The sequence below is a fragment of the Astatotilapia calliptera genome, chromosome 22 (assembly GCF_900246225.1).
Source record: "Astatotilapia calliptera chromosome 22, fAstCal1.2, whole genome shotgun sequence".
NCBI classification, from domain to species: domain Eukaryota; kingdom Metazoa; phylum Chordata; class Actinopteri; order Cichliformes; family Cichlidae; genus Astatotilapia; species Astatotilapia calliptera.
The window spans coordinates 16854634-16975011 of NC_039322.1; the positions used below are offsets into that span (position 1 = coordinate 16854634).

The 120378-nt window shown below is 41.7% G+C and overlaps 1 protein-coding gene across 6 annotated transcripts; it reads left to right on the forward strand.

The window, feature by feature from the left end:
* The first annotated feature begins 37330 nt into the window (after window positions 1-37330).
* On the forward strand, window positions 37331-102046 carry runx1t1 (RUNX1 partner transcriptional co-repressor 1). Of its 6 annotated transcripts, XM_026155668.1 has the most exons (12): window positions 45334-45456; window positions 68449-68527; window positions 79452-79589; window positions 81130-81371; window positions 84107-84196; window positions 88332-88513; window positions 91724-91986; window positions 92559-92656; window positions 92936-93131; window positions 93897-93965; window positions 96696-96928; window positions 97749-102046. In XM_026155668.1, exons 3-12 carry the CDS (start codon window positions 79475-79477, stop codon window positions 98070-98072), a joined length of 1812 nt encoding a protein of 603 aa, XP_026011453.1. In that variant the 5' UTR covers window positions 45334-45456; window positions 68449-68527; window positions 79452-79474; the 3' UTR covers window positions 98073-102046. The 6 variants fall into 6 exon arrangements, with proteins under 6 accessions (XP_026011449.1, XP_026011448.1, XP_026011451.1 ...); XM_026155664.1 differs by lacking the exons at window positions 45334-45456; window positions 68449-68527 and adding an exon at window positions 37331-37354; XM_026155663.1 differs by lacking the exon at window positions 68449-68527 and having other exon boundaries at window positions 44871-45456.
* Window positions 102047-120378: the final 18332 nt, after the last annotated feature.

The following is a 120378-nucleotide window of genomic DNA, read 5'->3' on the forward strand; positions in this document are numbered from 1 at the left end:
GCAAACTCCCAGTTTGGTACAAGTACAGCTGGTCCAAGAACATTCAGATGACCTCCAAAAGTTGCGCCTTTGTCCTGAGAGAAAATGATGTGCCAAGTCCCCTGTCTGTATGCCCTGCAAGCAAACGCAGACCTGGCAGCGATGCCAGTCCAGATATGGGTAGGAGTTCTGCAAGCCATCTGGGAAAGCTCCAGGAGGATCCTGGGAGGGCCTGGCACTCATGAATGGGTTCTGGGACCTGAAAGTGCACCATAATCATAAACACAACTGCTTGAAGAATAATGGAGCACAGACACACGCCTTCAAGTTCACTTGTTTTACTTAAGCAATGTTAAGATTTATTTTTCCTATTCAAAATATAGAAAACTCTCAAATAAAGCTTAAAAATACTAATAGAGTGAAATATATTTTATATAAAAAAAAGAGTTGAGGCTGGTTCACTTTGAAAATACACTGAAAAAAAGGGACTGGCCATCTCTTGGATTTATGTAAGCATCTTGCATGTATTTAACACAATTGCCTCATGTTTTAAAGATAAATGTAACTATATAGTGTAAAAACTACATGATATGCAGAAAGGGTGTATTAAATTGTTCATATCATGTTCAGGTGAAGTAAGTCAATAAGATAGCAACGTTAAATCTCGTGAAACCACGCGTGATTTCATCTCGCGGGCTTTGGATCGTGGTTTAAAAAATGCATCCATCTCAGTCAAGTCGAGCAGCCAACTCTACGTTTTTTGGTATGTCTTGATTTTTTTAATTAATGTTTACCATATTTCAGCCAAATGTAGTTAAACGTCTAGAGTGCCGCCATGTAACATGCTAAAAAAGAGCCGTTAGCTGATTTGCTGTTTTATCTGTTGTCAAAGAATTGGCGCTTTTTCATTTGAATTTGTCTTTGGCACAAGAGCCGTAATATCACATTAAACCTAATTACGAGGCACTCTCAACATAATTTGGTTTTCTGTGTGAATAGATTTGCCAACTGACTCTTCAGTTACATTGTGTATTTACTGCACCGTGGTGTTAGTGAGATTTTGGACATTGAACAGCTTAAGCTAATATCATCAGTGGCATTATGCTAGCTTACATCCCTACCCCTCCTGCCCTCACCTGCTGTCCGTTTGTTTTTTGTTTTTTTTTTGCTGCACATTGAGAGATGACCTCTATTCTGCATTTCACCAGGAGTCAGCTGATGGATTGTGGGTTCAAGGTGTTATGGTAAGAAAGTATATTCTATTTTCGCTTAAGGTTTCTGTAACTTAATTATAATAGATTTTTTATAGTTATTAGGTGCATGCATACTCAAATAGACCACCCTATTAATACAACTGAGAAATCCAAAATCTGCCATAGGTTTAACCTGTATGTATTGTCAGAAAGGTGATTACTGGACTCACATTAATGCACACTTGAACTAAAATGAGGTTGTAACTTGTGGGTTCTTGGGTTGCAAATCAGAAACAAACATCTTTGGATTTTTTTAATCCCATAAGATCTGGAAACACAGTTTTTATTCAACAAAACATTGCTGATTAACCAAGCACAGTGCCTGCTGTTATTTCAAAATAATTTTATGTCATTTTAGATGAAATGCAGCATTCCAGTGCATCCCAACCATGCCTTTACAGTCAAGGTTTCTGACGGAGCTGAGTTTCTCTCTGACAGTCTGCTGAAAGTGTTTGCAAAGTGATCGGGGGAACAGGGCACAAAGCTAAAGGATGTAGCTGCCATGATGACAGTACGAACTTTAAAATTCTTTAACTACAAAGTGTATATGTATTGCATTAGGTCAGTAAAAGATTTTTATGCTGCATCCATTGAAACAGTCAACTATTACCCGTGAGTACTGATTCCACCGAAAGGATGCCATAATTTTCGTTATGCATTTACTGGCCCACTGAGAAAAATTTATCTTTTTAAAAAAAAATAAATGTTCTGGAAACTATATATCCATAAAGTTGATGTCAAACAGGAACTTTTGATATTTCTTTGTAGATGCTGGTGTTGCATGTTGACTGGTTTAAGTTTTGGTCTGGGATCATTTTCTTCTGTGCTACTGAAAAGTTCACAAATCTCTGTTTTCTTTGTTATAATACTTTAGGATGACATTAATGCTCGAAGGGAGTCTCATCAAAGTGCTCCGCATCTGTGTGAAAGACAATTGCAACATCTTGGTGCAGGAGTTCATGGTGAGTGTTTTATGAGTAGATTGTGGCTTTGCAACTTTTAAAAATGCATTTAGTTATCCACTTGATCCTCATTGGACTGGTTAGGACCAGTAGTCCTCTTTAATAATTTGAAGTTCACATGAGGCCTGGTAGTGAACTCGGCCGCCCCCCCTTGAGGCCCCACCCCCCTATATTAGGGGTCACATCAGTGTGAGAAAACTTTAAATTTGTCATTCTAGTGAACAAAGGAAAATCCCACCAGTATTTACATTAGCTTTTGTTTGAAAAAAAAAAAAAGACCAACAGCTAACCAAATTGTGGGGCTGAAAGTCTAAATTCTAACATCTTCTGAGTGACATAACCTGGATTTCTGATGGGCCGGTGTCTTTCTAACAAAAACTAATGTAAAGCATTTGAAATTATTATGTTTTTCACTCTGTCTTAGAAACTCTGTTAGACCATGAATGGCAGCATGGCAGGCAACTCTTTGGCTATAGCTATTTACTATGTTGCTTGCATTGGTTTAAATTACTCTAACATTAGAACTGGTAGATTCAAAAGAGATGAGTTTAAAAAGGAATCTTAAAGAAATGTTTTGTGTTTAACCAGGACTTGACTGAGGCCACTGCACAGATTGAGAAAACCACAATGAACATCTGTCTCCAGAGGATGCACCAGGCAATGACTTTTCTGATGTTGGCATCATCATCGAGGGTATAGTAGTTCTTCAAGATCTGGATAACGTGACCTTTGCAGTAGCCATGCTGTTTGGACCTTTTTTATTCCTTCAATATGAGTTACCCATCACAACTCTGCTACACTTTTGAGGTGATTCAAAGGGTGGTAATGGAGTTGGATGCAACTCAGCTCTCAAGAAAAACTCACAACTAAGACAAAACTGCTCCTGCAATGAAGCTCACTGTTATGCATGCAAGCTGATCAGCTCTAGGTGAGAGGACATTTAAATCTCACACTTGTTCTGCTGCATTTTTGAAGCTCAATTCCATGAACAGATCGCAGGGTTCATTTTTATATACTCTGCAACTGCCATGAGGACGAGCCGTTTTTGTTGTTGTTGTTTGTTTTTCCTTTTGCTCTGTACAGCATTTTGGCAGCATTTTTAAATTTCTCTTTGTATTTTTTCTTTCTTTTACTAGTGAAGAGATGTAGCATGAACAGTTATGCAGTCTAAATATCCCATATGGGTCGTGTGAAATGTTATTTTCAGTTTCATTCAGTTGAAGTAAAGAACGTTGAATATTTCTAAGTGTGCTGTTTTGAACCAAGATGTCACAGTATGATCAGTGCTGTAATTTTTGACAGTCACTGTATCAATGTTATTTTTGCATCTCTTGAATAAAGGTTTTGACCTGCAAGTGCTAATTTCTTTAGTTATTGGGGTAAAATGGGTAATGTTAATAGGAAGGTGTTTGCCAATTCAGTAACCTAATTTAATGTTAATGGAAACTAACATTACCTCAAATTGTTTAGTTATAATTGTTGTTTAACTGAATCTTGACGTCAGAGGCCTTAAATAGAATGTTTTGATTTGTTCTTTCCCAACATTTTTCAAAAGAAACAGTCTAATTTCTTTGCTGTGATTGATTCCAGAGAACACGGAAGAACTGACATTATTTAACTGTTGATTTATGTAGATTCAGTGGAGGAGTAATGTCAGTTTAATTCTTTACCTACTGTCAATGCAGTGAAATTAGACATTTTGTTTTGAAAGGTTACTGGTGGATGCCAGCAACCATCTTGGAAGAGAACAATACAATCTGTTATAAGGCCTCCATTTGAAAATTGTGTATTTGATGCTAGAATATAATAGCAAAATGTAATTTGAAGATAACATGTAGCATTTAAGTGACCAAGTAGTATTAGGTAAAAGTTATTGAATGGTGTTGGGATAAAGTGAGAAAATTGTGAAGGATTAAAATATTTCAAGAGCTCAAATTACTTCATCAAAACATGTTTAAGTCACATTTTATCAACACAAATTGCACAGGTTTATTGAACATGAATAAATTGTGTTAATTTAACTCAATTGTTTAAGTTGCTGCCAAAGCAAAACATCTGTGTGCAACAAATGTCCACCATTGAATTAAGTAAATCCAACAACATATTTTTTTCAGTGTACATCACTGAACAAAACTTACACCCCTGATCTACTTTGGCTTCCCAGTGCACTGTGGTTGTTTTTGCTTCATAGATTTTTTCCCCCCACAAAGCCTTGCCGCAATAGATTGATCACATGAAAATGATTCAAGGGATGAAAGAGAATTTTCAAGATGCCAAACTAAATTTTTTTTCTCTTAATGGTCAATTTACACAGTACTTACGACTTTATACCGCTTTGAAGTCTTTGAAATTTTAATGATGACCTTGATTCTGGTGTGGATCAAATGCTTTAACGAGTGTAGAGTGCACATCAATGCTTCACGCCCTGCACATAAACCAACGTTGGTTGTCCAACAATGTCTCCAAGGACTCCAGAGTGTGGTGAATATACTAATTAATCAGTGAAGATGTAAGCATTCTTTTAGAAGCCGTGTTTTAAGCAAAGCGGGCATTTGTGTTTGTTTTGCCTCGATGGTTGCAGCTCATTCAGTTTATCTGACCTCTGGATTCAAAGGATGCACTTTTCATTTTTAAAAAGGAATCTTTAGAAATTGAGAGCACACCTTTACTTTCCCAAGTGTACATGCATGACAGTCCCCTAGATGTTTTCACTCATAGTTACAATCTGTTTATCTGTCCCATTAGGATGCCAAAGTTAAACTATTTGCGCATTAAATCTTAGGTTTACTCTTTCATCTCCCTCTCTCCCTCAAAGGGTATATTGATCATGCAGCTCTGTGGTCAATGTTACAACCACCCCACACCTCCCCGCCCCCTCCCACTTCTTTGCTTAATGTAGTCAATAATCGTAATGGTGTGATCAGTGCGGCCCCCCGTGAAATGGCTCCGCAGCTGTGACTGCTTCATTTGACTAGTGGGAGAGCTGGAGGAGGGGAAGAGGAGAAGATCGGAGATTCAGAAGAGGGCAAAAGGCAGCAAAATTAGATTACGGGTGGCTGGATGGCTGGATGGATGGATGGATGGATGGATGGATGGATGCTGAAGTGACTGAATATTTGCACATGTGGAAGCTTGCAATTTAATTTTGAAAAGTGTGAAGTAATAGAAAAGTTGCCAGTTTAAAGCATAACAGATGGGAGGATTGATGGAGTGATGGGAGCGTGGAGGCAATAAGGAAAGAAGGGTGGAGGAAAGAGGGGGGGATGGAGGACTCTTAAAGTATAGCAGCATTCAAGGCATCCCAGTGGAAGGAGATTAATGGCGTGTGGCTCGCCGTTGTGTGGCACATTGTGCTGAGTGCCCCCTCGTAAAGCGCACCCCACACATCTGGCACTGCTGTGGCATGGGGCATCCATCCCCACTGTGTCGCCCTTTCTCTGGAGAAACTGAACTCCTCATAGTACTGGTATACTGCACGTTTATGCTGCCATTGGAAAACTTGATACTGGTAGAAAATTGGTTATAAGGCCTCCCAGTTTTCAGTGTTTTAACTACATTTTGTAATATTTCAATGTGATGAGGACCCTCTTTGTTTTTCAGTGGATGTACCTTTGTCAATTAAAGCACTTAGTAACCAGCCATTTGGGAATGGCATTTCAGGTTACCCTTATAAAGACAGTAATACAATTATCTTGTTAGTCACTGATAGGATTACTCTCATCCTGAATACAAATGAATACAATAACATGATTGGGTACAGCTGTATCGTCAATCAGCAGACAGGATTCCATCTCGTATTTTTATACTCCTTATTTACTTTATCAGAGACACCTTTATTACCATTATTGTTGCGTTTCCCACTTGTAACGTTCTATTTTCTTTCAGAGTTGAATGGACAACATACCACAACTAATTCACACTTTTACAGAGTGCCAAGATTACATCACAAGTCTACCTTAGTTACAATGCTGTTGTCTCCTGCTTCAAGAACTATTCAGGAAGGTAGTTTCTGAGAGGATGAAGTCACTTTTCAAGTTCAGACACACAATTCTGTTTATAGTTGCTCACGAGCTCAACGTGTTGACTCTGAACAAAAGTTGTGTGACAAAACGTATAACGTCTGGTTTAACGTCTGATAAATATGCCCACTTTAAATCTATGTCTAGCTCAGGAGAAGAATTTTTCAGATATGATGGATTCATAGAACCATCATATCAAGCATAGTGTTTAGACATGTCCTCAGATCAGATCAGCTGATCTTAGGGTCAGTCTGGATCAGCTAGTGTGTCAGCTGAGATTCTTCTACACATCCAGCTTGTAAATCGTATTGGGGGCACTAGTGAAACTGCTTTGATGTTGCTAAAATTCATATGCACACGCAAGCTGCTTTGCAACCCACCCCAGCCCTTCATCTCATCTGTTTTGATTAAATTACTCTCATATTCACTGTTGTCACTCATGCTTCATCTGTTTTGTACAGGGGTCTTATCACTGCTCTCATCAGCTCTAGCTTTCCAGCTATTTGATCATGGAAGACTGCGGAGATTTCAGAACAGATCTTTGCTACAAAATATGAATTAATGGAGATGAGAATAGCAATCTTCTTTTGACTGTGGTGGTCTTGACTTAAATACAACCGAGACAAGCTAAAAGAGAAACACTAAATGCAGCAGTAAATTATTACTCTAAACCAGTTGGTAGTAAGACACTATCTCAGTCAGAATAACTGGAGAATAAAGAGGCAAAAAGCCTAGTGGGGTGACACATTTAACAATATGGTCCTGAGCGAGCACACTGGCCATGATTTCAGAATAGTTCTCTGCAGCGGGTAAAGTTCTGTGGAACAAGTATATTCTTTGCAATTAGAAAAAAGGAAAGTCACAATAAAAATGATTGATGTTACTTCTTGATGATTTGCAGTTTGCACACTGTTCTGTATTTTATTTGTATAGCCCAATATCATATAAAGAGGTTCAAAGGTCCTCAAAAGCATAAAAACATATTATTAAACATTCGTCTGAAAAATGTAATTGAATTAAATTAAGAGAATTTCTATTTTCTTTCATTAACTTATAAAATGTTTGAAGTCATCTATATGTTAATTTAAATTAAACACAGTATCATCTGTCTCTACAGAAACATATAGCTGCTTATCATCTGCGTATCTATTTTGAATGAATGTTATACTGTCTGATAAGGTTGTCAAAGGGCAGCAGGTACAATAAGAAAAGTAACAGGCCCAGAAAACCGCCTTGTGGAACACCATAAGAGATGTCATGGGCCACATTTTGCCATGATAATACAAGTAGTTTCACAAGGTGAAAATATTACCCTCCATACTGTTTCTGAAAATTATTTTCTCTATTACCTTTTAAGTTTTTTTTTTATTGTAAATGCATAGCTGTTGCTGTTGGTACTGTATCACCAGTTTCTGACTAAGCCTCTCTACAGTAGCCAAATGGCAACTTGTCATTTGAGATTTGAGTTCAATTCTACAAGAGGTGCTGAAATTAGTGTGATTGGTGGTGAGAGGTGAGCAAAGGGTTGCCTGTATACACATGTATCAGTGTTTGCATGTGTGAGATGGGTTTGAGGTTTTACAATACTAAAACACTTTGGATACTGAGCACAGAATGTGTGTGCCCTCGCGGCCATGTGTGCGTAACCTATCTGAGAGTTGGAGGCAATCAGTCTCTGGTGAATTCCTGTCGGCGCTGGAGAGCTGGAGCATTTGACGGATCGGCCTCCCCCACACTCAGGACGCTGCGTTCCTACACAGATGGCGTAATTAACGGGAGGCGAGCCAGGGAGGGAAATTTATCTTTGATCAGCACCTTCGCGCCAGATTGTCATCTATGTTAATATGATGATAGCATCAGTGCGCACGCGCGTACACACACTCACGCACACACAGAGGTAGAGATGGATGGTGAGAGAGTAGAGGCTAGGCAGCAGTCAGCCCTGAGGATATAGGGTTATGTGTGCAGTCACACATACACCCACACATGCGCGTGCACACACACACATACACACACACAAATACAGTCTTCTCCTAGTCCTTTGTTCACAGCATGAGGCTGCGCTACCCTGCTGTGAGGAGAGCTGTGGTGATCTTTGGAGGGTGCCTCAGACAGAATCAAACGTACACACATACCACACTTCAGATATAAAATTATAAATGTGACTTCAACTTTCAAGAGAATTTCATTTGAAAAGGCAACTTCAGAGCATCAACAAATCATGGCAAAAAATAACTCGATCCACTGCAAAAACAGAAATAATATCCATCAATTTTAAAAACGTTGCCTTGATATTAAGAATTTGAAAGTGGCGACCAGCTGAAGATTGGATCACACCAACACAGACACATAGAATCACTAGGTGACGTGATACCAGCAACGTTGTCATGACTGGTAAACATTAAGGTGAAAGCAACACCTTAGTATTTCCACTCTGTGTTTCTACGTGTGTGTGTGTGTGTGTGTGTGTGTGTGTGTGTGTACATGTGCCTGTTACCATTTGAAAAGAGCTGTCACAGAAGAGCTTTGCCATGAGCGTGCTTTTGCCCCAGTGAGATATTAGGACTAATGGTGTGTAGGTGTAATGGCATGTGCTGTAACATCTGGGCTATTGGCAGAGAGAAAAGGGAGAGAGAAACACATGAAAAAGCTGGAGAGATGTGCGATATACAAGTTCCCCGGGGACTTTAAGTGCTGTGGAGGTATAGGAGGAGGATGAAGCAAGACAAGGAGTAAATTAGAAAGGTAATTGTGAGGTCAAAGCAGGAGAGGACAAGTTTAATAGGAAGAAAGGAAATGAATGAAAACTGGTATAAAAGGAAAAGGAGAATAGTCAGATGAGATGAGAGAGATGAGAACTAAGGACATGGAAAAGGAAATGTAACAAGAAGAGACAGGAAGAGAGGAAGCGGAGTTTGGAATTAGCAGTAAACGAATGAAGGGAAGACATGAGTGTAAAAGAACATTGCTGGTGAGAGTTAAAACATTTCTAAATCAACCAACCAGCAGGGAGACAGACAGCAAGGTAGGGAAACAGTAAGACAAAAAAGACCGGCATTAGGGAGAACAAAGGCTGTGTTCCTCCGCCTCGCTCTGCTGCTCCCCAGTCCATCTGCTGCTTCTGCACACAGCCTCCGATCTGTTTCACACTCATTTTCAGTTATCTCGCTCCCCTCCATCCTTCCCTTCCTCCGTCTTACACCTGATCTCTCCTTCTCTTGCTATACACACATTGCAGTTTGCTCATTTTCATCTCAAGCTAGTGCCATCTCTCTTGCCTTTTCCTTCATAGTTATGTGTCTCTTCTTTTTTACGCCCGTGTGTTAGTTATTTAAGAGTTTCTCACATCAAACGGCCATTACCTGTAGAAGACGAAGGCCATCGTGAGTCATCCGCGGAGGAATTCAGTTTGTAGTGTTTCCAATGCTGCTAACCAAATATTTCACAACATGAAAAAACAGCAGATGAGCTTGTGAAATGCATCGATTTATAGTTTTAGGGCTTATCAAAAAGATGATCTTTGTTTACAAAAACACAGAGACACAACTTGCTTTTTTGTTAATATTCTTGGTTGAGTTTAAACATATATAAATTGGGTGGGGTTTAATAGTTATATGTCATCCAACCTCAGTCTTGATAAAGCTGAACTGTGCAGTCAGTAAACAATTCAGTCGGTTTTAAAAATGATAAAATTTTGCAAAAAATCTGGGTATACTTGAGAAGTTAAAACCAAATTTCCGGGGATTTAAATAGAACTTCTTAAAATCTTTGCTAAACCAGATGAATTTCACAAGTAAGTTATCACGTTTCATATTAATAAGACAGCACACAAGTTGAAAAGTTCCCATCTAACCTAACTTTTCACTATAAACTCTAAAGCATCAAGACATTTTTTTCTACAGTATAGTTTTATGTCCCCATTAGATGTATTTTGTCAACTCTGTAGACCCTTTGAGAAGACTTTTCTCTCTTTAATTGCTATGTCGTTCCAGTGTTTTTTTGTGTGAGTAGTGAATGTGAAGTTATTCCAATTATATCTCAAAGATTTAAAAAAAATGTCACACTGAGAAATGTCATAATTGCTTCTTTTTAAAGCTTCGCTAGGCATTCGGATGGGAAAAAAAGCCAATAAATCACTGGTCAAAAAGGAAGAAGAAAAGTAAATGAAAAATTCCAGCTAACTGTAACAGGAGCAAATGCACATCAGTACCTTAAAATCCTTCTGATAAACACTTTGAACCATTTGCCTGTCGGGATACATTTGTTAGGTAATTTTCAGATGTGTTCAGAAAAAGTAAGATAAAGATCACATGTAAATTCTAAATCAATAGAATAATCACTGATTGATGTTTTAAACACAAACGTGTCTTCTATAAATTTCATTGTATATAACAATATTTTGACAGGAAATGTTTTTTATTGGACTCCTGCATTTCAGGACTCCTGTTTCACCAAACATCACAGTTTTCCAGTGTAACATCTGTTCTCCTAGTATAATATTGTAGTGACTACATTTGAGAGAATGAATGCCAAGTACTCACCCAACACCTTACCAAGCACCCTTAGCAGGTGTAAATCTGTGCTCTTGATTTGTATTGCACTTGTACAGTCCTGCTAGATTTGCAGCTCATTCCCACGGATTTTCTAAATCATGTGCAAAGGTCTGAGGTGGCTTCAGGAAACAAGGAGTCTCCTGCTAGACTAAATGGAAAAAAGCTGTATTGGGGGTGAAATTCACAAGACATAGAATATTCAACAATGTAAGCTTTAACACAACTATTGCAAAACACAAGGCAGCATTAAAACGATTCTTTAAACAGAGTCAGTGTAACTTGGCAACTGAAATGCTCCATGTCATGTTGTCTTGAGATACATACACATACATTCAGGAGCACCGAAATCTAGAGTTTGGATTTATACATGACTCTTTTTCTTCGATAAATGTAGCTTATCAGCTTGAGATGGTGTTTGCTAACAAACCTTTAGCCGCACAGCTGATAGCATCAGGAGCACCAGCTTCACTTACATCAGTGCAAACGTTTGCATGGTTTGCATTGCAATATGGAGAGATAAAAAGCTGTGCATAATTCAGGCTCAAAAGTGTGTGTCCATTTTCATCTTTGTATATATTTGCATGCTTTTGCATCATTTTATTTAACTCCACTTATATTTATATAAAATCATTTTTACAACAGTTATTTGTCATCGCTTTACAATTTAAGTTGGAGATATTACAACATTACATAGCAAAAACCAGTGATTCCCTCTGAGCAAGCACTTTAGCATTTAGTTGTTGGTCACTCTCCAAACAGGGCTGCCCCAGCCCATAATACAGTGTATAATAATGGAAGATTTGCTTTCATGAGCTAAGCTCTGGGAATGTTTGGACCTCCCATTAAGACTCAACAGGAGCTTGGCACCAACTCTGCACAGGTGCAGACTGAGAGAGGGAGAGAGAGAGAAAGAGGGTGAGTGAAAGGGGGAGCGACAATTGGGTCCTGTGAACAACATTCAACATCTGTGTCAATGGCTGTTGCACAAATTTTCACCAATAAAACAGAGAGCAAGGGGAAAGAAGAGAGTCAAAGAGAGAGAGGGGGATAAGGACTAAAGCGGGGATTCAACATCTGTCAGTGTCTGTTATACTTTCCACTAAATTGAGAGAGAAACAGAGAGAAAAGGAGGCAGGAGCTTAAAATAGCAGAGGGAGAAAGTTGGTGGCTGGCCAAGTCTGGATGAAGCATTCCACTTCCAGCTGTTGTAGTATTTGTGTATCAGAGAGAGCGCAGGAGGGGAGGCAGAGAGGACAGGGAAATAAGATGCCATTGAAGGTGGAGAATTAGAGAGTGATGAAGAAAGAGCAGAGTTAAAGTAATCACACAAGAGGTAGCAAGGACACTATGGTCCTATAGGTTAGATGTACTGGTAAGAATAAGCAGAGAAACTACACGTTACATGCCTCACTCCACCCGTGTATGTGCCTAGACTATTCTGCATTCTTTCATTTTTAGAGTGATGTCTTTTCCAGATCTATGGATTCACACCTATAAGCATTTCACTATTTAGCTACTGTGATCAGAATTTGTTACTTAAATTGAACAAACCAAAGCCTTCCAAGCTGAAACCTAAGTCAAAGTCTAGTTTGACCCTCCAGGCAACAAAAGAGTTTCAGCAGCTTTGCCTTTGTTGGATTCCAGTCTGATCTGCTCTTTATGAATGCACCTGACCAAAACTTCCAGAAACCTAATACCGTGCACTGCAGCTCATACAGGTAATGAGCTTTCACGCAAACATGTGCAAGAAAAAAAATGTAGGTGTGTAAGTGTGTGACAGGCAGAAGGCGTGAAAGGTGTTTGTGAATAGATGAACGCCTAAAAGCATTCAGAGTGCTCGGTAAGAGTAGCGCTATATAAATGCCAGTCCAGTGATTATGTAGTTTGATGGTTTATTTACAACTCTAGACTAATGCAAGGCAAAAAGCACCAGATTGGCATTGACTATTGATTCAATAATGAAAGAAAAAAAACTGGTGAACTCAGCATGAGCATTGTGTATGCACATCTCTCCATAAATAACATCATCATTAAATGTTTAGTCAAGCTATAGTGTAAACAGTAAGCATCAATGTCTTTTAGATTCAATAGAAGAAAATCTTTGAACTCTACATTAATTCCATGACTTTAAATGTAATTATTACTTACTGAAAACTTCAGCCCCAAGAAGACAAAGTGATTTATCTAAGCAAATTGTTATTAGTTAATAGTTATTTTTAGTGTATCAATCAACACACAATCTGTATAAATTTCACCTATCATTTCCTTAAACACCTACGACTGGATATTTCCCTTATACAAGCATTATCTCTGACTGATGTATTTGTAAATGTATGTATGGAATTTTCTTTCAGCTGTAGGTGTGGAGGTGGAAATGGGGGGTGGGGGGGGGGGGGGGGTTGCTTATGCTGAAATCAACAGGCTTTTGAAATTTGCCAAATTGACAAGCCTGAATGTGGACCGAACAGGTGGGAAGTAGTGCACTCTTAATGTGATTGCATGCGTCAGAATCAATACCAAGCCTTTTACATGAAGAGGCAATTTATTTGAGATGTTGCATTTTTCAGTCAAAAGGCTCAAACGAAGCAATTTTCAAGCTGCGTCGAGGGTGTGGGAAGGGGGGGTGCGAGGGTGAGTGGGTAGCTACTGCAAAGAACAAATTACCCCCATAAAATGCAAAAAGGCATACCCAACAATTTGCACGTTTTTATTGTAGTTACAACTTTTTAACTGGGCCGCATCAACAAGTCAGAAAATACCAGAAATAATGTCTGTTTCGAGTTCTCCGTTTTTTGTTTGTTTGTTTCCCCAGACCTGAAGTTGCTGTTGCTGCTCGGAGTCCAAACTTATTTTCCACACTCGACCGTGATGTTGTCATTTGGTCTCAACTCAGTCTGAGCAATTTTCTTTGCTTCGAGCGCATGCATCCACAATAAAGACTGCTTCCTGGATGTTACCCATGCATAGAAAATGCTGCCGCAATGCTGTGGATCGCACCCAATGCATAGAAAGTAGATATGAATATTTTTTTAGCATGTTTTGAAATCTGTCAATACCGATAATGATGCCAGCCTTTTGTAGTCAGAGTGTGTTTGTATCTTTTTCAGGGAAGCATAGAAATCGTTTTATTTCCACCCAGAGCAGACCGATATTTGTCTGTGTAGTTTGTGTTTTTGCTTATATTTAAAGAACAATGAAACTGCAAAGATGAAAGAATTTTTTTAACCAATTCCAATACGGCAGGGAAAAAAGTTTTATTTCCAATAACTCTTGAGAAAAAATTCAAGCAAATAAAGAGACAAATTTGTTGAGCAGTTGTTGATGGGCCAAATAAAGGATTTTTGATAGTGGAGGAGGATAAAAGTTTCTGTTTTGTTTAAAAAGCCAAAGAAAAAATAGGCCTCATAACAACCACAAGTTCTACAAGTGCAGGGAAATGGATGGACTGATAGTCCAGAGCCATACAAGCTACATTGTATTTCTTTGGGGGCATTTATGCAAGCACACAGACAGACCCGGACATGTCTCAAGTCTCACTAGCACTGCCTCCTTTTAAAATACATCTTCATTTGTTTTCATTTTTTCTCTGTGTCAGTGTTTTATTAGGATTTATTTTCCATTTAAGATGCACATGGAGCAAATGGTAAATGAGCCCCGCCTCACACTTCATCAGTTTAATACACGGCCTCTCTCAGTAAGCAAGCTCATGGATCGCGCCTCGCTGTAAATGGAAAGAACTGGCTGAGTTCATTTTATTTTAAAAAAAGAAAATCTCATGTGTTATTTTAATGTTTTTTTCTTTTGCCAAATGTACATCTACAATATGTTACTTTGTCATTTCATGCACATGCTGATCTGTGCATGCGTGTTCTTTTCTAGTACACACTTCCTCCGGTCTTCTACTCAGGCTATTAACCTGTCTGCTTTCTGCAGAATATCTATAATTTGGCCGTCAGCAGCTAAAATTCTACCTGCTGGCACGTGGAGAAAGAAAGGTCGCGAGCATTCATTCTGGACACCGAAAGGACTGACTGCTAACACAGAGACTAATGTGAATGTGACGTCCTGGGTACTGGAGATTTGACACTGGGCTTAGCACACTGAGTGGATAATTGTATATGTGATGAGAGGGGTGGGTGAAATGGAAGGGTGTTTGCTGTTAAGCAAAATGTTTTTGCTTAACAGCACGAATGATGTAATCGTAGGCCAATAAAACAGCGACCAGTTGTGTTACTGTAAATGGGTACAGTCAGCCATTTTAATCCACAGTGTACACATTTTGTACCTTAATTAAGTTTGAATATCTAAACGAAGGCAAAGTTACTGATAAAATAGATGTATGGGAAATTATATTTGCTAATAGTAGAGCTGTTCTTTCTAGTCTAAGGAAATAAGAGCCGTATAAATATTCACTTTACCTGCAGGTGGCACGAGTACTAAAATTACAGAAGCCATCACTGTCTTTGCCTATAGAGGACGCATCGACATGGGCACATGTGCATATTACTTTCTTTTCTTAAGGCTTGACATGACCAAAGAGATCCCCCACCATTAGGTGCTTTGAATGTAATAAAAGTATTAATTATGAGCGACTTACAGGCACAAAGAAGGGCAGAAACCTAAAGGAATACAGTACTTTAACATTACAGAAAAATGCTGTGACACCCCAGCGTTTCTGCAGCATATCATTTTAAAAAGTTTGCTTTTGGTACAGGTCAAACAATGATATATAATCACCCGTGAATTCCTTCCATAAAGCTTATCAACGTCTAAGTCACAGGGGTAGCAGTCCAAGCAGAGCTGCCCAGGCCTCCCTTTCACCAGCCACTGCCTCCAGCTCTTCCAGGAAAAATACTGAGGCTTTCCCAAACTAGCCAACAGACATGATCATGTACTGGGTTTGCCTTTTCTTCTCTCAAATCACCTCACCTTCAAGGTGTCCATAAGCATTCTCATCGAATGTCCAAATCACCTGAAATCAACAGCTTTAGGTCTTAATCTACACTAATGATGACCCCAAACCTAATTCTAACCCTTGGCAGTCACCTTGTTTCATCTGTGTTTTCATTCAGTTCCCCTCGTGTTGTGGCAATCAGGGAACAAACAAAAATCATCAATCCGACTGACGTACATCAAATATATATACACAGGTCTTCCAAATAAGTCTTGTCCAAAGTAGAGCAGCAGCTCTACTTTGAGTTCCTCCCAAAAAAACTAAGCTCTTCACTCTATCACCAAGGATGAACCGACACCCTTCAGAGGGAGTTCATTTTTGAATTATCTTATTTTGTCACTGCTGACAACTCATGGCCACGAGCATCACTATCATTCCTGCCCTGATCTACCAGCCAGTCTCCATATGTCTAATACTCACAAACAAAACTGAGAGGTACTTCAGCTCCTGCACTCATCCCCTCATCTCATAAACATGAGATATTTATGCAAAGTAATTGTCAGCTCGTTGCTAAGTTTGTGCTGAGCTGGACACCTGTTGGCTTTAACCACAAAAAGCTAGAATGATAAGATTTATGTCACTCTTGCTAGTTTATTCATGAGGTCTAAAAGCACAAAGAGAAGAAACATAGCTCACGTGTTTTAGAGACAAAAAAAAGTACCTTTGGAAAAATAGTGTGTACGTTTTGTTTTGTGATGGGAAAAAGGTTGGACTGCCAAGACTTGGAAATACAATTTAAATGCTTAGAAATCCCATATTCTGACAGCATAGGTTTAGGACTTTGCAGTGCAGGACCTCTAAGAAAGAGATTATATGTTACCTGACTTTCCCGACCTTTTCAAGTTTGTGTGATTTTGTGCATATGTGAGTTTATTGTTTATTGATATGTTTGAATCTGCGTTCATCATTCTCTACTCTGAAGTAGTGTGGCCATTTTAACTTTTCAGTCCATTTTTATATATTTACCAAGCTGAATTTTTCCTCAGCAACTTAAACAGCAGCAGGAGTCTATTGCGCTTTTGCCTTTGAATGGCAGATAGAAGTTGCACAAGTACATGCGCCAAAGGAAAAGAAACGCAAGAAAAACATAATCTAGGCGAAACCTTAAATTGCTGAGGTTAGTGTGCAGCCCGTCAATATGTGTAGGACTGCGTGGTTTTTGTGATCACTGTGTTTCTATGTCTCCAAGATTATGCCAAAAAATAAAAGAAAACAGTACACAAACCCATTTTGAAAAGGATGAACATTTCCCTCCTTCCTTTCAGGCTAATATGAACCATACACTCACCCACGACAGCTCGCCAAGAACAAAATGGTAATGGTGGAACATTGAGGGGGTGCTCTTGATTATTTATTTGTGTTTCAACAGGGGTAACCGGAGATCCGTCACCACTATGAGGCTATGAGTCATAAAAGCCTGTTTATTTAGAAACCAGAACTTGCTGCTCGACAACGCGTTACATCTGGTGGCAATTATATCATTCAGCTCTCCGATCCAAGCGCTGAATTTAAGTCATATGCGGGAGAATGTGCAGCACTGTATGTGTGTGTTCATGGGTTATACACGACTCACGACACAGTTTTACTCATGATACAAAAGCTAAAAGCATTTTGACTCGGTAGTTGCAAAGTCTAAAACTTCGTATTTTAGGAGTTTCTTTGAGGACGTCTTGTCTGAGTCAAGAATATTTCCAGTGGGTTTTGTCACCAAACTAACAAAGCCGAGCTGGTTTTCAGAAAAAGAAAAATGCTGAACTTTCTATTGTGACTTCTTTTTTTATGGGGGCTCCAGTTCAACAGCTGCTTCCCACCTTCACTAAAACACCATTTTGGCTCTGAGAGCGAAAACATCTTGTTTCATTTTAGCCGCACTGTTGTTGGGAGGACTTGGAGCACTAGCGCTCTCATCTTCTCTCCGCTCATTCAGCCTCCTCCCCTCTCTCGCCTTTTCCTCACCTCAGGTCCTGTCAAACCTCTCGCTGGGGGAGAAATGGAAGGTGTGTGGCTTCTCGACGCCGTGTGTGCTTTTATGCGTGCTCATGAATGCCTGTGCATGCACACACCTCAGAGTGCGTTCGTGTCTATTCGGTCAAGTGTGTGCATGTGCCGTGTTTAAACCCACTGTCTCCAAAGCCTTACAAGACTCCCCATGTATAATTGGTGACCTATTACTTTCTGCCCATTGCATTTGACAGTTATGAATTGGAGACTGCCATGCAGACATGCTGATTAATGACAACCACAATTGGTACCTTTTAATTGCCCAGGATGAGCAGTCAGGCACTGCAGTGAGGAAAAAGAGTCAGAATCACGAGCAAATGCAGACTTTTTGCACACATCTATGGCTGAAGGGGTGTGTCTGAGTCTTTACATGCAGGTCATTTATCCCTTAAACTGACCAATGGTAGTGTACGATTGAGCCAGCTGTTTGCATCCATGTGTCTGTGGGTTTTTTTTATGTATGTGAACCTAGAGGCTTAGGTCTGAAGGGGGGGTGGCAATAGTAATGTGTCTGATTTAGCACACATCTGGTCAAATGCACTCTGCATCAGAGGGGAGACTTATATTAGTACACAGTGCACACACTGGAACAGATCTCCACACCACCAATTAACCTGGTGTTTCTCAGAGCCTCTGGGCCCGACTTCGCTCCTGCCAAGACAGACGTGGGTGGCTTCTCGACCTAAATCAACCTACACTAATTGCTGGTCTACGTTCCCCTGTGTCTTTACCTTGCTGCCTATCAGCATCATATCTACATGCCTGATTTGACAAGTAGCTCCCACATATTCCTCTTCTTTAACTCAAAGGTTTCCGTGTTTCATTCTGTATTGTCAGCATGCTGCAGAAGTGGCTGCATGCTTATCTAGGATCTCTTGCAGCCGTGTAGTATTTGAGTGAGGTGAAGTCATATGTTGCTGTGTGAATGGCAAGATTAGGACCCAATATGGAGTAATCGGAAGCGACACTGGGCTTAAAATACAGCTTTATTGCTAGACTCACAGGGATCAAAAATACAAAAGGACTTTAACTGGGTATACTAAGAATTTGCTAACTAGGAAACTAAATGTGGAGACGCTTAAGTACACAAGCTGAACTAAATCAGGGAAAACAAAACAGAGGGAAGCAAAGCAAGTTAACAGGTGACAGACACACAAATACAAAAACATAGACATAAAAACAGAAAGGTAAACAAGCACAGATGCAGGGGGAGACAGAGAGGGATGACAAACAGGATGACAACTGCATATTACAAAATAAGATGAACCAGAATATAAACAGACTACTATATGAACAAAGAATATATTAACTGCCAAACTTAAACATAAAAAATGCTTTAAACTAAAAGGAATCCCAAACTCATTTAAAACTTAAAATACTGGGTCAGAGACCAGGACCATGACAAGTAATGGATGGATAAATTCATGCCTCCTTTCAACTTGCAGTTGCTAAACTTTTCCTTTTATTCTTCTTCTTTTTTTCTTTTTTTTTACTGTATGCCTTTAATGTATAGTAATTTCTGCCAGGGGTTCATGGTAAGGTTGCTAAAACTATTCATCATATTAAGAGCGACAAAAAGCCTCTCTTTTAAGTAGCACATTGATTCAGTGGTGGAAACTGTTCACTTAGATTTAGAGCTCAGGTTTGGAGAAGAATAAGCTTTAGGATTTATGGGTAGGTGAGTCTAAACTCACAGTTTTCTGCCTCTTTTACAGCTATTTTGGCAAGCTAACTTATTCTTGTCTTAGATGTCTGTGATCACTTACAGTCACTCCATCAACCACTTGCAACTAGGAATGGTTTTGTCATCAATAAGCATGTTGCCAGGAACCTCGGGACCTAGAATAGAGGTGGAGCCAGCTGAATTTTGATGTAGCTGAGCTACTCCTAGATACCAGAACCTTAAAAGGAAATGTGGATTAAGTAACTGCGCTGTGTCATTTCCACAAAAGCAGCCATCTGTCTTCTTTTGGCATTTCTCTCCATGCTGACACAGGTCGTGAGTTTATGTTGTGTAAGCATGAAGTTAACGGTGATTCTGTCGAACTTAGTGCCATGACATGAATATGACAGGAAAAGCATACGGCCTATAGTATCTGGAAATAACAAGAGCTCATGCAACATTAAGCTTTTTTATTGTTTTTTTTTTATTGTCCACAGAAAGCCCTTCGTGCCTTTTCACCAATAGTATGATATATTTCATATAAGAACCATAAAAGAAAGGCCAAAAGATGAATGATAAAATTATACATTATCATTTACCTGCTGGGAGCATAATTATTCAAATGTGTGTGATAGGAACAATCTCCCTGCCATTGGTCTTTAACCCCAACCCTCAGTTGAAGCTGCACTTTAAACAGCTGTAGGAGGGTGAAAGAAGGGATACTGACAGGTGGGAGTGTGGGCACCAAAGCAGAGGGAGCGAACTGTGTGAGCTGCAAATCCATCAACAATATTTCACTGAGGCTGGCAGCACTAATAGACGCATCTAATTAAAATTTTATTAAGTGTATGATTTGTGGCTCAGCTCAGGGACAAAGACAAGGGGTACTGTGATAGTCATACCAGGCAGTTAAACGTGGTTTGCAGTTCTGAGAGAAAGTGTAAAGATACTATGTTTTCTGTATTGCTGGTGCTGCGATGAAGTAGTCACTGCAATTAATGACTTGAACAATTTAGGGCCAGATTTATGCAACTGTAAAAATGCGCCAGTTAGAGGTGAAAGATCTGCAGCTGAACTAAAAAATGCACAAATTTATGAACACAGCATGCATATATAAATACTTTATACCATAATTTACTGATCCTGACCAAGTAGCTTGTAATTGAAGTTACTGCATCAGTGCCACATGCATGAATGTACTATTCTTGTTTTTGTTTACTTCTGCAAGACAACTGTAAGATGTTTCTAGTCTAAATCATATTTGTTGCTGTACATTTCCAATGTTTAAAGAGATGCAGGTATTTTTGTGCCCTCTGCAGATTTCCTTATGGACAGTTTTTGTTGAGAAGAGTGTCTGAATTGTCTTGCTCTTGCTGATGCTCGTTATTAAGTTCCCCAATCTTTGTTCTGTTTCATCAAAATACAGTTGTGGATCAGGGCTCAGCTAAAAACATTTACAGTAACACGACAAATCCAAAACCTCAACGCTTCACTCACAGCATGGTGCTAGTACATTGAATCATAAGCAGTAAATAAAAGATGGACATAGCCACTGTGATTCAGATTCAAATATCTTTATTGTCATTCAGTCAATACATCATTGGTGAACGATATTACGTGCACAGAGAAAAACAAGAAAATCACCCAGCGGTTTAAGAACGTCCTAAAGCCTCGACCTTGAATGTCTCGTTGTTTTGAAACTAGAGATGAGCAGTAGGTGGGTCTGACAGGGACACTGAGGATAATCCATACTCATGTGGTAGCAGCTCATCAGTCAGAAAGTAGGCCTCTCCTAAAGTATATCCTCCTTTATGTCTCTGATGTCAACCATAATTTATGAATTTATGATCACCTCATTGTAATATTGTATTAACTAGATCCCAACTAAAATAGCTCACCATTTACTGTGTGGCATTCCCAACCACATACTCCCTGCTTTCCTGTCTGTGCTCACAAATAAAAGCTTCAAATGACCAAACTAAACTTTTAAAAACAAAACTATGTTTAAAAATTTTTTTTAAGAAAATGCTTGAATGTGAGGTCATATGTGTCGACAGGTTGTTGTGCCATAGACTTTTTTTTACAGTCAGACTAGATTTTAACAATCAGATGAGTCACCACCAGCTGGATAACAATCCAGCATTTCCAGATTGGTTTTGGACTCAGATCGGACCTCCATCTTCTAACTACAGTCTATGTGATGGATATAGATATCGCCTGAGTCTTTCATGTATGGAGAAAATATCTCTCTCCCTGTGTGTGTGTGTGTGTGTGTGTGTGTGTGTGTGTGTGTGTGTGTGTGTGTGTGTGTGTGTGTGTACTCCCACATGGATAACATTGCCATTCTGGGCTTTTCTGCCTCATAGACTCACAGCTGCTTTCTCCCGTTTGAGGAGATTTGCCAGGTCTGATACATAATACAATCCATTTTGATGTTAATTCACAGTCCAGAAAGCCGCATAAATAAGTAGGCAGATGACATCACAGGTGCATAGATGATCACACACCTATATCTCACATGAACGCAATCAGATTCACTTGTTCATGTAAAATTATTTGCAGAAATACAGCCGTGCCATCATCTGTATGACAAGGGTAAAGATAACATGGTAATACTCATAATCACATTACAAAAAGTATAATATGGGGACATATATGTTTTATGATTAAAAAACTTTATAAAGCAGTCCCCTTGTCCACATCATTGCCTAATGTATTGCCATTAGCAGCGTATAATGAAACTGACCAGCTTGGAGTGAGGTTATCCTCCATCAAACCACCTTGAGGCTGTCACAGTCCCAGAAACCCTTCTAAGTCAAGGGGACTGTGAACAGCTCGCATCAGGGGGGTCATGGATGGATGTATATTGACTCCAGAGGATGACTGGAAGGCAGAGAAAGACAGACGGGCTTTGATATGGACTCTGAACCGGTCCCTTGTCATCTACTAGATGGAGGCCAGAGAGAAATACAGGAGGGAGGAGGGGTGAAACAGAAGGAGAAGGGAAGGGGAAAGAAGGCCTGGGGAGTTTTTTTTAAAGTGAATATAGTTGTATCACGATGAAAGAAAGGAGGAAAGCAGAAGGGAAATAAAGGGCAATGAAACCACCAGATTTTTTTTTCTTATTTTTTTTTAACACATTCGACGTTATGAGATATTGCTAACTGTTTATACCTGACTTGCATTTTTTCAAGCTTGAAAAAAAATATGGCATAAAAATTAGAAAATCATAGTGTTATATTTAGGCACTTTGTTCCCCAAAATTCCCCAGTTCTTTAACTGAATCTACAAAAACAGCAAAAATAATACAGTTTCACAGGCATAAAATGGTATTTTTGTGCCAACATGGTGATTCTCAAATGGCTGTTAGGCAAAAGCCTGGCATATCTTAGTATGGCGTGCAGTGTCTCCTTAAACTGAGGAAACTGGACATGTGAAGGACAAAAGGAAAAGTGGCAAGCTGGAAAAAATATCTGCAACTGAGGAACAGTACCTGAAAGTCATGTCTTGAGGAAATAGAAAAAACATCCAGCAAAGACCACACACTGGACCTTCAGGTGAGCCACCTGTTTACTGAAGCCTCATCAGAAATGGCCTCACTGGCAGGGAAGCTGTCAAGCAGCCATTCTTAAGGAAAGGAAACAAAAAAGCTGAGGTATGGCTGAGGTATTACATAATGACTTTTCTGAAAAGCAGTGGCAGCAGGTCTTATCAAGCAGTTCATCCAAATTTGAATTTATTTGGTTCGCATGAGGTCAGAAGAGAGTTAAAACAGTCAGTAATGTTGTAATGTAAAACACAGCGGAGGCGCTGTCATCGCTGAATTATTAACACAGAAAAGTACCATCAAGTGTTGAGCCACCATGCAATACCATCTGGAAAGTGTCTGACTGGCAAAAGTTTCATTTTTTTTAAGCATAACAATGATCCCAAACACACTGCCAATGCCGTAAAAGCAAACCTGGATAAAAATAAAGCACATACTATTACACTCAGTCATGGATTGGCCTCGTCAGAGTCCGGACTTCAACCTTATTGAAGCAGTGTGGGATTTATTACTCTTTATATTTGCATGTTTCAATAATTCAGTAGTTGCAATTATTTCCCAGTTTTTTCCATCTAGACATATAGAAATAAGTGTGTGTGTGTGTGTGTGCGTGTGTGTGTGTGTGTGTGTGCGTGCGTTCGTGCGTGCGTGTGTGTGCGTGCGTGTGTGTGCGTGCGTGTGAAATGGAGAAATCTATCACTGGTGTTCTGACATCTGTTTTGGGTGAGAGAGCTAAATGGGCCTTAGATGCGATCTGTGACCAACTGTCTGTCCCAAAGCACAGACAGCTTGACTCTGTGACCAATAAGTCAGCTCCACTGAAAATATGTCATCTAGACTCGCCTGTGCATGTGTGTTTGTGTATCTTTGAGTGTGCTCTTTGTATTCTTTTATATACCCTTAGGATTCAAATCTGTCCATGTCACAATGGGTTAATGAGTGCATTTGTCCCTATCTATTATCTGTTACCGAATTTCCCAGAGGAACCCACCCGTGAGATGAATAAAGTTCTATCTTATCTTATCTTATCTTATCTTATCTTATCTTATCTTATCTTATCTTATCTTATCTTATCTAGGGAAACAAGAGCGAGAAACTAAACAATTAACAAAAAATGCAATGCTAACAATAGCGTGCCCCTATTTGACTTTACATAATATGAAATAAAGATGTTAATGGTAACGACAATAAATGTATAAAAAGCAAAGAAAAGAAGGCTTAAAATTGGAGAGTATTCCTTAAAGAATTACACATGATTTCTCTGTTTAAATGCTTCCTTTTCTCTTGCCCCCTCTCTCATTTTCTCTCCTGTGCACTCATTTTCGGTGCGAGCAGCAGTGGTGGGAGAAAATGTGAGATCCAGATGTTAAAACCTCAGTGCAGATGTTCTCACTTAGATGCCAAGAAATGCTGATCGGCGTTGCCGTGCACATGCACACACAGTGGCATCAAAGCGAACCTAAAGATTTAACATAGACCCATATTTTTATGAAGAAAATCAGATATACACTCGTGCAGACAGGAGTGTTTGTGAAATTAAACCCAAACAGAAAATAAATAAATAAATAAAATGAAAAGCGAATGTCAGATCAATGTAAAACTCCAAAGCAGACCAGCATACAAAGAAAGAGGCCTAAAGGCACAGCGCTCCCTGTACATCAATGATTTTGGTACAATAACTCCCTGCTCTGTTTTATTCACTTAACAGTCACTAAGCTCTCAGTACTTACCAGAATGAAGCACACGTGTGCGCGCACAAAAAAGCCTTAATGGTTTTCAAAATATTTCCAAATATTAATGTTTCCTCTGTTCACTACTTACATGCCATGTAGCCCGTTATTGTAAAAACAAGCTGCATTTGAAGGACCTTGACTATTCTTGTCCAAGGACTTGATGCTAATGAAATGAGAGGAGAATGCGAGCATTGACCTGCTTGCATTAAGACCATTAGAGAGAAAGAAAATATGGGAACAACCTGGCAGAGGAATCCAATTTCCAATTAAAAAAGAAATTATAGTATTAGTGCTTCAGAGATTACAAAATACTATGTTTGGGGATTTTTTACAACTTTTTTCTTCATCAAAATTATTTAGGAAATGTTATAGACTTTTTTATAATTGATGGTGTTGTTTTTTTCTGTCTACATTTGTGTAAACCAAACAACAAAAGAGGACATCTTTCTCTCTCTATCTCCACATTTTTCTCTCCGTGTTTCCTTCCCTCCTATGTGTGTAGTACATCCATTTATATGTGGATTCAGAAAACAACATATTGACATCATGTTCGTGCATGTGTGTGTGTGGCATGCACACTGTTTGCTCATTATTTGTCCTTGTGTCCTCCCGGCCAATCGGTATTGATCGGACCATATTAAGTATGGAGAAGGCTGCTTATGGCGGCAGCCTGACTGAGTGTCAAGGGAGGCATATGGATGGAGGGGGGAGGACCGGTGTGGGGATGCATGTGAATATTGGTGAAAATGTTAGAGGGTCAGCTTAGCGTGGGAAGATGCAGAGTGGAAGGAATTAAACTGTACATGTATTAGAAGGTTCAATATTAGACTTTCTGTGTGTGTCTGTTACAGACATTCATCAGACCTTGTACCCTGCCGTGCAAAGAAACACACCTGATAGGGCTCCAACGCAAGATTTAAGAAAACCCACTTTACTATCAATATAATGCAATACATCCAGATACCTAAAGAACAGAATAGGTTGATCGCCGATGATAAACAGAAAGAACACGTATCATAATTTTTCATACTCTAACACTTTTAGTGAGGCAGTGTGAAGGTCAAACATTGCTTATGTGGTAGAGGGTGTGGTGGTGGCAGTAACCAAATAAGCAGTGGCTGAATTACATATGACCCGTAAACTCATAAATCAAGCAAACTGTGCTTTATATTACTCTAAACATTAGTTTACCTCAAAACTATCCAGTTTCACGGGCAACAAAAATAAATGACTTCTGGGGGTCTTAGGAAGAATACATGTGTTGATATTTCATATAGTAAAATAAATGCATGTCCAAAAGAACTTAACTAGAAACAAAATGAACGAGAAGGAATGCTTCAGAGCAAAAATATAACTATGTCTAAATAACTGATGTGCAATAAAATCTCTACCTCTTTATTCTAAAACCAGCTAAAGGACAGAAATTCGACGTATTTTCTCTCAAGATATGTTAAAACACTAATAGTAAAATACAGTATCCACAAATGTAAACTGGAAACATATTTTGTTTCAACAATGCTGTAATTATGGACTTTAATGACCTGCAGAAACATATATTTTATTCTTATGATTGAGTATTTGCAGCATTGTTTTGGGTAATGAGCAGCTAATGCTAAAACTATAGTCAAATGTCTCCACTAAATTTTTATCATGCTGGGGTTTTTTTATATTTTTAGTCAGCAACACTATTTTCAAGACAAATTTCCCCTTAAGTTAAAGGTTACTTTAGATTAATGCATTCAAGCTTTATTTTATTCATTAAAAAAAATCTATTGTTTTAATTAGACGATTTTCTGTTATTTTTCTGGTACCACAGCTACCAGAATATTGCAATTGTTAACATTCAACCTTTGTTCTTTAAACTTTCATTAAATGTATAATAAGTTTTATTCTTACCATTGTTTTGTTTTGTCTTTGTTTCTGAAGTACTACCAGTCCGGCTATAGTTCATTTCACTTTCAAGTTGGTGCACAAAAACACCATCCATGATAAATTTCTCTCAGGTTAAGTTGCTCCTTATAGCCTTTGGCTAAATGCTAAAAGCAAATAAATGCAGATTGCTGTACAGTGTGAGAGGAAGGTCAGATGCATGGTTGAAGGTGAAAATCAGTCTAGAAGCACTGTTGTCAACATCGCTATTTGTACACTTGAACATGAGCTTGTCTTTGAAGAAAATGAGTCTCAGTATGAAGCAATTTATTTTTCTTGCCGCGGAGAATCTCTTTTAACTTGAAAACCTAAGCGCAACATCTCTTTTGAATTGTTTATGTCTAAGAAAAAGCTGAATCTATTTATTGCATCTACTGAATCCATTTATCTCTCTCATTGTGGTTGGATTGCTACAGATAACAGCCCAGTATTCGTTCTGTTGGTTCAGGATTTGGAGTGCTGCCTGTTGGCTTGCATCAGTGCCCTCCTGTTTGTTTTCTCCACAAGAGTAGATGAGTCAACTGATTGGCAGTCAGACTACACGCTAGACGATAGTGCTAAACCTTGGCTGGGGTTAGCTGTTCAATTATTCACAGAAAGAGCAAAAGAAAGAAAGAAAGAAAGGGGGAGTGTGTGTTTCATGTGCGTAAGTAAAAGTAATGAATGACAGAGTCAGGAAAAGAGAATAAAAGAAGATGAACAGGTGAAAAAGAACAATTCAAAAGCTTAAAATCAGCTAATATAACCAATTGAAAATGTCCACTTCTTTTTATCACCCACCTTCAGTGGTGCAAGCTCTGCCTAATGCCTTAATCATGCTGCTAGCCACTGTCACCCACCACATCGTAGAAACACACATACAATAAAGCAGCGCTAGCTCTGCCAACACTACACACAAATGCACCAACACACACTCCAAGCACTCCAGCATATGGGTCAGATCTAATCGCAATAATTTCATTTCCCCCCTCATCAGCTCCAAGCCAGATAGACTAAGTCCCATTTGTAACCACTGCAGCGCTACTGGAAGGAAATATGACAGATAAGAGGACTCTTGTAATAAGCCGGCTGTGTGGATCTGATAAATGAAGAGAGCTTTTGCCAGTTAGCTGGAGAAATATATTGTAGAATGGTGAAAACCCGAATGTGGTAGCTTGAGGATTCATAAAAATAAATGAAGAAACAAATTAACTTTGTTGATTAGCGGCAAGACGGAGGAAGCCGCTTGGAAACAGCTCAGCGCCACTTGGGATATCTGATATCACGGAGAAAGCAAAAACATAGATGTTTAAGATACAGTAAATCCTCGTAGGCATCTTTTCAACAACAGTCACTCCTCATTCACACATGCACAAATACACACTTTCTGTCAAAAACAAAAAACAATCTTTTCAGCTGTTCCTAGTAAAAACAGATGTGCAAGGCTAATTCTGATGAGAAATTTTAATATTTGTTTCGAGCCTGGGCCTGCATCGTGCACATATGGTTTTCAGGGGTAGAGGTGGAGTCGCTCAAGCGGAATTTGAAACATAAATAGAACAAAGGATTGTGGGAGGTGGTTAATTTCAGCTGTTTCCATGGCAGGTAAGCTCCGTCGGCAAGGCTCTGATGTTTATTTGTGTGCTAATGTTTCTCTTCACAGCATGTAAAATTATGTTTGACATGCTTTGCACAGTTCAAAAATATGCATGAAAAAGGGGGGTTTAAAAAAGAATCAGCACCAAAGGAAAGTCGCACTTTGAGAAAATTGCAGTATCACACAAAGATTTTAATGGCTGGATTGTTTAAACGGGAGGAATTAGGGTGAAATGTGGAGCAGGTCGAATGTTATTTGTGCAATACTGTTCGACATCTGATCCGTTTCTCTCGTGACTGAGAATTTCAAACCTTTTCTGAAAGGCATATTCCAGTGAAATTAGGTCAAAAGCAAAGTGAAGGAGGTTATCCACGAGCCGAGAAATGCTTCAGTGCATCTAAGAAAATCACCCATGCGAGACCCAGCACATAAACAGCCATCTTGTCAATCACCTTGTCAATCAGTCAGACACTAGGTCATCAACTCGGTAGGCCAGTTCTGCATTCACCCCGCGACCCAGTCATCCATCTTTGTACTGTTCTCTCATCTTCCCTTCCAACCTTCCTTTATCCTCTCACCACAACTAAGCTCCACAGACCTGTAATGATCCACTGTCTCCTTCACTTACTAATGCTTGGTCGAGTCAAGCCAAGACCTCTTCCCTCCGCCTCCTACTTATTTCAAGATTTGTTGTTTATCAAGGATTTTTATGTTGTTGTTCTCTTTTCTTCTGTGAAATTAGTTTGTCTTCTGAAATTTCAATAGGTTTTAGCTTTATTTGAGCTTGAGATTCTTAAGAGTTTCTTTCATTAACTACTGATGTCTGTCAAACTTGCATTGTCTTACACGTTAAGGTGCAAAATTCTCACTACTACAAATGAATAAAACCCTACCAAGCATCACCTGAACAGCAGATGTGTTCCAGGTTTTATACAATATACATTTTTACTATTTAAGGCGCTTTCCCCTCGCTGCACATTGATTCATCATCAAAAAGGAAAAAGGAGAAATTGTTTCTGCCTCTTTTCAGCTCTTTTGAAGAAAAAAAAATTAGTGTGCTTGTGAGGCCACTGAATTGGTATAATTACATGGGTTTAAATGCAAATTTACAATGTGCTTATTAATTCTATTCTGCTCATTTCAAATGACTGACTGCACTTAATTAAATCAGATTGATTAGACCTTTTCTAGACTTTCCTTTTACAACCACATAATTATGACAAATAGAGCCACTTGACACCAAATCTACAGCAGAGGAGTGAGCTTTCTTTTCTCTGCCATTCAGCGTCTTTCAAGTCCTGCGTGGGGATCTATGGGCGGGTCACAAGACGGCACATCATCCTGAGGGAATACTGTTTATTTATACAGCGATTTAAGGCCACTGACCTGTTGTTCACATTTTACCAAACCATTCATGAAAACATTACATCAGCCATTACATCTTCCCACACACCACATTTCAAACACCCCCATTTCAGCCTCAGTTCTCTGGAAAGACTTTTCCACTTTATTAGTTCCTCATCAGCGCACCCACATGACCTGAAGAAACGGGAGACCACACTAGTCAAAATATGTTAGTTATATGATGCTTAATCTTCCTAGGAGCTCCTAAATTGAAACCAGGCTGTCAAAATAATACAGACGATGGCAGAAATACGTATTTCCTTTAATTTGATACACTTTCCCAGTCTATGCAGCTACAGTGGTTCCTTTGGCTCTGTCCTTAATAACACAGGCTGTCTGGACTCGTTGCATTTTGTTCCTGAAGTCTAATGAGCACACAAGATTAGTTGTTTTTCACAGTGTCACAAATCTAGGTGTGAGACAGCCCTAAGAAAATGGGCAAAATTGCAGTCGTCCTGTAAATATCATTCTTTGTCTAAGAACAAGAAAGGTGATTATGTGCATAAACTTTCTAGTATTCTTTTGTCAATGCGTTTACTCAGCTTGAATATTAATAATTCCAAAAAACCAGTGCTAATGGTGCGTTGAGCACAAGGGGAAACAGGATTAATAATTAAGAGTGGGGGAAAAAAACAATATGCAAAAAACATATTCAAAGAAATGTAATATTTAAAAAGCAGCACCCCAGGACCTGGCGAGTTAATGGATGAAAGAGCTCCTGCTCCTCAAGTGTTTTTCTGAGCTTTGATTGCAATTTGGAGAAAGAATTATCTCATCGGGGTGCGTGGGTGGAGGGAGGTCGGATCTGACTGTGAAGTGCTTGTCATTACCAAGATCTCTCCCCTTCTATTTTCGCTTGTTCCCTTTGTCTAACTCTTTCCCCTTCTCCCCTTTGTCTCGGTCGTCGAGGTTGCTCTGCAACTGTAGCTTGGCAGAGTCAAAATATCAGCGAGTTTTACAGCACATGACACATACAGAATATTTATATAGCTTTGTACGATCCATGCAAAGAAGACATATTTAGATAACTGTGCAAATTTACTAAACATATTTGGAAAAGCAAAACTTCAAAACTCAGACTGTAAACCTGACAGTCTATAGCTATTGGATTCAAATTTATAATCAGTGCATCGACACATCTGCGAGTCCATTTGTAGATGCATGCCGAAGCTACTTCTCTCATCACTCATGCACCCCATCAAGACAGGTTCATTTTCCACATTCCTTCTCCCTCCCTCTTCTCCATTGATTTGACAATCACTGTGTAATCTCGAGCTTAAATGACTCTTTTTAAAAATGCCGTGGGCACTAGGGTCATGATATTTCCCCTTAATTACTGTGCCACATTATCACCGTAAAGCACTTTCCACCTCTCTTGCACTTCTAATTACATTGCTCCGATTGCCATGACACATCCTTTCATTTGCCGATGCACTTTGCGAGCTCATGTGCGCGTGAGCGAGAAAGAAGTAGTGAAAGAGCAAGGGCAAAAGAGGGAGAGACAAGCAGCAGCGTGTCTTCATTGAAGAAATATTTTAAATCCTTTTTTGCGCACTCACAATTCTGTTTGGAAGCCTTGACATTTAAAACAGATTAATACAATTTATCTGAACCATCGGAGATGAATACACAAAAAGTTTCAAGCAAAAAAAATCAAAGAATAAGACCGAGAGCAAATACATACTGAGAACACAGCAGCGGTACGCCTGTGTGGTTAATTTTGTGCAAATATCAGTTGTGTATTATTGTCAGAAGCAGCAATTAATCTTTTTTTGGAGACATTTCCAACCATCAAATGAGTCTTTTTGCTTAAATATAGTTTCCTGGTATTTGTGCTTCATTCGTCAGTATAGGGGAGACGGAAAAGGGGACGAGATAAATGGCTAAAGATTTGATATTAATTCGTAGTAATGGAATCACCTATATACATTCATAAAAGAAATTGCATTTCATATATATATATACACAAAAAAAGCATCTGAGCATCAGTATTCACTTGGCAGCTGAACGCAATGAAGTACCACATATAATTTCCATTAGATGTAAAAAAAACAAAAGGTATACATAATCAGTGTCTTGCTACCTTCTGATGGATACAGAGAGTAAATGAATTGAAAGGGAAGTTATGCACACAGCAGCTGGGGCCAGTAGGTATACTGTAACAATCACTTATACTAAATGGATGGACTGTACTTATATAGTGTTCCACTTAAAGCACTTTCTTAATATAAGCCTCATAGAACACTTCATACCAGTTCTTGTTCTTATGCCTAAACACTGGAGAGAAACTCAGGGTTCAGTATTTTGCCCAAGAATTCAAAGATGCCGACTGTGGGAGGCTGGGATTCAACCACCAACCTTCCAATGGAGTTTTTCCAAAAGAAAAACTGAAAATAGCAATAATGATAATGCATTGACTATATTTGATATAGTGTGAAAATTAAAATATTTATATTTTCATAATAATTTAATGTTTATATCTAAAATGTGTCTATAAGCTGGTGGAGATATATCTAAATGCATTTGTTTCCCAGATAAACAGTAGTAGATGTTAATTTCTAATTTGATCTTAATGTTCCCTTTTCTTATTCTTGCAATGTCTAGAAAACCCACATGGATGCACAGTATTTGTTTTATTGTAACAATATAATTGTGCGACAGTGGGATTTAGTTGATTGCTATTTAGCTTAGCATTGAAGGGTTTTGTTGAGAGCATCTCTGCAAACTAACAGGCAGTGTACCAAAGGACAATGACCCATGAGAAATTCATCTGTGACTCGTATTTTTTAAGAGCAGAAACAAAGCATGAACATGAAACATCTATTCAGAGCACATATTTAGCACAGCCAGTGGCTGAAATGTGCCCAGCCTTCAGCTGAGCTCCTACGTGTAGTTTCCAATGCCAAATTTACAAAGCCAAAGGCGTGCAGACCTCCAAAGAATGATCACTTTTTAACTCCTGTGGTCACAATTAGAGAATCTGCCTCAGCTTTTTATTCACACACAGCTGCAAAGCTGTTACACCTTGCACAATAACTGAATTGTAATGATCAAAAGCATGTTATTGCAATCAGAGATTCCTGCGCCAACTAATTCAGACCTGTTAAATGTCACCATAAAAAGTTATGACACAATGTGTGCAAGATAACAGTGTAACTACACTGATTCAATATTTGGCTGGGTTTTCCCATTTTAAACACCCCAACTCCTACCAAAGACCCATTTTACTTGTCACTGTGTTCACAAACCATTATGAGGTCTTTTCCACTGGTTTCAGAGTGGGATGGGGGAGGGGCACGGGGGATGCAGTTTCACCAGGTGGGCTCTCTGCTAAATAGCCGCTGCTCACTTAAGCACTTATTACTTAAATCTAGCTAATCAGACAGTATTACATCTATGTCCATTTTTGAGAGCAGGGCTCTGTGGTGTAAATTAGCCTTTTTACATGTAGTGTTTCATTTCCACTTTAAAACTGATTTTATATTATTTTTTCCAGAACTGGTCACAGGATGATCAACTCACTTTCAATGTCATACACTTTTACTAGGATCAATTCTGATCTTTTAGATACCTTTGATTAAGAGGTTAACGCATAGATTTAAATAAGTCTTTTACATTATTTTATATCATTTGACATCATATTTTGAATAATTCAAGGAAAAACTCACTGGTGGTTGAACTGACGGCAGATTTGCATGCATGCATACAGCATGATAGGAAGTGTCTAATCTTTGTGCATAATCTGTAAGCAAAGGATGAGTCCAAGCATTTTTTTTGTTTTTGTTTTTTGCTTTCATTTATTTAAAGTTTGTGTTTTCTCAAGTCTATTTTCTGTAAGATGAGTTCTGAAGGACCTTCTTGATGGCACAGTGGATGTTGGTCAGAAACACTTCATTTCCCTTCTTGCTGAGGTGAACTCCATCCGGTACAAACATGGTGTCGTCATAATATCTCAGGGAGGGATGTTCAATGATTAAACCTCCAAAGGAATGAACTGCTTTTCTCATGACTGAGTTTGCAGTTTTCCTTGATGTACTTTGGATTTCCGTACCTCCACACTTGGCGTTCGTTGATGCAGGAATTTATGATTATCATGGAGGGGAACTTTGCATGCAGTTCAATCAGTTCTTGCCGCCGGCATGTGAAGTGAAGTGGTGATATTGTTGGACAACCCTTTCCTGTGTGAACACTATTTGAACCCTGGTGTCTTTCCATTGGTGGTCTCCATTTCTCTTACTCTCTTTCAAGTCAAACCTATTATACCCTGAGTCCTGCAATGTGATACATAAGTCTTCAACACTTTTGCCAGTGTGTTTGAAGTGCCATTACACAGTAAACTGATGTTGGTTTATGTTGTAGAGGGCAGAGACAAATGAGACACGCATGATCGTTTATCAAATAAAAACAAATTGTGGCCTGCATACTTTATACATTGTGGCACCTACACAGATATGCACAGATAAGAAATAAATTAACGTAAATTAAAGTACTTTAGGTGTTGAGCCATTTACATTGTGCCTGAACAGTTTCACTGAGCCTTCACAGTGATTTTAATGTGGAGTGATGGGTCACCATTTCTCCTAAAGAAAGGTGGAAAAGGGTGTTGTTTCCTTCAGTGTTGATTTAACAGAAATATGATAACAGAAATAATAGAAAGTAACAGAAATACTCTGACAATTGTACAGTAGCTGGAACTGTGATTGATGTTCAGGCGGAGAAGTGCAGTGGATGTTTTTGTGGAGAGGTTTGTATGTGAATAAGATCAGAGAGGTAGTGATCGACTTCAGTAGAAGAAGGGCAACTGCAGGGCGCATGGCTATCCTGGGGCAGGATGTTGTCTTGGTAGAAGAGTACAAGTTGTGAACTGATAGACCAACACAGGATGTGTGCATAAAGTGAAGAAAGTTGAGATCTTTCACACATGCACCAAAATGATGGAGTTTTCTGTTGCTCAGCTACGGCGAGCCTAGTGTGCATTACTGTGGTCTGCTGGAGGAAGCAGCATTAGAGCTGGTGATACTCTGACAGACTGAATAAAGAAAGGCTGGCTCTGTAAACAGCTGCAAACTTGAAGCTGTAATGGAGAGGAGGTCACTGAACACACTGTTGGATAATCCTGACCACCCTGTGCATCACAGGACAGACACTGGAGGACCTTCTCTAACAGACTGGTACAGATACAGGAAACCTTTCATGCTGTTAAATCTTTATAACATAATACATCTGTTTGACAGATCCGGCAGAGATTTTATTGTCATTTATAATTCAGTCTGGCTTTGCTTATTTAGAAATTTTTCATTTGTTTAGTCTTGACTTATTGGTTAACTTAATAGCTTAACCTGTCTTCATTTAGCTTGTCTTTCATTGCATGGCCAACATTCATTTCAACAACTAAATAAAAAAATGCAGAATCTGGAAATATCTCCACTATCTTTTCTGTGAAAGCCACAACATTTGTGACTATTCCCATTTTGTGGTTTGGTGGGTGTCAAATAAATATATATTTAAAATATAACATGACTAACATAAAACTGGATGTATTCTGCAACTGACTGTTTCATTTCTACACTGTACAGAAGAGTGTAGAAATTACCTGTAACATTTACCTGTAACATAAGTGCATGCCATGTTGAATTAAAAAGAGGCAATCATCTCTCTGTTATTGTTAATGTGCTTCAGGTTAAGTAATTGACCCAAATATGGAGAGAGTCCCCTGAACGCCGGCCAATCACAGTTGACCTAAAGATAAACAGATTAAAGCTCATTATTTTTGCACAAGGCTATTTCTTAACAACCATTAAGCAGCCTAATTAATGAGAAATAGAGTTCCTAACATGCTCTAATATTCCAAAATGTCAAGATTCTCTACTCTTACTTTACATCAAAAAAGTGTTATACAACAGATTACTTTAATTCCTTGGTCAGAGTGTCGTGTATTGTGTATCATCACTGGCAGTCTCATCTATACTGTATATCTGTATATACTGCACATACTGTTTATATACTGTTTGTCTCTTTTTTATTTCTATGTGGTTGCATTTTTCTAACATGTTCAAAATAAAGATTCAGTTCAAATTCAAATATAGTAACCAGTTATCCATCAATTGTAACAATTTATTCTTAGCACTCTGCACAATTGCACATACATGTTGTTATTGTGCGTGTCATGATACTATTGTCCGTACTGTCTGTTTGTCTATTCTGTTTACATTGAGAGGAAAAAACATAACTCGCTGCCCAATTTCTTGTATGTGAACACATCCTTGGCCAATAACACTGATTCTCACTTTGATTCTGAATATGTATTTACTAAGTATAACCTCATGTCATGGTACCGGTTGTATGCACGATCCCTTCTTCATATGATACAATCCTCCACTCACCACTTTTCAGTGTGCATTTTGGCAGGAATGAATCAAGATGTCTGTGTTTGTGACTGCGTGTGTTTCTGCATCTGTGTCAATGAATTTGAGTTGGTTGTGTGTCGCTTTCAGCCTCTGATGACCTTTGCGTGTTGCTGCTGTGAGCAGAGTGACCCGGCTGTACTCATTAAAACCAATGGAACGGATCATTCCCCGCTAATTGTTTTCCACTGACAAATGGCTCCTCTGACTCCCGAAGACTGCTGCAGGGACCCTGCCTGCCTAAAGCATACTCACTTCACTAATGAGAAATGCCTGTCTGCAAGTATTTGTGTGTGTGTGTGTGTGTGTGTGTGTGTGTGTGTGTGTGTGTGTGTGTGTGTGTGTGTGTGTGTGTGTGTGTGTGTGTGTGTGTGTGTGTGTTTGTGTGTGTGTGTGTGCGAGAGAGAGAGTGAGAGAGTGAGAGGCAATGTAAACGTATGTCTGTAAATGCACAAAAGTGTGCATTTGTGTATACGATATTCGTCGTGCCTGTCTCCCTCGCTGTGCACTGCCATGTGTAAAGCCGGAAACACTGCTACATTAGGCTCAGCATAAGCCATTAAGGCATTTTTCTCTTGTCAGTCACCCTAACACCAAGATATTATTAACAAGTAAAGTCTTGTATCTAACTGCTTAAAAAGTCAAGATTTACAGTCAGACATGTTTCATGCAAGGTGTGGATGGCAATCATTTTAGTACAGCAAAGGTAATTTTTCCCTTATTTACACCATAGGTAAAACATTTTCACCATGGCAGCATTACCAAAACCAGCCAGTCTTTCTGCTATCACATGGTATTTTTAATTTGTTTCAGTAAATATACAAACCATCAACTGTGTGCAACACATTCACGTAAACTAAAGGTAAACTCAAGGACAAAAGATAACTGGCACTTAGAATACAGGAATTTGTTTTTATTTATAATCTTAATGGCAGGACCAAAATTGGTACCAAATACTATTTTGAAAGAAAAAAATCTTTCTTGACAAGGTTTGTTTAGCTACAGCGCTGTGCCACAAAGTGACAGTGTTAAGGTTTAAAAGAAGGGCGCAGGAGGGGTTCTATAAGGCCACACCTGGTGCTGCTATTACAGCACACACACACACCTTTATTTCTCTCTGTTGTCCCTTTCTCTGGTTCCACCTGTTCCATGGTCCACTGGATGACTGTGAATCCTATTAGGGGACACCCTTCAGCACCCCAGCCCCTCCCCAGCTTCACTACCTGGCACTAATCCATCAGAGGGGCAGTCAGGCTGTGCGCCACCCCTCCACCACCCATCCCTGATTCCTGCCAGTGCCCAGTGCTGCAGCAGAAGCCCCAGCTGGGGGACCGCCAAAGCTTGGTCGTTATCAGATGACGGATAGCTTCATATCAGGTGGGTAAAGTGCGCTAGCATTGGAGAGGGCCATCTGGCTGATGATTTGGGGGAAGTTGGGAAGTCGAGTCTGCAAGTGAGGTATAGCAAGGCAGGTGATGATGATAGATGGGGCTGAGAGCATAACCGCCAATCACGGTGTTCTTTGGTAGCCATACATGTGTAGATGAAACAGTTTTAATACTAAGACCATGCAGGCATGAATAGTAGCACTGTAGTACTATTTATATTGTGTACAAATTTGTTCTTTCTTCTCTCCTTTCATTGCACTGACTGCTGCTGTCATGCAGTGTCAACATTTCAGAAGTTTGATGAATGTAAGCACAGGAGAAGTGTTATTTAGTAAGACAGTACAAGAATAGGAAGTGTGATGAGGACACTGACACATCAGCTGCTGATGAAGGCCTTATTGCTTCAGCTTTAGCATCAGTCTTGGATAGTCATCTTCTATGATGATTAAAAATACATTAAAAAGATATTTATTCACAAATATCATTGCTAGGCTCTGTTCTGACTGTACTCAAAATCTTTGCGGTTGTCCACACTGATATCTGCAAAATGGATTTGCATGTCCAGATGCACCAAGTCTGTGTGGGTTGCTGTATTAATGATATAGAGATCAGTGAAAACAGCTATAGTGGTAAAACGGTTTTCCAGAGGTCCTTCCATCGTTTCCTCTACAGAAGCTGCTGTTCTCCATGCTGTTCCTCCACGCTGCTGCTAGCAGCAGCTTTGATTCTTCTAAGGACTTTATGGTTTTGTTGTGTATTACATTTCAGGTGGTTTTCAGTCTTTTTTTTTTTCCAGAAAAAAAAAATTGAATGGCTGCAGATTTGTGATGTTGTAACTGCTGGTGTGTCCAACAGCCAATGAGGTAACCATAAAAGCAGCTTAAGAATTACAGGGGTCAGCGTTCAGAGATGTAAAAATGCATGTATAGCATTTTTAGAAATTACTTTTATGTAACTGAAAACTATACTCTTTTGTATAATTTAGCTCTGCATGTCCATTAACTATTAATGCATATTTTTTTGAGTTATGGTGCCCATAAAATTTTAAGGATAGGTATCTAGGTTTTTTTTGGCTATACAAGAGAACTTTTCATATGAGATGTGTTGTAAAGTTGTCATTGAGCGCATTTGCAGTTGTTAAAACACGGTCCTGTCCTGGCAAATTAATCCACTCCATCATCCCAAGAGTAAAATCCAGTCTAAACTTTCAGAGGTTTTGCTCGCTTAAAAAAAAAAGCAGACATTCTGTCAGACCCACTGATGAGGAAAGCAACAGAACATTTCTCGCATCTTGTCTCTAGTCTTAGCTGTCAAGTCTTCTTTTTTCTTTCTACAACCAGAGGGAACACAGAAGTGACAAGAAAAGGAGGAGATAGATGCAAAGACAGAGAACGTGTGGTGGCAAACAAGCAGGGAGATGTAATCTTTTCACATGCTCAGATCAAGTGCACTTGGAAAACAATAGAAACTCAAAGGATTGTTAGCCCAGGCAGAAGTATGTATCTGCCATTTTGGGCACTGATGCACACAAAGACAATACAGTGATGCTAGCAGGATAACTAAAGGCAATTTAAAGTCCAATAGGCATTCACCAATTAAGACTTAAAAACCGAGCATACACATACACAAAATTTCAACCAATTATCACTTCGGAACAAAGCAGACTTCAGCCTACTCAGTGTGATCTGTGTCAACCATCAAACAAATTCGAGAAGGGGGAAAAAATATCAACTGACACAGGAGCAGGAGAGGCACTCTTCATGCTTCCTTCTCATCTATTGTGTCTATGTGCACTGTCTTGGTTGACTCCAAGGGAGTTGAGGGCTAGGAGGCTAATAGGCTGGTGGCAAGCAACTTATAGGCATCTGGGGTTCTGGTTAGCGGGTAGTTGGCTAATGTGATGACTCAGGAGTTAGACCAGGCAGAAAACTAGTCAACCGCAGTAAAGTAGTTTTTAAGAATCTCTCATTTCCAGCCTTTACCACAGCTGACTAGTGTCCTGCCTGCCCTAACTCCTGAGTCATCACATCAGATTGTGACCAAGTCTGCAAGGCTCACATAGATTCTCAGATAAGGCTTGAAGGATGTTTCCTGCAAAGTACTGTGGGAGCAGTTTCTTTGTACTCCATCCTAGAGGCCCCTTTACAATCACCATAAATAAACCCAAGGGCACATGACAACTCAAAAAAGTCTTTAAATAATGATTCTGCTCAGTCCACAACTGGCCACAATATACCGATACACTGTCACACACTGTGTGAGACGTCCCTGCTTTTTTATCTTTTCGCTACTATCCATTTCTTCCTTAGAGATAAAGATTGTCCTTTAATATAGCATGACACAATGATGTGTCAGTATCTGCTGTGTGATTTGAAAGTTACTGCCTTGAATGTCTGCATGCTGTCAGGATATTTAAACAGTCTCCCATAGAAGTTAGAGGCACTCATTTACAGTCGCATGAAAGAAAGTGGGGTTGTCAGTTTTCGCCTACTTAATTCTTCTCCTTGCTATGAGCCAGAAGGCGGGTAGAATTCCATAATACCCAAGTGAGTGTGTAAGATGCCTCTCTAGACAGCGTACCTGCATAAGATGCTGCACTGCAGCTGATATACCATTATGCAGCGCTCTCTTTATTCCTCCCTCTCACAATGCACTTCCATCTCTATCAAAGGAGAGATCGGATTTTGTTTGTTGGTTAAATTTAATTTAGCGTTTTCCAGTTACATTTTCAGTTGCAAAATAATGTGCATGCCATGTCATATCTAAGTATTTGAATGTTTTGCTAAAGAAAAAATAACTCTGTGTGTGTTGATAAAAATGTGAGCAGCATCTAAATGATGGAATGAAGGAGTCATGCAATATGTCAGTAATATTTCAGGTTAAGCAAAATATCCCCAAATATTTTAGATATTAATTTTGAGGCAGTTAACAAAACGCCTGACTCTTTTAATGTGCACATTCCAACCAATTAAACTCGCGAGGGCATTCAACAAAAGCCATGTTCTTTTTTTCCTTGACAAGTTTGCACTCCCTGCCTCCATCAATGCCACAAATTCATCAAATATTCACACGATGCTGAATCACTTGAGGACAACTCTAAAAGTTACTGTTACCTTGGACGTGACTCTACAACAGAATTTACTTGCTCGCGAACCCATTATTTCTCCTGTAAAAGAATTGTTCACGACAATCCAATCTGCAGAGGAATTTTGCTATTCATAAAGAACACAAATTAAATCTCTCTTAGTCTCCCAGTCTGATCGATGTTGTGTGAGTGATTACAGTACAAGTGTTGTGCAAAACTGGACTGGAGTCTGTTTGCATGTGTTGTTAACAACACAAGAAACTATATTGATCATTTCACTTACTTTGGATTACATTTGATGAACACATTGACATAGATTTGTAGGTTTAAAGTTAAGGACTGTAGTTTACATTATATAAACCATGGCTACAGCTTTTAAATGCACACAAGTCGTAATGCTAATTATTGCTATTGTCAAACCAATGATCAATGTTAGGTAAAAATTTTGGAAGGCTGTATGAATTTTAACTGAAACTACACGAGAAGAAAACTGACCAACATTATACTGAGCTGATTATCTCAAGATTCACTGTCAGTCCAAGACTGACTTGACAGCAAACCTCCGATATCTGTCCATTTTATGCTCCTTATCAGGTCTCCAGATCATGAGGGTAGCAATTTAATCAGAGATACCCAGAAGTCACTCTCCCCGGACACCTCCTCCAGCTTTTCTAGTGGGACACTGAGGTATTTCCAACCTAATATTATCTCTCCTGAGCTTCCTGGTTAACCCCAGGACATCCTTCTAGTTGAACATGCCCAAAACATCTCACCTATAGGAGAAAGCCACCTCCGCTGACTGCTTTTAGTGTGAAGAGGTAGCAGCTCTACTCCAGGTGCTTCCCAGATGATGGAGGTCCTCACGCTATCTCTAAGGGACAGCCCAGATATTCTTCAGAGAAAGCTCATTCCCCATGTGTCCATCTAGTACAGGTGCTACACCAATCCATTTGTCATTCTACTGCGCTGTAGTTCTCCCTCCATCAAGAAATAGCCCCAAAATACTTGAACTCCCTCAGTTGGAGCAGCAACTCATTCTCAACCTGCAGCGGGCACAACACCCTTTCCTAATTGAATGTGGCATGTTGTATAGAGCACTTTGAGTACTCCGGGAGAGTAGAGCACGCTACATAAGAATCTGTCCATTTGCCGTTCACCCCACCTGTCAGACTGAGTTCGTCCTGTTATTTAAATGGAAAATGAAGCTGAAAGATAACTGTTTCTGACTCAGTAGAGAATTGTGCAGGGTGCATCATAGAGGCAAAACATGACGCAACAGAATCAAATAAAACAGAGAATGCTGTGGAATAGCAGCTCCACTGGAAACTACCCAGACGTGCATGTGAAGATGCCCTTGATGGGGAGATTGTTGAATTTTAAAGGGCCCCTTTACCAGAGCCTTTGCTTACCTGGACCTGAGTGGATGTTTTGTGTTTTGTGCGTATTATTGATATTTACATATATATGTGTGTGTGTGTGTGTGTGTGTGGGGGGGGGGGGGGGGTGCTTGCGATTTGTGTGTTTATTAAGCAAAGCCATGTTCTCAGGAGAATTCTTGCTTTTCACATAATTTAAGCACATCCTTAACAAGCAATCCCATTATATAACCTTATGGTATAAAAGGCCCTCACCCTGTTTATCTTAATGATCCAAATAAGTCTAAATAAGTCAGCTACTTTCTTTTAATTTGTTGTCTTCCTTTTATCCTCTTGCCTTTGTCAGCAGCTATGTTAATGATGTTGACGGTGACCTGCTTGGCTTCAGGCGTTGTTGATCAAATGCCAGTTAATAAATGGGATTTGAATAGCACTTGTTTACTGTCAACTCTCAGCTTATATCTGCTTCATTCTGTCTTTGTCCCCACCTATATGTGTGTGAGTGTGTTTGTTTGTAAGAGTTTGTGGGTGTGTGTGTGACTGTGTTACAGGTGGCCGCCCAGTAGGTGGGAAAATGCAGGAAGTCTGCTTGTCTGTGTCCACATGTATCAGACGCAGCATGTTTTTCCCTTTCAAAGGCGAGGTATCCTGTGTGTGTATGTGTGTGCGTGCATGTGTGTTTATGTATGTCGCCGATCACGTTGGGCGGCTGACTTCCAGGAACCCCTGCAGCAAAAACAGGCACTGTGTGTTTCCTGCTCTCGCACACCATTATCACAGGACACACACACACACGCATACACGGATCATTGCCCTATTCTCTTTTCCCTTGCAGGTTTCCTCAACGCCTATCCTTGTGCCTCCGGCTGTCAAGATGTTTCACTGTGATTGTCATGAGAGAACTTGCTCTCTGGGAGCAAACTAGAGAACACAAATAGGCGAGGAGTGACAGCATCCTCACAGCTCTGCCACTTTTTCTGACCACATTAGGTTGCTCACCTCGAGTGGGCACCTTTCTTCTGCACCTATTCTGACCTTTGGTGTATCTTATTCAGCTATGCGCTCACAACAGAACCTCCTTCCGTCATCGTGACTTACGTCTCATTTTCTTTTCCTGTCTCATTATCATTCAATATCACTTCCTTACCTTTCCATTCCTCACCTTCAGCATATCTATTCGCACATCCTATCACTCGTCTTGGCCCATTGCCTTTGTCAGAAGCTTGCAAAAGGACCTAGATGCAAAAATGTAAGTACAGCACGAGTGCTAGTGACACTATCTGTCGATATTGCCTTTGAGAACACAACCCACTCCTGAGACGGTGCAGATGAGAAGTGAGAGATGAGAGTAAGAAGAGAGAAAAAAGTGAGAAAGAGAAAAACTCAAAGAAAAACTATTGCAAACGATTGCCGTTAATGGCATCATTTTTACCACACAGTGATTGCATTGAGGAATTCACAAGCTTCACATTAACAATTCGCTAAATGCTTTACATTCAGCACACAACTGACAAATGTAGTAAGTTATGATGATGCTCCAAAATCCAGATGATCCAAAATGGCCAATGATTTCAACCTAAATCAGAATGTGACACAACACAACATTACACTGTCACGTCATAGCACACTGTCCTCCAATTAAGTGATGCATAGAAGAGGACTACAAGTGTACAAAAACTGCAGAATAAAATAAAACACAATGGAAATGATTACAACAGAATGCTTTATGAGATGTTGTGAACAGGCAATGGTGCATGACTTGTTCAACCGTGCAGTTCAAGTCGCCCGGTTGTTATCACCGAGTTGTAAACGTAGCTTCTGCTCTGTACTTTCGCTGGCTCTGCGGGTGAGATGATTTCCAGATGGTCCCGGGAAAGTGTTTGCCTTAGGTTACTGCAGGCCAGCCAGCTTGTGCCTTTTTCAGCTGAGAGAAAGATGGAGGTGCAGTGTGTGTGTGTGTGTGTGTGTGTGAAAGAGAGACAGAGAGAACGAGAGAGAGAGAGTGTACATAAAGTGGAGACATGGCTCACACAGCTCTACTTTTTTTTTTTTTTTTTTTGGCTTCAGACATCCACACAATAGTAAACCAGGTCCTCGAGCACCCAGCTGGCTGGATTCGGTCCATGACACTCAACTGTGTGTGTAAGTGGTTCAGTGGTCAAAGGGCTCCCCAGACTAAAAAACAAAAAACTAGATCATTTATTTAGAAGATAAGAAGAATGAATGCATGTTTCTATCCCCTACTGTTAATTGCATTTTGATACCTCGCTGTGTGCCCTTTCAGCAGAAGAGGGCTCAGTGATGACTCAGTTAAAGGAGCACCTGCCAAACCTCCAACAAGCAAAAACAATGCAGAAAAATATGGTATTTACTTTGTGCATAAATTCATGAGAGCTCTCCTCATTGGTCGAAACATAGCTAGAGTTTTAATGTGGAAGTTTCTGTCACTGTTTAAGTAAAAAATCCTTTTCCCTGTCAGACCTGTGGAACTATATTTAGTAGCATTAGAGAACATTTTCCACGTCAATATAACAAGATTTTTGTTTTTTTTGAGATTCTGACATTTTCACTTGGGTTACATTTTACATGCAAATTGAAAATACAAATTCAAAGTATTTTCAGCATGGTATCCTAACAAAAACTCGGAATTTTAAGCACTTGGATGACGCCTCAGGGATATATTTTTAAAAGAGTAGCCTACACTGGACCGACTTACCCTTTAACTGAACTATGAAAGCTAATCGTGACTGCAATGGCTAATGATGCTGTTGAATATACATGTACTGGCATGTAAATTACGGCAGACTTGGAAAATCACCTACCTATCCAGTAATGACTAAAGGACTTTAGAAAGGAGTTTTAGGGGCTACCTCGCTTCAAGTGAAAATCCTTTAATGCCACAGACACTAAAGAAAACACTTCTGACCGGAAACTGCGTTTTCCAACCTGTTTAGGGCACACAGATGCTGGCTGCTGCCCAGTCGCCCCCACCTCCTCCTCCTCCTGCTCCCCTCCTCAGCAGCGCTTCAGTCCCGCCCATCGCCACCTGGCTCTGCTGCGCACCGCCGACTGGAGGCAGAGTGTCGCTACTCCTCTTCCCCACGCCAACGGAGAAGCAGAACACAAGGAGCCCGAGTCCGAGGGTGTGTGGATGATTTTTTTCTCACATATAAAAACTGATTTTTTTTCCGGAATCGAAACTGACGCTTAAGGGATTTCGGAGGAAAGTAAGAAGACGGGTTTAAAAAAAGAAGAAGAAGAAGAACTCAGACAGGGTGCCCCTGCGCAGTACAGCATCCTCCCTCTGCATCTGTTTCTCATCTCTCCTCCTTTGCCTCTGCGCTTTTTACAAGATTCCCGATTCTCCCACACTGCATATCCCCAGTGACTGATCACTTATTGCAAGCCGAGAGGTGCCCTTTTTCTTTCTTTTGTCGGAGTTTGAACCACATTTCTGAGCTGCTGGGAGTATACCACCAGAGCCCCTGAAAGCTGGCTGGACTGTAGTTTTCGTCTTCCCGATACAGGCGGATCATCGAGGGGACCTTGCGCGGAGTCAAAAGGACTGGAAATTATTTAGCCCTCTCACATCGACGTGCCGCATGGTGGGAATTTCTGCCTCTTTTCAGTGTAAGTGTTCTCTCTATTAATAATAATGTTAATATTTCCCAATTCACGCCTTATTGGAGTGTTTTGTGACTTCGTATGCACACGTGTGCGCCCGAATTACGAAATATATCACAAAATACTCAACACACCTAACTGAGATTTTGTTTTATTTCTACTTTGATATATATTTATATATTAATGTAAATTAAGCAGACTGCGCTGCAGTCCAAACCCCCCTAAAAATTATAATACAATAAATACATAATCGCCAGGGAGTGCATTTCTTTTTTGTTAGAGAAATGTTTTTATTGCCCGAGATTATGTGCAGATCTGTTTCACATAGAAACGGTGCGTTTGTTTTGTGCATAATCGTGTTTCATTCTAATGGGAGAAAAAGACCGAGCAATCAGCGCTGATGTGTCTCACATTACATTTATCGCTCAAAAAATTAGAGAAAGTGAAAATACTCCGGCTATTGCCTGCTAATTATCTAGAAATGTAATTAATGAAGACAGTTGGCTTTCTAGTTTGTTTAACCAGCATGCTGCTGTCTTAATAAAATAAAAAAAACAGCTCCCAGTTCAAGAGCTTGTGCCCAAGATGCGCAGCTGTTCTGGGGCAACAGGCAACTTAAGTTTACGGACCAAGTCTCGTCATCACCTTCGTTTCAGGTGGAGCAATCTTCACATTAAGTGTTGATCTTCGAAAGACATTACACAACGTCTTGGGAGTTTAAAAAAATAAAAAGTCACAATTTTTATTATTCTCACTGCAGAAACGGAGACAAATATTACAAATATTTCCTGCAAGTAGTCAACAATAATCCTACTACTGACTACTTTATGTTTTTTGGGGGGGGGGGGGGGTTGTTTGTTTTACTTTTGCGTGAGGATTTTGAACTCAGCCTGAGCCTCTCAGTTCTGTTCAGTGTAGAGCTGCTTCTTCTAATCTTTGCCTGGGAGTCCTAGAAAGCATTTCTAGAGACTTTGCATTTCAGACTTTGAATTTGAAGTACAAAAAAAAGAAAAAAGAAAAAAAAGGAAACATCATCCGGAGCGCTGACACAACTCTCAAACGCATCTTCTCAAACCCATGTGAAGTTTCCTTCTCCACCCGCTGCGACTTTGTCATCATCACATAACCGAAAATCTCCAAAAACGGAAAACGGATTCCTCCCCCCCCCCCCCCCCTTTTTTTTTTTTTTTTTTTTTAATGGAGTGGCATAGGGTTGAAATTAAAGGCTTTGGGCTATATTTACTCCAGTGGGAATCTTTTCCCCCGACTGGGAAAAGAACAGACATGCGGGTTAGGGAGGGAGGCTGCTATGGCACAACATGCTGTCGATGCCCGACTGTTCTCACGGCTCAGATTAGAGAGAGAGGAAAATATCTTCTGGAAAACCATAGGGCTTTGGACATTTTTTAGGCATACCAAATGCTCCCCACACAGCATCGTACACATTTGTAGACGTCCAAGAGAGCGCTTGTTAAGTCCTGTCAAAGGCATGAAACAGAGCAGAGGTGGCTTTAGATGAGCTAAATAAGGGCGACCGGGTACAGAATAAGCAAGAGACACTGATATATACTGATCAACAAGAAAACAAAGTATGGCAGCAGTTTAAAAATGCTCCTCTCAAAGAGATATTTTATTGGGATATCATGATGCAGGTGTATCCTGTGTCTGTGAGTCTTTTAAGTCATTGAAATGAAGATTCAGGATTATTTTTCATTCTGTCTTTCTTTCTTTTAAATCCCTGTTTAGTCTAATAATTTACTGCAGTGGCGATGCCAGGTGATGTGGTTGTTCTGGCTGTCATTTATTATGCCATCAGTTGTTTGTTTCCCATCCTTTTAACACTGGGACTTCCATTAAAGTAGTGACTTGACTGAAAAGACCATTACCTGGAGTGTGTGTGTTTACAGAGATAAAGAGGGGGGGAGGGGGGGGGGGGTAAATGAAAGGTAAACAAAGCTGCTGATGAGGGGAGAGTAAATGATAAGTGCTGTTTGCAGGTTATCTCTGCATTTGTGTGTGCGCGCACGTGATTGGACATGTGTGAGTGCGTGCTGCATGTGTGTGCACTGTATAAACAGGCTTGTATTAACGATAGCTGCTAAGTCTCTGCGGTCCATGCTCCCCAGCATTGCACTTCCAGGGGCCATCTGCCCAGCCACCAGCCTGCCTCACACCTGTTCTCCCTCCTCCTCCTTCCTTCCTTCCTCCTCCTCCTTCTCCTCCTCCCAGCTCTTGGGCTATAGGGTCAAATGCATCAGACCGCTGCTCACACACATGGACGGCCTTGCAAAAAATGATGGCAGCCATTTTATTCTCGCCTTCACACACAGCCAGAGAATCACACGTAGACGTACCTCTGGTTGGCAGATTGAACAAGTGATGCTGAGAAAGGCTGTGTGTGTCACATGCACACTTTCACAATGTGGCATAGATATCGTACACACACACACACATATGCACACACACTCTTTGGTTTCACTGTTTCCCCTGTTTTTTCATGTTAAGCGCTGGTAATAGCTTCCTAGCAATTTATACTGCATATTTAAATCACAGCAACAAACAATGAAGTACTGCTTTTAGAAAGAGAGAGAGAGAGATTTTTTTCATGTCTCGCACAGAGTTACACTGAGACTCCAGTGCTGCGATGTAGTTACAAAGCACTTCTTTTAAGTGTGTCACACAGACGTTTGGATGCAGTCCAGGTTTGCTATACGGTGAATAAGTGATGATGACTCAACACAGTTCATATGCTGACTGTCTCAGGTTTAATACAATCCACTTCAAAAGCAGCGCAACCCGGATCACCTGTAATTTTTTCGGCATTCTCAATTGGCTCTATCAGAGCCAGATTCTAGTATACAGAACTTAACACAAGCTCCCTCGTTTGTATACAGCCTACAGTATATGCTCTAAATTATGTATGCTCTCAAAGATTTTTGGTTGTTTGTTTATTGTATAATTCAGTGCTTAGAATAAGTGGGCTTTCCTGGCGCTACTACTACTTGGGATTTTCACATAACTGCTGTGTCAATCTAGAAGGTCTGTTCTTATCTAACTCCACGAACAACATAAAAACTTTACAGTATTCGTCATTCTTTTCACTGGGTTTTGGTGCACATTTACCACAGCTGCCGTTACTGCAGAAATGTGTATAAAGATCGAGATGGTGGAGCCTTGGACACAGATTGGAACTGAAGCAATGCAGTCAGGGGGCAACTATCAGCTGCCGAACCAGATACTAAAATCAGTGTTGCATGCACTCCTTTAAGATGTATAGATCTCTTCTGATTATTCAGAGCTGTCTGTTATCAAGTCCCAGAGTGAATTATAGTGTGCGTGCACGTGCATGGGCATGCACATACGCATGAATGCTTTTGGAGATCGATAACCCCATTGATGGTTATCAGTGAGAGGGCAGTTCTCCTCACTGCTTATTGAATTTCATCGCCCATGAAAGAGCAGCGGTGGTATAAAAAGGACTTGCAGGTAGGTGTGTTTGTGTGTGTGTGCGTGTGTCCGTTTGCATTGTATACGCGGCGCTTGTGTGTCCACACTCTCTTGTGCTTACAGAAGCAAGAGGTCTTTGTTTTATTGTAGCTGTGAGATGGCCTTTACAGGGTCTGATTTAATGTCAAAGTGAACGGTGAGCGCCACAAACTGATTTTATTGGCCTTGTTCGTGTTTTTTACTCTGGATAACATAAGACTTATAGGTCAAGTGAAGAAGAGGCCGACAGGGAAGGGCCTCACAGTTCATAATTTTTCATGGAGGATTTTTACCTTTCTAGCATTTTTTTTTATTATTATTTTAACTTACTTTTTCACTTAGCCAGAACTGATAATAGATTGGTTCCAGAGCAAATCTAAAAGCAGCCGTGTCATGGGAGATGTAGTTTTTTCATATGTTTAGGGTAAATGGTTAGCTGTATCTATTGCACTCAGGTTTCTGGGGCTTAAAGTACACACTCAAAATAGACACATCCAGGACAATATAAACCCACACACTGTCACACATGCAGAGCGCTTCCTCAGTCCTCTGTATACAGATGCGGATTGAGTTGCTAATTAACTCTACTTTCTCTAACTGTATCGCTCACAGACAGACCTCCACACAAACAAATGCACACATATAGAACCTCTCTCTTAGGCTTCTTGTCATGATGTCTGTCCCCTTGCTCTCGCTCCCTCTCCCTTGCTCTCTCTCTCTCTTTCTCTTCCACTGTTTATTTTCCTGCCTCCATCTGGAGTCGGCTGATATTGTAATCGCCCTAATGCACATTGCCTTCCCTTCTCTCTCTCGCTCTCTCTCTCTCAGTCACACACACACACACACACACACACACACACACACACACACACACACACACACACACTTACTCAACACACATACATACAATGTGCCATCCTGACAAGCCCCTTTTCTTATTTCAAAAGATAAGCAACTGGATGTGATTGTGTGTGTGCGTGTGAGTGTGTGTGTGCAGGTGTCTATACAGTATGTCCAATGAATACGAAAGGACATACCCACGACTGTGTTTCCCCCTACACTCTGCTAAAGGTAATGATATTGAATAGGCGCTTCTTAGTGATGTGGAGCAGCGATAAAGTGACCAAGTGAAGATGTTACCCTTTATCTCTCACCTTCTCAATATTCACCTGTCGCCCAATTTACATTTAAAGATTAAACAGAGGACCTGGTGGGCTGGGGGTGGTTTATGTCTTCTGTAAAGATTCATCTGAAAAGGAACAGAGTGTACTGTATGTAAGAGAGTCTGAACTGCCATCTCTAAGCTTTTCTTCATGATTCAGCAGAGGTTTGAGATGCTATTCGGTGGGAATGTCTACAAGCACAAACAGACACACACACACACACACAAACGCTCGCACAAATCCCGAGGACACACAGAGAGGTTTGATTGATGGGAAGTATGAGCTGTGAAGCTGTGCGATTAGGAGCCTTTTTTCTCCCCAGTTCACGAGAGGACAATTACTGAAGAATGGACCAGTTTGCTTTGCTACCAGTCCATAAAACCTGACCATAAAAGTCGTTTTTTTGTGTATGTGTGCGTGTGTGTGTGTGTGTGTGTGTGTGTGTGTGTATTAGAGAAAAGAGAGAGAGAGGCAGTGGAGTGGGCCCAGACAGACAGCGCTTAAAACAAACAAACAGGCAGGCAGAAAATCAGACAAATTGACAAAGAGAGACACAAAGAAAGAGGAAGTAGATAACAAAGAGAGTGAGAAACATCATCTCACCCCTGTCACGCTTTAGCGGTTTTTATCACCTAAACTGAGGTTGCTTCCTCTGTAAAAACTTCACATTGTTAACGCTGACCTAAATGAACCCGTGAGAATAATTCTCTCTTTTTTCCTTTTCTTTTTTTGTTTTACGAAAAGGGACTTATGTAATTTACGATCACCACCTCGGCTTATCAGCTTGGATATTTGATTTACAGCTCGGTTCACTCTCATTAATTTTGATGTATGGATTTGGACAGTACATTTTATGAAAAGGGCAGCCGCTAGATTGGAGCCCTGGCTTGGTAAAAAGGAGTGTAATTAAGATCAGCAGACAGGGAGAGAGAGAGAAAGAGAGAAGTGTAGATCAATAGATGCAGACAGTGGACCCTCTGTTTTTTTCCCTCCGAGTATTGACGTGCTCAGTCAATTACATCTAGAGAGTAGAAGAGAGAAGAAGAGATGGGGATGTGGGAGGCTGTGTGTTCAAAAATGCATGTTAGCAGACAGGAGCGTGCGCGTTGTATATTGCAGTGGTCTACTCTGGTATTTGTATACAAGCGGAGGTTCAAACAGCTAGCACCAATCTACACTGTGTTTCTTTAATATTCATAATGAAATAGAATCGGCATCGGCAGAGCAATCACGTGCACGGCTGTTTTTTTGGATGTCCAGTCGCTGCCAGCCTTTTATGTCCCATGGGCAGACACAACTAAATCATTGTTTCCTCCCCTTGCTGGTTAAAATCACACCACTACAGCCAAATAATGAGGCCCTTTTCTTTTGTGCTTGAATTTGACTTGCATGATGGGTATTGTAGGAAGAGAGGGCTTCCAGCTGTTGTCAGTTAGTGTCACAGACAAACAGGGAGATGGGACAATGGGACGACGGCCGGTCGCTCCATCTGATTGTCTTGTTGTCAAACCAACAGCAGGTGCCTCAAATGATAAACGCAGAGTGTCAATTATTTCAAGGGAGGGCCATTTTAGAAATTGGTTCAAAGAGAAAGAGGGAGAGTGGCAGAAGGGACAGTGGGGGTAACATAAAAAAAATGGAAGGAGCTGGTCCATTTTCTCCAAATGGGGCCAAGTAAAAAGCCCCATTTTGTTTAACTTCTAGTGCGTCCCGTCCATCCTGTCCATAAAATTTCAGTCCCTATACATGACCGCTCACTGCAGTCTAACCTTAAATGGCCTGAATCATTGCTAGCTGCCGTGCTTGTTTGAACAGAAACAGAACAAAACCACAGTCGGTTTTATCTTTAAAAAAAGAAAAGTATATTTAATGGCAGTTGTGTCCACCCAAAAATTGAGAATTACACTTACAGGCTTCAACCTCACTGCTGTTTCTCTCAAAAGGGATAAAAAGTCTCTGAAAATGGAGAAAGCTCTCGCAGTTCAGTCAGACTGGGAGATTAGTTGTGAGGCTGTAGCTGTGTATCGATGAACAGATAGAGATCTGTAGAGCTCCCTCTCCTCACAAGTGTCCATGTGAATGTGTGTGTGTTTTTATATCTGCCTACAGTATAAAAACATATATCTTTTTGTCTGGCTTGCTCGCTGTCTGTAGTGTCATCTGATATACATCCATGACCCCAGCTGCTCTTATGGATTTGCGATTGACAGCCCTTTAATCAAGGCATCTGTTCCTCCCCTCTGTCGTACTCTAACCATATGGACGTGCCATCCTCAGCTGCGCATTTCATACTAGCAATAGACGATGGGTCTCCATGGTAACCGAACTCCGCTTTTAGAAATGGGATATGAATGATATGTTTTTGGGCCTCACATGTGCAGGGATGTACACACATGCGTCTATATTGCAATGTACCTTGACATTTATAGTGTTTCATATCGAGTTAGTCTGCATGATTGTGGACCCCATCCCGCGGCACTCTCTGAAGTTTTATGACTCCAACAGTGTGCAGACGTGTTTGCCTTCTCTACATGATAGAGCCATTTGTGGAAGAATCCAAGCTTCTTCTTTTTTTTCCAAGACTTAAACAGCTCCAGATTGCGGCAAAACTTTTTAGTCCTGGTAACACTGAGAGCAGCACAGCACAGGAGGGAGAAAGGCTCTCACGGAGCAATGAAAATCCAAGATAGAGAGAGAGCATAAATCCATCTCCTTTTGTAAGGTACCTTTTTTTTTTTTTTTTTTTTGCAGATGTTTCAAGATGTTTGGCTCAAGTGTTGGTAATTTTTTGCCCATCTGTCTTCTCTCCTCCCCCTATGTCTCTTTATCAACATCTGGTTTTCGGTGAGGCAGGGAAACAAGTATCCTTTATAAGCCAAGGGTTCCCAGTTCCCCCTCTGCTTGTGCTATTAACTTAACCTCAACTACTGCTCTCTCTCTCTGTGCACACATATTCACATATGCTAACCATTAGAAAGTCATACCATTCAGAAAATGTAATAACTTTCAGTTAGAGGCGGAGATAAAGTATTTTAGCTTTTTTTTTTTTTTTGTTCGCTCTTCACTTTTTCCATAGCTGCAAAGAATTCGAGGCTCTGGGTTTTTTTATGCCTCCCCTGAGGGAGGACAAATTACTGCCTAGATGTTAGTTTGAGGATGCTTTAGTGAGTGGAAAGCCCCTTCCCCTTAAGCATTTGGGTTGCACCCCTGGGTCTCCATCTGCACCTCTTCTACGCATTTATGAGTGACGAGCATAAAGCTGCTACTCAGGGTGATAGCATCAGAGATGCACTGCATCGTTTCACTTTGTAGGAATTTTATTTGAGCATGGATGCACACAAACATTTTGCCAGACACTTTAGCAGTGCAACAAAAGTACGATCTTAATTTCCTGTTTCCTCTTTGGCAGCATTAAATTGTCCACATAATAATTCACAGCTGTGCAGGGATCATGTACTGGAGTGCAGCTGCAACTTTATATTTGCTAATGTAGCTATCTCACACATAGGACTGAACTACACATATGTAAAAAAAAAATTAAAAATACACAGGTGTGCGCTTGCTAAATTGGTCTCTCATAAACTCAGACAGTGAGTGGCTGAATATGCAAACAAAGACAAAGCTCAGCACCATATGGCAGGGTTGTCAATCTAAAGTGAAGGCATGCAGAGCTCTCTTTGTGTTTGTTAGGTGGTCTACAAGTTTCTTGGTGTGCGTTTGATGTGATGAGTGATATTTTTAGCGTTATGTGGCATGCCATATTAACAGGCAGCCAGACACGCACACACACACAAACACATTCGTTCGCTGCCATTCCTCGTCAGAATGAACACAACATACACGCACCATCCTTTCCCACCACATACCCTTGTCCTATTTCTCGTCATTTAGTCACTTAACAAAAGCATGCTGAGCTCATTGTTACTGGCAATTATGTTCTATTAAATCAGTGTTGTTCTTGTAACACAACACCGTCTCATAAAATTTCATGAAGTGAACATTTATACTAAAATACGGCATCAAATGCATTTTAAGACCACAGCATGCAACATTTTTACCACTTCGTCAAAATGAAAGGCGTCTCAAACTGTTAAGAAAGTAGAGCTTTGGTTATTGCCAGCCATATGTAACAAAAGAGTGTAGACAATGAAGACAAGCAACCAAGTAGGGGAGTTAAAAACTACGCGCAGCAGAATCTGCATCTGTTTCTATATTTAGATAAAACACGACTCTTTGTATTTGCCACTTTGCCCCAGGCTACATGATGCAGCGACACAAAAGCATGTACACACACATGACAGATGCCCCGAACTGCTAAAGACGCTAATGCATTAGTCGTGCACCGCCCCGGGCTTTTGCCTGGCAGGGCAATGACAAGCCCAAGTCACCAGCTGATCAAGGGTAAGGGACACACGCAGCACACATGTACGTTCATCCTGATCCCATCATAAAAAAAGGATTACATTTCTACCTAAATGTAGCCAACATGTTTTAATAATTCAGTGCAACTCCTTAACACTTATTTCGTTGCTTTCTGTCTTTGACGATCTGTTCTGTATTTGATACTTGATATGGTGTTAATTTAAGTGGTTTTGATTCGAATGAACGAAGATGTTCACAGTCTGTCTGATCCAACCAACGTGTAACAAAACATAATAATAGTGTGTTGAAATGATTTTTGATCCTGGTTTTGGTTGCTTTTTATGTCTTGCAGACATCTGTTTGCTTGGCGCACTGAGTGTGTGTGTTTGTGTGTGTGTGTTTGCCTGTTTGTGTGTGTTATTTGGGTCGGGTAGTATCTTCATGGGGAATTGATTGCAAAGGATTAGAGTGTGATTACAAAAAGGGTGGGGAGCAGAGGCAGATACTGGGGTGCGAGAAAGGTGAACGGTGACAAGTGCAGCAAGGTGAAATGGGGAGAGGTAGTAGGGGAAAAATTAGATATCCATCATTTGAGGATGTAAGGTGCAGACAGTGGAAGTGTCTTTTCTAGAATAAAAATATCTACTATTTTGCTCTCTTTTGTCTAACATAGAGACAGATATATTCAAGAAATAATTATTTGAGATGAAATATTCAAAACACAGGGGCTTGGCTAATTATTGTAGACTAAATGCATTTGTTTAGGGCACGTTTCATCGGATTTGAGGCATCAGGGATAGAATAGCTGTGTTTTAGATTTTTAAAGAACACATTATTAGATGGTGAGAGTGAAGTTTTTGTGTTTGCAGATCTGATGTCACCTTGTTTGCCTGTGCCAGCTCGAGAACAAGAGTCTGAAAACAGAAAGTGGGAAACAGAGATGAGCTAGTAGGACATAGCCGTGAGTTACTTTAAACTGCTAAAGGGCCAAAGCCAGAAGCCACAGAGTCAAGCAACCGTGAGAGACGGAGGCAGTGACAGACAAAGGACATATACAATGTTGAATAACATTTATGAGTTTCACATTGCTTAGCTCGGATACAAGCTTCTGCTTTTAGACCTTGAGCTGCTGTCTCGTTTTTTTCTTCTTCCTCTTTTAGACAGCCAGTAATGCTAAACTGCATTTGGGGAAAAATAACACATGAAATCATTCAAGCTATATTTAACCAGCCCCTGTCAAGGAGTTCACACAGCAAGCGTTTACCACAACTGCATGTGAGCACCAGTATATACTACACACATATATATATCTGCCCTACTGTAATTGAGAATTATAGTACAAGGGGGGATTGTGAGGTTAGGCGAAAATACTGCATGGTATGTGGATGTGGATGGAAGCTTGTAAAATGTGACATTCCCTGCAGCTAAGAGTACTTAGCTGAGACTGCTTTATTTCACGATAAAGAATAGTTGGTTGTGTGTGCGTGTTTTTTTGTATATAACAAGAACAAAGACAAAACTGCTCTTGTGTATGTGTGCGTGTATGCTTCGTGAGGAAAGCAATTTTGAATTTATTGCTTCGTCTCATTTGAAATGTGTGCTTTCATTCCCGCGCGGCAAATTAAATCAGAATCTGGAATATGAATATGACAGTGTAAGAAAATTCATGAATCCACCAATACCATAAAATAGCCCCTGTACTAAAGGAAAATTGATATGGTATTAATTTCCCCATGAAAGGATACACTGGTGTATACGTGACACACAGACCTGAAACAGAAGCGATCTATTTCCTTTCACCACATATCACACGGGTAATGCATGCGCGGCACAGACGGATTTAGAAGCAGAAATACGTGTAGGTTATACATTCGTGTAACGGCGTGTGGCGTCGACATCCCTCTACCCCCTAAAAACCATCAATTCAGATGACGCTGAGAGGTTTAGATTTAGGACAGTCTGTCTTTGTCTCTATCTCTCTCTAGTGTCTGAGAACAGAAGTTATGGCACACTTGTGCAAGAGGAAGCAGCAAGGACACCGTGTTTTATTTTGCCAGCCAAGCCCAGTGACTCTAGTTCACAAGTTGCAAAGGAAAAAAAAAAAAAAAGATTTCATACTTATTTTAAAAAAAAAATTTCAATTCAGCTTTAGCAAAATTGCTTTTGGTGTCTGTAATCATCATTGGCAATAAAGCAGCCCCTCCTAAGCACGACTTCCAAAGCCAAAGTCGGCTTTCTGTGCAAAAATATATTCAGCATATTTTTTTTAAGTTCAGCAGCAGCTGTATCTATCCTGCATTCCTGGCCTGTTTCTTTTTTCTCTGTTTCCTTTTTGGTTCCTGCCATTGTCTCTTTATTCTTCAGTCTTCTTTCTTCTGTCACTCCGGTGATGACAGCCACCTATGAAATGCTAAAAAAACACTTTAGTACAATCTTTCTTTTTCTTTTCACTGCACGTGTATATATGTGTGTGCGCGTGTCCTTTGACAGTTGAGAGAGCATATCTGCTCCACTTGTTGTCATGGAAACAGTGGGCGCCATGTGCATGTGTCTGTGTTTTATTGAAGAGCACCCCCACCACCTCTAGCCCCCCTCCCAAAACAGAACTGGGAGCAGGTACACATCACGACCTGCTTCTCACTCTTATGTAATTTACTTCTTCCAGTTTGTCCCCGGGGTTAATTCCCATCATTAGGTTCAGAGACCAATGCTCCTCTGGACTGACTCACTGTTTGGGGCTCCAGGCAGTTTAAGAAAGCCAGATAGGACACGTCACTTGCCAGGGTGGGTGCCAGGTCCAAAAGCCACTGATCCCATCGCCATTCTCCAATCCTGCTTCCCTCTTATATCAACCACTCCCCCATGCACCTTGCATCCCACTGTTGCTGTCCCAGCATTAATTACCTGTAAACAAGCTTTAACTTCCTTAGAGAGAAGAGTAGCAGTATGTGTGTGTGTGTGTGTGTGTGCGCGTTTGTGTTATTTTTGTATGGGAGCAAGGCATTTATCTGAACAGCTCTACTTTCTTTCACACAGACACAAACATTGTCCCCTTTACACACATCCTGACCCCAACCAACCATCCCCACCCTTTCCCTTGCTGCTTGGGTTTGCATCCTTAAGGCCTACACACACACACACACACACACACACACACACACACACACACACACACACACACACACACACACACACACACACACACACACACACACACAACCACCTCCTCTTCTCCCTCCCAGGTTTCTTCTGGTTCCTGACCAGCAGGGCTATCTCTGGATGGCCGGAGGTTCCTCTCATTCTGCTGGCCCATTGTGTGGCGAGCTGGGCTGGGCTCTGGGCCCCAGAGGCCGGGAGGGGAGCCAGGAATGGCCTGGTTCCTGTTTCTGTACTAGTTAAAGGAACTGTGGCACCATTTCCATTAGTCCCACATAACGGCTATGAAGCTGATTTTAGGGCTATTTTTGTAGAAACAGTCACATCCATGCAAGTTGTTTTCCTCGTTTTGGGGGAACTGTGGCTTTGATAAGGGGAATTGGGTAGCTTAATTGGATGCCTTGGGTGTTAAAATGACTTAATAACACAATTTGTTCCACAGCTGTTGCAGGACAAATCTGTGTTTTACATGTGCAAAATGCAGCCCTCAAAATGGATGGTTTTCCTCTTGAGCAGGATTTAGTGGGAGAGACACAAATAGGCAGCGATGATATATAAATCTTGCGCTGGCAGATATTTTTTTTGTTTTTAAAAAGACACCACATTTGAAATATTTCTTTATGATTTATTTTGTTTGTTTTGCATAATTAAATCAGCAAACCTCTAAACCGATGCCTTAAAAATTTGAATTCCTTGCAACAATAACAGACACAGAGAGTTGTATTTTAAAGGATAATTTGTTACCTTTGGCCCGACGCTGATTTAATCAGCAATGTCTGACCAGAGGCAGTGATCCTCGAAGAAGCCTCAAAAAGTCCTTCTCCTTTCCCCACCTGTGTATGTGGCTTAGTTGACTGCACACTGTCACTACACACACTATTAATCACACACACACACAGAGGCGTGCACACACAAACATGACCATCATGCCTAGTGGCAGCTCTCACTATGAGCAGTCCTCTCTGTGCTTGGCTCACTGTGGTGTGTTGCATGGAGTGCTACACTAGCTAGTGCACTCGGTTAATTATGACTGCCAAGCCGGGCTGTCACAATGATTCACTATGGAAAGACGTAAAGGGGGAGGAAGAGGGGGAGGAGAGGGTTGGCAGGTGTACAGATGTATCGTTAGCGCCACCTAGTGATACAGGGCGAATGAAAAGCAGCTCTTGCTGAAGAAAGACTCGAAGGAGGCTCGGTTTTGACAAACTGTTTGTCATTCTGTCTGTATTGCTATGCATTTTTCTTTCCCCTTGTTTTCTCGCTATCATCTATTCTTTTCAAGCGTCCCCTTTTTCACTTTGCTCTCCTCTTCTCTTCCCTTCCCGTCTTCTGTATTGCTCCTCAATCTTTCAGCACCCTGGCACTCCCTTTTCTTGCCTGCTTGTTTCTTATTTTTTCTCCCTGTCACCACTCCTCTTGCCGATGTCAGTTGTGGTGTCTTGTGTTCTGTTGCGACAAATCAAGTGCTCCATTCATCTCCTGTCATCCGTGCTACAGAGAACTGTAAATGTGCACTCTCTCCCCTCCTCTGTCTCCTCTCCACTTTATCATCGCCGAGCAGATCAGATTGGAACTGGGCCAAGTCACTCAGTGGAGGATAAATAGAAGGTGGCTGGGTGTGAGAATATATAGGACTGGTGGAGGTTACCCTAGCTGGAATTAAATGCCATTGTGTTTATATGGTTTGTTTGCTATAGATCCTTGAGACACAGTGGTAAATGCATTAAGACTGCGGATTCCTGAGCCTATGTTTGCGGTGCTCTAGAAATCAAGCATCGGTGCAAAGCAACATCAGATCAGGTGTCAGTAATCTGGAGCTATTTTGTGCCTTCAGGTGAGAAAACCAAATTGGTTTGTGCACAACCATTAACAACTCTTTCGACAGTTAAGCAAGTGGTTTGGAAACGAGCAGTCGAGATTGGAAGAATTCAGCAACCCATCCACCCACCCACCCACCCACCCACACACACACACACAGGGCCGCACACATGCATGCACCCACTGAAAAAAAGTCATTTGTTCTACCTCATTAGCATGTATTGTGGTGAGCGGGCGTAACACACTGAAAGGTGAAATGGGTCCGCCATGAATAGCACACCAGTCGGCAGAGGAGAGGGGAGGAAAAGGAGGGTGGAGGAGAATGGTGGGTGTGGAGGGCGGGGTGGGTTGTGGAGGGGGGGGGGGGGGGGGGGGGAGTGTCCAGATGGCTGGGGACCTGCCGCACACACAGGGAGCCTCTTGCTCGCTTTTTTTTTTCCGCCCCTCTGCTGATTGCACCTTTTCGACTACACTCACTTTCACTCGCTCTCTTTTTGCAGTTCGCTTGCCTTTTTCTCACTTCCATCAACACACAGGCACACAAAGGCCAAGCCCATATGTAACCTCCCTTCCTCCAGAGTTGCTGCTCAGATGCAGCCGTCGTGCTCGCGCGTGCACGCGGACGCACACATCAAATATTCTCAGAGGTAATGTGTGTCCAGGAGGCAGAGAGCAGTTGGGTGCAGCCCAGTGGAGCGCCTGTTGTGGCCAACTGCACCTCTATACAAGCTGGTCGCCTTCTTTCCTTTTCTCCGCCTTCTTGTCTCTTTTAACCACCTCCTCCTGCATCCTCTACATCAATTTTTCTGGCTTCCACCTTGTCATTCGACCTTTGTTTTTCTTCAGGCGTCTCTTTATTCCTGCTTTTCTCTTCTCCTCTCAAATGGGGTGACGCGTGTATGCCGATATACGCTTAATTAAAGATATACACTCGAGTTTGTTAGATAACACTAAGTGTTCACCTTAAAGTGTGACACATTTTGGAGAGATTTCACATATCCTCTCTCTTCAGTCTGATGACTGTGGTATGACTATGTTTGATGTGCAGCATTGAAACTGTTTCTGGCGAGTTACATCAGATTGCACTAAAGCTGAGGCCATCTTTGGTCGGTTTGCGAGAGGAAGAGAACTGACGTTTGCCCTGATGTTCCCTTTCCCTTTCTTTCTGTATTATGTAGCACTGCCAGAATATCTGTTCATTTATCTTCCCATCTGTGTGTGTCTGCGTATCAGTGTGCCAGTCTGTCACTGTCTCTTTCTCTCATCCTTCTCCTCTTGATTCTCCCCCCGCAGCCACCCCACCCTCTCTCTCCCCTTCTCTCCTCTACACTTTTGACTCTTTGCCTGTGTCTCTCTCAGACTATGTGTTCCCTCTGTGTCTGGTAGAGGATCACTAATAGTCTCCACTGGGGTGTAAACTGTGTGAGGTTCTGTGTATTCTGTAGCCTGTGCAGACACACACACACACAGGCACTCCTCACATGGAGACAGCACACAAGCAGGGGTTAGTGTGCAGGGAAGACAGAAAAGGGTGTAGCAGAATGGAGGCAGAACTGTCTAGCTTATTGGTGATGGTGTACAAACATAACCATGCATTGCTCTCTGCGACTAGCTAACTCTGTTCTCTCACGCACATATCACCCTGTGCCATTAAACATGCTGACGCTGAGTGGCCAGAAGCTGTCCCGTGGGACTTTGCTTTGTATGTGTCTGTGAGAGAAAGAGATTATTTTCTGTGTGTCTCACTCCATCAACTCCGCCATTCAAGTGCACCTCATTGACTTATCATTGAGTTGGCCCTCCAAAGCCCCATTGAGTTTACCAAGTCTTCCACAAAAAAAGTCACTTCAGTTCCTTCCAATAGAACCCCTCATCACACACACATACACACACCCTTCACCCACAAAATGATATACACAGGATGGCTCCACCCCACACAAAACAGCTTTGACGCTCCATTGAAATCTCCTTAGCAAAACGGTTTCTCCTCATCAGTATTGTGTGACTATTCAGTGCGTTAATGCGCCCGTATTAAGAAAGCCTTTTATTTGCCTGTTTTGAATTTAAGCACATATATTAACCCATATATAGAGAATGAGTCCTTATTAGCCTGCGTGGGGGAGGTGTCAGGAGGTTGCAGGAGGACACAGAAAGAAGGCTATACAGTACAGTATATGCAAGCTTACTTAAAGCCACAGTATTGACTTGTTTAATTCTTGAATGAAATAAGCCCCTGATGCTCATTCACAGACACACTCACACGCAGAGGGAGTAATTTAACTCAGCACGGTTTGTATCCCAGTTTGCGGTGCTGGTGCCACTGATGTATGTGTGTCTTTATTTTATTTGTATTTTTTTTTTTTTACAAAAGTGTTCAAATGGCAGGGGATGCCATTATAACAAACTGGTCAGATTATGGGTATTACAAACATAGACCAATGCAAACAACCATCAGTGTCTGTCTGCAGGGTTTTGCAAAGCTTTTGTTGCAGTCAGCTGGATTATGCGTTTTGGCAAGCCTCTCGACAAAGTAGTTGTTTGGTTGCCTACGTCGGCTGCTGTTGTTACCTGCTTTTGTTGCAGATGAGGCCGTGAAAGTGGGCCTGATTCCAGGCAGTTTTGGGCAGAGGAGAACAGATGATTTGAAAAGAGGCTTTAGCATCCTGCGACACATATGAGATGATTTCATTGATGCTTTAAGCCGGTAAAATCTCATCAGGTAAAAAATCTGACCATGTAGCCTGACTGTTATGGGCTGGTGATAGTTAGGATGAGATGTCTTCCTGTTACTACTGCCGAAGCTAATCAGTACGAGTTCTCTGGTTGCAGTAACTGGAAGTGGGATATGAAGTTAAGCTCCCAACAGTGTATTGAATAAACTCAAATGCATTCTATCAATTCCTGTCTCTGAAATGAAACTTGAGCTTAGAGAGAGAGACTGGGTTTGCTAGTGCTTTTAGGGGCCACGTGTCTCCGGAGAGCTGGAGCAGCTATTGCTTTTGTTTATACGCTCCCATACTCACATCTTCTCTCTTTCATCTCGTCTTTGTCTCTGTCCTAATATAATTCTTTTTCTCTCCTCCCTTACTGGCATTTTTAGCAGCTCACTGAGGGAACATTAGTGCTTGTTGTCTTGCACTAACATTAAGGTGCTTTGTCTCTGATCCTCCCTGTTGTGGGCACGCACACGTTCACGCTCAGGCGGCGTGGGACATAAATGTAGCTAAAAGGAGGATCGTGAAAATCTGCTGCCATTTTTGTCCTTTACACTCTTGAACCTGAGACACGGTTTACGAGGCTGCGTGAATGCGAGCGCCTCTGTTAGTTCGCATGTGTGCAGATGCCTGCAAGCTGACAGGGAGTGAAAGCCCAGACATATGTTAATCAGATGTTGCGATGATGGCAGAGCAGAAGGAGCGAGCGAGAGAGGGAGAAAGAGCACTGGAGGGAGGAATGAGGGGTAAAAAGAAAGGAAAGGCTCTTAAAGACAGAGTGAGAGAGGGGAGAGAAATGAGAGCCAGCTGAAGAAGGATGCGGAGAGAAGATTTCAGGAGTAGTCTGGAGAAAATGACAGGAAGTGCTGCAGTGATTAATTTTCTTACTGCTAAACCACTGCTGAGAATCGATTAGTTTAACTGAAGGGGCCCACACAATAAGTTTCAGGTCACTAAACAAAAGTGATTAATGTTTCCTGTATGCACATGAGATATACATACTAACACACACAGTGCACAAGGAGGTGTTTTTTGTTTCTTTAGATCTTTAGTATGACATTGCTGCCCAATTTAAACCCAGGAGCACCATTTAATTGTTTGCCTTAAGGATCAGACAAATGAAGCTTAATGAAGGGCTGAACATTCACTATTAAAGCTGCTGAAATCATTTCTTTGTATTAAAAACTATATCTTCAAGTGAGCCTCCAGATATGCAGCTTCCCTTTGCACCATGGAAAGGCTGCTAACTGTTTGTTTCTACTCCCGTGAGCTGAAAACTTTATCAGTTTTAAATTTTATAAAATTCTGATAACTTCAGTTGCCAAAAGCAATAATTCAAAGCGATAAAATTAAAAGTAAAGGGGATAAGACAGAGTTTCAGTTTTATAGGTGGGATGAGTCTTATTTAACTGACAGCGCTGACACGAGTCAGTTGCTTTATTTTGTTTGAATTCAGAAGATTCTGCACACTACCCAGCTTGATGTCTGTTCTCAGATTTCATGAATCCAGTGTCCGCTGTTCATCCTAACAACAGGGCTCTAACACCTGGTTATGATTCAGCTGTAAGCACGAGCGTCGTCGGGAGCTCCGACAGCTGTTTTTGACATAGCTCGTGTATTCTGTGATGACTCTTGGGTCATGAAGGCAACTCATGAGTTGACTCATTGGACACATTTTCAACTTTGTTTGTCCTTTGTTATGTTCATGGCTATCTATTATCATATCATTTATTTGCTGGAGGTCCGTCGTTCTCTTCAAATACTGTCAACTGTTGCTAATCACCAACTAACCCTGCTGATTTTGTCCTTTGTGTTTATAGCAGTTTTCAACCAATGTTTTGGTTGAAGTAATGCCACCATTTGAAATGTGTGTGCATGATCCAGGTATAAGGAATAATAGATAGATAGATAGATAGATAGATAGATAGATAGATAGATAGATAGATAGATAGATAGATAGATAGATAGATAGATAGATAGATAGATAGATAGATAGATAGATAGATAGATAGATAGATAGATAGATAGATAGATAGATAGATAGATAGATAGATAGATAGGATTTGGTGTCTAGATTGTGTGAATGGATTATTACTTTATCATGGCCTGTCCTAGTAACTGAAAATCAATTTAAAAACTGAATAACTTCATCTAATTTTTCATCTATTTTACACATGAATCGGTATTTAAATTCTACTCTGTATTGCAATGTCGACACCTTACCTGGTTGTGTGAGAACACAGGGACCATAGTGGCGAGAGAGTGAGTTGCTTAGGAAACAGAAAAGGCAGAGAAACAGGGATAAATAATTAGAGAGAAAGAGGGGGAATCCACGACGGAGAGGAGGCAAGAGCAGAGATGTGGGCCATTTTTACTCAAGAGAGTTCAGAGGGGGTCGGAGAAGCCTGCTCCAAATGGATTTTCCTTGTTTGTAATGAGGCTACTTCTTCCAGTGCATGTGGCGCTTTTGGAGGAGTTGGACGGAAAGAAGGACAGCAAGGCGAGCAGATAGAGGAGTAAGAGGGTGAAAATGGTTGGAAGTTGTAAAGAGAGGGCAGGGAGTAGGAAGCACAAGGAGGAGGGATTGCAACTGAAGGAGAAAGAGGCTGCAGAGAGAAAGAATAATAGGAGTGCAATAGTGTTCGGTCATAGATCTTTCTGATGATGTTATGCAGTTGCCAAAGGGTGGGGGGAGGGAGAGAATGGGGAGAAAGGGAGGTAGGAAAGGATAGATGGTGGGAGAAACAATCAGTTACTGCAGGTAGTGGTGACCAGTGAGAGGGAAAGAAATAAATGGAACATGGAATAGAAAGAGAGGGCAGATTTGTGACTGAAAATATTACAGCTTGGTGGTATTCCAAATGTGAAGCTGTTAAACTGCGATGTAGAAATGTTAAGATGAATGGAACGGCATCTGGAAAATTACAGCTATTTTTCAACAAATGAGCTAATTGTCTAAATCCCTTGTGAATATACTCCGGCACAAAAAAAAGGACATGCGCTGCATGTAGAGCACTTGTGTCTTTCTTTGGCCTTCATTTTCAAACAGTGGTTCAGAGGCTTTAAATGAGAAACATATGAGAGAGGTTCACCCAAGGAAAACTCTGGTAAAGACAGTGACCTGCTTTAGCTTCTCTTTGAAGTGAATTCCACAGTCCTGTGCTCATATTACCTTCCTACTTCTGTTCTCCTCCTCCTCTTTATTTCCTCTCCTCTCCCTTTTACTCTTATCAATTTAAACTGCTCTTGTCATTTCATTTCTTTCTCTACATTGGTTTTCACACTTTTGCTCTCGTATTCATTCACTCTCCTCTGAAGAGGAACACTATGTAACAGACTGAGATTGATATTTTCTTTCTCTTGTTCTCACTTTTTTTAGTATCTTTCTTTGATTTTACATGACTTATGTGGTGTACTGAGAGATGGTTTGTGTCCTCAGTGAAAGACTAATCCTGATTTTACTGCATTCACACTTTATTCAGTATTAGTGAATCACTTAAGGATATCTTATAGTTCCTCATCTATATATCTGATTGGCCCAGACTGCCCAACTCAAGTAAAAAACAGAGAGACTCGGTAGACTCGCTGTCTTGCTCAGTTCAACCTGAAAACAACCTGCCAAATAATGACACTTCCTAATCCTATACGTGGGGAGAAATCCAAAGAAAATACATGTCAAGTGTCAGTGCACAGGTAGCAATGACATAACGTAGGGATCTCTGGCCTGAAGAACTCATCTGATAAGACGGGGAACGATGAGAGAAAGTGTGGAAAGGAGGAAAGGGACCGCGCGTTTATGAAAGCAAAAACAAGGGCAGAGAACGAAGCAGAGGGAGAAGTCAGAGGCAGCGCACAGATGGTGAGCTGTCAGCGGCCGGCTGTGCCTGTGTGTGTGCGTGTGTGTACCTTCATATGTGTGTGCGCTGTTCATACCATGCATATTTGTGGATTCTACATAAATGTGGAGTGCATGTCTGCCCTTGCTTTCTTGTGTGCATCCATGCATGTGTGTGTGTCTGTGCGTGTCTGTGCCCTCTGAGCTGAGGAGAGGTACTGTATGTGCGCAGAGCTGTTCTTCCCAGATGGCACTGGCAAACAGACACTGCAAGGCTGGCGGAGCTGGCACGCCCACCTAGTGCACAGTTGGCACTGCCCGCCACCATGCTTTCCCCTATGTACCGGGGGCGAGAGTACCTGCTGCCAGCCGCCTAAGCTCATTGACTGGCAGGCTGTCTAACTACTGACTTTTTTCCATTGGTAAAGTTTCTCTGGCTTTGTTGGATCCCAAGAGAGCGTTCCTTTGACCCTAAATGAATGTAAAACCTCCTGGTTTTTTAGAATCCGCCATTCAGGAACAGCATTTCATGAGTATGTTACAACAGAAGCTGCAGCCAATGCAGAAGCACAAAGTCAAGACATGAGGCAATATCAGACAACCTGTCACAAGAGTTCACGTCACAATTTAGGCATTTTAAATGGTTTCAGTTGCACGCTGCTGCATTCTAGTAAAGTCAGCTGTGGCAGGCAGAGCTTTCATTCATTGCATGTCTTAACTTTATTGTGCCCTGACTAAACAGCGATGTGTCTTAACACACTGCTATGATCATGCTGATCTATAGGCCTCTGCTGGCAGGTTTCCAGTACTGGAGGCTTTCCAGCTGAACGCCTTGATGTTTTCGTTGTGCGCATGAAGAAAACACGCAGAAACATACAACACTGAATAGCTACCAACATAAAAGACCATGTTAGTGCGAATGCTCGTGTGTGTGTCTGTGTTGCAGATGCGTTTGAATACATTTATCTGTCTATGTGTGTGGGCTTGGGTGATGCGGGAGTGATGGTGGATTTTATATTTTGCATGCCATGAACAGGACGTGTAAAGTAAGTACAGATGTATGGAAGCTTGTGTAACTGTGATCCTCTGCTGTGTGTACTCTGTGTGTGTGCGTGCGTGTGTGTGAACGAGGAAGCAGCTGTGCGAGCGGCAAGTGTGCGCCAGGTCGACAACACTTAAAGCAGAACCAAGGCACGTGTGTGTGTGTGTGCTTGCGTCCGCATGTGTGTCTCTATTCTGGAGCATATGTGTGTGCGCGTGTCACAGTGCGCATGTGTTTGTATTCTTGTGTGTATGCGGGAGGGGTGGGGAATTTGGCCACCCATCTGTGCTAGGCTATTTCGCTACTGTTTCTGCAGGCATACACACACAGACACTGTCACACACACATACACACACACACACACTGTGGAGCACTGTGCCAGGCAAGCTGTTCACTAGCTGGCGCTGGCAACGCTCCAGAGAGAGTGGTGGCATCCATCTGTAGCACTGGAGAGTGGTTAGGCTGTGTCTGAGTCTATGCGTGTGTGTGTGTGTGTGTGTGTGTGTGTGTGTGTGTGTGTGTGTGTGTGTGTGTGTGTGTGTGTGTGTGTGTGTGTGTGTGTGTGTGTGTGTGTGTTTGTGTTGCCACAGAAAAGCAAAACAATGGGACTGTCTTGATGATGCTATTAGTAGTATCAGTCGTGGGTGTGGGGACAGAGTTCAGAGATGTGCTGGTTGAAAAACTGAGGCTGTTTGATGGACACGGGGGATGGATGTGGCGAGGATAGCGATCTGAGGCGCCTCCTGCTGAACAAAGACGACAACATGTGATGCTAATACCCAGAAATGCTAGAAAACTAATGGACTGTCACAAATAATATCTCACATTTGTATATGGAAAATTAAAAATAAAGTATCAAACCTAAAATTTATGGCCAGTTTATGATTATTTTTTACTGAACTAAAGATTAAGATCTCACATTAACACATGATTATTTAAATAAAATGCAGATTGTAGACACTGGAACTGTACAGTCCTGTCAATGATGCTTCAATGGTATTGTGGGCCATGTTTAGCTCCTTTCTTCTCGCCTGTCAGTGGACTCAGATGGCTGCGTGCTGACAGGGATGCGAGACAGTGAAAGGTGAAAGAGCCCAGTAGAAAGGATGTAACAGTTAGATGAAAGGAGACAAAGACACATCGCTGACCTAAAATGGGCTGTGGTGACACTGGGCATGTGTGTGTTTGCGCGCAAGCAGAGGCCATCCCTCTGCCACCTTCGCCTCCAGCCATACTTTACTCACAGCCACTCAGAGCCATTAGCAAACCACAGTCACTGTGTCACCCACAAGAACACAGGTATACACACACACACACATGCGATGTAAGCTTAGAAATGCCCCGATCCAAGGTCTCACCAACCACCGCTCCCTGCTCACCAGATGTGACTAAGACCCTGTTTTTAAACATCTTCCCCCGCAGGGCAGAGGAGGCAGCAGTGGGGGTAGAAGGGGAAGGAGAGTAAGAAGGCAAAGGAGTAGTGGTTTTCAGAGAAGAGGTGGTAAGGGCTAAAGGTTTTTTTCCCTCTGTTTTGCAAATCTGGTTCTATTTAGCACAGCCCTGGAACACATTTCATAAATTGCAGACATATTTTTTCAGAGTGGTTTTGGGGAAGATAGTTAACCGGCAGTAATTTCCAACACATGGCAGCCGTCATGTGATATTTTGAAAACACCAGGCAGACAAGCTTGTTCCCTCTCCCCCAGGAACCCCCACTCTCTTACTGTTAGCCTATGCCCTCTTTTTTCTGTTCTTGTCCTCTGCCTCCTGTATTTGATTTCCCATCTGTGTCTCATATGCCCTAAATGTTATCTCTTGTTTACAGGCTCTCCCTTCAGCATCCTTACCTCTCTTTTCTCAGCTCTTTCTTGATCTGTTTCCCACATCTGTTTTCAACCCTCACCCTTTCATCCATGTCTGTTTTCCTACATGTCACACTAAATAACTGTACTCTCACTTAGCGTCCATTGTATATCACTCGACTCATGCGCCCCCTTTATCCATCCTTCCTCTAACTGGGTGTCTCCGTCTCTCTCCACGTGGTAAGAGATAACTGTCATGTAAAACACGACGGCCTTTACTGTCTGTTGAAAATTGATCTTGCTGCTGAGGCCTGGAATATATTATATAATATTCCTTTCAGCATGGACACGCACACAGATACAAATTGGGTTCCATCTGGCTTACGGCTCCAACACACTGTAAGCTTTCAGCAATCTTATATATTTTATTGAAATCCGCACTGTGGATCTAATAAATCTGGGTAGGACATCAAGTTAGATATAGACTGTGTGATGATAATACCAACTGAATCGTGGGCTGCAGTGCCCAGCTGTGCTCCAGTATTGCTACTTCCTTCATGTTGCAGTCACGATAACAGCTGGGACACACATCATACAAACAAACGTAACGCCGCAACTGTTGGTTGGTTTGCTGGTTAGCAGACGTAGGTCATGGCAGCAGTCAAACTGTGAGATGTCAGTACCCTCTGGCCCAGGCCATGCAGTGACCAGCTTGGAACCTCTCTCTCTGTGCAACAACCTAAAACATCATCATGATTCCTTCACATTGGTAGCGAGGAACTCCACATATATTTATAATAAAGCCAGAGGCCAGAGGGTTTGATATGGGAAAGGCCTCATTCACTCTGATACCTTTAAAGGAGGTTGGCAAGCAGAGAAAAAAGGGGCGCAAGAGTGGCTCATGGAAACAAAAGCAAATATGCGTTATTTATAGTGTCCGAGGTGTGGTCCAGCTCCTGAAATTCAGATGTATTATCTCCAATTGAGCGAACATAAAATGGAAATAATGCATGCGAGCCTGTATCATTGTGAATTAGTGTGCTTGTGTTTAGAGATGGAGTGGCTATATGAGTGATTTTAAGCTGTACTTGAGCTACAGACCTGAACAGTTCTCATAAGGGGTTTGTGTATAAATGTGCAGCCTGTTCATAGCGGTTATTGTAGCGCTGACATATATGCATGTCAAAACGCACAACCTATATCGAGGTTCAAAAAGCAATTTCGCTGCTCTACACTGTAGACTAAAGAGGTTACAGACTGGCTGTGTGGGAAGCTTTAGAAAATAAAGCCATGTGTCATCGGCATTAGGATGTGTGCTGAGAGTTTTGTGTGAGTCCTTTGCTGGCGAAGAGTCTTGCCTGGGAAAACGCCCAGACCCATTTGGGCTCACTTTGCTCTGTGTCAGCATGGCATCAGAAATGAACCAAACTGTATACAGAAAGCAGTTTCCAATAGGCTGGCTTCCATCAAGTGACCAAACATGGCTCACCGAGGCTTACATGTGATTTACATCATTCTATTTTTTCCCCCCAAAACACACCATTTATATCATTATTTAGACATCATGTTGTTAATGAAAATGACAAGCCAGCTTTATATAAATAAACGATGTCTTTGATGGAGTATTCTAAATATGTTGAGCCCCGTTTGGCCCCACTGTGGAAAAATGTCAGATGGAATTAACATTTCTATTTCCATCAGCACTTTAATAATGGTAAACTCTGCTCATAATGGCGGTAAATCTCCCGAACTCGCTGTTTGTCACTCTGCAGCTTGTCTTTACTTTTACCTCTCGCCGACCCTAGTCTTCTGTCACACACATCCATTGCTCATCTTTACTTTTAAAAGAGCTCGTAGTTCAGCTTTGCCTGGCAACAAGATGTGGCAGGAGTACTTTCGATTTGAGAGGATGCATAACGGGCACTGTGAATCATTTTTATTGTTCCTTAACACTTGCTTCCCCTCTCTGTGCAAGTGAGACTTTTTCTTTTCAACAGATGGGTAAAACAGACATTACTATAAATCTGACTTAAAGAAAGAAAAAAAAAGAGCTTCTGATGCTATACACCACATATGTTTTATTGACCGCTGTGTGTGTATGTGTGCAAACGTGAGTGTAGGTCTGAAAGATCGACGTGTTTTTGTATGCATATATGCACGTATATGTGTGTGTTAAAGTTTGTGTGGTGGAACAGATGGTGCTCAGACCTCTGTGTGCAGTTGAGAAATCTCCGTATGTTGCACTGAGAGAAAAATAAAGATATGGTGGGAGATGAAAAAGACTGTCAGCATTGATCCAGAGCCAGTCTGTTTGCAAAGTTTTAGTGCTGTATTGTACCACATTTTCACTGTTACACTCATCAACGGGGAAAGATTAGGGATGGGAATCCATATTGTTCAATTTCCTGGGAAGATTATCTTTTCCTTTAAACAGTGTTTTTCTTTTTTAGACAGCTGTACAAATGTTGTCAATGTACTTCCTTCACATAGAAAGTTAACCAGAAATTGATAATACATGACCAAGCAATAATCTAATCGATATGGCATCGGTATCTATAAAATGATATCCAAACCAACCCCTCCAGGCAGCACAAGCACACAAGAAACTGATCATTAATATAATCACAAAGGGTGGGAATGATAAATATGATTCAGTTCAGGTCCCCTATTCTCATCATTCAAATCTATTGCAAGTAAACACAACCTTTAACCCCCAAACTTCCAGAATCACCAGTGAGCCATATTTCAGTGAAGCAAACACCCAGGTGTAACATACATCAATAGTAAGATGATGGACTCTTAAACTACTTCACCAGCTGGCCGGTCAGGACAACATTGGAAGTTATTAGTTCTTTTTTTTTCTTCACTGTGTTAAATGACTCAACTATCAGTCCATGTCTCAACCCCATCTCTGATTACACCGAAATATAAATGATGGATGTTTAACACGAGGGAAACCAACATCACCTTCTTCATTTGTGGTAAATGTTAAACGAACATGTAAAGCAATCGTTTAAAGCAATTAAACACATAATTGCTATTGACAGTTTGCTGACTTTAACAAGCAGAAACTACATTGTGTGCACTGGACATGCATAATTTAAGACAACGTTGCTGATATTAAGCGTTAAGCAAAAACCAACAGTGAACTTTCAGGAACAATATGTGATCACCAGTGAGTGTTTGCAAAGGGATTGACTGAAGACAGGAAGAAAAGTGGGGGGAGAAAAGCACGAAGGTAACGAAGGTAACGAAGGAAAGAGGGGGAAAAAAGGAGGCGAGGAGCGAGAACAAGGTGGTGAAAATAAAGTCAAAACTGATGCGCTGATGGTGGTGCTGCTTTCCTCTGCATTTGAATCCACTGCATCTGCTGTGGAGGAAAATAAATAAGACAATGGAGATCAGATGTGTGTGTGCGTGTGTGTGTCTGTGTGAGAAGGACTGAGAATTGTGTTGTTTTGCTATCAGTGTGTACATGCATCCCTGCAGCTGTGTGTCTGTGTATGTATTTGTGTTTTTGTGGGCTTGTGGTAGGGCGTTGCATCCATACATCTTCTTGACAAGCGGGTGGACTTTGATGGGACATGCTCTGCATACTGCTCCATCTGGCTGTGCGTGCATGTATGTGTGTGTGCATGTGTGTGTGTCTGTGTCTGCGTGATATTCCACTTGCATACAGATAAGATTCCTCTTGTTTCTCTGCGTACTCTGTCTGAATCTCAATCATCCTACCTGTCGCCCAGCGCTGTTCTTTAACACATCTGCCCTTTCATTCTCTCTCTCTCTTTTACCGCTCTTTGGTCCCTACTCCCCACATCTGTACCCAGCACACAGAGCAATCACCGCACACCACTATCACACCATCTCAGTATCGTTTCATCTCTTTCATTACTACACAATTACCTATCCGCCATGCTCCCTCTCTTCACACATCAATGTGCGCTATGTGCTGGAATAACCCGCTCTATCGTGCACAGCCGTGGGCACGTTGTGGAGACCAGTGCTCAAGCCACAGGCGTCCTGTGGCTTCGGTGCCTCGTGGTTTTCACTTCAGCACCTACACATCGGTGTTCCCAGTGAGGGTATTACACATCAAGATTACAGGGTTGCCGGTGTGTTCAAGGCACACGTGGGCCAGTGTGCATGCACTTTTCCATGTAATGATGGTATCTTACAGTATGTCTGACTAATACAATTGTGCGCTCACGCAGGCGCCAGCGCACGGTAAATTGTTTATGCCACAGCCGCCAACTCTCGAAAATTCACCCAGCATGATTGAAATCCATTGTCGTTTTGAAGAATGGGATTTGCCTGTGTGAAGTAGTCTCAAGTGGCATATTACTGCCACTGTTATCACATCATTTTCTGGGTCTCCACTGGTACTCTCGGCGCGCACACATACACATTCGCAGAACCACGCGTACACACGGAGGCAATTCTAGCTTATGAAGTGTGTAATGGAGATTGTTTGACTCTATCGCCCGATGATAGACTTTGAAGTCATTGTGGCCTCGATGAATAATCTAAAATATCAAGGTTAGGCAATGTTGCTCTCATTTCGCAAGGTGATTTGAATACGAAATGACCTCCCAGTTTTGCGTGCGATGATGAAATGTGCGAGGTTTTGATATCACATTGTTTTTTTTGCCTTGAGTTATGGGTTAGCAAAGTCCTCCCTGTAACATATTGAACTGTTTCTCAGGGACCACGTTCCTCCTAGATATCGTTCATTGCAACAATCCTGTTTTAAGCGAGTGATGTAACTTGCGTGTAACCTTAGAAAAGGCATGTATCACAAGTCAGCGGGGGGATAAAATCTCCTTTCTTTGAGCTCGGCTGTAAGAGGGTACGGGCGAGAGGGAGAGAAAGACGAAGAAAGGAAGAAAAAAAAAGCGAGAAAGAGGGAGCGATTTTTGCAAACACTGAGGATCACGTAATCACGGACGATGCGAACGGGTGATGTAAGTGTGAAGACATCCCTGTGAGTGGCAGGTAGTTGTCCAGGGCTCTGCCTCATTTCTAGGCTTGATTAAAGTTACAAACCAGAGCAGATCGAGCTTTGCTTTGTTATTTTAACGGGAGGGATGTTTGGCATGATTTGAAGAACACAGCATATTCAGTCACTGTTGTCTTAGTCTGCAGTTGTTGTTTTTTCAAATTTTTGTGTGCCTTTATGACAATGAACGACAATCCAAGTAAGCAGTGCTTAGATATAAAGAGCTACCAGCAGAATAATGGTGGCTCACACTCCAAGCTGACTCAATACACAGCAGACCGTGCAAATATAAGGCTACTCCTTATGCAAAATCCTAATTCAGTCAGATATCAGTGAAATAACCTTCGACACTTTCAATATAATACCACAGTAGAAATATGCATTTGTGCGCACATTCCCATCAGTTTTTAACTTTCTTTTATTCAGGCCGCCTATATTCCAAATATTTCCGCTAAGAGCTCCTTTAGGGTGCTTTAGATAAAACTGCGCAGGAAGTGGTTATTGTGCGAGACATTAATCACTGTCATCTAGCGTGATCGATAAGCTCAGCACCTCGGCATGCATAAAGTGTGCTAGTGAAACAGCACACACTGGAGAGACTCTTGTGTGCCTTCATAGCTAATTGGTGCCTCTTCAACAACTGTTCTCATCCTCTTCAATCCATTAATTCCTAGACAACAGCACTTCTGAGAAGCCGTAAAGTGAGTTAGCCAAAGTCAAAGCACTCATCACCCCCCTTTCCATTAAAGCTCCGCACATCAATACCTGTCCACTCCTGGAGTACCGTCGTCTGGCCACAGATCTGATGTTATCCCTACATGATGTAACCGGCGGTTCACTAACAGGCCTAATAAATGGACAATGCATGTGCCTGTCCATTAACTTCTAACATGGTGTATTACACTTGAGAAGCCCAACTTTTTCAAGGTTGTTTAAGGGTGCTTTTTGGATTGAATTATGCATGAGGGAGGGAGTACTTCCTATCGTTCAGCTATGTAATAAAATGAGCCTGTCTGATTGTCCTTCAGCTCTGATACATATTTTTTTTAATTTAACAGTATACGTGACATATTGGCTCATGAAAATGGATAGCACACAGGTGTAAGGTTTGCTTTGACTTGTTTTCAGGAACGTGCTAGAGTTTTAAGATGTATCTGTATTTTTTTCCCAAAACTGGGTAAATTACCTTGTGTAGGGAGAATTGCCATTGATTCAAGGGGCATAGCAATTGTAGAGTGAATAGCTGGATGCCGCCTTTGTTGGTTAGTATGAAGCCATTGATGTTATTCTGGTTATGTACTTTGCAATCAAACCAGAGACAGACGATGCTGTTTGTAAGTCACATACCTGTAACTTTGTGTGGGGGTTTGTGTGTGCAAGAAACTGTTATTGCCTGGATACACGTGTGTGTACGGATGTGTGTGTGTGTGTGTGTGTGTGTGTGTGTGTGTGTGTGTGTGTGTGTGTGTGTGTGTGTGTGTGTGTGTGTGTGTGTGCAAAGGTTTCACACTAATTCATTCTTCATCCTTCATCTTCTTTACCTGAGGGACAGCAGATGAGTTTTGAATGCTTTCAGGGTTTGTTTCCCTCATCTCTAGCTGATGACTACCATCCAATCACGACATTGACCCAGGTGTTATTCTCCAATTACAAGCCTGTAACCAAACTCATCTTTTCATACCACCGCAGGGCCCAGAGTTCCATGCAGGAGTCCGCGTGGATTTGAAGTTACGTATTACATATTGTGCATCAAATAGACATGTTATAGGCTTGTAATGTTGAAAATTGTATCTTTTTTTAAGTCATGGTGCTGCAGCTGTAAAAATGCTCCAATTCTAGTTGTTCTACTTGGTGGAAAAACTGCATCCTGTTATATCATAATATTATAATATGGATTTTGTTTAATAAGGCGTTACTAAAAGTCTATTTCAGATAGCGTTGTGCTGATGCGAGCCATTTTGTGTATCCATTTTCCTAACTAATCACAAAGTTTCCTGATTTGCAGCCTTTCTATACAGAACTTATAGATGAAGTGAACTGAGCCAGAAATTATCACACAATTATAGAAAAAAAAGCACCATACAGACCTTTGGAAAGCACGAGCCATTGAAACAGAATAAGCACAACCATGTGTGATATAGCGGCTTTATTTAATTTATGCTTGTTAAGTATATACATGCAGGGCCTTTTTGTTTGACTGGAAAATTATGAATTACCTTGGGTCCTGTCACCGAGCCATCTTTTTTAATGACCTTGTATTTTCGTAGATCATATTTTAGGAAAGTATAGAGGATATGATAGCTGGCAGCCAGAGGTAAGACTATACGTTTCCACTAGCTATGTCTTGAGTTTATAAAATAAATAGTCCAGATTTTTTCATATTATGGTGAAATTGGAGCAGTAAAGCTTTCACAGTCTGGGCAGGAAAGGTTGTTTGTGTGGGTGCGCAAGGAAAGAGGTAGAAAGAGAGTGGAAGCAGGAGAGTCAATGTAAAGGACAGTAAGTAGAAAGGGTTCAATAGTCTCTCTGCTCGCTATACTTTTCTTTTCATATTGACTTTTCTTTAACCTCCCTTCCTCTGTTCTCTGCTTAGCTAATCAAATTTTTCCCACTAATATGCACTTTGTATCCAATCATAGTGCTCTGCTGTGCAATGTGCAACCTTTTCCTCTAAATTCCAATCAAGCTCTCCATCACCAAGTTAAAGCTAAGTCAGTAGTAATCTTACATCTCTGTGTTCTGCATTGATGGTGTAACTGAATGTGACCCTAAAAGCATTTTAGGCTCAAGGTCATCTGGCTTTTAGTTGCCTTCCTGCATCCATAAGAGTCACACGGTCTCTAATATGTGCCAGTGTGGTGTGAGACAAATGTATTCAATCCTCCCAGGTACTCTTCAGTTGACAATGATAGGACAGTTAGAAGGCAGGAGTGCTGTCTTTATCCCTCCTTTCCTCTTTTTTGATCATCTGAGTGTAAGAATCTTAGGGATTACTGGAAAATCCTTTACAGTTTTGAATATCTTGGGCAAAAATGACTTATGATTATTTCTTTGTGATTACACACAATTACCCTAGCAGCTACAGCTTAATTAAATTAAAATAAACCTTTGTTTCTTTGTATGTGAAAGCCTGGAGAAGCTAATCGTTGTTCTTGAACAGGCTGCTGGTCATGATGATTCGCGCCGACATGTTGTATGTCTTGTTACAGCATTGATTCTTTTATCGAGCTACCTGAAATTCCTTCGGCTTACTTTCCAAACATGTTGAATAAATAAAGAAGCCCTAAACGTTCAATCGCAGGCAGAGATTTGGAGCACTTTTTAGAATTTTGGTGACATCTCCATCTCTCACTCGCCTGTCTTCTAAAGTCAAGCTGGCGTGACTAAAATACTTCACACATACTTCGTCACAGTGCACTTTGGCTGCAGTGCTTTTGAGATTTGGGCCTGGCTAACAGGCTTAGGCTCCTCTGTCTCTCTCACGGCAGTATTTCTCCTTCTTTTTACCTAAACGTAACATTATGGCACTGTGGATCCAAGCAATCAGAAAGCACCAAGGCCAACGTTTACTATTTGTGTTCTGTGGCGTATGTAGTATATGCTTTACTTAGTTGAATGCACAAATGCTTTAAAAATTTCCAGAGGAACAGAAGTGAAAATATAAGATGGTGTAACAACATACGCATTAAAAACGTACTCACAAACACATTTTGGGATTTTGGTCAAATGAATGATGGGAAACACCCGGGGGGGGAACATGCACAATATCTTTGCACTTTTACCACACTGTGATGCATTTTGGAGTCAAATCAGATCTATTCACACTGGTTACAGCAAAGTTCCCAATGTCATAGATAATACTTTACTTTCTCTTGCAGCTCCTCCTTCCTCCTTTTCACACTGTGCCACAGATACATTTGATAAGAGTCTGTTCACTTTGTGATAGGCTTGTTACTGCTGTTGCAGAGAGAAGTTGTATATCTTGTCTTGCACATTTTATATGGTCATTTAACTGGTGAGCACAAAGCAAATTTATTAAGTGGAAACGGTCATGTCCGAGAAAATGTTTTGCTTAAAAAAAACTGTCGTCTTTAGTGTTTTGTTTGACTGTTTTATTTAATGTCTAATTAGTTTATAGGCTATCTGGTTGTCTGCTGTGATGCTGTCTCAAACAGATGTGAATATACTATCCAGAGATTCAAGCATTAAGGCAGTGTGAGAGTGGGTATGTGTATTAGTTTGAGTGTAATGAGCACTGCAGTCATTAGCTGGGACGGGGAAGGGGTGTGGGCTGCAGGATGGCACAGATGGTGGTGGAATGAGACCCGGACTCACTGCAGATTTATGCTTCTCTCTCAGGTGTCTGTCTGTGTGTCTCTGCTTGCTCACTCTCATTTCTCATTTCAAAGTCAGACACTGTGTGCCAAATGCGTAAGATGAGGGGAGCCATCTCTTTCCACATCGAGTCTCTCTGGGGCTCCTCACAAACATTTTGTCATCAAAATACATTCTGCTGCCCTTTGTACTGTACGTGCATTTGTGTCGTTTTTGTAGGCATACATTTGCACGATTTCCATTAATCAACGAGAATAATTCAGCTCTTTTTGAATAGCAACAGCTTATCAAGAGCATATGTTCTAACTGTGAAGATTTGGAAAAATAAATGCTCATTTTATATTTGATCTCAGACGCATATTAAAAAAAAAAGATGGGCTCCTGTTTACGACCGTGTTGCATCACCTCTTCTTTTAACAACACGATAAGCGATCGGGAACTGCCATAGTTTGGAAATCAAAATATTTTCCCGTTCTCGCTTGGTGTGCGATTTCATCTGCTTGTAAGTTTGAGAGCTAATTTGTTGTATTTTTCCATATTGCGCCAAATCTTTTTATCTGGTGACACAACTGAACTGCAAGGCAAACCAATGCTGTTGTAATAAAGCTAGAATCTGGTTTATCATTGTCTTCCTGACATGTCATCACATCAGTGCCATCTGGATGGCAGCATAAATTGCTTCAAAAACCTGTTCAGCATTAATGGCGCCCTCAAAAATGTATTAAATGAGCTTGGCCAAAGAAAAGTTGGTGGCTTTTTTGGCTCTTCTCTTTATATCATTTATATATAAATACCTTTTATGATCCATCTATCTTCTGTCACGGGGAGAAGCAGCCAAAGCAGAGGCACACAGATCTCCATCCCTCCTGCCATCTTCACCAGCTGTTCATGGATTGAAGAGGTTGGACACTAAGTCGTTCACAAGCCAGCTGAGAGATTTAATCTCTCCAGTGTGTCCTTGATCTGCCCCAGGGACTGCTCGATAGCACACATCAGGAAAAGCAAATTTAGGAGGTGCTCAGGAGGCATCCTAGTTACATGCTCAAGCCACGTCAAGTGACTCTCTTCAATGTGTCAGAGTAGCAGTTCTACTCTGAGCCTCTCCCAAACAACTGAACTCATCATCCTATCTTTGAGAGAGAACCCAGATACCCAACTGAGGAAGCCACTTTTGCCGCTTGTATCCGTACTGTATCCCACCTGGCACAGAATGCGAGGCGACAAAAATGCTGCTCGTTTCTACTTCACGGTATTTTGCTTTAATATTTTCTGTCTTCTTTGTCTTTGCTCAGATCGCACTGGGAAGCGCTCCATCATGCCCGACTCACCTGCGGACGTCAAGACACAGTCCAGGTTGACCCCCCCTACCATGCCACCCCCACCCAGTACACAAGGAGCACCCCGTAACAGCTCCTACACACCAACTACATGTGAGTAAGCAAAGAGGACGTGTTTATTGCTGATTGCTGATATAAGAAAACCTACTTTTATTGCAGACCGTGACCATGCTGCAAATATGGTCCAGTGTTACAGTGAGAGAAATAATGTGACTACTTTTGCTATTAATGGCCAACCAGCAACAGCCTGCTGATGAGTAGGAAGGAGGTCAGAAAATTACCTTCCTATAAATGTTCCCAGCATTGCTCAAAGATCACAAAGAAAAAAACAAAGCAAATAATCTTAACACAGTTAATATTTTACACTAATGTCACAGCTCAGTCATGTCCCGGCTGGGTGTATGGTTGGAGGTATAACAATCATATAAAAATTGCACTCTAAAAATGGTGATTGACAGTAGATTTGCAGAAGCTCATACATATCAACGCAGTTCCAGCATGCGAGTTATCATGGTGGACGTGTGGGACTCGTGAGACCCTCTTATCAAGTTGCATTGAGCCTTTTCAATTCTTTCCCAACAAGTTCATTAACACCCATGCTTACAAACTGTTGGAGCAATGCCATGACACGCACATAGCTTGTGACGAGCAAATTACACCCTAGTATTCACTCAGAAGAGCATACTTAACCACTTGCATGAAGAGCACTAGAATCAAAGAATCAGAGGCCCTGTGTGCTCAGAGCACTTGAGTCTGCATTGGTACTGCTGGTACTTTGCAACGGCTGAATTATTTTGTTCATTTTTAATCACATACCCCTTTTTTCATTTATGTTATTTACTTTCTCTCTCTCCCTTTGCATCTGTCTGTCTGTTTCGCTCTCTCTCTCTGCTGCAAACGCTCACACACCACAATTAACATTGGGGCTTCCGTGCAATGAGGGAGGAAAGGCCCAACTCTCTCATTACACATGCCAAAGGTTTTAACAAAGCAGTATGCTTTGATTTCCATCCGACGTAATTGTTACCAGATGCAGTTTGAGCATCTCGTCTCTCTCCTCTCTTTACAGTGGTGGGTTTGGACGGCGGCCAGAGGGGGAGTGAGTGGATCGCTAGTCACAACCTAATCTCATTAGAGAGAGAGCTTTATGCTGCCTTGTATCTCTTTGTACAGCAACTCCCCCAACACACACACAGACACGTATAGCTTCCGCGCTGTGGAGCACAGGGGGGGGTCTCACTGTCACCGGCATGTTTAGAGCTTCGGGAAGAACAGAAAAGGGAGACGGAGGTAGAGAGAGGCAACGTGTCTCCAAATACAGAAATATGTTTTTATGGGAGGATGCCGTGAAGGTTCAAAGGAGGCGCACTAATTGGAAACAAATGCGGACGCTTGCGGATGATTTTAGGGGAATGCGCATCGTTTGAAATCACTGGAAATCACAAAGCTGTTGTTTCCTCCATGATTTGTACGTAGCGGGAGGAAATCCAGTGTTACTTTAACAGTAATGTGATTTTATCAGAAATAAAATTTACAAAAATAATAAGAAATGACGTCAAGAAAATGCAATTAGCAAATGCCGTGCTTTCCTGTCTGTTGCTCACATTATTCTCTATGTCCTTATCTCACACAGTAACCAACGGCAGTAGCCACTCCCCAACGGCGCTCAACGGCGCTCCATCTCCCCCAAATGGTTACAGCAATGGTCCTAGCTCATCCTCCTCATCGTCTCTGGCCAACCAACAGCTGCCTCCAGCCTGTGGTGCCCGACAGCTCAGCAAGCTCAAGCGCTTCCTCACTACTCTACAGCAGTTTGGGAACGACATCTCACCTGAAATTGGCGAAAGAGTCCGCACGTTGGTGCTGGGATTAGTGGTAAGAACCTTTGGTGTCTGTGAGCTGGATCAGTGTTCTTAGAGAGGAAGTAACTGCTTGGTGCTGTTAAAATGTGTTAATATGTGTAAATACAGTATTGTGCAACAATCTTGAGTGAATCTTTATTTCCTTATATTTTGATTCCAAGAAGTCAGACTTTCTTGTAATTTTTTAAAGTGGTCTTGGGCAGTAGTAAGTCCTTCAATCAAACATAAACAACTTAGTGAAGAACACATTTTAAATTATATCTTTAGGCACTTTGTTACTAGCATCCTTTCAAGAAAATCTTGAATTTCTGATGCCAATGATAACACAGTTTGACAGGTTTAAATAGCATGTTTTCAACAACAAGTATAGGCATATTAGTGTATCTTGGAAGATTTTGAACAAGTAAAAGAACAAAAGAAGAAGTGGCAGGCCTTAAAAAAAATATCTCCAGCAGATGAGCGTTGGCTCAAAACCTTTGTAGAGTTTCTGCCTTCAAAACTGATATCGATCGGTGACGTTAAAACTCATTCTTGAGGATCACACAATGCCTGGCAAACAGAGAAAATACAGCAGTGACATGAGGCTGGCAGCATCCATCTTTATACAGCTGATCGACAATGAATTTAACTACACTGCTGTGATTTCAACTGAAATGTAACAACGTGGAAACGACGGCGATATGGATTAGACTTCCCATTCCAGCATCAAACTAATGTTGTCACTAAGGGTGTGCAGGTGTCTGACAACCTAACATAACTCACCCAGTTGCATATTAAAACTGTTATTTATGTAGCTAATGAATAGATGTAATTGCAATCAAGTGATGACTGTGGCTTTAAGAGGATGCTCAAATTAAAGCATTACTGCTAATCACACTTCTAACCCTAATTAAGATCCAGCAAATAGAGGGAATAAAACAGCATTTGATATTCAACATGTAAATCAGAATTTGTCTGAGTTCGTCAATTATGAGAAAAATGTAGGAAAAGATTGAAAAATATGAAGGTTTTAAGTACAGCACATTCTTTACTGGAAATTCACATTGGTACCACGAATGTTAATATTGGCATTTCTGCAAAATATACATCGAGTACATTTGATAAGACAGATGTGTTTCCCAGTTTAGTTGACACAGTTATGCTAAGGATATATCAGGGAAAGGATTTGGTGTAAAATACAATGTGCAAATCTGGAGATTTACCACACATCTTTGTGATCTGAGAAATTTTGAGCTTAATGAGCAGGGGAATACAGAAATAATGATTGAATGTTGTGCAGAAAAGAGGAGGAGGCGGAGGAGAAGGAGGGAGGAATTTTTTTAATTAGCCACATAGAGCATAACCTCCTTTTGGCTTCACTATGTTTATTTTTCTCACCGTCTGCATACGCACATGCCTCTCCTGTGTCCTTTTGGTTTGCATACCTCCCCGCCATACACCCCCCGTCTTCCTCTCCCGCTCACTGTCTCTCTGTCCCTCCCCCTGCCTCGCTGAAAAGAGTGACACCGTTAATTAGCTGGTTGTGTGCTTGGGAGAGGGAGAGAGGGAGACTCGGGAGGTTTCACTAGCTGTCAAGAACAGCCCCTACGCAATCTGGGCGAACAGATGTAAGACTGAATGTAACAAAATTCAGGTCTGGGAAATAACGCTGAGAGTGTTGGGAGGAAAAATAATATCTGCAGCTTTTTTTTATGCTCTCTGTGTTGCTTGATTTTTCTCTCCTCCCCCCATTTATTTTTTGGGTGTTTTTTTTATTGAAGATTCCTCTGCCATGTGCAAGCACACCTTTTTCCATCTCTGCTTTTTTTTACCTCTTCCTTTGTATTCTGGGAATACCTCATGCTGAAAATTAAAAATAGTGACACTGTCTTGTCAGACACTGATGTAGTTTTCAGCAACTAGACTTTATTTGGGTGCTAAAGTTGACAAGTTGCAATGCGTAACCCACTTTTTGACCGACCCCCCCACTGCTTCAGACACTTAAACCATCTCCACATTTGCACTATTACAGGAAAAAAAAAGCACACATGCTCAATAAAAGTGCACACACATGCACACACTGTTTTTCTTCACAATCTCCTGCTGCTGAAATGTATTTTGGTTATTCTTCTCTGTGATCAGTAAAAAAAAAGAGAGAGAGTTGTACATAAATGATAAAACATTGATCCAGAAAAGAATGCTTGCCATGCACACATGTACAACAGAAAAGTTGTGTGAATACCCCATGATTAGTTTGATTAGCATAAATTATTAAATGCAGTGCATTATTATCCATGTCCCCGATGTCTTCCAGATATAGAAAATCCTCATTGTGTTTCAGCTTCTGATTATAATTCACGAGCGGACATGTGGTAATGTGAAAATAGAGTGGAAAGCCACAAGCAACTATACTTAAATGATTAAATAAATACAGAGATAACTGTTTTTAAATGAGCCTGTATCTCACGTATGATAAACTCCATCAGCGTTCGTACAAAAGCCTTTTTAATCAGACACATTTGTCCTTCGTGCAGGATGTGTTTGGATGATGTGACTCCTGTATGTGCGTTTGTTTCTGATGGAAGGAGATGTGTGCCTTTGTTTTCTGTGGCTCTTTTTCACTGTGGCCTGCCCATATGCTTCCTATTACAAAACCCAAAATGCTCAGTCCAGGCCAGGATATAGCTTAGCTTCCAATAAGTAATATTATCACTTAATGCCTTCCACATGGATTCATGTGTTTGTTTTTTGTGTCTCTCTCTTCTCCAGAATTCCACTCTGACCATCGAAGAATTTCACTCCAAGCTGCAAGAAGCCACCAACTTCCCTCTGCGACCTTTTGTCATACCCTTTCTGAAGGTAGAGGCATTTCAGTACACGTTTACAACAAGAAGGTTGCCCGCCTGTTTGTTTGATCAATGAAATCTGGAAAGCATTTAGCCGGCACAGATTCCAGATGTGCATACTTATGTTCACGATATTTATCCCTGTTGTTGCTCTTTTTTTTCCTTTTCTTTCTTTTTTGAGTCTCTCTTCTTTTTTGCACTTTTATCCCGTCTTTCATCCATCCCTCACTTGTTTATTTCTTGCTTCTTACTCACTTTCTCTGCTGTTGACGAGAAGCTTTCAGGGTTTTCTTCTTTTCTTTTGCTCAGTCTGTCTATATAGTGCAAAACGCTGACACAAGGCAGAATTTTTTCTTATAAGAGTGTTTGGATGGAAAGAAGTTGTTGTTTTTTAAAGATAAACACAGTGAATATACTGAAACAGAATGACTGTGGTTTTATCCCCAAGGACAACGTATCTATTTATGTCCTCCTCATCTTCATATTGGTCTTTGGCTTGTTTTTGTCATTATTTCCCTTATTCCCACTAAGCTGCATTTCAACCATTAACATGGTATGTTACTAGAGGAAAGAACACTTTCTTAAGCATCTGTGCCCTTCCCTCAGTCACAACAGCATATCTCTCATATCTATCACAGTGTGGAAGATAAAAGTGAAGGAGATGAAATTATTTCTATTTGTATCCACAAAGGGAATAATGTTTATTTAATGTGTGGTTTGTGTGAGATAGGTGCATGTAGTGCTTTTTGGTGCATATTCTGAAGGCTAAACTAGGGGCTGAGACTGGGGGCAGTAGCGTGATTTGTTATGATAGTCACGGATGACAAATGAGACTGAGGTTTATACTGAGCAGCAGGTGGGTCCAGGTGAAGTGGAGATCAATATCAGTGAGCTACTGAAAGATGGAGAGCAGCGACGGGTGTAATATTTAACGCATCACTCATTTTTTGTTCTTTTGCACACCTCTGTAAAGGTAAAAAGCTCCATTTTTTTCCTGTTTTCTTCTCCAGTCTTCTTCTTGATTTGCATCAGTCTTTCTTATGGACTCTCTGCTATTTGTAACTGAGCAATCTGGGAACCCATCCGCTATTGTCTCATGACTAATCTCTGGGGACAATGGTGAATATTTCAGTGCTTCCAATGTAGCCAGCGGATATCCGGATCAAAACTTCCCGTCTGGGCATTGTTTATGAATGCAAATCAGCTTTTTCTATTCAGTTTTTTTTTAAAAAGCAAATAAAAAACTAAATCATCATCAGACCATAGGTTGCGGTACCAAAAATCTGGTAATTTCTCTACAGATTCTGCCTTATAAAGGTTAGAATTATCTAAAAAAAGAAAAAAAAAACTTGAATTAATAGAGATTCTGAGTGACAGATGGGTAAATGTTACTTTTGAAAACACAGGCGGCATCTTTTCCCAACACAATAGCCTCTCACTTTACATGGTGCACTCACATCTGCATTTGCAGATGTGTGCATGTGTCAACTGACATTCACAAGTTTATGTTATCCACCAAGGGTCAGCGTGGTTATGGGCAGCAGAAATTGGTCCCACTAGAACTGCCATTACTCTTTGTTAACGATACAAACAGGAGCTTTGTATCCACCCCCTCTCTTTCCTACATCACTCCCTTGCCCTTAAGTTTTCTTCATTTTCTTTCGCTTCTTGTGAAAGATTTTTTTTCTCCCTCTGCCTCCTTCTGTCCTTATCCCTTTCGTTTCTCTGTTTATCTACTGTTCTCCATCCATCCATCCTCCAGTCCCTCCTTCCCTTTTCCTCTCCTCGCCAGATGGTTATTGTATCACTGGGATGGCTGCGGAATCAAAGATGCAACTCTCTTTTTTTTTCCTCCATCGCTCCTTCTCAGCCCCTCTCTTTCTCCCCATCGCTCCTTCTCAGCCCCTCTCTTTCTCCCCAGTCTAATTTTAGTGTCTTCCCACTGCGGGGCCTTTAATGCCAGCTACCATATGGTAGCAGAGAGCAACTGGAGGTGTGGGGGAGCTTTTATAGGTGCGTCGAAGCACAGCTGCAACAATGCATGTCAGGGCTCAAGGTTTTTCATTACGCTAATGTTATACCGAGTCAATCCCACCAACTACCCACCCCCTCTCGAATTCACTCAACTCTTTTTTCCTTTTCTCTTAATGCTAAACCGCAAATTGGTTGGGATTCTTTACTGGAAGGAGGCAATCATAAACCACACAATGGCTGTGACGTGATGTGCTGGCGAGATGCGGGCCACACGATTCTTAAAAGATATGAATGCGTCTCAGCCTTCCACTTAAAGTTGTGCCATTTTTTAAAGTTCGCTCTTTTTCTTGCGTCAGATTCAAGTGTGAGTAGTGCTGCGAGACGGGGGAATAAACACATACAGGTGTGTGTGTGTGTGTGTGTGTGTGTGTGTGTGTGTGTGTGTGTGTGTGTGTGTGTGTGTGTGTGTGTGTGTGTGTGTGTATGAGAGTGAAGGAGAAGGAGAGAGTCTGTTGCGATAGAAAATAATTGAAATAGGGCAAAATAGACATGCAAAAAACGAAGTCACCTTTCTCTTCCAACTGCAAATTATACAGAGAGAACAGAAAGTTGATGAAGTGCAGCACATCCTAAATGTGGCATATTCTGAATTGTTTTTTGGCACCGTTTGACAAAATGACAAAAGCAGTATTTGAACAATAAATCACCCCAAGTAGAATTTAGCTGTGGCTGCTGAACATTACTTGAAATGTGCCTTTTCCCCCCCTTTTTTTGGTACAAGTGCAGATGTTGGTTAACATAAGTATGCGGAAGCAAATCGCCGCACTTTATCATATGAAAAATGATCCAGTCTCTTCAGTGGTCTGCATTTCTTGACTCAGTCTTTTTGTTAATGTATCCCACATCTCCTCTGGCAATTAGGATGACCTCTAATTAATATAAGATGAGTTCACCAGGGTCAAAGCAATTTATTTTATGCTCTCTCTCTCTTTTTTTTCCTTTTTCCAGAGGGTAATTATGATCATAAACTATTAACGGACCATTAACTCGGGCAGGTAAAGCGAAGGCCAGCGGCTGGCATTTCTCTTACTGCAGCCAATTACTAGAGAGAGATTTTCATGTGATTACAACATTAATACTACTAAACAAAACATGGCCCAGTTCAGGTAGTGTTACTTCTGTGTGCAGCTGCAGGAAACAGAAGAACAAAGGAGTGAAGACTGTGAGGAAGATTACAACAAAAAAAAACAAAAAGGAAAGGAACCACAAAAGAAGCAGGAGACTTGCGAGAGAGATTATGATAGTGAGGACAAAGCAAAGATTAACGGACCTAAAACTTGCAAAGATGGCCTCTCCAAAGGCTCTTGTGATGTGCCTCGCCAAAATAGCCCCCACTCTCATTCTAAGCCTGCTTGACGCAACACTTTCATCTTCTTGCCTCATAATGCACGCCATCAGATGTCTTTGAAGTCGATGTTCGCATACCTGCATGGCCCCGTAACTCCACACAAGAAAGTAGACCCCCTTGTTACAGTATGCCAAAGAGTTTGAAAATAGCTGCTGTGTTTTTTTAAATTTTATGCCACAGAGAGACTTTACGGCCGCTAATGCACTCTGGGTCTCAGAAAGCTGCGGTGGTTCAGGAATAATGAGCAAAGAGGGGTGAGATGGTATGGGAGACATGGATCTCTTCTTACAATAAAGTGGTATTTGGAATAAAAATCTTATAAGACATTGGCTTTTATGTGTGATTCAGTTCTTTGTGTGGGATGGTAACATGTCGGGTGGTAGGACTGTGTGTTGTCTACATTTCCTGAGCATTAATATGATTACATTTACCTTTGTTACAACGTAAAGCACTCAGAGCAGAGCATAATGTTTCTGTAAGTCATAAGTGCCACTTTTATTACTTTTAGTACATTTTTATCACTTTTTGCACCTCCAAAGTTTCAATATTGTGTTTCAGAGATAAGAAGTTTTAGTAAACAGTAACCAGCTCACAGTCTGAATGATTGTTCACCGAAGGAGACTTACCTGAAAATGTCTTTATAAATGTTGTGAGGCTGAAAGGCACGCATTCCTCACATTCTTGTACCTCCTTTGAGCTCTCAGGAAACAGTCATCAGCATTCTTGTGAATTTCCCGTAATAATCAAGTGTTGTTTCCTCCCGCAGGCCAACCTGCCGCTCCTTCAGAGGGAGCTGCTGCACTGTGCCAGGCTGGCCAAGCAGAACCCGGCTCAGTACCTGGCCCAGCATGAGCAGCTACTCCTGGACACCAGCACCACCTCCCCAGTAGACTCCTCAGAGCTCTTGCTGGATGTGAATGAGAACGGCAAAAGGAGGACACCAGACAGGTGGGTGACTCATAAAACCAGAACATCACTCTCAAATTTTACTATTTCATCATTTTAAGTGTTTAATAAATCTTGATTTGGGTTGGAATTCTTAGAGGATAGCTGGAATTTGTGGGTAGAGCTTATACATTTACCAGCTCCTGGGATGAAACTTTTTTTTACCCTCTATTGTTTGAGCTCATGCATAAATCCCTTTGAGGATGCCTGCATCCCCATGCGCCCCTGCATTACTCCACAGACACAAGCTGAGCTAACGCAAGGCAATAGTGTCATGTGCAAATGTATGTACGGGAAGCGTCTGCCAGTGCGCCACCGGGTCTCATGATGTGCTCCGTTGGACAGCTCAGCTCCTGGCTTCTGCTCTTAATGGGCCAGAACTGAGGAGAACATGAGATGGGAAAAGTAGACCTGGCTACACCCAGGCACACATACGCAGGGAAAAAAGACGGAAGACAGCTGTGCCGTAATGAAAAGCATGAATAGATGTGTCACTGAATGTGTATGAAGCCCTCCGATTTGTGTGTTTTTGATTCCAAACTTATAAAGTTATTTCCACGCTTGCTCGGGTGTGTAAGTACAAAGTGTGTGCCTGTGTTTGTACGAGTCTCCACATCACTTCAACTCCCCCCACCCCAGCCAAATCATTACATCCGTTTGCTGTCACGGACTTTGGTAATGACTCAATGTTCCTTGCTCTAATGGACAAGCACTGAGACGTTCCATCCAGAAACACACAGCACCGTAAAAAAAGGGGGGGAAAAGCTATCTTCCTCTCTGTCTGGCACAGAAAAAATCTATCCAGACCAATGGTGTGTGTAAGTGCATGTTCAAGAATGTAGCTCATTTGCTGCCCCAGTAAAACAAATTTGAGGTGATAGAGCTGCGATATGAACAAACCATAAGATCAGACTATAAATCTAGAGTTTGGCTTTACACTCTTCTCTAATCAGAATAACAGAGGCTAACAAGCCTGCAGCAAAGTCTATTAGACATGCACAGACCCATACAGAACTGGGTTTTTTTTGCACTGGAGTTTGTGAACATATATCTGATGTGGGAGCTGCAGACTACAATGTATGTATTGTTTTGTGAAATAAAATCCCCGGGGGTCAGAATTTTTAATACAGGCAGGGGAGACGGAAATGTACATTTTATATTTGCTGAGGGACAAAAATGCTGAATGTGATATTAATAATTCTCACCTCTCTTTTCCCCAAACACTCGGCTATGCAGACTTTTTCTGTAATACCTGCACATTTGCAGGGCGTCTGGTGCATAGGGGAGTGAGCTTAGTAGAAAAGGTGCGCGTATAAATGTGAGAGGGAATATGCGGAAGGTGGGGGGGGAGTAGGCATCTGTATTCAGTGTGAAAACGCAGTCTTTGTGTGAATGCGTGTGTCTGTGTTTGTGCACGATTCTGGATCCAGTGTGAACGTGTGAGCGTGCTTTGTGTGTACGTGCGTGTGGTGTATGTGTGTGTGTGTGTGTGTCTCTGCGTGAACGTGTGTGTGCCTAGGGAGATGGGCTGATAACATATACAGATGAGGCTCCAGCACCAATATGGCTGGCTAAGCACCTCTGGTTTCTGCTTACCCTGCTCTGCACTTATTGGAGCCTGTGTCAGAATATTGGAATTTGAATGAGAATTCTTAATTACAGACAACAATGCACTATCAATGCATTCTGATTAATACCATCGCCTGCAGAAAACAGACCAGGAAAATTAGAGTATAGCCTTAGATACTGTGTATGCTCAAAAAGCCAGTATTTAAATATCGTCTGAGAGTACAGTATTACTGATGATCGTACTCTAATAGCAATGCCTCTGTGCACATTACATTTTAGTGCATTTCCAGAATATTAATTCCATCTGTGGCATACAGCATAATCATACACAACAGGCTATTTCTTCCTTCCAAAAGAAATCTAGTCAGTAAATAATATTCCTGCATTGTTTCAAATTTAAAGTTAAATAAACATATTAAAAATATAAATTGGTGCCTTTTAATCGCATCATCGTAAAGAAAATTTTAACTGTATTCAAAAATAAGCGCGCAAATTACCACGTGTGTATCGTTTAACAGGGCGTGCACACCGGGGTATTGCACAGGTGACTGTAAATGTGTTCACAGGCGTATACTTTAGTGCCTGTAGATATAAATATTGTTGCAGTAGCAAGGCTGGGCAGAAAAGAGTGGGGGGGGGGGGGTGGATGGATGAGTCGAGGGAGACGGAGAGATGGACGGATGCAAGGGAAAGAGCATATGGAGAGCTGTGGATGAGCATTAGGAGCCCATAAAAACAGCTCATTAAGAAGTTCAATCTGTTCATCGGAGAGAGAGAGAGAGAGAGAGGGAGATGGGAACGGAGAGGAGAGAGGCAGACAGAGAGAGAGAGAGGAAACTGGTGGACTGCAGATAGCGGGGGAGGTTGGCAAGTTGTAACTGTGAAGTGACAAAAGTGAGAACACACACAAAAAGGCATACAGAGCACACGTGTGAGAGCGTGCTCACACAATAACACACCTGGCCACATTAATCTTTGGAAGCAGGCTAACAAAAATCCACCTGATCCCCTGAAAACTACTTGTGTGAGTATGTATGCAAGCATGCGAGCACACACATTCAGGCTTATTTGTGTGTGTGTCTGTGAATAGACATGTTTTCAATAAAAAAATTCCAAAAGGAATCCAGGAAAAGTAGCCTTTCATTGCAAGTGCTTTGTCTGGTAGGTTGGACTCAAATATTTCCAACAGCACAAGGGGGCGGACCAGTTGTTGTACTGATATGCTTCAGGTCTGGCTCTTGTATGAAATAACTGTAACAAACACATTTTGTATCACTTATTTTTACAAAATAGGTGTGATGTAAATATCACACTGATTTGTTCCTGTGTCGTCCGCTCTCCTCTCTTTTATTTCCTTTTTTCCCAATCCAATGCACCTCAGGAAGCCTTTTGTTATCTGCAGAGCTGTCACTAGAAATTGTTCGAGCTTGGTAATAACAGCAAAGATTTATGCCAGCTTTGGCCCTGTATTCTGTCTAAAATATTAAAACAAGTGAAAAATGCTGCCGGTACTTAAAAAAAAAAAAAGAAACTAAGAAAAAAATTACGACCTTATTAAATAAGGAAATTATCCCACGTCACTGTTTGAAAGAGTCTAAGCAACAACGACAGCCACATTACTCATTTGTCTGCATCTCCACTCAGAACCAAAGAGAACGGCTTTGAACGAGACAGCGCTCTGCATCCGGACGTTCACCCCAGCAAACGGCCCTGCACTATAAGTCCTGCCCAGCGTTTCAGCCCATCCAATGGACTCTCCTACCAACCCAATGGTCTGCCTCACCCAGGCCCACTCCCTCCACAGCACTACAGGCTAGACGACATGGCCATTGCCCATCACTACCGCGACACCTACAGACACCCGGCGTCTAATCACCGAGAGATCCGGGAGAGAGCAAGGCCCATTGGTGAGGATACTGAGGATTACATTTGTGTACACGACTGTATATCTCAGAGCACAAGATCACTTTACATACATTTCACCGGTTTCTCATATCTTTATAGTCCACTGAGATGAATAACTATTACAATAATCAATCAGATTATCATTATAATCAGTGAGACTCAGAAGCCACAGACGTCATAAAAAGTGAGATACATTAACACTCCGCAGACGCACATTTAGATGTGAGATCATCATATTAGATCCTTTTTTCTTTTTGCATAAAGCTGGCCTTGATGAAGCTGTGATAATGACTTGGGCTCTATTTTAAAAATAGGAGACACATTTAGCATGTCTCACCTTGTGATGGATGTTTACTGGAGGAGAAGCTCAGTCATCTGAGTCCTGCCCTCGGGGTGGGAGAGCGATATGGAGATAGCAGAGAAAAGGGGGAGTGTGGGAGCAGGGAAAAGAAATGAATAGAGAAAGAGTGCCAAACTGAATTCAAATGAAAAGGGGAGCAATGGCTTGATGGAGTAATTGATTGTGTCATGCTGAGTTGCTGTTTGCTTATCTGTCTATCTTTCATTCTTGCAGGTATGCATGCAGGTACCAGGCAGGAGGAAGTGATTGACCACAGGCTGACAGACAGAGAATGGGCTGAGGAGTGGAAGCACCTTGACCATGTAAGAAAAGTAATAACAATTTTATTACTATACTCTACAGTTTTGTCTTTGTAAGTTCTCTGAGTATCAGTTCGTATGAAATTGTTATCTAGCAGATCTTGTGGCGAGTCTTTATTAAAGTTTGGATGCTTTTAAGTTTCTTTATGAGCTCAGTCAAAACGATGTTTGAAATTACATGTATGTGACGAACCCTACCCTTGACAAAGACACCTTCTTTGAATTCAAACCAGCCCATTCATCCTGTCTATGTGTAAACTCAGCGCTGTGTCTGCTCCCTGTCACCTCCAGCTGCTCAACTGCATCATGGACATGGTGGAAAAAACAAGGCGCTCACTGACGGTACTGCGGCGGTGCCAGGAGGCTGACCGTGAGGAGCTCAACTACTGGATCCGACGATACAGCGATGCCGAGGAGCAGAAGAAAGGCGCTGTTAGCGGGCAGTCAAGGCAGCAGAGCCCTGCAGCACAAGAAAACACAACTTCAGGTATGGATTCACTTACATGCCCGAAGTATTATTGTTAAATTATAATTAATATGCATGTCTGCCGGTTTTAAGCTTGTTGTTCATCTTTTAAGATTACTGATTTTCAGTTTTTTGGTGTAATCTGTGCAACTTTAATTGTTCTTTAAAGGTATCTATATTAAATACAGACTCTAAAGGTGTCAGCTGATGTGCATTACCTTGCAGTCTGTTAGGTCTCTTAAAGCAAGGATTATACTCTGCAACCTTCTGAGAGGGTTTGTGCAGACCTCCATGTGCCTGCCTGTTTTTGTGACCACACAGACTTATCTGTGGAGAATTTATATGACAATGTGCCAACTAGGCATGTGCCCAGCCAGGAGACTTCAAAGAAGTAAAACAGAAATGACTGTTGGGTCTCCAGCTGTCCCTGTCTGCAATGGAATATATCCGAGGCTTAAGGCTCGGAAGTTTTTAAACCACTATTAAAGAAGCTCAAATCTAAAATGAGTCCAAAATTAATTATTATTAGCTGTAAGATCTTTGTTGTATTTTATGAATTAATAATATTGCATGTGGAGTCCCCCAGAGTTCAAATCTAGGCCCCCTATTTTTACATTAAATATGTGTACACTGGCTGATAATAAGTCAGTTTCATTGCACTGGTCTCAAAAAGTCCTTTGGAACATAGAAAAAAAGCCAAAATGTTAACACACACACACACAGTTTTGTGTACTATGCCATTGATGGATCTCTGGTTACCACGTCTGTATGTTTGTGTCTTTCCAGAAATTCACCGGGAGCTCCTGCACCGGCCTGTCTCTGGCTACGTCCCTGAAGAGATCTGGAAAAAAGCTGGTGAGCAGCACTCCCATGCCTCTGATCAGTGCACGTAAACACAGTTCCTCTATTTTTCCCCTAATCTGTCTGAAGGCTTTATGCTTTATGGAACTCGAGGCCATGTTTAGGTAGATGAACGAGAAAGGCTCCTTTAAACCTGCTCTCTCCCCTTTTCATCCCAGTGTAGTCTATTGTCTGCAACACAAAACCTTGCTAGATTTGCATTAAAGTCAGGTTATCTATATCTGATTCTGTAGGAAGTTTCATCACTACGCACTGCACACTCAGAATATGATGTCAGGCCTTACAAGGATTTTATTGCAGTCAAATAAGGGACATAAGGAGCTTTTACAGCTGGCCCAGTGGTCTCCTGTCAAAAGTGGCAAGATTTGGTTTCAATTTGCTTTTGGCACTTTTTTTATCCCCTTAATGAGAGACACTGCAGCTATCCTACTTAACAGTTTAGAAACTCCTTAATGTTTTAATAACCCGAGTAAAATCAGCACTTGCATTCATTTTTTATAGCTTATACAAACAGCATTGTGTCACTGTTATCACTCTGAAAACCTGAGGGTTCACTCTTTGAGATTTTGTATTCTCCACCAGTGATACAGTATATCTGCCTTTTAAACCCCCTGGAGAAAAGAAATTGTCCCCTTGCTTGACCAAGCATGATGTGTGAGATACTCAGAACAAGTAATATGCATTTAAATTGAATTGAGTATCACCATCGGGACTCTGCCTCCTCTCCAGTACTCTCTTTCCCCTCACCAGCTCGATCTTCCATCTAAGGCATTTGGTGTGTAATCACAATTCCATGCACAAGGCATATATCACAAGGCACCGGGGCAATTTCCATGACTTCAAGCAGCATAGTAGGTTAAAGACAAAAGCACCCTGGTTTAAAAACTCGCCTCAATCACAGTGGAGAGAAAATGTTTCTGTCTTTATAAAAGCATGCAGTCGGTCTGATATCGAAAACAGATTTTACATTTTTAACGCCGGTGTAATATGTACTAAGAAAGTGAAGCATATTTGTCAGGCATAAAGCTGTATTTTATCTTTTGTCTGTCAGATAAAAGGTGCCTCTTACTTTTCACTCTATTTGCCTTATCCTCAGTATTTTCCGTTATCCATTTCATTCATATTCTGGCTTAGGAGAGACTGATTTAAATGTGACCCGGGGAGGATTGCAAAATAGGATTTTTAACACAATGGAGTGCAGCGGCGAATACGTCTGTTTGAAATGGGCAAAATGTTTACAGTTGGTGATAAATATTCAAGCACCTTGCACGGTGTCCTACCGGTTTCCCACTTCCCCTCACCACATGGGCCTCTGGGATCACAATGGAAATGCATAATTTAAATATAAATTGCCTGATTTGCATACACAATTAGTCAAGTTACAGGCTTGATGGGAGCAAACAAAAAAGCCCTCCTTTTGCTTTGACGTTCTGTAGGAATTCCACCGCTTAACACCCACGCGGAAGGTTATTCATTCCTCAAAACAAGGATAAAATAACATATTGCTCCGGCTGAAAAGCACGTTTTGTGAGTGATTACCTGCGATTAATCAGCTCGTGTTCTCGTGAGAATATCCTCGGGATATTCTTTTCCAAATTATAATATATAAGATCAAGATCTTCCAGGAACATTGAACTTTACATTAATATGTCACACACTGATGTAAATATGCCTATTTAGACATTTAAAAGGTTCTTAAAAAGAAATTAATCAGTGTTTGAACGAAATCGTAATAGTTTAATTAAATCAGCTGACGAGTGTCCCCGTTATCCTGTCAGCCTACAACATTTAGACTTGATGTGCTCTTAAATCTTGTCAGATATTAAATAAATGATAAAATACTAATATTAAATATTCTAAGCTGAAAGTTGGCCTTGAAATATAAAATAAACATGAATAGTTAAAGTAGTTTTCTTTGCCGTGTGAAATAATCCATTGCAGATTTTGTTTTCTAGTTTGCATCTTCTAGATGTGTTAAAACAGTGATGCAAGTTTAGACATAGTGTGCATTTAAAACATGCATGTTTGGACTGATGGAGTAATTGAATTCATCTGTAGTTGGAGAAATATATTTTTTTTGTTGTAATTTGTTGCTTTGTTTGATTCTCCCATGAATAAATACAGACAGCAGGAGAGCTGAGTAGCGAAAACATTTGTGTGCAGTTGAGTTTAGCACGCGCTGCGGACTTAAACACACATCAAGACGAGCTCAGCCTGCAGCTCATTGAACGCGCTTTAGCTAGGAGAGAGCGCAAGAGAGCTTTTCTACTGAGATGTTTTGCAGACTCCCATTGGTTGTTAAAGTGGGAGTGAGTTGCAGTCTCTGCTGTTGCCACATTTTGAGATATTGCTGTGGAGTCAGCCCTTATGGGTCTCTTGCAGTTGCCTGTCTTGCTGCCTCAGAAGCTGAGCATCTGACTGAAAGCATAACAGGAAAAAAAAAAAAGCTTCTAGCCAGAATATGAAAACTGCTCATCCACGCAACTTCAGACTCAGCACTGCTCTCTCCTGAAGTAGATGGGATGAACGACTGGAGAGCAGAACGAAAACCTGACAGAGACACAAACAAGCACAATGAGACTGTGAATATTCTAAAGGGTTGTTTAGAATGGCATATAGCAATTTGGAATCAGCAGCAGCGAGTATGTTATTCCTGTTTAAAAAACGATGGTGTACTCGTACTGAAAATACAGTCCAGTGAAAAATGCACGCGCTACATTGCAGGTACGGGAGGCTTGACTTCCTCTGTCTCCACACTCTTTCCAGAAGAGGCTGTGAATGAGGTGAAGCGGCAGGCCATGTCAGAGCTGCAGAAAGCCGTGTCAGAGGCCGAGCGCAAGGCTCACGAAATGATCAGCAGCGAGCGGGCCAAGATGGAGCGAACAGTGGCCGAAGCCAAGCGCCAGGCAGCCGAAGAGGCGCTCTCCATAATCAACCAGCAGGAGGATTCCAGCGAGGTAGAAGCGAATGTACACATTCTCAGTCTTTCATCATCAGTGTCATTATCGTCTTTTTGTGTCTGGCTTTTGATGCAAGCTGTGGTGGATTATACAGATGCTGTGGGGTTTTTATTACTATTTTAGAAAAAATATTACATAGTGCACATTTTTGTAAAACCTGATTATCCACCCCTTATGTGTTAGTGCATATGGAAGAGCAAAATGAAGTAAGGCAAGGATAATCAAGCACCTATTACCCCCGAGTAGCTACTTTACAGTGCTTGGAAGGGTGCTACCATTTGAGCTGAGAGGAAATAAGTAAAAGCATTTGGTAATCTCCATTAGAGACCTGAAAGTTTAATCATTTAACTGAGAGGGAACTCTGCCGTTCATGTGACATTAATTGCAGGAGCGATGTTTGTAACAGAGAAGCGCCCCAGAGGAGAACTTTCAGAGGTTGTTTATAACTTTGTTCTCCTCTTTCCTCTGGCTATGCAGGCGCCCTGACATGCTCTCCTTGCGGTTTCCAAGATATATAAGTGGCCCTAAGTGTAACAAGAGATTTTTTTTTTTATCTGTCTGTGGTTTGGGTCAGGCTTAAGCGCCAAGCATAGAAGTAGAGGCTTCTTTCATGGTATCCTGTGTGGTGTACCACTTTCTGCTGCTAATCTTCACGTTGTATTTGCCAGTTCCCAGTTTAATGTGGAATTTTCTTTACTTTTGGTTACAATGTGTGATTAGATTTTCATGTGAAAAGAGCATTAAACCATTACAAATTGGTTTTTGTCTGACTGCTACTTTTTGGAGTTATTTGACTTTGTCTCTTTCTGTCCGTCAGAGCTGCTGGAACTGCGGACGCAAGGCCAGTGAGACATGCAGCGGCTGCAACACGGCACGCTACTGCGGCTCCTTCTGCCAGCATAAAGACTGGGAGAAGCATCACCATGTGTGCGGTCAGACCCTGCAGGCTCAGCAGCAGCAGCAGGCCAGCCAGCAGCAGGGAGGGGTTCCGGGTTCAGAGACCCCCGCTCCCATCAGCTCCTCCGCTTGCACCCCAAGCAGCGGGACCGGGAGTCCGGCTGCTACCCCCCCTGCTGCCACCCCTCGCTCATCCACCCCTAGCACCCCGTCCTCCTCTGCCCTTGATGGCACACCACGCTAAGAAACTCACACAGAGGTAGGAGGCAAAGGCTTCCCAGGTGTAACAGCCAGCCCACAACCCGACAACTACCGTGGCTGTCTACATTGCCCTGCAAAGATGCTTAGATACTAGAATGAGACGGCAATACTTCTATCTTGCAGCGTAGTCATAGAAGGAGGAAGTCCATAATCAGGTCATATTGACTTGCCATGACTTTAAAGAAACACAAAGATATTCTTTGTTTTGAATGAATGAATTTAAAAGTTGACATTCTTTTACTGTTACACTTGCTATTCTTGTTGACTGTTTGTCCTTGTACCTGTTGTTGTTAAAGTTGTCGTCATTGTAGCTTATCTTATTTTCCCCTGTAAATATGAAGAGACTGATCAGAGATAGCCGTGAACTCAAGACAAGTATATCTGACCTGCCCTTTTCAAACGTTTTTATTTTTCATCCTGGAGTCAGTGGTTATTTCCTTCCTGTACACGAGACTAGTCAACCTCAGACATTTATCAAACAGCATATCACGGGGAATGTAACTGTCTCAGAGAAAACTTTGGGATAAGAGAGATATTAGATTTAAAAATCCTGAAAGACACACAAAAGGATGAATAAGCATGTTCGCTGCCTGGAGAGGGGAGAGGGGATGGACTGAATCTCCGGCCCACAGACCGCCACGAAACGGGCAGATGTGCAGCAGATTGCCAGCTGTTCAACTGATGTTATTTCCCTCTCACTTGTAATAATATCCAGGTCAGTGGTCTGGGAAATACAAATCCATTTCTCTGATGTAAAAGGAAGAATTCTTGGATAAGATACAAAAACCTTGCACACTTGGAGGACGGACCAAATACAACTCGATCGCTCGGTGGGTCACAGACGCTCTCAAACAGGAAGTGAAGTCATCAACCCACTGGCAAGACTGTCAAATGACCTCGACAGCAGGCTCGGGAAACATAGACTCGCCCCAGACAACCTCCCCTCCTATCTCGACTCTGACAACATTTTTCATCTTTCTTCACATTCTTACTCGTTTTCTGTAGATGTCATGGTGTTTAAGACTTCTGTCCTGTGGTGTCACCAATGGTTATTTATTGTATATGTGTTGGACAATTGTGACAATGCATAGTACTTCAACCAGTCACAACTCTAAGTCCTTCATAACTCTTTCTCTCTAGCTGGTGCAAAAAGAGATAAAAAAAAAAAAAAGAAGTGTTATCTTTTCTTTTTTTTCTTCCCCAAGCTGCTTCTTTTCTATTCTGTGTATAAGTGGTAGATTCCTTGTAGTTCTATAAGTTTTCCTTCCCTACGTCCTCAAGAAAAGACACAAGCTATATCTCAGAGCTGCTACTTGAGTCCGACCCAGATCTTTTCTGAGAACTAGCATGTTGCGCGGAATGCTAACCTAAATGTTTTGTAAAAGGGACATACATAAATGTATTTGCACTGTCACAGAGGTTATCTCGGCATGCTTCTTTTCAGCATACTTGTGTTGTCGGTATAGAGCCATAACTCATCAAGTCATTTTGTATGTAGTATTAGCATCTTCTATTCTCACTTTCTCTGGATGGGAGGAGATGGAAAAACGTAAACCACCAAACCCATTCCGTTTTTCTTTTTCTCTTTTTTTCAGTTTTGTTTTTTTTTACTCTGCGTGCTAAGAAGAGCAGCCATTACGTCTTTTTTTTCCGTTGTTGTTGTTTAAATAGTTACAACAGTGCATGCACATTACTGAGCGTTTGTTAAATATTTGTTATTTTTTAGAAAAAACTGAAAAAACAACCAAAAAAATTATAATAATAATTTTTAAAAAACAATACAAAAAAAATATTCTAACAAACTAACTTTCCAAATGCAGAGGTGTAGACTCCGATTGACAGCTTTAACACTGCAAAGCACCAGGTAACACGCAGTATTAACACAAGAGTTAAACATAAAAACACCAAAAACAGCCAAAGACTGACACCAAGGACCAAAATCCTGATTTAAACGATTTTTGAAAAGAGGTTTGTCCACTCAGACATTCAGGCATTCGTTTCTCCAGCTTTTGTTCATATTTCCATGAACAAAAAGAAAAAGGATTCATTTATCTTTACCGTATTCTGGAAACCACGAGCACTCGTCTCACATTGTGGAATAAGAAGGTGTGAATTGACCCCGATGAGCGTGCAGAGCGGAGATACACTTTAACTGCAGCAATAATAGCTAATGTGACACAAACGCAACTTCTGAAACCATTTTTGAAGCGATTCTCGAGATTTCTTTCCTTTTTTTTTTTTTTACACATTTTTTCATTACACAACTGTCAGATTCAGTGCCCATTTCAGCTTTAAGCAGTTAAGTTTTTGATTCGCAGAGGTAAATGTGAGACTGGGCTTTCACACCAACGCCATTGTACTGTATTTATTTATTTATATCATTTGGGTTAATCCATCGCAGTTTTGTCGAAAACCTTTAGCGTAAATCAGACAAACCTCTCAATCGCAGTAAGAGAGCACTTACCCCGACACTCACCCCAAACACCTTGGTGCTACACAGAAGCGCGTTACAAATTCTGACCTCAAGGAACAAGTGGAGGCCCACAAAGGTTTCGGGGCAGTTTGCTCCCTCTGTACTTCCTCATCTCTCCCTCCTTGTCTAACTACAACATACACTTGCATTCTTGACTTTAAAGGGTTAAACAATCCAAAAAGGTGTCTGACACCCTACTAGCGAATTCTCAGAAGCTGTGAAGAAACAGCCAAGCTGTTTTAACACTAGTGTATTTAAAGGTATACAACAAATAATGTATGTGTTCATAATTTTCAGGGCAAAATCTGGGTTTAAAAAGAAAAAAAAGAGAAAAAAAAGTTAGGAAACACGATCATTCAATGATGCTTTGAGAAGCGTTATTGTTATTTTATTTTATTTTTTTTCCCTCCTCTATGTGTGTTTTGCTACAAATTCCTCGGTGGCAAACAAGTCTCACTCTACCTCTTACAGCACGATAAGAGCATCAGTCACGGCGCTGATACTGGTCTAGTCGAAACCAAATGGGCACAAGAGAACAGGAAAATATAAAACCCAAAGTCGAAGCTCATACAGCTGCAAAACCATATCACTACTTGGTAACAATGCAGACCTCATAAATAAATGAAACCTAAATAGAAATGAGAAAAAAAAAACAGAAAAAAAAACTTTTGTTATGTTCCTTTATGCCTGTGGCATTTCTAGAGTACATCAAGAGTTTGAATTGTTTGAACAGATTTGAGAAAATTGTGCTAATTTTAAAGAAAAGTGTTGTCGATTCCCATCTCGACGGCACAAGCTAAGGTCACAGATAAGAAATGTTTCTCTTGCTCTTTTTTCTTCCCTGTTTCCCCACCGCCTTTTCTCCTCTTTTTATATTGTTTTTTTCTCTGTTGTTAAGACATGCAGAAGTGCTTGTCGATTTGTCAGCTGGGGGATATACAAAAGGTCAATCTTGGAAAAGAAAAAAAAATTGAGGCTATGAGTTTAGGCATGCCTGTTTTTCACAATGGGGGGAAACGTTATTTAAATTTCCTACTTAACATGAAACAATAGGGAAATGGAGGGGCCGACAGCAAACAGCAAGGCCGTAGCATTAATTTGGGGGGGAAGGAGTTGAACTTCAGGGGTGGGAGGGTTTTTCCATTCTCTTGAGAAAATTTATTGTGAAAAAAAACAGAGCTCAAATAATTTGAAGTTGTTGTGCAATACTTAATTAAGACATGAAAACCACAGGTTAGTGGTAGGCTGACGCTAAGCGGTCTTTCCATCGCTTACTGTCAGTGTCCTCTAGAGAGCTTTCCAGTCTACTATGTCAGAACTGTGGTTTCTTGTTGATTTTATTTCTTTTTTTTGTTTCTTAATTTTAATTCTTTTCTTTTTTTGGGCTGTAAACTATGGTCTGTCAGTCTGTGAAACTTTGCAGTATAATTCTGGTATTGTTGTTCTTTACGGTGTAATAAATATGTTAATTCCTGCCCAGAGAATTCAGAGTTGTGTTATTTCATTACAGCGGCAAGCCTAAAGGGGCGTCCACGCAGGAAGCAATATTTTCAGTGGCGTGGCGGCCACAGACAAAAAGTCAACGACATTAGGCGACTTTAACGGGTGAAATCACAGCTGCCGGTGTGAAGTTAAACTTTTCTCTGAAGCAGCTGCCAGTGAGCGTGAAGGATGCCACTGCTTGACACATTGCACGGTGATAACTCCATCAGAGGGTTACCTAGACGATCAGAGCCTGGAGTATCCATTAGTGACTGATTGTCAGCATCACAAAGAGAAAATCGTTTCAAATTCAAATTTTTATTTGTCACGTACACAGTCATACACAGTACGATATGTAGTGAAATGCTTAGACAACTGCTCGTGACCTAAAGAAAAAAAAAGGAAAGGGCTATGAATAAGATAGGAAATAAATATGAAAAATTAAAAAGTTGAATCCTTGAATCGCTACCTTATCGTGGTGGAGGGGTTTGTGTGTCACAGGGATCCCAGGGGCTATGTTGTCTGGGGGCTTTTGCCCCCTGGTAGGGTCTTCCATGGCAAATTGGCCCTGGGTGAGGGACCAGACAAAGAGCGATTCATAAGACCCTTATGAAAAGGACACCGAGGGAACAGTTTACCCTGCCCGGGATAGGGTTACCGGGGCCCCGCCCTGGAGCCAGGCCCGGGGAGGGTGCCCGAGGGCGAGCGTCTGGTGGCCGGGCCTTAGTCCATGGGGCCCGGCCGGGCACAGCCCGAAGAGGAGACATGGGCCCATCCTCCCGCAGGCCCACCACCCGCAGGAGGCGCCATAGGGGTCGGGTGCATTGTGTGCCGAGTGGCGGCCAGGAGCGGAGGCCCTGGAGGACTGACCCCCGGCTGCCAAGACTGGCAATAGGGACATGGAATGTCACCTCTCTGGTGGGGAAGGAGCCTGAGTTAGTGCGTGAGGTTGAGAGGTACCGGCTAGATATAGTCGGGCTCACCTCTACACATGGCTTGGGCTCTGGAACCAGTCTCCTGGAGAGGGGCTGGACTCTGTCTCAGTCTGGAGTTGCCCCTGGTGAGAGGCGGCGGGCAGGGGTGGGTATCCTAATATCCCCTCGGCTTGCTGCCGGTACGTTGGGGTTTTTCCCGGTGGACGAGAGGGTTTGTTCCCTGCGCCTTAGGGTCGGGGAACGGGTCCTGACTGTCATCTGCGCTTATGCGCCGAGTGGCAGTTCAGAGTACCCAGCCTTCTTAGAGTCCCTGGGGGGGGTGCTGGAGGGTGCTCCACCTGGAGACTCTGTTGTCCTGCTGGGAGACTTCAATGCTCACGTGGGTAACGACAGCGAGACCTGGAGGGGCGTGATTGGGAGGAACGGCCTCCCTGATCTGAACTCGAGCGGTGCTCTGTTATTGGACTTCTGTGCTAATCACAGTTTGGCCATAACGAACACCCTGTTCGAACATAAGAGTGTCCATAAGTGCACGTGGCACCAGGACGCTCTAGGCCGTAGGTCGATGATCGATTTTGTAATCGTATCAGCAGATCTGCGACCATATGTTCTGGACACTCGGGTAAAGAGAGGGGCTGAGCTGTCAACTGATCACCACCTGGTGGTGAGTTGGATCAGGTGGCGGGGGAAGACGCTGGACAGACCTGGTGCACCTAAACGCGTAGTGAGGGTGTGCTGGGAACGTCTAGCAGAGGCCCCAGTCCGCGAGATCTTCAATGCACACCTCCGGCAGAGCTTCAACAGCATTCCGAGGGAGACTGGGGACATTGAGTCCGAATGGACCATGTTCAGCGTCTCCATTGCCGAAGCTGCTGCATTGAGCTGCGGCCGCAAGGTGGTTGGTGCCTGCCGTGGTGGTAATCCCCGAACCAAATGGTGGACACCAGAGGTGAAGGGAGCCACCAGGCTGAAGAAGGAGTCCTATCGGGCTTGGTTAGCCTGTGGGACTCCGGAGGCAGCCGACAGGTATCGACAGGCCAAGCGGAATGCGGCTCGGGCAGTGGCTGAAGCAAAAACTCGGGTGTGGGAGGAGTTCGGAGAGGCCATGGAAAAAGACTTTCGGACTGCCTCGAAGAGATTCTGGCAAACCGTCAGACGTCTCAGGAGGGGAAAGCGGTGCTCTACCTGCACTGTGTATAGTGCTGGCAGAGCGCTGCTGACGTCGACTGAGAAAATTGTCAGGCGGTGGAAGGAATACTTCGAGGACCTCCTTAATCCCACTGACACGTCTTCCGAGGAGGAAGCAGAGTCTGGGGATGAGGGGAATGACCCGCCAATTTCCGGGGGCGAGGTCACTGAGGCAGTTAAACAACTCCTTGGTGGCAGAGCCCCTGGTGTTGATGAGGTCCGCCCCGAGTTCCTGAAGGCTCTGGACACTGTAGGGCTGTCCTGGTTGACACGCCTCTGCAATGTTGCGTGGAGATCAGGGGCAGTACCTGTGGACTGGCAGACCGGGGTGGTGGTCCCCATCTTTAAGAAAGGGGACCGGAGGGTGTGTTCCAACTACAGGGGGATCACACTCCTCAGCCTCCCTGGGAAAGTCTATGCCAGGGTGCATAGAAAGGAGAGTTCGTCCGTTAGTCGAACCTCGGATACAGGAGGAACAATGCGGTTTTCGTCCTGGTCGCGGAACACTGGACCAGCTCTTTATCCTCTCCAGGATACTTGAGGGTGCATGGGAGTTTGCCCAACCAGTCTACATGTGTTTTGTGGACTTGGAGAAGGCATTCGACCGTGTCCCTCGGGGTGTCCTGTGGGAGGTGTTGCGGGAATATGGGGTGTCTGGCCCATTGCTACGGGCCATTCGATCCCTATACAACTGTTGCAAGAGCTTGGTTCGCATTGCCGGCAATAAGTCGGACTCGTTCCTGGTGGGCTGCCCTTTGTCTCCGGTTCTGTTCATAATTTTTATGGACAGGATTTCTAGGCGCAGCCAAGTGGCGGAGGGCTTTCACTTTGGTGGCCTCAGAATCTCATCTCTGATTTTTGCAGATGATGTGGTTCTGTTGGCTTCATCGGGTGAGGGCCTCCAGCTCGCACTGGAACGGTTCGCAGCCGAGTGTGAAGCAGCGGGAATGAGGATCAGCACCTCCAAATCCGAGGCCATGGTTCTCAGCCGGAAAAGGGTGGAGTGCCCACTCCGGGTCGGGGATGAGTTCCTGCCCCAAGTGGAGGAGTTCAAGTATCTCGGGGTCTTGTTCGCGAGTGATGGGAGAAGGGAGCCGGAGATCGACAGACGGATTGGGGCTGCAGCTGCAGTAATGCGGACGCTGCACCGGTCCGTCATGGTGAAGAGGGAGCTGAGTATAAAAGCGAAGCTCTCAATTTACCGGTCGATCTACGTCCCTACCCTCACCTATGGCCACGAGCTGTGGGTAGTGACCGAAAGAACGAGATCGCGGATACAAGCGGCAGAAATGAGCTTCCTCCGAAGGGTGGCTGGCCTCTCCCTTAGAGATAGGGTAAGAAGTTCGGCCATCTGGGAGGGGCTCAGAGTAGAGCAGCTGCTGCTCCACATCGAAAGGAGCCAGCTGAGGTGGTTCGGGCATCTGACAAGGATGCCCCCTGGGCGCCTCCTGGGTGAGGTGTTCCAGGCATGTCCCACCGGGAGGAGGCCCCGGGGCAGACCCAGGACACGCTGGAGAGATTATATCTCTCAGCTGGCCTGGGAACGCCTTGGTATTCCCCCGGATAAGCTGGAGGAGGTGGCTGGGGAGAGGGAGGTCTGGGCCTCTTTGCTTAGGCTGCTGCCCCTGCGACCCGGCCCCGGACCAAGCGGATGAAGATGGATGGATGGATGGAAATTAAAAAGTGTAAATTTAACTAGGAAGCAGAGATGGGCAGTAACGCGTTACTTGTAACGCGTTACTTGTAACGCGTTACTTGTAACGCGTTACTGTAATCTGATTACTTTTTTCAAGTAACGAGTAAAGTAAGGGATTACTATTGCAAAATCGGTAATTAGATTACCGTTACTTTCCCGTAGGAACGCTGCGTTACTGCGTTACTAAAACCGTGATTTTTTTGCGAGAATGTCTCATGACAGTGACGTAAGCGAGTGCGCTGTTAGTGGCAACAGCTGTGTGCAGATCAACAGTGGATCATATATCAATTGTGGGAGAGAGTATGAGCATGCAGCGTTTAAAGCGTGAAAGTACTGACCTTATTTTGAGTTTGACTCCATAAAATTGACAAAAACATTAGTGTCCGTTGTGCGTGGGAGGAAAACTTTTTACAACGAAAAAAAACCCCTAAACTTCCAAACAAGCACCGAGTGCGCTACCACGTAATGGGAAACTCACAGAGAATCTCGCGGATTCTTCAACTGACCGCGGCACACCTGCACCAGAGTAAACCTCCGCCTACCACAGTCCTGCTTTACAGGTGAAAATAGAGCAACAGGACCGCTGAGTCTTTATTTATTTTCTGCTGTGTTTTACTTGCATCTATTTGAAAGAGTGAGTGTAAACACAAAAAATATTTTATTTTATGTGCTGGAATGTGTAGAAAATAGGTTTAAATGTTAAACTAATTTATTCAAATCAGAATGTTGCATATAATTAAATTTTTGCTTGATGCATAAAGTTAAAAGATTAAAACTGATAAAACAAGTTTAAAAAAAGAGACTTTTCCATTTGATTACATTTTGTATGATGGATTATGCAGAAAAAGTAGAATTGGGCTGAAAGATCTATCGCTTTATCACCTATTCAGGTTGTAAATCGTGTTTTTAAAAAGTAACTAAGTAACTAAGTAATTAATTACTTTTGAAAATAAGTAATCAGAAAAGTAACGGGATTACTTTTTGGGGAAGTAATCAGTAATTAGTTACTGATTACTTTCCTCAAGTAACTTGACCAACACTGCTAGGAAGGAATAAAATATAAGAATATAAAATATAAAAAATGAAATAACTGTACAACACAAATTAGAACGAAGGGTAAATTTAACTGGGAAAGAATAAGATAAAATATATAAATTAAAGTTGAAAATAAAATAACTGTACAACAAAATACACAATACGCAGTATAGAACTATATAAGAATGTATGAAGAAATATAAATAAATATATATATACACACACAATAACAGCAGCTGTACAAGTATTAACTGGAAATGAAGAATATAGTGACCAGTGTTGTGCAATCCACATTATGTCTTGTGCAGTGCAAATATGCTTAAAGTGATTTAAGTGATGAAGTGAAAAACAATGTCCAGAATGTCCAGTGTGTGTGTAAGAACTATATGTGTGGGTCAGTACTGTGTGGTGGTGTGATTGAGAGACCGTATCGCCTGCGGGAAGAAGCTCCTCCTCAGTCTCTCTGTGTTGGTCTTTAGGGAGCGGAATCGCTTTCCTGACCTCAACAGAGAGAACAGTCTGTTGTTGGGATGGCTGAGGTCCTTCACGATCTTCCTGGCCTTGGTCCAGCACTGCCTGCTGTAGATTGAGTGCAGGTCAGGGAGCTCGGAACGGATGGTGCGCTCAGCTGATCGCACAACCCTCTGTAGAGCTCGTCTGTCCTGCATGGTGCTGTTCCCGAACCAGGTTAAGATGTTTCCCGTCAGGATGCTCTCTATGGTGCACGAGTAAAAGTTCCTGAGCACCTTGGAGGGCAGTTGGAAGTCTCTCAAGCGTCTGAGGTGGTAGAGACGCTGACGGGCCTTTTTCACCACGGTATTGATGTGACAGGACCATGACAGGTCCTGTGTGATGTGAACTCCGAGGTATTTGAAGCTGTCCACTCTCTCCACTGGGCACTCGTTGATGACAGGGGTCTGGTAGTTCCTCTCCTGCTTAGTGCTGAAGTCCACTATCAGCTCCTTTGTCTTACTGACGTTTAGAAGGAGGTTGTTCCTCTGGCACCAGTTCTCCAGATTCCTAATCTCCTTCAGGTAGGCCGTCTCGTTGTTATCAGAGATCAGGCCCACCACGACGGTGTCGTCAGCAAACTTGATGATGGTGGTGGAGCTGGTAGTGGCCACACAGTCATATGTGTACAGAGACTACAGCAGGGGGCTCAGAACACACCCCTGGGGGGCTCCAGTGCTGAGAGTGGTGGAGGCTGAGACATGTCCGCCCATCCTTACTGCCTGTGGTCTGCCAGTTAGGAAGTTGGAGATCCACTGACACATAGATGAGCTGAGTCCCAGATGCTCCAGCTTGGTGGTGAGTGTGGAGGGAATTATGGTGTTAAATGCAGAGCTGTAGTCTATGAAGAGCATTTTAACATAATTCCCCCTTCTAGTGTCCAAGTGAGTGAGTGATGTGTGGAGGAGATGAGAGATGGCATCGTCTGTGGAACGATTTGGACGGTAAGCGAACTGTAGTGGGTCCAGTGTGTCTGGTAGTGAAGAAATGATGAAGTCTCTGACCAGGCGTTCAAAGCACTTCATCACTACTGAGGTGAGGGCTACAAGGCGATAGTCATTGAGAGAAGCAGGGTGGGGTTTCTTCGGGACAGGAACAATGATGGACTCTTTGAAGCATGTGGGGATCACCGACTGAGATAAAGAGATGTTGAATATCTCAGTGAACACAGGAGCTAGCTGGTATGCGCAGTCTCTGAGGATACGACCTGGGATGCCGTCTGGTCCTGCTGCTTTCCTGGTGTTCACTCTCATAAAGGCTCTCCTTACTTCATGCTCGGAGATGACGAGCACGTTTCCGGTGCTGGCAGTATCTTCCTATCCGCAGCCGTTAGCGCCGCTAGCACTAGCATTGTTGGAGTCCTTAGCTGCAGCCTCGAAGCGAGCATAGAAAGTGTTCAGCTCGTCTGCCAGAGTCACGGCCGCATTCGTCATACCGGTTGTTGGTGCTTTATAGTCCGTTATTGTCCTTAGTCCCCGCCACAGGCTCCTAGAGTCACTCTGTTGTAGTTGTGACTCTAGTTTCCTCCCGTAGCGCTACTTCGCCTCTTTCACCGCCCTCCGCACGTTATATGACGTGGCTTTGTACGGGTCCATGTCCCCCGTCATGAGTCCCGTGTTGTAGGCAGCGGTGCGGGATCTCAGAGCGTCGCGGATGGTTTTATCCACCCACGGCTTCTGGTTGGGAAACGTTGTGATAGTCTTTGTCTCCACGGTATCATCCGCTCGTTTCCCGATGAATCCCACAACCGCTTCCGTAAACACATTGACATCATCATCGAAGCTGTTTCTGAACATGCCCCAGTCTGCGTCATCGAGTGCGTCCTTTAACGCGGCCACCAATTGATCAGTCCAGCGCGCGATCTTCCTCTGAACCGGAACTTCCTGTTTCAGCCTTTGTTTGTATTTTGGCATGACGAAGATGGCGGCGTGTTCAGATTTGCCAAACGGAGGGCGGGATTGTGCCTTGTAGCCGTCCTGTGTGGACATCTCCTTAAAGCCAGCTTTAACAAGCATTTTTTGTTGTTGTTAAAACTAGAGATGGCACGATACCACTTTTTTATGTCCGATACCGATACCAATATCATAAATTTGGATATCTGCCGATACCGATATGAATCCGATATAGTGTTTTTTAATCAACAAAACTGTTTTTTTAAATATCTTGCTGCATTTTGTATAAGTTCATACTCAAGTTTAAAACAACAACTACACTAAAGCTATTCTGTTATACCTGTATGCAAAAAAAATGTTTCATAGTTCAGCAATACTGATCAATCTAATAAACTTAAACCTACACCATCCTCCCTATTCTGGTATTTTAAAGAGTACTTAGCGTAAATATTAAGCAACCTAACTAATAGGGTTCCAATTCCCAGCAACAAAAATAAATAAATAAAAAATAGGGAACCACCCCTCACACTCCACCTCATGATGCTTAATCGACGTAATCAACCTTAATTTGATGCAGTGTGAAAAAAAATGCACAGAAATCAATTATTTTTCAAGAAATATTAAATAGATTCAACATCTTTCTTCAACAAAATTGCAGACTGCACAGATGGTACCTTCCCAAAGGAAAAAGTACTATAGCTTACTAGGGTATATTAGACTTAATAGTTACTATATACAGTAATTGACTTCTATTCATTTTACATCAAATTAAAACTTTGGGTGTCAGATAATTATTTATTAAAAGCTCGACATTTTAAATGAGAATAAGAAAGAAAAGTATGTTTTTGTGCCCCCCTTTCCCTGTTAATGCCCTATCAGCCCCCCTGGCTAAACTTTGCTAGATCCGCCCCTGCACAGTTACCAGCCATCAGCTACGTAGAAAAAGATCCTCGAGTAGAAACTAATATTAAATACATTCTAACAACAGCTTATCAAGCTTAAACGTGCTGCTGTTGTTCAGCCGCTGGTTTCCTCTTTCTGGTGCAAAGTGGGACAAAAACAAACAAGAGACACGGACTCGCGACAGAAAAGCCGATCAGCTGATCATTTAAGCAGTTTCATGATTGAAGTAGCAGCAGGAGAGGCAGTCGCTTGTTAAGCTTAACGCAGGAATGCTTTACATTCAGAGATGGACTTACACACTTGCTTTACTTCTCTCGGGGATAACTTTGTCGGAGATGAAATGCTGGGTTGCTAGCGAAGCTCCACATGCTATCCATACCACCGACAGGTCCCGCATGCCACAGCCGCTCTATCACGTGATGCATACTGCTCCGACGTGCTAACGTTCTGAGGTGAGTTACGGCGTGTTGCAAGTTTTGTGAGGTGCTTTCGTGATATTTAATGGATCGGATTACATTTTTTATTTTTCTCCGATATCCGATCCAGTAATTTAGGTCAGTATCGGACCGATACCGTTACGTAATATCGAATCGGTCCATCTCTAGTTAAAACAGCTGGTCTCCATAATGATGACCTTATCTTGGAGTAAGAAGTAGACCTTTGACATTTGAAAGAAGCAGACATTTAGATCCATTGTATTCCTGTTGTGTAGTTCCTAACAAACAGCACCATACAACAAATTAAATTCCTGTCCACTGCTGTTTCCACAGGTCGTGCACTTCTTGATTTTGTAACCCAGCTGGGTTTTTAGCCACAACAGGGTTGAAGACAGAAGTGTAGAATCATGTCGGAGTACAGAAGTTCAAAGATTCACCGATTATACAGAGGGAGATGTTGCACCCGTCTGAAAAGATTAGACTAGTGAAAAAAAAGCTTGGACATGGCTGTGTGATGATACGAGCGGTGCACGAGTATGCTGGGGTCTTTAGGAGGGCGACTGGCTCTTTGAGAAGACACTGCTGCACTGCTGCAACAGATGAGAAGGATGAGAAGGATACCGTTAGGTCATATTCAGCATATCTTGAGTCATATTAGAACTATAAGGCAGCCGTTCCTGTCCTATTATAACATTGCGTCTAAAGTTCATACACAGCCAACTTTAGCTCAAGGTGTGCTTTACACGCTGCTAAAATGTGGAGTGGAGGTCTAGAAGTAATACACCTGCCAGTGTATATCTTCTGTCAGTACTTCACCCATTCAGTCTGCCCAAGTCACGTCTTGTGCCTCGAGTTTTCTTAGTTTATTGCGTGTTTTGCATCTTTGAGTGCCTGACAAGCTGAAACATGAACAGATTTGAGTGTCAGGGCTTGTATTAAAATATAAGCAATTAATTGCAGTTTAAAACCTATTTTGCTATTTTGTTAACTTTTAATTTGTTCAGCTGTCGTTTTTAAAGTGGAAATCCCAGGAGTGCAAAGTGGAAAAATAGTTATTTCTAAGTTCTCTGTAGCGAAACCCCAAAAGTGACTTCTTCATTTCTCCACACAGATGGCTTTTCGGTGGTTAATAAGGGGCACATTTCTTTTACTGTGTCTTTAAAATGTACATAGAAAACAACAGCTTGTTCCTACTTAATTGTGACATGATATAAGTCTGTAAATATTTTTTGTTATGATCTTTTATTTGGTAGCTTGCTATTATAATATTTCACACGTTGGTTCATTTTATTTACTAGACGCCACAGTCACAACTTAACGGTGCCCTTTGCTGATTGCACCCACTCAAGACAATGCCACCACATACTCTCAAGTGCATTTCTGAGGCATCCAAAATAAGGTCAGTGGTCACTTAAAATAGCTTCAGTGTTCATTTTCACACACGCAACCTCAATTTGCACAGTGCAAATGAGGAGAACAGGAAGTCGGGCAAAGTAGAACCTATCCAATTTTCAAAATAAAAGACATCACGCAGCCTAAACATGCTACACAGAGAAATACAGCAAATTAGACATTTCTTATAAATTGTGGTCCAACAGAATCTTTTTTTTTTTTGTAAACTAAGGAAAATGGCCTGAAAAAAAATGATGGTTCTCCTAGAAAAGATGGAACTTATTTCAGTGACCATTGCGGGTTTTTCTTACTTTAACGGAGAGTAACCATCCTGAAGAGTTTCTACAGTAAATGTTGATTGTTGATACTGAAACAGCATACTGTTTTACTTCTTGATCATAAATACAATATATATTATCAAAAACCTTTCTTATAATGTGTGTGATAGTGATGTCCATGTCATTATCTGTCTGTATAACATCCACGACTCATGGCATTGTGTTTTTGGGGTATTCCTTCTTTGCATTCTTGCGTTAACACCATATTTCAGGAATTTCTTGAAAATGGGAACAAATGTTTACATGGATTTCAGGATGAAATGATCAGAGAGTTCGTTGTGATCTTAAAGAAAATGATTTAGACTTTAGCCCGATTCATGAATGAGATATGGCAGCAACACCTCAAGAACATGTCTTAAAATGTGGTAGATATGTCCACTTAAAGGTGGGCTGATTAAATTCAGCTCCAGAGCAAGAAAAGCAATAAAATGTTAAAAGCAAACCTTTGGATTCTCACTTTAACCACAAACGTATTTTTATTTTTAGAATAAAGTCTAAAAAGACACAAAACAGAATAAAGTCAAGGCAGTAATTCTAGCCCTATCTTAAATGACAGACTCTGACTGATGTGAGAAATCATATTGTGCTTTGTTTAACAAGTATGAAACACAAAAAGCTTCAACAATTTTGTGTTTTTAAGCAACAAGTTTGATTTATTGGAGCTGGTAACTGATGACTCGTAGGTGTGGATGTGAACATGAGTGGTTGCTGGGCTGTCCGTGTCGGCCCTGTGATGGACCGGCGTCTGCTAGCGTAGGCTCCAGCTCCCTTGCTACTCCCGTTGAATAAGCAGTTAAGAAAATGGATGGGAGGACTGAGGTGCTGATGTGAACTGGTCAGAAACAGGTGCAATAAGTAACTCTGCCCTTAGACAGTAAGACATGTGGTAAAAATTTTACTGACTCTAAATTAAACATATTATCTCCACCTGCATCAGACTCTTGGAAGAACAAAGAGCAGCTGCTGCAAGTGACAAATGAGCACAAGTAGGTAAGAAAACGAAATGATTAATTTTCAGGGCGCCACACAGCCTCGGGTGGCCAAGTGTTGGGGCTCGCTGTGATGTTTAAAAGAGGACAAACAGTAATCAAAACCAGCTGGAGCCAATTTGTGGCCTTGTAAGCATTGATTATCATCCCATTAATATGTGACCTGTATATCTATGTGTTTATTAATACAGTGTAAGAAACGAGCTGCAGTGATTATCCAGTGTGGGAGACAGAGCATCTCATCTTCTTGAAAGACTAATCAAACAGCTGGTGTAACAGCCCCCTCTGCTATGCATTAAAATGTCACCAAACATAGTGACAGGGCTCAGTGAAGTGTTAAAACTAAAGTAGAAGGATATACATTACAACAAAGAAGTTACCGTATGAGCCTTTGGTGGAGATTTTGTTATGTGCTGCTCTAACACTAGTGGAATTAACCCTGAGCTAACCTCAGGTTTTTGCACGGCACGATACTGCCGGACGTCAAAGAGCTGGAATCAGGTCCCATTCAAAACAAATGACAGTGAAGCCACAAAGCAGCTCGTCAGCTCTGGAAGCTCTTCCTTTTTTACGACCTCGTCCCCTATCCTTATCTCTGTGTTCAACCACTTTGGAGTTGATAAAGCTCAGGGATGAGTTGGACTGCTGTGATATTCCTGCCACATTCTTCTACACAAAGTTCATTGTGACCAGAGCTCTTTTCTTCTTCCACCCACCACCCACCCTCATCTTCCTCTGGCTCTTTCCCTGTCTTTTCTCACTCTCTCTTATCAAGTCAGGCAGAAGCAGTCAGCAACTTGAATTAAGCGCTAGTTGGGGGGGGGAGCTGCTTGGAGCCGATAACAATACAAAATGGATTTTCTCAAACAGAGAAAAACAGCTGTCTCCATTATTTGAATGCTTCACCTTTCCCCGCTCCATTAATTGGCTCTTTGATCACAGGCAGAGGTGCACAGTGACTGATAAGGAGTAGGTTATTAGTAAAGTAGCCTGGAGGACCGGGAGGCGACCGGCCGTGGCGGGCTGCAGGAGATGAGATAAAGGCGTGGTAATGCCGGTGTGAGAGAGTGCCGGTGAGTGATAGGGCTGTGCCGCCTGGCCCTCTCGCCCCTGCTTGGTTCACGGGCGGAGGGAGAAAGACTAGCAGCAGGACGAAGTGTGATATAGCCGCTAATGCAGGATTGTGAATCAGCTCGTGGGGGATGGAGCGTGGGATTTGATTCTGGAACGGCTCGTTCCTTTAAGTGGTAGATCTCTCCCCTCCTGTACGTCCCTGAACTCACCCACTCCTCACAAAATCAAACTGTGCGACAGGAAATTTCCTCTGTGCTTTTCACATTGGCCTGATATGTGGTAAATATTACATCTATGATAGACCAGGAGGAAGAAAAATTAAGAGAGGGGGGTGACATTACCCCCATCTGAGGCCTTTAAAAAATGGGTGGCTCCTTTGATGCTGTGCTGAGCTAAATTCACTGCATTAAATCTGATGGAATTTTCACTATAAGCCTGTTTATGTATTTTCTCACACCCATGGACAAGGGGCGATTTGACACACTTCTCAGTGGAGGAAAGGAATCTTCAAGAAGTCACTATCGTATAATCCCCATCTCCCCCCTCCCCTCCCCCGACACACACACACACCTCTCTCCCTCCCTCCCTCCCTCTCTGTTCAAGAAATAGGACCGGAGGGGACAAGCAGGGTATTTGTGTGTTGTAAAGTGTGGTAAGAAAAGAGGGGAAGTGTTGATATTAAATTACCGAACACAAGGTTATCTAGTTCCTGCACATGGCTAGGCTGCCCTGGGCCAAGGGTAATCTGCTAATAGCGTTCACAACGAATGACATTATTAAGGAACTGGGCCCATGTGTCAGGCCTCTCTCTGTCTGTCTCTCTCTGTGTCTGTCTGCCGCTCGCTCGCTCTCAAACACACACACAAGGCAAAACAGCGGAGAGGGAAAGAAAAATCGCAAAAGAGACAGGGGCCAGAGATAGATGAGCAGAGCTGGTGGAAGAGATAGGAGTTGAGGAATCAGAGACGCAGAGAGAGGACGAGGAAGCGCGGGGAAGTCTAAAGGGTAAAGGATATGACGCTGAAATGCTCTCCTTTTATCAGCAGGGTTTGGTAATAATGCCCAAATCGCAAAAGTTCAAAATGATTTATGACTCAGTGAAAGCAAATAACTCCAAACCTGTGAGTATTGTGTTGAGCACTGTGAGCTGCAAACCACTTTGGTTAAGCAAAGCCTGCATTATGTTTAGGTGATCCAGCAGAATGGGACAGAGAAAGTCCTTGCAGTAAAAGACAAAATCAAACACCAGTTCCACAGACACTCTGTATCTTGCTGTGCGCAGGGAACGCACAGCCTTACATCTCCTCAACGCTACAGTGTATTCAGCTGTGGAGGACAAAAGCAATTGCAGCTATCAATGTTAAGTAATGGCCTCCATACACTGCCCAGCAGGTGAAGTAGAAAAAATACACAAAGCCTCTTATGTCCCCAGGGAACAGTGAAAACTCAACACAAGTAGTCAATGAAAAAAAAAAAAACTCTTTCCTTTTCATTTCTTTACACTCCATCCCACCTCCTGCAATCTCACCCTTAACCGTGACAGCATCCTGTAATCCACCATGTGGTTGTTCTGGTTCAAACAAACACAGTTGTTTCACACAGATGTAGATGTACATTCAGTTCATGCACACATGCTGATTCAGTGCACAGGTAGGCAGCTTGAACAGATCATACAGTGAACATATAGTAACTGCTTTTAGCCCATTTTCAGTCGTACAAATGCTGAAAACAAAGTTCTGGTCAGTTAAAAAAAACAAGTTTTTTCTAAGGAATATAGAGAATCTAAGATATGTAAACAATGAAATTTGGACATACATTCCTGTACAACAGACTACACCGGAGATGGCCTCACATCTCACCTGGCTCTGGTGATAATAAGATACCCAAGATTCCCGTTCTAAATTCTCCACATGCCCTGAGAATCACCTATTTGGTGTCCACCAAGCATCCCTGTCAGATACCTGAACCAATTTAATGAGCTCTTCTTTGGCTCAAGTTTGAGATCCATCCAAATAACCAAGCTCTTCACCTGATCTCCAAGAATAAACCCAGATGCTCTAGATCTCTTCTTCACTCTTCCTCCACATGTGAACAAGAACAACCTAGCTTTTCTAATTGAAGCATTAACTTATCTCTAATCCAGCGGGCAAGCCACCCTTTGTCAAAGCTTTGAACTTGAACCCAAGAGCAATCTTGAGCTCACTGCTCCTCAGACCAAAAAGAAAAACCTTATCATTTAATTATTAGGGTTTTTATTCCAAAGGTTTCCCACAAACTACAATTTTCAAAAGAAGAAAAATTCTAGAAACCAAGCAAATTCACTGGGAACAGGGACATCAAACCCACGCTGGATCCTGGATTATGGAGGACATGATTAACGGTGAGCAAATGGCAGCCTGCCCATTGTACCTAGCTGGGCTTAGCCCAAACAAGCCACACAAGCTCCACCTCCTGTGGGAAGTAGAAGCCATAGGGGTGCTTTGTGAATAAAGCGGCAGTCAAAGGAGGCCTTGGTAGTCAAACTGGCTTCATGTTCAAAATCAGCTTGAAATAATTTTTAAAAGGAAAGATCTTAACCTTTTGCAGATTTTATAGTATCCATGGACTTTCCGTGACATTTCCAAAAGATAAACAGGACAAACAAGCTATTTAACTTTAGGAACATGCAGACCTTCCACCTGCTCTCAGTAAGCAAACATTTCTCTGAAACTCTTTGACATTGTCTTCTTGAGAATGAGCGAGTATGTGTTTTTACTGTTTGCACGTGTGGCTGTGTGTGTGTGGGCGGGTGTTTTAAGTGCCAAACTGAAGATCTTGCTAGGATGTGAAGTCAGGAGGTCTCTTCCCATGCAGGCAGCCAGTAGAGAGGAGGTGATTGATGGCTAATGAGGGCTGAACGACGAGTCGAGGCCAAACACACAGTATACTGCCTACTGTGGCTTTACCACATGATGGATAGCATGCTGGGATACAGTACCCACACATACACATGATGCAGTTCCAAGTGTGTGTGGAAAGGCTTCTTTGTGTGGTCTTAGTGGATGTGTCAGCATCAGACATGCATACTGATATCGAAAGTTGTTTTTTTCAGTTCGGGTAGTCTTGGGCGCATGCCCTTTATTTCACTGTTTCATGAACCAGCAAAATAAATAAATAAAAAATCATATCTGGAAGTTAAAACAAATCTTGTGGTACCTCTGGAGCATTTCTGCTATGTTGTATCTTGTCTTCAGCCCATTTGGTTATAATCTAAGCCCACTGAGCCAAATCACATCCAGAAAGTTCACCGCGACACTCAGTGGGACATCACAGCCCATCAGTCATCTCGAACCCCACTGTTTCCTGCTCAGTGAATCCATCCCCATTCAAAAATTCCACAGACCTCACCTATATACACAGTGTGAAGCCTTGTATAAACCCTGCAACATATGGAGCGCTAGGAAACCATGTTTTATCCTCCAGGTTGGCTCAGTGATTAATTGTTCTGTGTGGAGTCCTGACCTTGACAGAGTTCCCTGCATATCTAAGAAAATACACAGACAATGACACTCACAAGAGTAGCCCTACTAATTATTAGTTTCATCATTGCTTGTGATGTTTTTGTCCGACGGCTGAATCTATCAAATGTATTATAAACCATAAGATAGTTTACATTGTTTTTCCCAGCGACATCGACATGGCATTTAAAGAATTTTGTTGCTAAGAGATAAAATATATATATATATATCCATCCATCCATTCGCTTCCGCTTATCCTTTTCAGGGTCGCGGGGGGCGCTGGAGCCTATCCCAGCTGTCATAGGGCGAGAGGCGGGGTACATATATATATGTACCCCGCCAAATCTATATATATATATAGATTTGTTAAAATGCCTCATATTAATAAAAATGGTTAACACTATTTTTTTTAAAGTGGCTAGAAAATAATCAACAAATGTCATAATAACTAATCAATCATGGCTGTCTGCGACCTCAAGCTGAAGAAACTTGACATTATTCAAGTTACATCAACTCTTGACATTATTCAGCGTATTTAAACTTTCTTTTTCTTAATTGCGAACAGCAGTAGGGAGACGTATCCATTACTGTGATTTAAAGGTGATGGCAGTATATTTATCTGAAAGGTGCCTGCTGCTAGAACAAGTGCGATCAACCTTTTTCTGAGGCTTGAGACTTGAGAATTTGTGGTTAAACATTGGTTGCATTGTTCTGAGCCTTTTACCGCGTTGTGAAAGTGACTGACAGTTGGTCCGATTGAACAGTAAGCCACCGTGCCTTTGAGTGCCTGCGATGTATCTCTCTGAAGCCCAAATGAAGCACTGCTTATGCAACACATTTCTTTTGAGCTTTACCGCTTCTTTTTTGTTGTCTTTCTTTTGTGCGAATCGCCATGCTGCTTTCTCCTTTCAACTCTTGTCCGTCAACGGAGACAGTAGAGAGCACAGAGCAAAGTTTACGCTCGGAGGGAGAAGCAGCTGTGACCAAGAGGGTGTGATGAAATTGAGCTCACCACCACAGCAACAGTGAAGATTAGTAGTTCTGTTGCAATGGACAGGAAGAAGCCATAAGCACCCTTTACATCCCCTGGCCCCACTTCCATCCACCCATCCCTGGTCTACTGAGTCCCCAACTCTCCTTTCCCAGCACACTCTCCATGGCTTCCACAGCTGTTATGCACCTGGATGCTAGCCTAGAAGAGAGGCAGCAATGCATGCCATCAATCTCTGTAAGGGGGCACATGTGGTGTGTGCACACATGTGTGAGTGTGTGTTCACTTCCAGAAAGCCAAAGGACATGATGGGCGATGGTTTGTGGGTAAAACTGAATGACAGAGATGTAGTTTTGTGTTGTTCGATTGCCCCTGTAATCAGTGTTATTTAATCCTAAATAAAAATCACAACTATGTCTACCAAAGGAAACTTAAGAACACCATGTTATTGCATTAAAAAATGTCTGTATTTATTTCGAGCCTGAAAGCGGGAGGTAAGATGTAAAAATAATAAAACCCAAGAGTGAGATGTGGTTTGGCATCAACCAGCATACATGCAAAGGTTAGGGAAAAGAAGAAATGTAATTTATTGATCTGTATGAACCTCTGAGATACCACAGATGAAAGAAATGTTTTTAAAAAATATGAACTCCTAGAACTTTTAAATTCGAGTGAAGGTCTCAAGGTTTATAAGCCCGAGAATTGTGGCAACACGGGTTGCTACAATAATGGATGCAAAAGACATTCAGTCTGAAAACTATGAATGTTTACTGTATTGAAACGCTTTTTAAGGTCAGTTGGGAAACTTTTAAGCATCACAAAACAAAGTACCTCCTCTGCAAGTCTGCTGAGTGCATTGATTCAGATCCACAGTGAAACAAAGCAGCAGTCTAAATAGACTGTTAAAAAAGTTCAAATATAGGTTTGTTTAATCAATTTTAAATCATGCTTTTTATTTGTTTTTGTTTCTAATGTCTCTGTAAAGCACTTTGAATCACCTTGTTGTTGAATTGTGCTATACAAATAAACTTGCCTTGCCTTGCCTTGCCTTCCCTGGTAGCAGAATGACATGGGTGCTAAGCAACCCTGCTTTTATGCAGGAATATAAACAGCTGGCAACCAGTTCAATAGAGACCCCTATTGCAAATACATCACAGACGACTTGGAGTCATCATCGCACTGACTCTGAGTGTAACATGTTGGCAATTTGTCTGTGTTTATAAATTAGGCAGCAGTTATTTGCAACCCTTGACTACTTTTTCGGAGAGTGACTGTAGTCGGTTTACATGAGTCCACAATTTTTGGAGGCAAGTTGCTTCTTGTGAGGTAACTTGTGCAACTGCCTCGCAATTAAAAGTGTTTGTCCCAGCTATTTATAGCAAATGCACAAAAATCACCTGTTCATTACAGTTTGCTACATATTGCACATAATTCTCCAAGAACAACTGAGAAGGCAA

What these genes read in the sequence shown, in the direction of transcription:
- runx1t1 (XM_026155663.1), top strand. Translation starts at nt 45,429, where the DNA reads ATGGTGGGAATTTCTGCCTCTTTTCAGT. An exon ending in CTCCTACACACCAACTACAT is followed by an intron (nt 79,590 to 81,129) that starts GTGAGTAAGCAA and finishes TATCTCACACAG; the next exon opens with TAACCAACGGCAGTAGCCAC. An exon ending in AAAAGGAGGACACCAGACAG is followed by an intron (nt 88,514 to 91,723) that starts GTGGGTGACTCA and finishes ATCTCCACTCAG; the next exon opens with AACCAAAGAGAACGGCTTTG.